The following is a 133,885-nucleotide window of genomic DNA, read 5'->3' as shown; positions in this document are numbered from 1 at the left end:
TCTTCTCTGTCTCTAGTGCTGGGATTAAAGGCATGTGCCACCATGCCAGAGCAAGCTGAAATGTACTAGTTTTATAAGAAGAGAAAATGACGTTGTTTACAGGGAAATGGACAGAAGTGGAGGTCATCAGGAGAAAAGACATAAACCAGACTCAGACAAATGCCACCTGCTTTCTTTCAAGTGTGGATTTTGGAGACAGGGAGACATGATAGTAGAGGGAGCTGTTAGAAATATGAAAGGAAATATGACTGGGGGTGGGAGGGAAGAGTGAGGAGAGAGTGTGTATGACCAAAAAGTGTTATATGCATGGAAGAAGTTTCCAAATGAAACTCACTATTTTTAAAATTAATATATAATAATAAAATAAGATGGAAGAGGAAGAAAAAACTAAAGTAGGGCCCATATGTCCTCTTAAACAGCAAACAGTATTAAGCACTGTAATCTCGATGAACTAAGCAGGTTAGCAAGGCAGGTCCCTGTGTTTCCAGTGCCAGGCAAGGGTCCATGGGGCAGTGTGGCTGTTGTAGCAGCTGGGGCTGGTAGAAAATGGGCAGGCACCTTCTAGACTCTATCACCTCTCACGCCTTGTCTTCAAGGACCTTCCCCATCTGTGGTTTATTAATGATGAATCTGGGGAAGTGAGAAGCCTTATCTGGGGCACTGAGTCTGAGTCCCTTAATATTGGACTGGCTGTCAAATTTATTGTCCAGACGGGAACATTTGAGAGTAAAATGGAACAAAAACCTCATTGTCAGTATTCATTTTGGAGCATGTGTGAGCAAGAAACAAACTGAAGGCTATCTATTGGAACAGTTTGCATTATTAAACATCACCAACTTACCTCTGGCTGCCTTTTCCTGACCTGAAATAGTTCCAGGAATAATGTTATTTCAATAATTTAAGGTAAAAATTGTAAATAAAAAACTGGACATAGAAATATGTCAGTTTTAATTCCCCTATCCAGCTGGCCACTATGGAAATCAAATCTCTCTCTCTTTCTCTCTCTCTCTCTCTCTCTCTCTCTCTCTCTCTCTCTCTCTCTCTCTCTATCTCTCTCTCCATATATATATGTGTGTGTGTGTGTGTGTGTGTGTGTATATACATATATATATGTGTGTGTGTGTGTGTGTGTGTGTGTGTTAGTTTTATGAAGAAAGGTCTCACTATGTAGACTTTGTAACTTTGTTAGCCTGGAACTCAAGTAGACTAACCTGGCCTCCAACTCACAAAGGCCCCTCTTCCTCTGTCTCAAGAGTGTTAGGATTAAGGGTGTATTCCACTCAGCCAGGAAGATGGTTTTCTCATCTAGATTTTTTCCTTTATATATGTTTACTTTGCAATCTCAAATGTAACATTCGGTTTGAGGCCTATATGTTCAATTAGTCAACATTTTCCTTTATTTTGTTAAGATTCTGTTAGTGTATATCATTTTAGAATGTCATTTGTGTTTAATGATCTGGCCTTTGAGATATATAAATGACATAATTTGTAAAATTATGGAAATAAATATGTATGAAGAAAAAAATCCTACCAGGAAAATATGCATATAACAGACATTTAGCTATAGAAGATACTGACTTATAATTTGCTTTTGTCTTACACACACCTGCCAACCATTTTATGGGTCAAATGTCTAACAAAACTAATAAGTAATCTTGTTTCATTTTCTTGGTGTGGACAAAGACTGCTAGGTCAATCAAAAACCCCTGGGTTCCCATCTGTTAGTGTGCTAGAGATCATTCCAGGGCCTTGTTCATGCTGCGAAGGTGTGTTGTAACTGGCACACATCTCTGGCCGTTGGTTTGGTTTTGATTTTTAATTTGCTTGTTTGTTTGAGCTGTGTCAACCCCTGGCCTCAGGTGATCCTCTTATGGCAACCTCCCAAGTACAAAAAAATAAAAATGCCATCTTTCTCACTGTCCTCGCTAAGTCTGAATGTCATTGTTTGTCCAAATCAGACTGACAAAAATTTACTAATGTTTTTACTTCTACGAACGAGTGAATGAGCTGATTTTTTTTATTTTAGAAAATATAATTTAAAAATTTTAAGTATTTTGTAGATGTCATGTAGCCCAGGCTGGACTTGAACTTTGTATGTAGCTGAGGACAACCTTGAACTTCACAGCCCTCTTCCTTTCGCCTCCCAAATACTGGAATGGACTAGTGAGCCTTTAATGTTTTATAAATATTTTCTAGTACTTTAAAAATAACTTGCCTGTTAATATTCTTAACCCTAGTTCTCTGTAGTGGAAGGTAAAAAAAAAATGTGCAAAGGCTGTACAATGCCTAAGATGAATGCGCCTATTTCTCCATTAGAACATTAATACATATTCTAATTTGGAATTAGATAATACTCTCCCAGATATCTGCTCACCCAGATATCTGCTCACCCCCCCACTTCATCACATGTGATACATTAGATTTTTGTTACTATAATAAACCATGAGAGCCCTAACTTTATCAAATGGGTTGATCCACACTGATGAATTCATACTGAATGGGCAACATGGGACAGAGCTGCACATGGAACGATAGGAAGAAGGGGCCAGATAGGAAAGGGTTAACAACAAGGTGTACCAACCCTTCGGAGTCACAATCCACTGACTTCCTCCTTTCAGTCAGGCCTCATTCCCTAATGGCCCATTCAGTATGAACTCATCCACGGATCAACCCATTAAGTTAGCACTCTTGTAGTTCACTGGCACCACCAGCAGGTGGCCGAACCTTCAAAAGGAGAGTTTTGGAAGGCAATTTCATATTTAAACCATAACACGCACAATTACTATGTGGGGAGCAAGAAAGCTCCGGGGAGGAGTGAGAGGGGTGGGGGCAGCTGGGGAGGAGAGGGATAGAGAGAGAGAGTGTATCAGCTTACTTAGAAGCTGTTGTGAGAAACCAGCTTCATCAAGAGTGGCCCTGTTTGTGCTCTGGGATATAAGGAGTAGGACTGACCTGTCAGACTCTGTCCTACAAGAAGCCCTCTTACCTTTGGTGGCAGAACCCTCGTTCACTATGCCATGGCCTCTGGCTTACACTCTGGGACTCTCTCCGTGGCTGGCTCTCTGAGCTCTCCATGATTCTGCTGAGTGACCCTGGCGTGGCTCCCCGTACTGCCCACCTGCTTATCTCTGTAATGCATCCTACCCCTCAGTGTGCTGTTGCTGCCTGGGCTGTGAACCAGGTTGGTTGGCATGAGAACTTTTGGAACAGTTTACTGTGAAGCATAACTCTGTCTGTTTTCCCCTATTATTCGATGTGCTGCATTTTGTTTGATCATAGCCATGTTCTTGGTTTGTTACTAATTTTCTCTTTGTAAAAAGTTTATCAATCGGCAGCCACTTCAGCGGGGGACGCAGGTGGGGAACGGCAGCTCTTTATCTCTCCTCAGTTCCTCCAAAACCAACCCCTCCCCGCTCATTTCCGGTGCAGACCACATCCTGTGGCCTCCTTTCCCCCTCTGTGCCCATCACCAGTGGACCACACAGATCTTCCTCTTCTAACTTCTCCTCACTCACTGCTTTATCCCAGCCCCTACCCCAACTGGCACCCTCTGGGAAGCTGCAGGTCACTCCAGCCAGCTGGAAGGTTAACTGCAGATCTTCCTTTCCCTCTCCTTCCACTCCTCCAAGGCCCAACTGTGGCTCTGTGGTGGATCTGCTGTGGCCTCTTCTCAATCTCCGCCCCAATTCCTGGGGACTAAGGAGATCCTGGTGGAACACCCTGCTTTCCACCCTTATGTGGACCTCAGCATCTTCCTCCTAGGCTATTCTCATTTCTACAAGTTAGCTCCCAACCCTAGAAATGCATTTGGCCTGGAAACCCAGTGCCCACACCTATCAGGATTCTAACAGGAAACACACAGTCATCACGGCCTCCTAACAAGCAGAGAGAGCAGCAGAAACCAAGGAACAAGACACTCACCCGAAACAGACAAAATCCAACATCAGCACCTAGGATTTCAATCTTCCTAAACCCAGATGCCTAACTGCCACCATAAAAAATTGTGAACAATAATAGCTAGGACAATATGTCGCCATTACAGCCCAACGACCCTACCATGGCAGACTCTGGTTACTACAACAAAGTTAAAGCACAGTGAAGGAACTTAAAATGGCCTTTATAAATACAATAGAGGTCCTGACAAAGGAAGTGAATAAAGCCATTAAAGAAGCCATTAAAGAAATCTTCAAAAAAACCAAACATGAAGAGGAAATGAGTAACGCAGTTCAAGTGGTAGGAATCAGGAAATGAAAAATTTAGGAACTCAAACAGAAACCTTGGAGATAAACCTCACCTGTAGAATATAAGAGATGGAAGAGAGAATTTCAGGCATTGAAGGCATGATAGAAGAATGGACACATTAGTCAAAGAAAATTCTAAACCTAAAAAAAACTCCTGGACCAAAACATCCAAAAAATCTAGAATACCATGAAAAGATCAAATCTAAGAATAATAGGAATAAAGGAAGGAGAAGAGACCCATGTCAAAGGCACAGAAATGTTTTCAACAAAATCATAGAAGAAAATGTCCCTAACTAAAGAAGGAGATGCCTACCAAAGTACAGGAAGTATACAGAGCACTAAATAGACTGGACTAGAAACAAAAAGATCCCCTTGGAACATAATAATCAAAATACTAACTGTACAAAGCAAGAAAGAATATTAAAAGCTGCAAGGGAAAAAGACTAACTAACATATAAAGGCAGACCTATTATATTTACACCTGACTTCTCAGTGGAGACTCAAGAAGCCAGAAAGGCCTGGACAGATGTTTTACACACTCTAACAGACCACAGATGACAGCTGAAGCAACTATATAACCAGCAAAACGTTAAAACACAATAAATGGAGAAAAGAAGATATTCTGTGTTAAAGTCAAATTTAAGCAATATCTACTTATACAAACCTAGCCTTACAGAAAGCACTAGAAGGAAAATTCCAACCTAAAGAGGTTAATTACATACAAGAAAACACAGGAAATAAGTAATCTCAGACAGGGAATCAAAAGAGGAAAAGCATACACACAAAACACCACCACAACAACAAAAACAAAATAATAGGAATAAGCAAACACTGATCATTGATATCACTTAACATCAATGGTCTCAACTCCTCAATAAAAAGATACAGACTAACAAAATGGATGTGAAAACAGGATCCATACTTCTACTGCTTCTAAGAAGCACACCTTAACATCAAGAACAGACATCACCTCAGGGAAAAAGAATAAAAAATATATTCCAAACAAATGGGCCTAAGAAGCAAGCTGGTGTAGACATTTTAATATCTGACAAAGTAGACTTCAATCCAAAAATAATGAGAAAAGATTGGGAAGGATACTACATATTCATCAAAGTAAAAATTTACCAAGAGGATGTTTCAAATCTTAATATTTATATCCAAGCACAATGGTACCCAAGTTTGTAGAATAAACACTGCTACAGCTTAAACCACATATTGACACTCACACGTTGATAGTGGGAGACCTCAATATGCCACTCTCACCAAGAGATGGGTCACTCAGACAAAAACTAAACAGAGAATTGCTGGAGCAAGCAGAAGTTATAAACCAGAGGAACCTAACAGGCATCTACAGAACATTTCATTCAAACACAAATGAATATAAGTTTTTTCTGCATCTCATGGAACTTTCTAGGAATTTGACTAAATGCTTGGACACAATATAAGTCTCAATAGCTATAAGAAAACTGAAGTAGCACCCTGCATCATACCCAGTCACCATGAATGAAAGCTGGATATCAGCACCAACAGAAGGCTTACAAACTCAGGGAAACTGTAAACCTCACTACTGAATGAAAAATGGGTCAAGAGAGAAGTAAAGCAATTCAGACTTCATAGAATTGAAGACAATGAATACACAGCATAAACAAACTCATGGGACACAATGACGGCAGTTGTAAGAAACAAATTCATAGCACTAAGTACCTACATTTAAAAGAAAATGGAGAGATATAATAAGTGGAGAGATTTCACTAACTTTATAGTATGCCTGAAATCTCTAGAACAAAAAGAAGAAATCATACCCAAAGGAGTAAATGACAAGAAATAACCAAACTGGGGACTAAAATTAATAGAATAGAAACAACAAAAAAAAATCAATGAAAAAAATTTTGGTTCGTTAATAAAATCAATAAGATCAACAAACCCTTATCCAACTGAATTAAAATGTAGAGAAAGAATATCTAAATTAATAAAATTAAAAAGGAAAAGGAAACATATCGACACTGAGGAAATGCAGACAATCATTAGGTCATAGTTCACAAACCTGTACTCCACAACATTGGGAATTTAAAGAAATGAAAATTTTTCTAGATACATATCACTTACTAAAGCTAAATCAAGATCAGACAATCAGTTTAAGCAGGCTTTTAACCCCTCGTGTTATTAAGGATATGGATATAGGGAAACACTTGTCCATTGCTTGTGGGAGTGCAAACTTTTACAGCCACAACAGACATCAGTGTGGTGGTTCCTCATGAAGGTGGGAATTGATCTTCCCTCAAGATCCAGCTACATCATTCTTTAGTATATACTCAAAGAATGCTCCACCCCACCACAGTGATACTGACTCAGCCATGTTTGTTGCTTCTTTATTCATGATGTCCAGAAACTGGAAAAAAAAAACCTTGATATCCTTCAACAGAAGAAAGAATAAAGAAAATTGGTACATTTGCATAAGGGAGTATTACTGAGATGTTAAAAAGAATGAAATTCTCAGGTAAATGGGTGGAACTAGAAAAAAAATTATCCCAAGTAAGGTAACCCAGACACAGAAAGATAAACATGGTATGTGTTAACTTGCATGTGTATATTAGCTCTTAAGTCTGCATGCTACCAAACATAAACACCAACTCAACCACAAACCCTTTATCTACAATGCCATTTGTCCTGTCTCTATGATGGCACGAAGCTTGTCGGAATAACTAACAAATACTCTGATTTGACTTAATGCCCTGAGTTGGAAACCACTCCTGACACTACTTGGATGGCCTAGAACCTGAGACTAGGTAGCTCAGGGGCCTAGGGTAAAACCAAATACTACTGTTCTAAACAAACAAAAACACAAAAGTAAAATGTAGCAATAAAATGACTCCTAATGACATTCTGTTATGCTCATAAATCAATGCCTTGCTCAGTCATTGTCACGTCCACCTGCAGGAGATTCCTGAGTGTTCTAATGAGTGGGTCTCTGATTCTTGTACCTTCCCTTGGACTCTTTTCTTTCCATTTGTATTGTTCAATTCTGATGCATTATTTTTTATTTATATTATAATCCCTTAGATGCCTGTTAATGTTATAATAAGAGACAGAAAGGGAATGGATCTATATAGGATTGAAAGGAGGAGAAGGAGTAGAAAGAAGTGAAACTATAATCAAGTTATATTATGGGAAGGAAAAAGCCTATTATCAATAGAAGGAAGAGAGAAATAGAAACAGAAAGAAAGAGAGAGGGGGAGAAAGAGAAAGGGAGAGAGAGAGGGAGGGAGAGAGGGAGAGAGAGAGAGACAGAGAGACAGAGAGAGAGAAACTAAAGTTCATCTCCTGTATAAGATAACACACTAAGCTAATATAGCAGGAAAGTTCCAAGAGTCATTAGAAAACTTCCAATATTACATTTATTTATGTTTTAATGAGAAATAAGATTTAAATATTAATTTGGACTGAAGACAAGAAACAGAAGTCAATATTTGCAGAAGAAAAGTGTGACAATGTCAAACACATGCATACAGATTGCAAATAGAGCAGTACTGGCCTTAAAACCTTAGAATGGTGTACTGTCTTCACTGTTAAGCATAGGATAACTGCTGTATGAAGAAGAAGAGAAGAAGAAGAAGAAGAAGAAGAAGAAGAAGAAGAAGAAGAAGAGGAAGAGGAAGAGGAAGAGGAAGAGGAAGAAGAAGAAGAAGAAGAAGAAGAAGAAGAAGAAGAAGAAGAAGAAGAAGAAGAAGAAGAAGAAGAAGAAGAAGAAGAGAAGAGGAGGAGGACGAGGATGAGGACTAGGAGGAGGAGGAAAGGAGGAGGAAGAGCAGGAGGAGTAACAGCAGCAGCAGCTTCATTCATAGACACCATGTTTGTGGTCTTTGTTCCATAAGATTCTAGGCAGAGACTAGACTAGGCTGGAAACTACTTCATCTCCACACAGGAGCAGGAAGCCCCCAGCCGCTTCCTCACAAAACCCTTTTACCATTGTCCACATCTCAAGAGTCAAAATTTCATTTCCAGGACTTGGTGGAAGAAAGGAGGAAGAGTAGTTTTCATATTCTTTCAGTTATTATTCTTAATAATAAATACATTTATATTTTAATTATAAAAGTTTATTGTATCATTGCTAATTACTTTAATTTTTCCTACCATATTTTCCCTTTTTTCATATTTTCATATTCTTTCCCCTCTCTCAATTCTTCTCAGGTCTTCCCCATCTCCCTGCCCACTAAACTTTCTCTCTCTCTCTCTCTCTCTCTCTCTCTCTCCAAACAAATACAAAGCATTAAAAAAAAAACAAAAAACCAGACCCGAGGTCCCCCCAGAGGTGGGAGGTCTTGGAACAGGAAACTTATCCAGTAGCATGACCCCTGGCCTTCAGAATTCCCAGAATCAAATCTCCTTTCATCCCATTGCTTTGTCGATTCACTAGCAAATGTTGGGGCTTGATGAAGGTGACCAAGAGATGTTAGGGATTTTCTAGGCCTCTGGAGATTCATTTCTGGAGAGATAAGCGTGAAAAGGAATGACTGAGTGTACGACACCTCAGTGGTGCTTTAGATTCTTGTTTGTGATGTAAGAGAGTCAACCTTGGACAGCTGGGTAGTAAAATAGGTGTATGGTTGGATGTCATGGCACAAACCTTTAATCCCAGCCCTGGGGAAGCAGAGGCAGGTAGACCTTGGTGAGGTTAAGGTCAGGCTTGTCTACAAAACAAACTCCAGGCCAGCCTGGAGTTCCTATGTCAAAAATTAAAAACAAACAAACAACCCCCTAACCACCATGTATGCATGAGTGATAAATATGTGGGAATTATCTAGCCTGAAGTTCCAGTTAGGGGAGGGGCTGGGGAAGAAGGGGGAAGAAAAGCCCAGAACTGACATGAGACTGCTACCTGGACCATTGAAGTACACACGAGTGCCTCAAATAGTACAGGACTTCAGTTGTATTCACTGTGCAGATCAATTTATTATGAATTTTCAGCCTTTGCTCCCCACTCCATGTGGGTCTTGCCTGTATCTGGACAAGCTAGTCAGGCACAGCTGGTTTCAACCACCTCTTAGAGGGGCTTCATGCTTCTTTTGATCCATGGCAGGAAGGACACAACCTTAGTGAAGATTCCTGAAGAGATGGTCTGGTTCTTTCCATAGGATAAAACTCCATAAGCTCTGTTGTTACACACGAGGGGTCCCCCAGAGTCACCCTGTGGACAGGCAAAGGAAGAACTGAACCTTGTTCCCCTGGCTCTGCCCTCCCTACCTCCTCCTGGGAAGGATAGCTGTTAGGTCAGGGCCAGGACAGGTTTTTAAACTCCTTCAGTACCACAGCTCCAGGGAAGCCCCACTCTTCCTTCAAGCGCAATCTAAGGTTTCCCCCAAAGTCCTCAGGGACACTCAAGAACAATATATGCTGCTTTGGGATGGCAGATGTTTCCCCATCTTCCTCTCTTGCTAACCCAGAGAGGGACTCAAACCTGCTTTAAAATGTCCCTTCTATGAGCTGCCACTTGAGGGTTTGGCTATTATCATAAATACCCCTCTCCCAGGTTCCTCTCTCACTGCATTTTGTCTGTCTAATGCTTGAACAAACCTTGAAAGCAGCCTGTGTTTTCTTCAGGTCTCCAGCACAAATCTGCGTAGTTTTGGAATAGCGGTGGAAGAGTTGTTTGCATTTCTGGTCATTCTGGATGATCAATACAGCCTCTTGTAGGATGGTAGTTCCTTTTGTGTCATGAAAGGACTTTCTCCCCCAGCCAGTCAGGTAGCACACATTCCCTGGCTTCACCTGGGCATTGGCCCTGGGCAGGGGGAGGGGCCTCACAGCTTTAGTCCTCTTGGCCTTCCTTTCCAGCTGTGGGAGAAGAAGCAGGAGAGAACAGCTCAGCCAGGAACCTGCTGGCCTGGGACACTTTGAAAGAAAAGATGGCAGGGAGGGAAGGAACAAGATGAGAGCAAAATGGGAGGGGCAAGCCCTGCAGCAAGCAGGACACAGGCACCAGGAGTGGTGGTTGAGTAGGGTGTGGGTAGAGGTGTGTGGATGGTGTGGCAAGTCTAACCTTTAAGAGCATGATGTCGTTGGACTTATCCTGAGGATTATAGGCTGGGTGTGGGATGGCATCTGCCACAGGGATGATCTGCTGGGTCTCCTCCCGGATGCTGATGTTGTGGGCTCCTAGAGTGATGTTCATTGCACTGTAGAGAGCAGAGTGGAGATGAGAGATGTGGAGTGAGAGAGGACACAGTGCAGGAGCTGCAAGAGGCTGGGTGGGCAGGGTGGGGCTCTAACTGTGGGGACTTGAGGAGACAGAAAGGACTCAGGGTGTGAACCACTGCTCTTTGTTTTGCGTGGATAGTGGTTCCAGAAGGCTTCCTCTGGTTTCTAGAAAACATTACACATTTTGCATTGACTCTTAATGTGTACTTACAACCTTGGCCACTGCTATAGTCGGACCAGTGTAGCTGCTTTCAACTCAGCAGTGCTGCTGCCTCTGGGCTCCCAAAGTTTGACCTCAAAGTTTCCCTGTTGTTCATCCTTCCATTGTCACAGCCCTGCCCTCTAGTGAGCTCAAACAGGAGCATCCACAAGTAGAAGATGGAAACTCCTGTTGGGGTCTCAAATCATGGGCCAGCTGCTTCTCCTCACCTTCCCCTGCAGTGAGCAGCTGTCAGCACGAAGTTGTCTTGCACTAAGAAGCCTCCGCAGCAATGCCTTTTCCCATCATCATGAAAAGATGCAATGAATGCCATGTAGGGGCGGGAGTGGGGCTTGACCTCATGGCCCCCGATGATCTCCTCTGAAAGAAAGACTAGAATATGAGGTGTCTGGGAGCAGCAGATGAGGGAGGAAGAGGTGAACGGTGAGATCTACAGTTCCCCAAGACTGTTGTGGACAGAATTCCTTGCACATAGAATGATCTTTGCTGAGTCTGAAACCTCAGTGCCCTGTTCTGAGAAGGGGTGGGTAGGACTTGTCCTCCAGCCCATGCTTTACAAATACATGGAGGGACAAACTTCTTTCTTCATGATGCTAGAGACCAAAGGGATCCTGAGTGGCTCCTGTTAGTCTTTCTTTGTTAGTGAGTCTCCGGAAACCTCTCATTTCTTGATTTCTGCCAATTTGTCACCTTTATTCCATGCTCTTTGGAGAGGGATTTTCTAAAGTTATCCTGTTCTGATGCCTATCATATCCTAGGTTCTCAGTAAATGAATCAGCTGCATGGAAGAATGGTTTTTACTTAGCTGGAGAGATAGTAGCTCAGCACTCATTGGAATCATAACCTAGGGGATACTGTAGGATTCCACTGGCAAAAGAAAATAGTTGGTGACCTGAAGAAAGATATGGAGGGGCCACATAAGACAAGACCGCAAGGAAGTGCAGTATATAGGCGTCTTGTCAACCTGGACCTCTAGATTTAGTAGCCTGAGGGTGGAGATTAATAAATAATGCTAATATTCATCAGCTGGTTTCCTTACATCATTGCTGGCTGATCATTAAAACTGCCCTTGGTCTGGGTTCAGGTAAGGTCAATGATACATTGTTTAGTAAGCTTACATACTCTACTACTACTCCTTTTTGGGATGATCCACTCTCAGGAGACAAAAAGAGCAGGGAGAAGCTAGTGCCCACCAAATCCTGTGAGGACACTGCCCTTCTTCAGACCTTGTGGAAGATCTAGCCAGTGACAGGCTTCCAGGTCTGGGTTGGTCTGGGACCTGAGGTTCAGGAAGCTCCTGGACAGTGCAGGAAGTTCCTAACTAGAGCTGAGCAGAGACTCCACAGGGGTATTATGGGATGGCACCTCGGAAACAGGGTTGTTCACTCACCTGCACCAGCTCCAAGCGGCAGAAGAAAGGTCAGGACAATCAGGACTTTTGCCATCTTCCCAGGAAGGCTCTCCGGTTGGAGAAGGGCAGAGTAGACACAGGCCTTGAAGGATGAAGGAGGTGAGCACTCAGTGACCTCACAGGCCTTTTAAACCTGTGCCCCTCTGCTCTGATTGGCTCTAATAGGTAAGGCAGTTTCCTGGTTTGGGTAAAAATGACACAGTCACCACATTGACATCCTATGAGCTATTCCTGGATAAAGACCAGGAAAAGAGGGTGGTAATGTTGTGGTTGAAGAGGGCCCGAGACCCCAGGAAGTCCACTGTGCAAGCAATGAGACAAAAGTGTGGCTTTTCTTATCTCTTACATTTTTTTCCATTCTGGTAAGATTATTTTTAATTTCTTTGGGTTTTTTTTCTCCCTTTTCTTTAAAAAAAATAATTCTGACACCCAATTTACCACAAAACAGATATAGCACTACTTATACACACACAGAGTCATACAGTACTTATTAAAAGCTGATACTGCATTTTATTTGGCGAGGCAGAGTTTCAGTACATCTTCTCATTAACATCTGAGACTTCTGATCATACTGAGGAACTATCTGTTGGAATAGTCTCATGAGTTAATCTTCATGCTCTCTCACTCTCCTAAACTGCTAGGGTGTCACAGAGAAATCCCTAAAGCAAGTGAAACCTAGTGACCAATGATCATGTCTACTGTCTTGTATAATTAAGTATACGAACAAATCACAAAAGCATGTATTCGTTACCTGTTTACTTTGTATTGGCATTCATCTCTCAAGAAGTCAGTAAGGTTAGATCAGCAATGGCTTCCCTGATGAAGACTTCAGTGGATTTCCTACAGTGTTGCTTTGGATCTTTCATAGATAAACAAGAACCTTGATTAGTCTTGAGTGGTTGTTTAGTGGACTAGATCCAGGAGTGAGACAGACAGGGACCCAGCTCTGGAAGAGGCTGCTAAGGACTAGAGTGAGCTGAGGATCTGAGCTTAGGGCATGGGATGGGGAGAGCTGTGTGAGATCAGCTCTGGGAGTTGAGACCGGCTGGCCTTGCCCTAAGAACAGAGGTGTGTGTGTTTGTGTGTGTGTGTGTGTGTGTGTGTGTGTGTGTGCTTAAGCATGGACATTCAGAACAACCCCAGAGCACCCTGGGTCCTGTTTATCTCCACAACTTTATGTATTTCAGAGATTTTTTAATTTCCTTTTTTCATACTTGGTATCTATAGAGGCTTTTATGTCCCAGCTGTTAACTGCAGTCCAGATATTAATTGGATCTAAATTAATAATCCAGTCCGTGGGTTGAAACTCTGTGTCACTTTTGGGCTACAATGAAGGGACAACTGTTTTGGGATACACATTACTATACTATATTATAGATATACATTATATATATCCATATATATATATATATATATATATATATGCTATAACAAAAAATTGGTAATTCCTTCCTGAAAAGAAACCATGTATAAACAATACATTATGTGCACATACAGGTATGCAATAAAATCCTTACAGAATATAATAATCTTAATTATATGGTATCCATGTTGAGGGAATTTTCTAAAATCATGGAACGGGCTCCAATTTTGTGATATCTAATAACTAAAGGGAACACTGTTAAGTAGTAGTATTTAATTTAGTGTAATTTCTTTCTAAAAATAAGGAAAATAGTGTTGGCAAACCCTTTAATGCCAGCACTCAGCAGGAGAGGCAGACATATTTCTGTGAGTTCAAGGCCAACCTGTTCCACATAGTGAGTTCCAGGATGTACAGGGCTACACATAGAAACCCTGTTTAAGAATAGAAAAAAATAACAAAATAAAGAGCAAAGAAACAAAAATAGTGAATGAGACAACAGAAACTTTGTGGGCCATTTGACATTGCTTTTGAAAAACAGATGGATTTGGTAAACACAACTGGCTTGATGGACAGAGCTCCAAACTCAGTGAATTCCTGAGATGGGGTGAGATATGTTGGTGCTAATTTTACTGTTAGTGTGCTTACCATTTGTAATTATTGAAAAATTAAAATATAAGCATGCCATCAGCCATTATCCCTCTAACTCCTTTCAGGTTGCTCCATCCTCTTCAAATTCAAGGTCTCTTATTCTGTTTTTTTATTAAAAATTTCCACCAACTTCCTGCCTCCCATTTACCTCCCCCTTCCTCCCTCCACTCCCCCTCCCTCTCCTGTCCAAAGAGCAATAAGGGTCCCCTGCCCTGTGGGAAGTTCAAGGTCCTCCCCCTCCATCCAAGGCTAGGAAGGTGAGCATCCAAACAGGCTAGCCCACCTCCAACAAAGCCAGTATATGTAGTAGAATCAAAATCCAGTGCCATTATCATTGGCTTCTCAGCAGCCCTCATTGTCTGTCATGTTCTTGGAGTCCGGTTTTAGCCCGTGCTTTTTTAGTCCCAGTCCAGCTGGCCTTGGTGAGTTCTGATTAGATCAGCCCCACCATCTCGGTGGGTGGGTGCATTCCTCGTGATCCTGACTTCCTTGCTCATGTTCTCCCTCCTTCTGCTCCTCCTTTGGACCTTGGGAGCTCAGTCTGGTGCTCCAATGTGGAGCTCTGTCTCTATATCCATCACCAGTTGAAGGTTCTATGGTGATATGCAAGATATTCATCAATATGGCTATAGGATCTGGCCATTTCAAGGCACCCTCTCCTCAGCTGCCCAAGGAACTAGCTGGTGGCATCTTCCTGGACACCTGGGAACCCCTCTAGAGTCAAATCTTTTGCCAACCCTAAAATGGCTTCCTTAATTAATATATATGCTTCCCTCCTCCCATATCCACCCTTCCTATATCCCAACAATCCCATTCCCCCAAGCTCTCCCCATCCTCCCCTTCACACATTTCTCTCCACATCTCCCCTTAGCCCCATCCCAGCCCGCCTCCAAGTTCCCAATTTTTGTATGGCAATCTTGTCTACTTCCAATATCCAGGAGGGTAACTATATGTTTTTCTTTGGGTTCACCTTCAGAAAGCCTACAAACTCATGGAAACTGAACAGTCAACTACTGAACCACACCTGGGTCAAGGAAGAAATAAAGAAAGAAATTAAAGTCTTTCTTGAATTTAATGAAAATAAAGACACAACATACTCAAACCTATGGGACACTATGAAAGCAGTGCTAAGAGGAAAAGTCATAGCACTAAGTGCCCACTTAAAGAAAATGGAGAAAGCACACATTGGAGACTTAACAGCACACCTGAAAGCTCTAGAAAAAAACAGACTCACCTAGAAGGAGTAGAAGACTGGAAATAATCAAACTGAGGGCAGAAATCAACAAAATAGAAACACAGAAAGCAATCCAAAGAATCAATAAAACAAAAAGCTCGTTCTTGGAGAAAATGAACAAGATTGACAAACCCCTAGCCAAACTAATCAAACGGCAGAGAGAGAACAAGCAAATTAATAATATCAGAAAGGAAAAGGGGGACATAACCACAAACACGGAAGAAATTCAGAGAATCATTAGATCTTATTACAGAAGCCTGTATGCCACAAAATTGGAAAATGTAAAAGAAATGGACAGTTTTTTAGATAAGTACCATATACCAAAGTTAAACTAGGACCAGGTGAACAATCTAAATAGTCCCGTTAGTCGCAAAGAATTAGAAGCTGTTATCAAAAACCTCCCCATCAAAAAAGAAGCCCAGGACCAGATGGTTTCAATGCAGAATTCTACCAGAACTTCCAAGAAGACCTAATACCTATACTCCTTAAGGTATTTCATAATATAGAAACAGAAGCGGCATTGCCAAATTCCTTTAATGAAGCTACAGTTACCCTGATACCAAAACCACACAAAGACTCAACCAAAAAAGAGAATTACAGGCCAATCTCACTCATGAACATTGACGCAAAAGCTAGACAATTACAAACTGAGTTAATAAGCCAAATAGTTTGTAATTAATATTAAGACTCAGAGTGGTTATTTGTGAATTGGCAAGCAGGAGAGAAACCTCCAATTACCTACCTCCATTTCAAAATTACTCTGGTCTCTTTCTTAGCAACCATCTCCACGTTCTGGAAAGTGAAATTCAAGCACACATATTTGACATCATTCTGTGGCCTGCTCCTCAGGTCGAGCTTTCTTGATAGGAGAACATCTGCCTCTCTGGTGGCTCAGGTCTACAGATGAAGAGTTGTACCTCAGGTGACGTTCTCAGCCAACTCTCTCATCACCACCAGAACCTACATTGACAGCAAGCAAGGTCTTGGACTTGTAATATGTTCTAAAGTTAGTTTGCAGTCTTGAAGGATTGGTGTGTGTTTTTGTGGACAGAGATGACATGAATATTTGGGGACCTGAATGTGCATAGAGATAGTGTCTATGATGGCTCCCAAATTATTCATCCTTCTGCTATCAATGAAATAATTTTAAACCCATTCTTTACACAACTATCTTCTAAACAGAATATTTCAGAATCGAGAGAATGTAACTTCTCTGGGGAAAGTTATTTATGATTCTGTGTCCTGCCATTGGACCCATTCTATTTATCTTGTCGTTCATGTCTCTAATGGTTTTCTTACAAAGGTTTCTGATAAGAGAAAATGAGAACAGACTCAAGGAAACTGTCAGTGGGAAAAGGACAATTCCACTTAAAAAATGAATTTCCACCAATAAATATGAAAGTTTGGAAAAAATACTGCAAACTGAATCCAAGAACACATTAGAAAAATTACCCACTACGATCAAGTAAGCTTCATCCCAGAGATGCAGGGATGGTTCAACATAAGAAAATTGATCAGTGTAATCCATCACATAAATAAGCTGAAAGAAAAAAACATAAGATCATCTCATTAGATGCTGAAAAAGTATTTGACAAACTTCAACACCCCTTTATGATAAAGGTCTCGGAGAGATTGGGGATACAAAGGTCACAGCTAAATATAATAAAAGCTATTTACAGCAAGCCGACATCTAACATCAAATTAAATGGAGAGAAACTCAAAACCATCCCACTAAATTCAGGAACATGACAAGGCTGTCCACTCTCTCCATATCTTTTCAATATAGTGCTTGAAGTTCTAGCAATAGCAATAAGACAACATGTGACGGCTGCCAGCGGTCAGAGGGGTTAGGAAATAACCAAGATAGTCCTTTTATAACCAATCAGGTTTAATAAAAAGGGGGAATAAGGGAACTTACAGATCCAAGGGTCCAGTGGAGCAGAAGGTACGCAGGGGAGAACAAAACGGGGCTCCTTCCGGCGCCCCGTTCCTATTTAAGGGGAATGCTACTCCACTGGGGCAGCCACGCCCCTGAACGCAGGGATTGGGCCAGCTGCCCCAACATCTCCCCCTTTTGTCTAAATAAGACAGATTCAGAAACCAACTACAACTATATACAATGGGAACAGATCATATAAAATTACAAGAAGTAAACAATATCAGGCGAGGAGTATATAACGAAAAATTTTTCTAATCACTCTACTTTGGGAAGTCTAAATAATCTAGAAGGTAGCTACCATTATCTAATCTTCAACCCCATCAAAGATCTGAGAAGGAGAGTAAAATTACCAAAGCAACCAGGAAGCACAAACGAGAAACTTCCAAAATGTGCAACAGAAGACAGAGACAATTGACTACCTGGGCAACCACACGAAGTCTTGATAGCAATGTTGAGGCAACCAACTCTGGCTGAGGCCTGAAAAAACCTGACATACCATTATACAACTGCAAGGAACCTTTAGTAGAACAATCCTATCCTGTCTTGGCAAGATAAGACAATTCTGTTTTATCCACTTATGGATATTTCATAGTTTAGTCAGTAATGGAGGTATGGGCTTTTCTTTGCCCCAAGGCCAGTTCTGCCAAGTAGAAGACAAACTCCCAGTGGAGTGTCTTTGGTGCTCAACGTTCTCTCGGGAGTAGAGCATTGTTGCCAGGAGTGATTGTGTCTCATAAATACAAAACTCTAGGTTAGATTAAAGGCCATGTTCTACAGCTCTTCAAAGAGGTTGAAGATTATGCTATCTATACTAAATACAACCTCTATGTGTCTAAAAAACCTGATTGTCCTAAATATAAATATGACCAACATATAATTCTCAACACTTATGTAACTGTATGACTAATAGAATAGACAACTGTGCAATAAATGAAGACAATGATTTCCAAATGTAAACAGGGTCCTTACATAAATAATATCAGAGGTAGAAATGTACAGTGCAATATGGTAAACAATGTCATTACATAAATAATATCAGAGGTAGAGATGTACATTGCAATATAGTAAACAATGTCATTACATAAATAGTATCAGAGGTAGAGATGTACATTGCAATATAGTAAGCAATGTCAATATAACAATTGTTTCAAACAGAGGTAGTATCATACTCTCATACAATGTTCAATATATCAATATACAAGAATCAACACTCATATAGTTTTTGTTAAAAAACAATAACTCACAAAAATCAATTATTCCTTCAGATCACCAGTTAATCCTTCCCTCCCTCCCCCTTTTTTAATAGATAGATAGATAGATAGATAGATAGATAGATAGATAGATAGATAGATAGATATACACATAATTTATACCCCTGAGTCCATATAAAGCCTTCCACAACCCGACCACCCTATACCAGCCACCAATTAGTGTCCCTAAATCTGAGGGTAAACTTTGTTGGGAGGGGGGGCGTCGTCATCCAAGATTGCTTCCAGCTGACATAGGGGCGACTTTTCTTCCCAGGGGTTCCTGTGAAAGCAAATGATGGTAGAATACCCAGGGTAACATTCCATCTGGAAAATTGTGTCCAGCCTCTGAATGTTGTCAAAAATGTGCACCATTCAAAAGTGTTCTGTGCAATTGGTACCAAAAAACAGGCCAAATATTAGCGCTACAAAAACATGACGTCATAATAACCAGTTGGAGTTGATGTTGCGGGGGCCCCGTCTTCATCTTGGAAACTGCAAAGATTACTGATAAAAAATTTTGTCGTTTGTTGCGAAAGAGATAAGCATTATCTACAAGGACACATATAGACGTATACGTGCATATCTTCAATGAAAGGTGCATTAAAAACAACCATAGATATGAATGAATGCAAAGAAGGCAAATATATTGGTACCATTATCAACATTATTGTTATTAATATTCTGTCTCATAATTTGACTCCTAACCTGAGACAGAAACTCTGAGAAATCTCTTATAAACAAGCTTGGAATTGGAGAGGGACTGGGCCAGAGTCCAACTCCAAGAAACCAGCTCTAAATATCTATGAAGAAATGCATATTGACACACATACAAAAATTGTTTTTTATACTCACAGAGCTTACCCAATGTTAATGCTGATCTTTGTTGGGTTGCAATTGGTTCCAATTCATCAATATTCAAGGTATCCAGGGTCCCTCAGGTCCTTTGAAGGTGAGCGTCTTCCTGTGGGGATAAGAAAAGAACCCTGCCCCCGAACTATAGATCTCTTACCATCAGTATGTTCACCATCCTTGTGCATGAATTGTTATTTTTCTTTTCCAAGGGGCTTCTCCTCTTCAAACTGAACCTTTATTAACTTTGATGGTATCCACGATTTTTCTTCTCCTGTGGAGACAAGAGCAAAACCCCTTCCCCAACGTAGCACATCCCCTGGCTTCCATTGTGAGGTTAGCACATCCTTGAAATAAACTGGTTGATTTAATTCAACAGACTTTTCCATTATCCAATGTCTTTCTGCAGCCGTTGTCCCCTTCTCATTAGCGTTGAGAAAATTCAAAGTTAGTAAAGCATTATGTAATCTATTTCTGGGGTTATTCTCCACCCCCTTTTGCTTGTTCAACATATCCTTTATCGTCCTATTTGATCTTTCAATGACTGCTTGACCTGTAGGATTTTAGGGTATGCATGTAACATGCTTAATATTGTAATAGGCAAAAAACTGTTTCATTTTTCTAGAGACATAAGCTGGACCATTATCTGTCTTTATTTGCGCAGGTATACCCATGATGGCCATGACTTCTAATAAGTGAGTGATTACTGAATCGGCCTTTTCTGAGCTTAAAGCAGTTGCCCATTGGAATCCTGAATAAGTGTCAATGGTATGGTGTACATATTTTAATTTTCCAAATTCTGCAAAATGGAACACATCCATCTGCCAGATTTCATTCCTTTTGGTGCCCTTTGGATTAGTCCCTGCAGGCAGTGGTGCTTGGTTATAGAACGAACAAGTAGGGCATTTCTTTACAATCTCCTTAGCTTGTTGCCATGTAATAGAAAACTCTTTCTTCAAGCCTTTGCTATTGACATGATGCTTTTCATGAAATTCGGAAGCCTGCAGCACACTACCAATCAATAGCTGATCAATATCTGCATTGCCACGTGCTAAAGGACCTGGCAGACCCATATGGGATCGGATGTGTGTTATATACGTAGGGCAAAGTCTGTTCCTGATCATTTCTTGTACCTGGATAAACAATGAGGTTAGTTCAGTATCATCAGGTATGAATTCGGCAGTTTCAATATGTAAGATAACTCTTTCTGCATATTGTGAGTCAATAATAATGTTAAGAGGTTCCTTAAAATCCCTTAGCACCATAAGAATGGCAAATAACTCTGCCTTTTGGACAGAATCGTAAGGACTTTGTTCCACCTTACTCAAGTCTTCTGATTTGTAGCCTGCCTTCCCTGATTTATTAGCATCAGTATAAAACATGTGGGCTCCAGTTATTGGAGCATCACGGACAATTCGAGGAAGAATCCAAGAAGTTCTCTTTATAAAGTTAAGCCTTTTGCTTTTTGGATAGTTGTTATTAATTTCTCCTAAAAAGTTAGCACAAGCTCTTTGCCATGGTTCATTATCTTCCCACAATTTTTGTATCTCATCAGCGGTGAAAGGCACTATGATTTCTGCTGGGTCTATGCCTGCTAGTTGACGAAGTCTCAATTTGCCTTTTATGATTAGTTCAGAAACCTTTTCCACATAGGTTTTTAATTTCTTACTTGGCTTATGAGGTAGAAAGATCCACTCTAAAATAATATCATCTCTTTTCATTAAAATTCCTGTAGGAGAAATTTTCGAAGGCAATATAACGAGAATACAACTGAGTTCTGGATTCACCCTATCCACATGTGCTTCTTGCAATCTTTCTTCAACCATTGTCAGTTCTTTTTCTGCTTCAGCTGTTAATTCTCTGGGACTGTTTAGGTCTCTTTCCCCATCTAAGGTTTTGTTTAAGTGAATTATCATATCAGGTGTTATCCCAACAGCCGGTCAAAGGCTGGAAATGTCTCCCAACAACTTTTGAAAGTCATTAAGAGTTTGCAGTTGATCTCTTCTAATTTGTGCCTTTTGTGTCTTAATTTTTTTGCAAACCTATTCTATAACCTAGATAATCAACAGAATCTCCTCTCTGAATTTTTTCGGGAGCAATCTGTAATCCCCATTTAGGTAGAACTGTTTTTACCTCTTCAAACAGTCTCTCTAAGGTATCCATGTTTGAATCAGACAATAAGATGTCATCCACATAATGATAAACAACGGATTTGGGAAACATCTTGCGTATTATTTGTAATGGTTGGTTCACAAAGTATTGGCACAGGGTAGGAGAGTTCAACATGCCCTGTGGGAGGACGGTCCACTGGTATCTCTTGGTAGGTTGAGAGTTATTATAAGTAGGCACTGTGAAGGCAAACTTTTCTCTATCCTTTTCTTGTAAAGGTATTGTGAAGAAACAGTCCTTCAAATCAATAACTATGAGAGGCCATCCTTTTGGTAATAAAGAAGGCAAGGGAAGTCCAGATTGCAGAGAGCCCATAGGTTGAATAATCCTCTTTATAGCTCTGAGATCCGTCACCATTCTCCATTTACCAGATTTTTTCTTAACCACAAATACAGGAGAATTCCAAGAGCTGGTAGATTCTTCTATATGTTGAGCATCCAATTGCTCTTGTACTAGCTGTTCTAAAGCTTGCAACTTTTCCTCAGATAAAGGCCATTGTTTTGTCCATATTGGTTTCTCAGTCAACCATTTTAGAGGTAGGGCCATTGGTGATTCTGGAGGGGCATCCATTGGTTTGTGTTCCTGTACAGCCTGAAGGGCTGGTTTTCGCCATCTGTAATACCTTTTGATGTTTTCCTCAGAAATATATGCTCTAGAGGCAGCAGGAATGTTAATTTGAGTATTCCATTGCTGCAATAGGTCACGACCCCATAAATTTATTGCAATATTAGCTACATATGGCCTTAATTTTCCTATCTTTCCCTCAGGACCGATGCATTCAACCCATCTCGTGCTTTGCCTTACTCGAGATAGGGTCCCAATTCCCAAAAGTCGAACATTTACATCCTGTAGTGGCCAATACGGATGCCAAGATTCTGGAGTAATGATACTAACATCCGCTCCTGTGTCCAGCAGGCCAGTAATGAAAATACCATTTACACACACTCTTAACTTTGGTCTTTGATCACTTATAGAAGTTTGCCAAAATACACGTAATTCATCTTTTGGGCTATTTTTGCTTCCAACAGCAGACATGGGGATTTCTAATTGTCCTGACAAGGCATGTTCTCCGTTGTAACGGGAAATGACTGGACCACATTCGCCATGGGGGCCTGCGAGAGGCCCCCCATGGCGTTTCCCGCCTGCAGCGGATTTCCTTGCCTATCTCTTGATGATTTGCATTTGCTGTCCCAATGTCTACCTTTCCCACATCTCCTACATAACCCTGAAGGCTGAGGCCTTCTATTCCTGTTGTTCCTGGAAAAGGCATTATTATTATTATTATTTCTGTAAGTCCTTTGTCTGCAATTCCGTTTCATATGTCCCATTCTGCCACAATTAAAACATTTGGTATTTTGATATCTTCTTCTACCATTGGCAATGGCTTCTTCTACCCACGTATTGGCGTGATGGGCGTGAAGCTCATTTGATTCAATATTCATTGTATGTAGGACCCATTCCTCCAGGGGTGCTGATCTGATCTTTAGAGGCGTCAAAACCATTTTGCACTCTACATTGGCATTCTCATAAGCCAAGGACTCAATTATTACCTGCCTTGCTTCTGGGTCAGATATCCCTATTTGTACAGCTTTAGTTAGTCTATGTAAAAAGTCCACAAATGGTTCTCTCGGATCTTGTTTAATTCTGATATATGATTCCATTCTCTGTCTTGGGTCTTGAACCCTGTCCCAAGCCTTTAAGGCTGCAGTGGTACATATGGATAGAGTGTGTTCATCATAATTAGCTTGTTCTAGAGGATCAGAATAAAGTCCTTCACCCATAATTTGATCTAGGGTGATGCCAACTCCCTTTGATCTTTCCTGCTGTTCTAAAAGCCTAGCCTCTTGTCTAAACATGCACCTCCAGCTCAACTGATGTCCGTTCTCTAAAACAGCTGAGACTAGGTCCAACCAGTCCCTAGGGGTGGGGTTAATTGTAAGGGACCAAGACTTTAGCATCTCCTTAACAAAGGAGCTATGCATCCCAAAATTCATAACAGCTTGTTTAATTTCTTTCAGATCATTCATACGGATGGGTTCCCATGTATATTCCTTGGTGATCTTAGGGTTTTTAGAACCAGTCACCTTTTCTGTAGTTATCACTGGGAAAATAGGTAGAGTTCTATTGAAGCTATCCTGGAGAGTTCTATTTATCGATGGGGTTGGGACTTTCTTTTGTACTATTTGCTCCTGTTCATGAGAGTCCATAATTTCCTCGATCTTTTCAAATCTATTTACCATTGCCTTCTGCAATGCCTCAATCTCTTGCCCAGTATTATGTTCCAAGGCTTTCATAGAGGATTCAAGGGTATGAAGATTGTCCAACACCGATAAGGTCTCATCCTTGGACAGAATTTTCATGGCATGAATGGTGCCATCTTGTATTGAAATTCTGTCCAGCAATCTTTCATAGCTCTTTGATAAAGTCTTGTTAGTACATTTAACAGTTCGAATCTTCTCAGATAATGTTTCAGTCTCTACCGACAGGGATTGTAACTTATGATTCAGATCCACTGTTCCTGACTCCATACCTTGCATTTTCCTCTCAAGTGATAAAGCCATCTCAGAGAGAGATCTGTTATTCCTTTCCTCATGAAATTCAAACTTCTCCTCGAAAGTTCCAAATTTCTCAAGTAACAAAGCCATCTCAGAGGAAAGTCTATTATTCCTTTCCTCGAGAGCTGCAACCGTCTTTTCAAGTTGTTTATTAGTGGCCATCTCAGAGGAAAGTCTATTATTCCTTTCCTCGAGAGCTGCAACCGTCTTTTTAAGCTGTTTATTAGTGTTTTCCAAACCAGTTATGTCCTTGTTTAGTTTTTTACCTCCTGCCTGTAAGGACTCTATCTCCTTTTTATTTTCCAACCACGTTGTAATGAAACAAACAAAAATAAAGAAGATACCAAGCCCTGTAAATATCCAGCCAAAGGAAACCACATCTGTATCACTCAAAAATTCAGTCAGCGTGTAATTAAACAAATTATAGAATCCTTTAATAGTGATATTATCAGACATTTTCAATCTGAATGCTTGATTCCGATCAGATGAAAAATTACCTGTAATTACCGTTGTCTGCCACTAGATGGCGCCGTGCACCGAGTTTCACGTGTTTTGGGAAAACCAAAGATGGCGTCCTGCGCAGAGCACAGTAGCTGGAGAAGCGGTGGCGATGTTCTGGTAGCTTAAAATCAACGGTGAACCTCTGCAAAAGCTGCACAAACAGCTGGCGGGCGAGCGGGTAGCAATCCGCTAGCTTAATATCAACGTTGAGTATCTACAAGAGCTTAACAAACAATTTGGCGGGCGACCCGGCGCCCTGAGGTGGGGGGAGGGGGAGTGCGGCGGGGCGCGTGAGCGGCGCGGGGCGCGGCTCTCAATGGCCGGTGTCTGTACCTGGCTACTGGGACTCAAGCGGAGCGCAGGAGTGAGCCGCGGTTTCTGGTCCCGCTGCGCGGAGCAGCCCGTGAGGCCTGGCAAACAGCTCCTGGGCGGAGCAAAGCAGCAGGCCTGGAACAGTAAAGGATACTGCATTGCTCCGAATGGAGGCGTGGAAATAATAATAATAAAAAAAAATGCGTTCTCCGGCTCAATCAGCTGAATTAAAGTTGAGCCGGCTCCGCCCGCCTGTGAATTTTGAGCAGGAATCTGCCGACCGCAGCAGACTGTGGGATACGAGTGGTTTCAGGTGGCTTGGCTGCGTGGGAGCGCCAGATGTGCCGGCTGCCAGCGGTCGGAGGGGTTAGGAAATAACCAAGATAGTCCTTTTATAACCAATCAGTTTTAATAAAAAGGGGGAATAAGGGAACTTACAGATCCAAGGGTCCAGTGGAGCAGAAGGTACGCAGGGGAGAACAAATCGGGGCTCCTTCCGGCGCCCCGTTCCTATTTAAGGGGAATGCTACTCCACTGGGGCAGCCACGCCCCTGAATGCAGGGATTGGGCCAGCTGCCCCAACAACAACATAAGGGGATCAAGGGGATTCGAATTGGAAAGGAAGAAGTTAAACTTTCGTTATTTGCAGATGATATGATAGTGTACTTAAGCGACACCAAAAACTCTACCAAAGAACTCCTACAGCTGATAAACACCTTTAGTAACGTGGCAGGATACAAGATCAACTCCAGAAAATCAGTTGCCCTCCTATATACAAAGGATAAGGAAGCAGAGAGGGAAATCAGAGAAGCATCACCTTTCACGATAGCCACAAATAGCATAAATTATCTTGGGGTAACTCTAACCAAGGAAGTGAAAGATCTATTTGACAAGAGCTTTAAGTCTTTGAAGAAAGAAATTGAAGAGGATACCAGAAAATGGAAGAATCTCCCTTGCTCTTGGATTGGGAGGATCACCTAGTAAAAATGGCAATTCTACCAAAGGCAATCTATAGATTCAATGCAATCCCCATCAAGGTCCCATCAAAATTCCGCACAGCTCTTGAAAGAATAATAATCAACTTTCTATGGAAAAACAAAAACCCAGGATAGCCAAAACAATCTTATATAATAAAGGTACTTCTGGGGACATTACCATCCCTGACTTCAAACTCTATTACAGAGCTACAGTATTGAAAACAGCTTGGTATTGACATAAAAACAGAGAAGTCGACCAATGGAATCGAATAGAAGACCCAGATCTTAAACCACAAACCTATGAACACCTGAGTTTTGATAAAGGAGCCAAAAGTACAAAATGGAAAAAAGAAAGCATCTTCAACAAATGGTGCTGGCATAATTGGATGTCAACCTGTAGAAGAATGAAAATAGATCCATATCTATCATCTTGCACAAAACTCAAGTCCAAATGAATTAAAGCCCTCAATATCAATCTGAACACACTGAACCTGATAGAGGAGAAAGTGGGAAGTACTCTACAACATATGGGCACAGGAGACTGCTTCCTATGTATAACCCCAGCAGCACAGACATTAAGGGCAACATTGAATAAATGGGACCTCCTAAAACTAAGAAGCTTCTGGAAAGCAAAGGACACTGCCAGTAAGACAAAAAGGCAGCCCACTGACTGGGAGAAGATCTTCACCAACCCCGCAACAGACAAAGGTCTGATCTCCAAAATATATAAGGAACACAAGAAACTAGACTTTAAAATGCTAATTAACCCAATTAAAAAATGGGGTGCTGAACTGAACAGAGAATTCTCAACAGAAGAAGATCAAATGGCCAAAAGACACCTAAGGTCATGCTCAACCTCCTTAGCGATCAGGGAAATGCAAATCAAAACAACTTTGAGATACCATCTTACACTTGTCAGAATGGCTAAAATCAAAAACACCAATGATAGCCTTTGCTGGAGAGGTTGTGGAGTAAGGGGTACACTCATCCATTGCTGGTGGGAATGCAAACGTGTGCAACCACTTTGGAAAGCAGTGTGTCAGTTTCTCAGGAAATTCGGGATCAACCTACACCAGGACCCAGCAATACCACTCTTGGGAATATACCCAAGAGATGCCCTACCATATTGCAAAAGCATTTGTTCAACTATGTTCATAGCAGCATTATTTGTAATAGCCAGAACCTGGAAACAACTTAGATGCCCTTCAATTGAAGAATGGATGAAGAAAGTTTGGAGCATATACATATTCAAGTACTACTCTGCGATAAAAAACAATGACATCTTGAATTCTGCATGCAAATGGATGGAAATAGAAAACACTATTCTGAGTGAGGCAACCCAGATCCCAAAAGATGAACATGGGATGTACTCACTCATAATTGGTTTCTAGCCATAACTAAAGGACATTGAGCCTCTTATTCGTGATCCTAGAGAAGCTAAATAAGAAGGTGAACCCAAAGAAAAACATATAGTTATCCTCCTGGATATTGGAAGTAGACAAGATTGCCGGGCAAATATTGGGAACTTGGGGGTGGGTTGGGATGGGGACAAGGGGAGATGGGGAGGAAGGGTGGACATGGGAGCAAGGAAGTATATATCTTAATTAAGGGAGCCATTTTAGGTTTGGCAAGAGTCTTGACACTAGAGGAGTTCCCAGGTGTCCAGGGAGATGCCCCCAGCTAAGTCCTTGGGCAGCTGAGGAGAATGACCCTGAAATGGCCAGATCCTATAGCCATATTGATGAATATCTTGCATATCACCATAGAACCTTCATCTGGCAATGGATGGAGATAGAGACCGAGCCCCACATTGGAGCAGCAGACTGAGCTCCCAAGGTCCAAAGGAGGAGCAGAAGGAGGGAGAACATGAGCAAGGAAGTCAGGACCACAAGGAGTGCACCCAACCACCAAGATGGTGGGGCTGATCTAGTAAGAGCTCACCAAGGCCAGCTGGACTGGGAATGAAAAAGCATGGGATAAAACCGGACTCCCAGAATATGGCAGACAATGAGGGCTGCTGAGAAGCCAATGACAATGGCAATGGGTTTTGATGCTACTGCATGTACTGGCTTTGGAGGGTCTAGCTTGTTTAGATGCTCATCTTCCTAGACCTGGATGCAGGGAGAAGGACTGTGAACTTCCCACAGGGCAGGGAACCCTTACTGCTCTTCAGGCTGGAGACAGAGGGGGAGGGGGAGGGCTAATGGGGGAGAGAGGGACGTAAATGGTAGACAGGGAGGAGGCAGAAATTTATAATAAAAAAATAAACAAATATATAAAAAATTAAAAATAAACCTGTGCCCCTCTGCTCTGATTGGCTTTATTAGGTAAGGCAGTTTACTGGTTTGGGTAAAAATGTCACTGTCACCACATGAAAACCTCTGAGCTAATCCTGGATAAAGATCAGGAAAAGAGGGTGGTAAGGTTGTGTGGTTGAGGAGGGCCGGAGACCCCAGGAAGTCCACTGTGCAAGCAATGAGACAAAGTGTGGCTTTTCTTATCTCTTACATTTTTTTTCCATTCTGGTAAGATTTTTTTTAATTTCTTTGGTTTTCTTTTCTTTCTTCCTTTTTTTAAAAAAAATAATGCATACACACAATTTACCACAAAAAGCTATAGCACTACATATACACAGACAAAGATATACAGTACTTATTAAAAGCTGATACTGCACCATATTTGGCGAGGCAGAGTTTCAGTACGTATTCACATTAACATCTGAGACTTCTGATCATACTGAGGAACCATCTGTTGGAATAGTCTGATGAGTTAATCTTCATGCTCTCTCACTCTCCTATACTGCTAGGGTGTCACAAAGAAATCCCTAAAGCAAGTGAAACCTAGTGACCAATGACCATGTCTACTGTCTTGTATAATTAAGTATACAAAGAAATCACAATAGCATGTATTGGTTACCTGTTTATTTTGTATTGGCATTCATCTCTCAAGCAGTCAGTAAGGTTAGATCAGCACAGGCTTCCCTGCTGAGGACTTCAGTGGATTTCCTACAGTGTTGCTTTGGATCTTTCATAGATAAACAAGAACCTTGATTAGTCTTGAGTGGTTGTTTAGTGGACTAGATCCAGGAGTGAGACAGACAGGGACCCAGCTCTGGAAGAGGCTGCTAAGGACTAGAGTGAGCTGAGGATCTGAGCTTAGGGCATGGGATGGGGAGAGCTGTGTGAGATCAGCTCTGGGAGTTGAGACCGGCTGGCCTTGCCCTAAGAACAGAGGTGTGTGTTTGTGTGTGTGTGTGTGTGTGTGTGTGTGTGTGTGTGTGTGTGTGTGTGTGTGTGTGCTTAAACATAGACATCCAGAACAACTCCAGAGCACCCTGGGTCCTGTTTATCTCCACAACTTTATGTATTTCAGAGATTTTTTAATTTCCTTTTTTCATACTTGGTATCTATAGAGGCTTTTATGCCCCAGCTGTTAACTGCAGTCCAGATATTAATTGGATCTAAATTAATAATCCAGTCCATGGGTTGAAACTCTGTGTCATTTCTGGGCCACAATGAAGGGACAACTTTTTTGGGATACATGTTATTATACTATATTATAGATATCTATGATATATATATATAGATATATAGATATATGCTATAACAAAAATTGGTAAATCCTCCCTGAAAAGATACCATGTATAAACGATACATTATCTGTGCATACAGGTATGCAATAAAATCCTAACAGAATATAATAATCTTAATGATATGGTATCCATGTTGAGAGAATATTTTAAAACCATGGAACGGGTTCCAATTTACTGATATCTAATAATTAAAGCGAACACTGCTAAGTGTAGTATTTATTTTACTGTGATTTCATCATATAATTAAGGAGAACAGAGGTGGAAAACCCTTTAATACCACCACTCATCAGGCAGAGGCAGACATATCTCTGTTAGTTCAAGGCCAACCTGGTCCACATAGTTAGTTCCAGGATGTACAGGGTCACTCATAGAAACCCTGTTTCTGGACAGAAAAAAATAACAAAATAAAGCACAAACAAACAAAAATAGTGAATGAGGACAACACAAACTTTGTGGGTCATTTGACATTGCTTTGGAAAACAAATGGATTTGTTAAATACCTTGATGAACATAGCTCCAATCTCAGTGAATTCTTGTATAAGGTAAGATATTTTGGTTCTAATTTTAATGTTACCATTTGGAATAATTGAAAAATTAAAATAAAAGCGTGTCATCAGCCATTATCCCTCTAACTCCATTCAGGTTGCTCCATCCCCTTCATATTCAAGGTCTCTCATACTTTAATTACCATTCTCTCTTTTTTTCTCTCTCTCAACATACACGGTGAGGAAAATATAAATCGAGCTTACAAAGTCAGTTTATTATTGCTAAAATTCATACCTCATTTAGGTCGGACCACTGAGCATTGGATGACCATTAGGTTGCTCATCTTTGGGGAAGACTATTTCTCCCTCTCACAGCACTTTATAGTTTGTTGCTCTTCATCTTGGGATGGTGCCCCTGCTGTTTCCCCAACCACTTTGGAAGGTCTACTGGTGTTGTCATTGTGCAGATCTTATTTAAGCAGTCATGTTGCTGAAATTTCACAGGTGTAGTTCCCTCATCATGTCTAGAGTATATCTACATCAAGGATTTTAAGTATTGATTATGTGTATGTATCTGTAATGGAGTTGGGTCATGTGCATGTAAGTACACACGCCTTTGGAGGCTGGAGGTGCTGAGGTTACAAGTGTTATGAGACATTCAATATGGGTGCTCAGAACTGAACTTGGGTCCTCTGCAAGAGCAGGCTCTACCATTAAGATGTCTGAGCCATCTCTCCAGGCCTGCATGCTCAGTTCCTGAGACCTGTGACTCACAAGTGTAGGTGCTATGAAAAGCTGGTGGTGTGGATCCAGTGTGTCTGTGAAGGGTGAGCTCTTGTCTCTGAGAAGGTCTTGTAAGAGGTCCATTAATGCAGGGAATGAACATGATTGAAAATATTTTTAAGTTGAAAGAAGAATTGCAGATCTAGGCATTTCCAAATGAAACTCAGAGGGGAACTTTGGCTAATGAAAATGAACTTGTGATTATACCAAATAGTGATATTATTTCTGGATATCTTGATATCTGTTTCAGATTTTCTGTCAAATGTAATAGAAAGTCATGTCAATGTTTACAAACCGGTATTGAGCTGCATTGAAAAACAATTATTTGCCCTAAATGGAGCTTACCATGACTCCACCTTCTCCTGGAGCACTTAGGTATGAAATGTGGTGTTGAGAGTTGGTTTTCCCATTAAAGATGAAATAAACAGTCAAATCCACTAAAAGGTCAAACTGGAATTGAGTTTTCATTCCCAAACTCTGGCAAAAATACAGTTTACAACATTGTAAGTAACCTAATAATGTTTTGATAATGTCCAGAGAATGGCCACCTTACTTCTAAAATGTAAATGATTTCACCATAGTTACCATGAACACTTTTCAGGAATTCCTGGAATGAAGATGATTTAATACCTTGTCCCTTATGAAACTCAGTACTGGAGAGATTATCCATTTTTAATGATTTTGCATTAAATTTCCTTTTGAGAATTTAGCTTGTCTTCTTTCACAATTTTATATATGTATCCAATGTTTTTAAGTCATTTTTGCTCAAATTCATACCCCACAATTCCAATTCAGACCTTCTTCTTTGTTCATAAATTTTTTTGATGACCTCTGCAAGGACACATCATTAATCATGAGTATTGTGTGGTAATTGTACTGTCTTCACTTAATTTTATTAATAAGTTCCTCTAATTTCCTTTTGATTTACTTTTTTAATTTATTTGATTTATTCATTCGTTTATTTATTTTTGAGACAGGGTTTCTCTGTGTCTCACTGGCTGCTGTGGAACTTTTTCTGTAGAACAGACTGTGCTTTACCTAAGAGATCCAGCTTTCTCTGCTCCCCAGTACTGGGATTAAAGGCTTTCTCCACAGCTGTACTAGTTAGGTTGATTGTGGACAAAGAAAACCACTTTGATATATTTCCAATGCCCCATACAAAAAAACTACTTATGAGTGTCTTTCAATGGCGTTATTTCTTCAATGACGTTAGCTCCACCATCACTACCTGGAACCAAATTGTCAGGTTGGGCTGTTCTTTGCATTGGCACTGCCATCCATCCCCAAAGAATAATATCTAACATGAGTACTTCTGGACTCCAAAATTCTTTGGATAGAATGTTTTTCTCAGTTTGTTCTGTTCTCTTGGTTGTAGTCTGGTGAAACCCAATGAGTTTATTAATAAATATCCCTCACTTCTTAGAACATATCAGATCTGGAACTCTATTTGTACACCTCTCAATGCACTAACTAACACAAAACGGTTTTCATGATTTGTTTTGTTTTGTTATTTTAAATATAACCACATAACCACATGTCTAGCTTTTTACCACACACAGAGCCTATCAGACCAGCGGTGCTGGGTACTTTCTGTCAACTCAACATAAATTAGAAACACCAGAAGAGGAGCCCTCAAATGAGGATTGTGTCCATTAGATTGACTGTGGGCATGTTTGTGGTGGTACTTTTTGGTTGCTAATGGATAGAACTGGGACTAGCCCACTATGGGTAGTGCCATCATGGGCAAAAGGTCCTGGGCTGTGTAAGAAAGCAAGCTGAACCAGACGGTAGCTTTCCTCTGAGGTTCCTGCCTCTGCTCCTGCTTGAGTGCCTGCCTGCCCTGACTTCCATCAGTGATGGAGTGGAGGTGGGACATGTGAGCCAAATCAACCCTTTCCTGGTCAAGCACTTTGGGGCAGTGTTTTTATCAGAGTAACAGAACATAACTAGAACAGGTGTGACTATCTCTTTAAATGTGGTGCTTGTGTGTAAACATGTATGTCAGAGTATGTGTCCCATACCTATATGAGTACAGAGAAAGATGTCAGGGTCCTCTACTGTTTTCCATCTTAGTCCTTTGAGATGGGGTCTCTCTCTGATCCAGGAGAAGACTGTTTTTCTGGGGCTGGTCTCAGCAAGCATCAGCAGTCTTCCTGTGTCTGCACTAAGGATACAGGCGATCAGCCCCAAGCAGCATCTGTTATGTGGGTGCTGGGATCTGAACTCAGATTCTCCTTCTTGTTCATCCAGTGCTCTAACCCACTGAGCCATATCCTCACCATCCTAAAATGAAACTTTAAGTGTTTGATGTTATTGAGAAGACGTCCCTTCTCATTTCCACTGCTTTGCCCTTGAGTCACCATCCTTGACAGCTGCTATGTTAGGTAGAACAGTTTGCATGTAATGCCTTCTCTGTTACCACCTTTATAAACATTTGCAAATTCTGAAAGATTTAACAGAGTCTTATATTTACCTGACAAAAAATAGCTGTCTGCCCCCTTTCAGTTGAGTGATCTTCTCTCTTTTTTTGAGTTGTGTTATATTCTATCATGGTATAGAAGCCATGCTGGAATTATAAATAGTAAGAGAAAAGGAATTATAATTGTTTCTACTATGACTATTGAAAAGAAAATAGAAATAAAGATTTGAGTATTTCAGCATCTCAGCTGTAGGTGCAGTGCAGAGTGAGAGCCAATTGTAAGAATGGTAGCTGGGTTGTGGTGTGTGAGGCAAGGTTCTGACGTGTGTGTTCTTAATAATCAAAATGAAATTCTTACTTGTTTTACAAATACCATTAAAAACCCATTTGGCAATGTAGATTAAAATATCACTGATACCTCTGTTTGGTTTGCTACGTCTCTAGGAGCTCATGAAAATATGATGGTGCCAGTTTGACTGTCTTCACTTGGAAGACAAAACACTGGCAACATCACACTGAAGTCATGCATGGTTACCAACAGGAAGAGCACACAAATATTCATATTGCACAGCATTAGAACAACATTCTCAAGAAACATACAATATAGTTACACACACATAAACATGCGCTTGTGCATGCAACACACACACACACACACACACACACACACAAACACAGAACCATAGTAGAGAAAGAGAGAGAATTGGTCATGGTGTGAGTCAAAGCCTGAAACAGCAATGGAATTGCTACACCAAGGCCAAATTTTCTAATATTCCCAAGCAGCAGCATCAACTGGGAACCAGGTGCTCAAATACATGAGCCTAACAGGGACATAGTCACTAAAAACCAGCAAGGGAAGGTGGCGTGGGACACAAATATGGAAAAGAGGCTCTATATTCGCTAAGTCCACAGAAAATGGTGCTTGCATAACTATGACATTAGACGGAATAATGCAGGTATAATGGTATGTATTCACCAGGACTACTGAGAAGACCGGTGTTCTTGTGTCTGTTCTGTGTCCTTCAGGGGAGTCTTATGCTCTCTGGCTTGCTGGATGCAATGGCCTCGGGGAGGAGAGAAGTTGGGTCTTGATGAGTTGAAGCATTTCCTTTCCCAGGTGTAGAACATCAGTACAGATGTTAGGGGAGCTGAATAAACTCTCTGCAAATGGTGAGGACTGGGAGACACACGCACGGACTAGAGGAATCCAAAGCAGTTTGTATTTAAGACATTTACAGCCTCAAATCCACTCTAATATGTGCTCAAGGGAGCAAAGCAGGTGGCTTTGACACCTTCACCGTGCAGTAGTGGGAGGAGCCCAGGAGTTTCTCACCAGAGGGAGTCTAAGCATGGGCTCATCTTTTGTGTGGAATAGCAGAAAGTTACTGACCACAGATTAGATATCATTGAGGTCATTTACTCAAGGAATCCTAGGCTCAATACAGCCTCCATCCCAACAGGTTTGATGCTGTTTGCTGGGTTAGTTACTACCTTTTGGTAGAAAACTATTTTATCTCCTCTCTAAAGCATAAACAATAATGGTTTTCAAAGTTATTTTGAGCCATAGAACGTTCTCCTCAATGTAAATATGACATCTAAGCTGAATACAACATGTGACCCTATGATTTTTAACATGCATCTTTCTTTGATTCTGCACTCTTCTTTGTATTTGTTATCTCCAAAAAAGCTGGGTCCTTGGTCTGTTTCCCTGGAACAATTTATTTTCCCATTCTCTGTCAGAAGCTGTGTGCCACCTATATTTCTTCATAAATAAAATCTTGTCTTTGAAAGTTACCTGATACAAATAGAGATTTTATTCCATCTCCCAGAAGAATGAGACACTCTGTCTGTTTGGGAGAAGGAGGCATTAATCAGTATCTACCACTCATGTTATCTGTTAAATGTCTGACAGGACAGGCCTTGAGCCAAGACTGCTTGGAATTTTATGATTATTTCAGTTAATTTAAGAATTCTTATTTGTTTGTTTTAGACAGAGTCTTTCTCTTATAGCCTTGGAATCAGACATCTGCCTGCCTCTGCCTCCCAAGTGCTGGATTAAGGCAAGAACATTCTTGCCTAGAAGCTTGTTTTTTTTAAGCAATGTGAGTCCAACATAAGGAGACTTCCATTTAAGAAAAAGCCACACATTCTTGCTACAGTCTCATGCCAAGAACTTCATAACAATGAGAAGCCCAGGTAGACTTAGGAATTATGGAGGCAGCAGTAACCAAGAATGTAGAAACATCATTGGAATTTCTTCAACTATTTTCATTTCTCTTTAATTCAAGGCCTCCTGATTCGTATTTAATTCTGCTTCTGATTTTTGTTTCTCTGATGTGGGAGGGTCTTCTGTTTTAATAAAGAAACTGCCTTGGCCAGCCCTCAGCTGGGCTGAGTAGACAGAACAGGAAAAAGGAAGTGAGGTAGATGGCTCAGTCAGATGCCACGCATCTCCTAAGTGAGACTGCCGTGCCTCTCCTCAAGGAGAGAGAGATGTGATGGAGCCAGCCATTCAGACATGCTGAATCTTTCCCGGTAAGACACCATTTTGTGGTGCTACACAGATTATTTATTAGATATGGGTTAGTCAAGATGTGAGTAAGAGGATGAAAATAATGGGCCAGGCAGTATTTAAAATAATACAATTTGTGTGTTGATATTTCACGTGTTAAGCTGGCCGTGCTGGAGCCAGGCAGGATGAAAAGCAGACCTGCCAGCAGCACCTCACTACATTTCTGTATGTGTGCATTTCATAGGATTTAAATCCACATACTGATTCTGTTATCTGCTAACTTTCAAATAAATAGAAAGAGGCAGTCTTATTTGGGCTATTCTCTAGTTACTACCAACTCCTGGTGGGGTAGATGGCAATTTTCTGAGTAGTTTCCCATAGAAGCTAACTGCCTAAGGCCATTTGCAAACCTCATACACTTCAGTGTTGACTGATGGAAAAGTAGAGATTTTTGTCTTTTGCCTTGGGGATGTCAAAGACTGACAGCGACCAAATGACAGCAGGGCACCATAGCCTAAAAGCTTGCAATCATTGAGATGAACAAGCTCAGAGGAGCTCATGCTGCTGAGAGACCCTGCTGCTATGGATGCTGAGCACATAGGGAGGTCGGGGGTGTGAGTGAGCTGACTGTGAAGAGCTTCCCTAGATCTGAGCATGTGGGAGGTGGGGTAAAAGGTTTTGGACACACATTGAGAGCCCTGGCCTGCATGGAGCCTCTATAATGACATTTCTGTCCTGGATATTTGAGAGCCCCCTCCCTGCCTGGTAATGATTAGGCTGACACCACAGGTCTGAGACTCTAATGAATGGGATCACATGTGGATCTGTGTGTCCTAGGTAGGGGGATAAGTGGTAGGGACATGTTCAGATTAGTGTGGACTTTAAAGCATAGACGCTGATAACTCATAAGAGCAGGCAAAAAAAAAGATGGGGGTGGAGCTTAGAGACTGGAGGAAACTTAGCCTGTTTCCAGAAGATGATACCAAAATGAATTCTAGATGTAAAACAGAACTATCTGAAATTGCTATCACTTTAAGGATGAAGCTGTGGGACAGAGATACCCTGCCTGGGAAGGACCATCTACAGTGACCTCAGCTCTGTCTCATATCTCCAGGACCAATGGTGCTTTTCCTCTCCTTTCTCTCATTGACACAGAGGAGGACAAAAGTTCATGCTGAGTCCCACGAAAAGTGACACCCATGCTCAACTATGGCCTTGTCAGAAAGATGGGCACTGTAAAGTGAGACAAGTACAAACAAGGTGTCCAATGCCTGAGACTTGGGGCGAGGATGTGTATGGTGTTGGAGTGAGCAGAGAAGAAAAGTAGGACATTGGTCTGCTAAGTACAGAGTTGGTCCCTGTGAATGAGCAGGAAGCCAGTCTTTCAATTCTGCAAAGTGACGTTTATTGACTTGCTGGTGTCCTAGGACAGTCCTGGACTCAGTGTAGGGAAGATGGTGAGTCAGGGAGGGGTCTGGTTTGCTCTGTACTTAGCTGTGTTTTATCATTAACTTTATCCAGGATAGGAAACTTGACACTCTGGTGAAGGTTCCTGGTGCTGAACCATCAGTATATGTCAAGGACACAATGCCTGCAGCTCTGTTTTTACACACGAGAGGTCCTCCAGAATCCCCCTGTGAATGGAGAAGGGTCACAGAGGACTGAGCTGTTGTTCACCCTAGTCCCAGCCTCCCTCCCATGTGAAGGTTGCTCTCCAAGGTATATGAAATATGTGCTGAGAGAAATGGAGGGGAGGCCTGAGGTCCCTGGGGTTCCCATTCTGATTGTGGATAGGCTTAAGGCTTCACCTCCCTCCTGAGCCTGGCCTCCACCCTTTCTCATTGTGATCCACTCCATATGAAGGTGTGTGGGACCCTCAACTCCAGGCCATTTTTAAGAGACATAGGGACAGGTAAGTGAGCCTGATGTGAGCATGGAGGACCAGAACATTGACAAATGTGGGCGCCTGCTTATGATAATGACACACAGAGGGATCTCTGCTTTCTAAAGCCTGGGCCTGGGTGTCAGATAGTCTGGGCAAATTTGCTTAAAGCCAGCTGCCTTCACCAAGGTTCCTTGTCAGATCTGAGGCTCGAGTTAGTTACTGTGACTGCTGTTGCCAGGGAGTAAGATAATGAACAATGGGGATAAGAGTCTCTCGATGTTTGGTCTCTAGGTTCCAGATTGCATTTCTCCTCCCATGGAGCCCAGAGAGAAGGACAATCCAATTTACCATAAAGGAAGCTCGCTTGGTCTTTGGGTCCCCCACACAGATCGCAGTGGCTTTGTTGTAACGACGAGGAAAACGGGACTCACACTCCTGATCCCTCTGGACTCTCAGCTCCACTGCATGCAATGTATCTGGGAGTTTGCCCTTCGGACCCAACATTCCCCAACCAGCCACATAGCACACATCCCCTGGCTTCACATGGAAATTACTCATGGGCAGCCTGAGGGGCCTCACAGCTCTAGTCCTCTTTGCCTTCCTCTCCAGCTGTGGGGGAAGAAGAAGGAGAGAGCACCTCAGCCAAGAGACTGATACCTGGGACCGTTTGAAAGCCAGGATGTCAGAAAAAAAGAACAGAATGAGAGGAGGAGGAGAGGGACAATTTGTGCAGCAAGCAGAGCTCAGAGAGCTGTGCTCCCAGTACTCACCTTTAAGAGCATGATGTCACTGGAGTCATCCTTAAGATTGTAGTCTGGGTGTGGGATGGCTTTAGCCACAGGGATGATCTGCTGGGTCTCCTCCCGGATGCTGATGTTGTGGGCTCCTAGAATGACTCTCATTGAGCTGCAGAGAGCAGAGTGCAGGTGAGAGATGTGGAGTGAGAGAGGACACAGTGTAGGAGCTGCAAGAGGCTGGGTGGGCAGGGTGGGGCTCTAACTGAGGGGACTGAGGAGACAGAATGGGGATAAGGGTGTGAACCACTGCTTCTTCCTTTACAAGAACACTAGACTCCTGGGAACTTGCTCTTGTTTCCAGGCAATACTCCAAAGTTTTCATTGACTCTTATGTGCACTTTCAACCTCAACCACTGCTGTAGTCTGACCAGTGTAGTTGCTTTCAACTCAACTGTGCTGCTGCCTCTGAACTCTCACCCTTTGACCTCAAAGTTTCCCTGAAGACAGACTTCCATTGTCACAGCCCTGCCCTCAGTGGGCTCTCACAACTGCATCGATGAGTACAAGATGGAAGTTAGAATTGGAAAAGCATAGCTCCTTCTCCTCACCTTCCCCTGCAGTGAGCAGCTGTCAGCACGAAGTTGTCTTTCACCAGGAAGCCTCCGCAGCGATGCCTTTACCCATCATCATTCACAAATGGAATAAATGCCATGAAGGGGCGGGAGTGGGGCTTGACCTCATGGCCCCCATTGATCTCCTCTGAACCAAAAGGCAAGAATATGGAGTGTCTGGGAGTAGGAGATGATGTAGGAGGAAAGACCTAGGGAAGGGTAATGTGGTGAGATCTACAGTTCCCCAAGACTGTTGTGGACAGAATTCCTTGCACATAGATTGATCTTTGTTGAATCTGAAGACATAGTGCCCTGTTCAGAGCAGAGCTGGGTAGGACTTGTCCTCCAGCCCCTGCTCTACAAATACAGGGAGGGACAAACTTCTTTCTTTGTGATGCTAGAGGCCAATGGGATCCTGAGTGGCTCTTGTTAGTCTTTCTCTGGTAATAGGTCTCCAGACACCTCTCCTGTCTTGGTTTGCTAATTTCGTCACCTTTTATCCCAAGGTCTTTAGAGAGGGATTTTCTAAAGTTCTCCTCTTCTGGTGCCCATCATATCCTAGGTTCTCATAAATGAATTAGCTGCATGGAAGAATGATTTCTACTTAGCTGGAGGGCTGGTGGCTCAGAGCTCAAGGAAATCAGAGCCTAGGGGATATTGTATGATTCCGCTGGTATAATGGCAGTAGCTGGGGACCTGCAGAAAGAAGTGGAGGGCCAAGCAAAACCAGACTGCAAAGGTAATGGAGTGTACAGCACAGGCATCTTGTCACCCTGGGCCTCTAGATTTAGTAGCCCGAGGGTGGAGATTAATAAATAATGTTGATATTCTTCAACTAGTGTCCTTACATCACTACTGACTGGTCAAAAAACTGCCCTGGGCTTGGACTCAGGTAAAGTTAATGGTATAAATTTAGTAACTTTGCATTCTATGCTACATCTCTTTCTTGGGATGGTCCACTCTACAGGAGACACAAAGAGCAGGGAGAAGCTAAAGCCCACCATGTCCTCTGAGGACACCGCCCTTCTTCAGACCTTGTTGAGGATCTAGCCAGTGACAGGCTTCCAGGTCTGGGTTGGTCTGGGACCTGAGGTTCAGGAAGCTCTTGGTTCAGTGCAGGAAGTTCCTGACTAGAGCTGGGCAGAGACTCCACAGGGGTATTATGGGATGGCACCTCGGATACAGGGTGTTCACTCACCTGCACCAGCTCCAAGAGGCAGAAGAAAGGTCAGGGGAATCAGGACTTGAGCCATCTTCTTGGGAGGCTGCTCGGGCTGGAGGAGGACAGAGTGGACACAGCCCTTGAAGGATAAAGGAGGTGAGCGCTCAGTGATCTCACAGGCCTTTTAAACCTGTGCCCCTCTGCTATGATTGGCTTTAGTAGCTAAGCAAGTGTCCTGATTTGGGTAAAAATGTCACTGTCACAACATTGACATCCTCTGAGCTAATCCTGGATAAAGATCAGAAAAAGAGGGTGTTAAGGTTGTGGTTGAAGAGGGCCCGAGAAGCCATAAAGTCCACTGTGCAAGCAATGAGACAAAAGTGTGGCTTTTCTTATCTCTTACATTTTTTTCCATCCTGGTAATATCTTTTTTAATTTCTTTGGTTTTTTTCTTTCTTCCTTTTTTTTAAAAAAAAATAATGCATACACACAATTTACCACAAAAAGCTATAGCACTACATATACACAGACAAAGATATACAGTACTTATTAAAAGCTGATACTGCACCATATTTGGCGAGGCAGAGTTTCAGTACGTATTCACATTAACATCTGAGACTTCTGATCATACTGAGGAACCATCTGTTGGAATAGTCTGATGAGTTAATCTTCATGCTCTCTCACTCTCCGAAATGACTAGGGTGTCACAGAGAAATCCCTAAAGCAAGTGAAACCTAGTGACCAATGATCATGTCTACTGTCTTGTATAATTAAGTACACTAACAAATCACAAAAGCATGTATTCATTACCTGTTTACTTTGTATTGGCATTCATCTCTCAAGCAGTCAGTAAGGTTAGATCAGCAATGGCTTCCCTGCTGAGGACTTCAGTGGATTTCCTACAGTGTTGCTTTGGATCTTTCATAGATAAACAAGAACCTTGATTAGTCTTGAGTGGTTGTTTAGTGGACTAGATCCAGGAGTGAGACAGACAGGGACCCAGCTCTGGAAGAGGCTGCTAAGGACTGGAGTGAGCTGAGGATCTGAGCTTAGGGCATGGGATGAGGAGAGCTGTGTGAGATCAACTCTGGGAACTGAGACAGGCTGGCTTGCCCTAAGAACAGAGGTGTGTGTTTGTTTGTGTGTCTGTCTGTGTGTGTGTGTGTGTGTGTGTGTGTGTGTGTGTTTCAGCATGGACATTCAGAACAACCTCAGAGCACCCTGGGTCCTCTTTTATCTCCACAGATTTCTCAGAGAGTTTTTAATTTCCTTTTTTTTCATATTTGGTATCCATAGACTCTTTCTCTTCCAAGCTGTTAACTGCAGTCCAGATATTAATTGGATAAATTAATCATCCAGTCCATGGGTTGAAACTCTGTGTTGTTTTTGGGCTACAATGAAGGGACAAATTTTTTGGGATACACGTTATTATACTATATTATAGATATCTATGATATATACGTATATATAAATATATATGCTATTATAAAAATTGGTAAATCCTCCCTGAAAAGATACCATGTATAAACGATACATTATCTGTGCATACAGGTATGCAATAAAATCCTAACAGAATATAATAATCTTAATGATATGGTATCCATGTTGAGAGAATCTTTTAAAACCATGGAACGGGTTCCAATTTAGTGATATCTAATAACTAAAGCAAACACAGCTAAGTGTAGTATTTATTTTACTGTGATTTCATCATAAAATTAAGGAGAACAGAGGTGGCAAACCCTTTAATACTAGCACTCACAGGCAGAGGCAGACATATGTCTGTTAGTTCAAGGTCAATCTGGTCCACATAGTGAGTTCCAGGATGTACAGGATGACTCATAGAAACCCTGTTTCTGAATAGAAAAAAATAGCAAAATAAAGCAAAGAAACAAACAAAAATAGTGAATGAGGACAACACAAACTTGTGGGTCATTTGACATTTCTTTAGAAAAGCAAATGGACTTGTTAAATACACCTGGCTTGATGAACATAGCTCCAGTCTCAGTGAATTCCTATATAAGGTAAGATATTTTGGTTCTAATTTTACTCTTACCATTTGGAAATATTGAAAAATTAAATATAAGCATGTCATCAGCCATTATCCCTCTAACTCCATTCAGGTTGCTCCATCCCCTTCAGATTCAAGGCCTCTCATACTTTAATTACCATTCTCTATTTTTTTCTCTCTCTCAACATACACATACATCTTTGGGGAAGACTAATTCTCTCTCTCTCAGCACTTTATAGTTTATTGCTCTTCATCTTGGGATGGGGCCCCTGCTGTTTCCCCAACCACTTTGGAAGGTCTACTAGTGTTGTCATTGTGCAGATCTTATTTAAGCAGTCATATTGCTGAAATTTCACAGGTGTAGTTCCCTCATCATGTCAAGGATTTTAAGTATTGATTATGCGTATGTGTCTCTGTTCTGCTTGGGGCATGTACATGTGAGTACACACGCCCTTGGAGGCCAGAGGAGCTGAGGTTATAAGTGTTATGAGACAATCAATATGGGTGCTCAGAACTGAACTAGGGTCCTCTGTAAGAGCAGGCTCTATCATTAAGATGTCTGAGCCATCTTTCCAGGCCTGCATGCTCAGTTACTGAGACCTGTGACTCACAAGTGTAGGTGCTATGAAAAGCTGGTGATGTGGATCCAGTGTGACTGTGAAGGGGGAGCTCTTGTCTCTGAGAAGGTCCTATAAGAGGCCCATGAATGTAGAGAACAAACATGATTGAAAATAATTTTAGGTTGAAGAGAGAATTGCAGATCTAGGCATTTCCAAGTAAATCTCAGAAGGGAATTTTGGTATATAAGTCCTGATGAAAATGAACTTGTGATTATAACATATAGTGATATTATTTCTGGAAATCTTGATATCTGTGTTCAGATTTTCTGTCGAATGCAATAGCAAGATCATGTCACTATTTACAAATCTTATTGAGCTGCATTGAAATGCAATTATTTGCCCTAAATGGAGCTTAAGTGACTCCACCTTCTCCTGGGGCACTTAGGTGTAAAACATGGTATTGAGAGGTTGGTTTTCCCATTAAAGATGAAATAAACAGTCAAATCCACTAAAAGGTCAATCTGTAATTGAGTTTTCATACCCAAATTCTGGCAGAAATACTGTTTACAACATTGTGAGTAACCTAATAATGTTTTGGTAATGTCCACAGAGTGGCTACCCTACCTCTAAAATGTAAATGATTTAACCATAGTTACCATGAACACTTTTCAGGAACTCCTGGCATTGAAGATGATTTAATCCCTTGTCCCTTCTGAAACTCAGTACTGGAGAGATTACCCATTTCTAATGATTTTTCATTAAACTTCTTTTTAGAATTTAGCTTGTCTTCTTTGACAATTTTATATGTGTAACCAATGTTTTTTAGTCATTTTTGCTCAAATTCATCCCCCACAATTCCAATTGAGACCTTCTTCATTTTTCATAAATTTTCTTGATGATCTCTGCAAGGACACATTATTAATCATAAGTATTGTGTGATAATTGTACTGTCTTGGCTTAATTTTACAAGTTCCACTTATTTTCTTTTGATTAACATTTTTAATTTATTTTATTTGCTCACTCATTTATTTATTTTTGAGACAGGGTGTCTGTGTGTATCCATGGCTGTTGTGGAACTTTCTCTGTAGACCAGGCTGTGCTTGATCTCAGAGACCAAGCTGCCTCTGTGCCCCAGTACTGGGATTAAGGTTTCTCCACCACTGCCAGGCTGGGTCTGTCTCTTTAAACTACCATCGCTGGGTATCAGCAGCAGCTGTACTAGTTAGGTTGATTGTGAACAAAGAAAACCACTTTGATATATTTCCAATGCCCCATACAAAAAGACTACTTATGAGTATCTTTCAATGGCGTTATTCCTTCAATGACGTTAGCTCCACCATCACTACCTGGAACCAAATTGTCAGGTTGGGCTGTTCTTTGCATTGGCACTGCCATCCATCCCCAAAGAATAATATCTAACATGAGTACTTCTGGACTCCAAAATTCTTTGGATAGAATGTTTTTCTCAGTTTGTTCTGTTCTCTTGGTTGTAGTCTGGTGAAACCCAATGAGTTTATTAATAAATATCCCTCACTTCTTAGAACATATCAGATCTGGAACTCTATTTGTACACCTCTCAATGCACTAACTAACACAAAACGGTTTTCATGATTTGTTTTGTTTTGTTATTTTAAATATAACCACATAACCACATGTCTAGCTTTTTACCACACACAGAGCCTATCTGATCGGCGGAGCTGGGTACTTTCTGTCAACTCAACATAAATTAGAAACACCGGAAGAGGAGCCCTCAATTGAGGATTGTGTCCTTTAGATTGACTATGGGCATGTTTGTGGGGGTACTTTTTGGTTGCTAATGGATGGAACTGGGACTAGTCCACTACGGGTAGTGCCAAAGCAAGCTGAACCAGCAGGCAGCTTTCCTCCGAGGTTCCTGCCTCTGCTCCTGCTTGAGACCTGCCTGCCCTGACTCCATCAGTGAAGGAGTGCAGGTGGGACATGTGAGCCAAATCAACCCTTTCCTGGTCAAGCACTTTGGGGCAGTGTTTTTATCAGAGTAACAGAACATAACTAGAACAGGTGTGACTATCTCTTTAAATGTGGTGCTTGTGTGTAAACATGTATGTCAGAGTATGTGTCCCATACCTATATGAGTACAGAGAAAGATGTCAGGGTCCTCTACTGTTTTCCATCTTAGTCCTTTGAGATGGGGTCTCTCTCTGATCCAGGAGAAGACTGTTTTTCTGGGGCTGGTCTCAGCAAGCATCAGCAGTCTTCCTGTGTCTGCACTAAGGATACAGGCGATCAGCCCCAAGCAGCATCTGTTATGTGGGTGCTGGGATCTGAACTCAGATTCTCCTTCTTGTTCATCCAGTGCTCTAACCCACTGAGCCATATCCTCACCATCCTAAAATGAAACTTTAAGTGTTTGATGTTATTGAGAAGACGTCCCTTCTCATTTCCACTGCTTTGTCCTTAAGTCAACATCCTCGACAGCTGCTATGTTAGGTAGAACAGTTTGCATGTAATGCCTTCTCCGTTACCACCTTTATAAACATTCGCAAATTCTGAAAGGTATAACAAGAGTCTTATATTTACCTGACAAAAAGTACCTGTCTGCCCCCTTTCAGTTGAGTGATCTTCTCTCTTTTTTTGAGTTGTGTTATATTCTATCATGGTATAGAAGTCATGCTGCAATTAAAAATAATAAGAGTTAAGGAACTATATATATTTTTATTGTGAAAATTGAAAAAAATACCAAGATTTGAATATTTCTACATATCAGCTGCAGATGCAGTGCAGAGTGAGAGCTGATTGTAAAACGGTGGATGGGTGGTGGTATGTGAGGCAAGACTGTGGTGTATGTGTCTTAATGATCAAAAAGGAATGCTTACTTGTTTTCCAAATACCATTAAAAACCCATTCTGCCATGTAGATTAAAATTTCATTGATAACTTCTGTTGGTTTGCTAAGTCACCAGGAGCACAGGACAATAGGGTGGTGCCAGTTTGACTGTCTTCCCTTGGATGATAAAACACTGGCAGCATCACACTGAAGTCAGGCATGTTTCACAACTCCAAGAGCACACATATGTTCATATTGCACAGATTGAACATGTTCTCATCAACAAATTTCAAGCTCAAGAGCTATAAAATATAGTTATACACACACACACACACACACACAGAGAGAGAGAGAGAGAGAGAGAGAGAGAGAGAGAGAGAGAGAGAGAGAGAAAGAGAATAATAGCAGAGAGAGAGAGAGAAGATTGGTAATGGCCTGAGTCAATTCCTGCCCCAGTGATGGACTTGCTCCATCAAAACCATATTTCCTAAGGTCCCCAAACAACATCATCAATCAGGAAGCAAGTGCTCAAATACATGAGCCTAGAGGGGACATAGTCACCAAAAATCACCCCAGAAAGGTGGCTTAGGACACAAATGAAGAACAGAAGCTCTATATTCTCTAAGTCCCCAGAAAATGGTGCTGGCAGATGTCTGACATAGTACAAGACAATGGAGGAACACCAGTGGGATTCCCCAGCACGAACAAGAAGACCTTATGTTTTTGTGTCTGATCTGTGTCCTTCAAGGCTTGGTGGACAGCAATGGCCTGGGGAAGCAGAGAAGTTGAGTCTTGTTGAATTGAAGTACTTCCTTCCTCAGATACAGAACATCAGTACAAATGTTAGGGGAGCCCAGTAAGCTCTATACAAACAGTGAGGGCTGGGAGATACTTCCATGGATTAAAGGAATCTCAAGCAGTCTGTGTTTAAGGCATTTACTGCCTCTGATTCTACTCCAATATGTGCTCAAGGGAGCAAAGCAAGGGGGCTTTGAACACCTTCACCATGCAGCTGTGGGAGGAGCCCAGGGGTTTCTCTCCAGGGGGAGTCTGAGCATGGGCTCATCTTTTGTATGAGATGCCACCAAGTTACTGATTGGAGATGAGATGTAATTGAGGTCACTTGCTCAAGGAATCCTAGGCTCAGATCAGGCTCCCTTCTTCAGTACCCATGGTGCTTTCTCTCTCCTTTCTTCCATATGATGCAGAGGAGGAAAAGAGTTTTCCCTGAGACCCAAGACAAGAGACACCCACACTCAGCTTTGAGCCAGTCAAAAGGGCAGGCACTGCACAGTGGGACAAGTTAAAAGGAGCTGCTCAGTGGCATCGCCTGAGCTTTGGGCAAGGTGTGTGTATGGAGTTAGGGTGAGCAAAGAGCAAAAGTGTGACATTGGCTGGCTAAGCACAGAGTTGGTCCCTGTGAAATGAAACCAGTCTTTTGATTCTGCAAAGAGACCTTTATTGAGATGCTGGCATCTGTCCTAAGACAATCCTGGACTCTGCCTTAGGGAAGATGATGACTCCGGGAGAGATCTGGTTTGCTCTGTAGTTAGCTACGATTCATAGTTTTCTTTATCCAGGATAGGAAACTTGACACTCTGGTGAAGACACATGGAGCTGAATCATTTTTGTCCCCAAGGGAGACAATGCCTGCAGCTGCTTTTTTACACACGAGAGGTCCTCCAGAATCCCCCTGTGAAAGGAGAAGAGTCACAGGGTGTAAGTGGAGACGATTCATTTCCTGGCTGTCCAGACCCACATAAGAACACAGAACCTATATTAATTACAACACTCTTTGGTCAATAGCTTAGGTGTATTTCTAGCTAACTCTTATATCTTAAAGTAACCCATTTCTAGTGATCTTTGTATGACCATGAGGTTGTGGCCTACTGGTGGCTACCATCTTTCGCCTGTGGCAGCTACACGGTATCTCCCTGACTCTGCCTACTTTCTCTCTATATCTCTGCCTGGATTTGGCTTTACTCTACTAAACCAACAGACAAAACTGCTTCTTGTTGCATGATTATTGAAAACACAGACTCAGAAATTTGGACTTAATCTTAAGATCCAAAGACTAAAGCAGTCAGCCACAGGCTCTTACCTCAACCTCTGTCTGAAATGGAGCTCCTACCACCTGGAATCTCATAAGGAGACTGCATCTGAGAGTTGTCTGGCCCCGTTTTATATTCTTCTCTAGGACTGGGATTAAAGATGTACATCATTGGGATAAAAGGTGCATGTTCTTGTGACTACTGGGATTAAAGGTGTGTGTTATCTGGCCTGTAAGGCTGACCAGTGAAAATGTTTCACTCTCAGAACTTCAGGCAGTCTTTGTTTATTAAAATATAATTAAAATGCCACTACAACAGGGGACTGAGCAGTTCACCATATTCCCAGCCTCCCTCTCACGTCAAGGCTTCTCTTCAAAGTACATGAATTGTATGTTCTGCTTGTGGGAGATCAGAGAGCAGGCCTGGGGTCCCTGGGTTTCTCACTCTGATTATGGACAGGGTTACTGCTTCATCTCCCTCCTGAGCCCCATCTCTACCCTGTCTTCAGGTCTGTGATCCACTCACTATAAGGGTGTATCATACCCTCAGATCCAGGCTATAGTTTAAGAGACATGGAGACAGGTGAGTGAGCCTGATGTGAGCATGGAGGACCAGACCATTGACAAATGTGGGTGCCTGCTCTGAGGAGACCCCTGCTTGAGGTAATAACACAGGCAGAGCAAAGCATTCTAAAGCCTGGGCCTGGGAGTCAGGAGGGCTGTGCAAATCCTGCTTTCAGCCAGCTTCCTTCACCAAGGCTCCTTGTCAGCTCTGAGAGCCTAGTTAGTTACTGTGACTGCTGTTCCCAGGGAGTACGATCATAACCAGTTGGCAGAGGAGTATTTTGATGTCTGGTCTATAGGTCCCAGATTGCTTTTCCCCTCCCATGGAACCCAGAGAGGAAGACAATTCAACTTACACTAGAAGCAGTACGATTGATCTTTGGGTCCCCCACACAGATCTGAATGGCTTTGTTGTAACGACGTGGAAAGCGGGACTCACACTTCTTATCCTTCTGGACTGTCAGCTCTACCTCTTGAAGTGTGTTTGAATAGTCACCTTTTGGGTCCATCATTCCCCAACCAGCCACATAGCACATGTCCCCTGGCTTCACTTGGACATTACGCCTGGGCAGGTTGAGGGGCTTCACAGCTCTAGTCCTCTTTGCCTTCCTCTCCAGCTGTGAGGGAAGAAGAAGGAGAGAGCAGCTCAGCCAGGAGCCTGGACCCTGGGACTCTTTGAAAGTCAGGATGGCAGGAAGGGAAAGAACAGAAGGAGAGGAGGAGGGAAGGGGCAATTCCTGCAGCAAGCAGAGCTCAGAGAGCTGTGGGGGCAGTTCTCACCTTTAAGAGCATGATGTCACTGGAGCCAGCCTTAGGATTGTAGTCTGGGTGTGGGATGGCTTTAGCCACAGGGATGATCTGCTGGGTCTCCTCCTGGATGCTGATGTTGTGGGCTCCTAGAGTGATGTTCATTGCACTGTAGAGAGCAGAGTGGAGATGAGAGATGTGGAGTGAGAGAGGACACAGTGCAGGAGCTGCAAGAGGCTGGGTGGGCAGGGTGGGGCTCTAACTGTGGGGACTGAGGAAAGAGAAGGGCGTCAGGGTGTGAAACACTGGTCCTTCCGTTACAAGAACACTAGACTCCTGGGAACTTGCTCTTGTTTCCAGGCAATACCCCAATGTTTGCATTAACTCTTAATGTGCACTTTCAACCTCAGCCACTGCTTTTCTCTGACCAGTGTAGTTGCTTTCACCTCAAGTGTGCTGCTGCCTCTGGGCTCTCACCCTTTGACCACAAAGTTTCCATGATGACAGGCTTCCATTCTCACAGCTCTGCCCTCCAGTGAACTCTCAGAGGAGAATCCATGAGTAGAAGCTTGAAAATCCTCCTGGAGTCTCAGAAAGCACGGCCTAGCTCCTTCTCACCTTCCCATGCAGTGAGCAGCTGTCAGCACAAAGTTGTCTTTCACCAGGAAGCCTCCACAGCCATCACGTTTGCCATCATCATTCACAAATACAATAAATGCCATGTAGGGGCGGTAGTGGGGCTTGACCTCATGGCCCCCGATGATCTCCTCTGAAAGAAAGGCTAGAATATGAGGTGTCTGGGAACAGCAGATGAGGTAGGATGGAAAATCTACGGGGGTGATGGGGTGAGATCTACAGTTCCCAAAGAATGTTGTGGACAGAATTCCTTGATCTTTGATGAGTCTGAAGCATCAGTGCCCTGTTCTGAGCAGAGCTGGGTAGGACTTGTCCTCCAGCCCCCGCTTTACAAATACACGGAGGGACAAACTTCTCTTTATGATGCTAGAAACAAAGGGAATGCTGGATTGTTCATGATAGTCTTTCTCAGGTAATGGGTCTCCGGACGCCTCTCCTGTCTGTATTTCTGCTAATTTTGTCACCTTTTACCCCAAGGTCTTTAGAGTGGGATTTTCTAAAGTTCTCCTGTTCTGGTGCCTATCATATCCTAGGTTCTCATAAATGAATTAGCTGCATGGAAGAATGATTTTTACTTAGCTAGAGGGCTGGTGGCTCAGAGCTCAAGGGAATCAGAGCCTAGGGGATATTGTAGGATTCCTCTGGCATAATGTCTGTAGCTGGGGACCTGCAGAAAGAAGTGGAAGGCCAAGCAAAACCAGACTACAAAGGAAATGGAGTATACAGCCCAGGCATCTTGTCACCCTGGGCCTCTAGATTTATTAGCCTGGAGGTGGAGATTAATAAATAATGCTAATATTCTACAACTGGTGTTTTTATCTCCGTGCTGACTGGTCATAAAATCTGCCCTGGATCTGGGTTCCGGTAGAGTACATAATAGTAAACATTTTAGTATTTTTCATTCTCTGCTACATCTCTTTCTTGAGATGGTCCACTATCCAGGTGACACAAAGAGCAGGGAGAAGCTTAGGTCTTCCATGTCCTCTGAGGACACCGCACTTCTTCAGACCTTGTGGAGGATCTAGCCAGTGACAGGCTTCCAGGTCTGGGTTGGTCTGGTTCCTGAGGTTCAGGAAGCCCTCAGTGCAGGAAGTTCCTGACTAGAGCTGGGCAGAGACTCCACAGAGGAATTATGGGAATTAATCTCTGGGACAGGGTTGTTCACTCACCTGCACCAGCTCCAAGTGGCAGAAGAAAGGTCAGGAGAATCAGGACTGCTGCCATCTCCTTAGGAGGCTGCTCAGGCTGGAGGAGGGCAGAGTGGACACAGCCCTTGAAGGATGAAGGAGGTGAGCGCTCAGTGACCTCACAGGCCTTTTAAACCTGTGCATCTCTGCTCTGGTTGGCTTTAGAATCTAAGGAAGTTTCCTTGTTTGGGTAAAAATGACATGGTCACCACATTGACATCCTCTGAGCTAATCCTGGATAAAGACCAGGAAAAGAGGGTGGTAAGGTTGTGGTTGAAGAGGGCCTGAAACCCCAGGAAGTCCACTGTGTCTGCACTGATACAAAAGTGTGGCTTTTCTTATCTCTTACATTTTTTTTCATTCTGGTAAGATCTTTTTTATATTTCTTTGCTGTTTTTCTTTTTCCCTTTTTTTCTTAAAAAATAATGCTGAAACCAAATTTACCACAAAACAGCTATAGCACTACTTAAACACAGACACAGTCATACAGTACTTATTAAAAGCTGATTCTGCACCATATTTGGCAAGGCAGAGTTTCAGTACCTCTTCTCATTAACATCTGAGACTTCTGATCATACTGAGGAACCATCTGTTGGAATAGTCTGATGAACTAATCTTTATGAACTCTGACTTTCCTAAACTGCTAGGGTGTCACAGAGAAATCCCTAAAGCTAGTGAAACCAAGTGACCAATGACTATGTCTACTGTCTTGTATAATTAAGTATACAAGAAATCACAAAAGCATGTATTGGTTACCTGTTTACTTTGTATTGGCATTCATCTCTCAAGCACTCGGTAAGGTTAGATCAGCACTGGCTTCCCTGCTGAGGACTTCAGCTGATTTCTTTCGGTGTTGTTTTGGATCTTTAATAGATAAACAAGAACCTTGATTAGTTTTGAGTGGTTGTTTAGAGGACTAGATCCAGGAGTGAGACAGGCAGGTGTTGCAGGAGCTCCTTCTGTTCCTTCAGCCAATAGCCACTGAGATACCAGCCCATTGGGGCGTGGTCTCTCTTTTTAAAAATGCGGCCATTTCCCTCTGCTCGCTCTCTGGCTTCCTGCTCCGCTTCTGACGACTAGGTTCCCTTCCTGATTGCGCAGAGAGCTGTTGTCTGGGATAGTGATCTGTAAGTTTTTTCCCCTTTAAATAAATAACCATTTTATTGATCATAATTCCAAACTGGTGTGGGATTGTTTGTGATTTACGCCATCATCTGGTGCCCAACATTTGGTTTTAGGACCCCTCCTTTCCCCGCTCGGCTGCCTGCTGCCAGCTCGGCTTGGCGCAAGCCCTCCCTCCCTCAGCAGCGGCCTGTGCCTTGTGCATGGAGACAGCGTTTAATATAAATTACACACAGTGGTTTTTCTTGCTGAAATTCTTTATATTTTCTCTTTACTCACCTCAGATTGACTCCAAGTCCCCACGCACCCTATCGTTTGCCTCCCCACGTGGATTTAAACTCCACAGGCCCGCACAGTCTCTGTCTGCCCTCCTGGCCTACTCTTTTCTGAGATGCTTTTAAATCTCCCTTGCAAGCGCAGTGCTTGGGTGGCGCAAACCAGCTTGCAGGCAGTTGCTGAAAAACTGCAACCCCTCAGGGCGACTCTGTCACGTGGAGGCCATACACAGCTGCGGCTTCCAGGTTGCTCTTCTTTTCCCTTGGATTCTGGGTTTCTAGTTCTGTGTATGGAATTGATTTAATTACATTTTCTTTATTGAGCAACTCGCATTTCCCAGTTTTTAACAAATACTAAGGCGGACACTGAAACAGGACCCCGTTTTAGTCAACTTTGCAGCGGTTCTAGTCGCGACTCTGCAACAGCACTACCAGCTTGATAATAGGTAATATGGCAGTTTTCGTTTCCAACGCAAATTTTACTGTTTTGTTTATTAATACATTGGACTATATCATGCAAGGTTTATATGATTATGGGGATACCTTAATTTGCTTGTTACTAGGTTTCAGTTTTATTTTCCATATTCTATCATTAAGGAAGAATAAGGCACTCGTAAGAACGATACAATCTCTACAGACTAATAATGAACAACTAGTAGAAAGGATTAAAATTATTGAAAATCAGAGGTTATCTGAACAAGTGGATACTATGACTCCATATACAAAATTGACTCCATATACAAGGGTCAAGCAAAAGATGTGGAGGTTTCCCAAAATCAAATTCTTGGTATAGGAGCATATGCTGATCCACAGGTCCAAGCACTTTACGACGAAGAAGTATTATGTCTATGTCACCAAGCAGCCTTAAATGCTTGGAATAGGATACAAGATCCAGCGAAAAGGGTCGAATCATATACCAGGATTAGGCAGGGACAGAGAGAACACGTTATCGAAATTTTGCAAAGATTAATTAAAGCTCTGGACATAGGGGTAACAGACCCAGAAGCTAGACGAATACTTCTTGAATCTCTAGCTTTTGAAAATGCAAATGTAGATTACAAAAAGATAATTGGGCCTTTAAAGTCTAGATCAGCACCTATGGATGAATGGATTCAGCATACGATGAATGTTGAGACATTTAGCTATAATGATGAATCTTGGGTAGGAGAAGCAATTTCCAAAGCAATGAGGAGACATCAAACTGCCAGGTGTTTTAATTGTGGTAAATTAGGGCATCTGCAAAGGGATTGCAGACAAAGAACTTCTAGGAATAATATCTGCTCTGGGAATGACAAAAATAGGAGACCTCGGACTTCAGGTATATGTAAGAGATGCAGTAAAGGCCAACATTGGTCCAACGAATGCAGGTCAACAACAGACAGACAAGGCAACCCGATACCATCGGGAAACCCCTTGAGGGGCCTCTCACAGGCCCCCAAGCCAACAGTGGCTCACTCATTCCCAGTCACAGTGGAGAACGTGCCTCACCAAGAAAACTAAAAGCTCCAATTTCCGCTGTAAAAAGTAATACTGGTCTAAATGACGAATTACATATGGAGAACGAGTCAAAAAATCCAGTAGGACAGAGTAAATGTATATTTTGGCAGACTTCTATTAATGATCAAAGACCAAAGCTAAGAGTCTGTATAAATGGCATTTTTATTGAAGGCTTATTAGACACAGGTGCGGATGTAAGTATCATTACTCGAGAAGCTTGGCATCCGAATTGGCCTCTTCAAGAGGTAGATGTTCAGTTCCTGGGAACTGGAACCCTATCTCGTGTAAAACAAAGCACAAGATGGGTCGAATGCATAGGGCCTGAAGGGCAAATAGGAAGACTAAGGCCATATATAGCCAATATTGCAATAAATTTATGGGGCCGTGACCTGCTACAACAATGGAATACCCAGATTAACATTCCTGCAGTCTCAGAAACTCATAATTCTGGGAAGGAGGTAGTAAAGTACCATGCACAAAGGTCACCAGCCATTCAGGCTGTACAAGAACATAAAGCAACTAACAAACCTTTAGAGGTACCAACAGCCCTACCTTTAAAATGGCTAACTGAGAAGCCAATATGGGTTAAACAGTGGCCTTTAGCTGAAGATAAATTACAGGCATTGGAACAGCTGGTACAAGAGCAACTAGATGCTCACCATATTGAGGAATCAACCAGCCCTTGGAATTCTCCTGTGTTTGTTGTAAAAAAGAAATCTGGTAAATGGAGAATGGTGACAGATCTAAGAGCTGTCAACAAGGTAATTCAACCTATGGGCCCACTACAATCTGGAATTCCTTTGCCTTCTCTATTACCAAAAGGATGGCCTCTTATAGTTATTGATTTGAAAGATTGTTTTTTCACTATACCATTACAAGAAAAGGATAGAGAAAAATTTGCCTTCACAGTGCCTACTTATAATAATTCTCAGCCTACTAAGAGATATCAATGGACTATCCTCCCACAGGGTATGCTCAATAGTCCCACATTGTGCCAATATTTTGTAAGTAAGCCATTGGAAATAATTCGTAAACAATTTCCCAAGTCAATAATTTATCATTACATGGATGACATTTTGTTATCCGATTCAAATAAAGATACTTTAGAAAGGATGCTTGAAGAAGAAAAGAAAGTCTTGCCTAAATGGGGATTACAAATTGCCCATGAAAAGATTCAAAGAGGAAATTATATTAATTACCTAGGTTACAGAATAGGGTTAGAGAAAATTAAAACACAAAAGGCACAAATTAGGAGAGACAGGTTACAGACTCTTAATGACTTCCAAAGATTGTTAGGAGACATTTCCAGTCTATGACCAGCTGTTGGGATAACACCTGGTCTAATAGTTCATTTAAACAAAACCTTAGATGGTGATAAAGATTTGAATAGTCCCAGAAAACTGACAACTGAAGCAGAAAAGGAACTGACAATGATTGAGGAAAAATTACAGGAGGCCCATGTGGATAGGGTGAACCCAAATCTTAGCTGCATTCTAGTCATATGGCCTTCCAGAATTTCTCCTACAGGGATTTTAATGCAGAGGGAAGATATTATTTTAGAGTGGATATTTATACCTAATAAACCAAGTAAAAAATTAAAAACATATGTGGAAAAGGTCTCTGAATTAATTATAAAAGGTAAGCTGAGACTTTGTCAACTAGCAGGTATAGACCCAGTAGAAATTATAGTGCCTTTTACTACTGAGGAAATAAAAAAGTTATGGGAAGACAATGAACCATGGCAAAGAGCTTGTGCTAATTTTTTGGGAGAAATTAACAGCAATTATCCCAAAAGTGATAGAATTAACCTCATAAAGAGGTTTTTGGATTTTTCCTAGAATTGTATGAGATGCTCCAATAACTGGAAACCATACATTTTATACTGATGCAAATAAATCAGGGAAAGCAGGTTACAATTCTGATGAATTGAGTAAGGTGGAACAAAGCCCTTATAATTCTGTCCAGAAGGCAGAATCATATGCCATTCTTATGGTGCTAAGGGACTTTAAAGAACCTCTAATATAGTTACTGACTCACAATATGCAGAAAGAGTTATCTTGCATATTGAAACCGCTGAATTTATACAAGATGACACAGAGTTGACTTTATTGTTTATCCAGGTACAAGACATAATCAGGAATAGGCTTTGTCCAATGTACATAACACACATCTGGTCCCATACGGATCTGCCTGGTCCTCTAGCACAAGGTAATGCTGAGATTGATCAATTATTGATTGGAAGTGTGTTGCAGGCTTCAGAATTTCATAAAAAGCATCACATCAATAGTAAAGGCCTAAAGAAAGAATTTTCCATTACATGGCAACAAGCTAAGGACATTATAAAGAGTTGTCCTACTTTTTCTTTCTATAATCAAACACCATTGCTTGCAAGGAGTAACCCAAAAGGTACCCAAAGGAATAAAATCTGGCAGATGGATGTGTTTCACCTTATGGAATTTGGTAAATTAAAATATATATACCACACCATAGACACGTATTCAGGTTTTCAATGGGCAACTGCCCTGAGCTCAGAAAAGGCTGATTCAGTAATCACACATTTAGTGGAAGTTATGGCCATCACGGGTATACCTGCCCAAATAAAGACAGACAATGGTCCAACATATGTATCGAAGAAAATGAAACACTTTTTTGATTATTATAATATAAAGCATATTACAGGTATACCAAATAATCCTACAGGTCAGGCAGTTATAGAAAAATCAAATCGTACTATAAAGGATATGCTGAACAAACAGAAAGGGATGGAAAATACCCCCAGAAATCGATTGCATAATGCTTTATTAACATTGAATTTTCTTAACGCTAATGAGAAAGGAACAACAGCGGCAGAAAGACATTGGATAATGGAAAAGTCTGCTGAACTAAATCAACTGATTTATTTCAAAGATGTGCTGACCTCTCAATGGAAGCCAGGAGATGTGCTACTTTAGGGAAGGGGTTTTGCTCTTGTTTCCACAGGAGAAGAAAAATTGTGGATACCATCAAAATTAATAAAGGTTTGATTTGAAGAGAAAAAACTTCTTGGAAAGGTGAAATGACAGCTCATCCACAATGATGATATTCATACAGGTGGTAAGAAAAACATATAGAATGAGAACAGGGTTCTGTTCTTATCTCCACAGGTAAACATTCATCTTTGAAAATTTCAAGGAACCCTGGATGTTTGAATACTGACAGATGGAAAAATAACTGCACAATAGGGACTATCAAAAAACTGAATAGGTTCCATAAGTAAAATATACTAAATCATATTTCTAAATTTATAGAGCTGGTTTGGGAGTTGGACTCTGGCTCAGTCCCTCTCTAATTCCAAACCTGTTGTTAAGAGAAAAACCCAGAGTTTCTGGAATTTCTGTCTCATGTCAAGAGTCATGATATGGGACAGAAAGAAATATGAGTTTAGAAAACATCTTTGCTTTTCTTCATATCTATCATGCCTTTCATTGAACATATGTATGTCTATTATGTCTATATGATTAATGTTTAAGATTTTTACAATGAACAATGAGTTTTTCTGCAGTGACATTTGAAGTTTCCAGGAAGAAGATGGGGCCCCATAACAACAACACCTGGTTGATATGATGTTATGATACTGATAGCACTACTACAAGACCATTTTGGGTACCAGCTGCACAACTTGGTTAGCTGAAATGATGCACATCTTGTACAACATTCTGGCCAGACCTGCACAAAATACTCAGACTATTTGCAATTTTAAAAGACATTGATCTTGAAATTTAACCATCATTTTACTTTCACAAAATCCCCCAGAAAGATCGTCACCCCCATGACAGCTGGAAGTAATTCTAGAGGACGACGTCCCCTCTCCCAGTAAAGTTTGCCTTGGGTTTAGGGACATCATTTAAGGGTTGGTTATAATTAGTATACTTTTGAGGGTTGGGGGGTTAGGGAAGGAATTTTATAAGTCAGGGATCTTTTGGGAAAAAGAGGGGGGATAATTGGATGATGGGATAATAGATTTGTAATTGTGAGTTCCTGTTTTTAGACTAATATATTGGTATTGATTCTTGTATATTGATACAAAGTTAAATTATATTGCCTACTGTATACATGCATGTTCCTACCTCTGTTTAAAATATTTTTATGTATTGATATATATTGTATTGATATATATATATATAGTATATATTTACCATATTACAGTGTACATTTCTGCCTCTGATTAAGATACTTATATATTGTTTATGTATTGATATATATTTACCATATTGCATTGTATATTTGTAAACTGTTTATATTTGGAGGTCATATTGTCTTCATTTATTGCACAGTTGTTTATTGTCTTAGTCTTTAAGTTAGGTAGGTATTGAGAATTATATAGATCAATAGTCATCTATGTTTGTCATTTATAATTAGACTAATCAGGTTCATTAGATACATCAAGATTATACTCAGTATAGATACATAATCTTCAACCTCTTCAAAGAGCTGTAGAAAAATGGCCTTTAATTTAACTCACAGTTCCATGATAGTGAGACACAATTACTCCTGGCAACACCAATCTATTCCCGAGAGAATGTTGGGCACCAAAGACACTCCACGTGGAGCCTTTCTTCTTGGCAGAACTGGCTTTTGGACAAAGAAATATCCATACCTCAACCACTGACAGATACAGAGTATCCATAAATGGATAAAACAGGACTGTCATATCTTGCCAAGACAGGGTAAGATAGTTTTGAAAAGTTTCTTGCCTTTGAAAATGGTATGTCAGTTATGTGACAAACTTAACTTAGCCAAAGTTGGTTTCTTCAATGCTGGGGTTGAAGACTATATAAATGTAGTTACTTTCTTCTCATGACTTGGCCAAGTTATTTATAATATAAGACATAAGCTAGTTAGAATAGGGTATTTGTACTTATTGTATATAATTTCGTAGTATGTTTAGAACTCTCTTACTTAAACAAAAGGGGGAGGTGTTGCAGGAGCTCCTTCCGTGCCTTCAGCCAATAGCTGATGAGATACCATTGAGGTGTGGTCCCTCCTTTGAAAAAGCAGCAACTGCCCTCCGCTTGCTCTATGGCTTCTGGCTCTGCTTCCGGCGACTAGGCTCCCTCCTGATTGCACAGAGGGCTGTTGGCTGGGACAGCAATCTGTAAGTTTTTCCCCTTTAAATAAATAACCATTCTATTAATCATAATTCCAAAGTGGTGTGGGATTGTTTGTGACTTACGCCTTCACCCAAACAACATCATCAATCAGGAACAAGGTGCTCAAATACATAAGCCTAGAGGGGACATAGTCACCAAAAATCACCACAGAAAGGTGGCATAGGACACAAATGCAGAACAGAAGCTCTATATTCGATAAGTCCCCAGAAAATGGTGCTGGCAGATGTTTGACATAGTACAGAACAATGGGATTCCCCAGCATGAACCAGAAGACCTTGTGTTCTTGTGTCTGGTCTGTGTTTTCCGGGGCTTGGTGGACAGCAATGTGCTGGGGAAGCAGAGAAGTTCAGTCTTGTTGAATTGAAGTACTTCCTTCCTCAGATACAGAACATCAGTACAGATGTTAGGGGAGCCCAGTAAGCTCTATGCAAACAGTGAGGGCTGAGAGATAATACCATGGATTAGAGGAATCTCAAGCAGTCTGTGTTTAAGGCATTTAATGCCTCTGATTCTACTCCAATATGTGCTCAAGGGAGCAAAGCAAGGGGGCTTTGAACACCTTCACCATGCAGCTGTGGGAGGAGCCCAGGGGTTTCTCTCCAGGGGGAGTCTGAGCATGGGCTCATCTTTTGTATGAAATGCCACCAAGTTACTGGTTGGAGATGAGATGTCATTGAGGTCACTTGCTCAAGGAATCCTAGGCTCAGATCAGGCTCCCTTCTTCAGTACCCATGGTGCTTTCTCTCTCCTTTCTTCCATATGATGCAGAGAAGGAAGAGTTTTCCCTGAGACCCAAGACAAGAGACACCCACACTCAGCTTTGAGCCAGTCACAAGGGCAGGTAGTGTACAGTGGGACAAGTTAAAAGGAGCTGCTTAGTGGCCTCACCTGAGCTTTGGGCAAGGTGTGTGTATAGAGTTAGGGTGAACAGGGTGCAAAAGTGTGACATTGGCTGGCTAAGCACAGAGAAAATCCCTGTGATATGAAACCAGTCTTTTAATTCTGCAAAGAGATCTTTATTGAGATGCCGACATCTGTCCTAAGACAATCCTGGACTCTGCCTTAGGGAAGATGATGAGTCAGGTAGGGATCTGGTTTGCTCTGTACTTAGCTGCGTTTCATCATTTCCTCTATCCAGGATAAGAAACTTGACACTCTGGTGAAGACACATGGAGCTGAACCATTTTTAGGCCCAAAGGAGACAATGCCTGCAGCTCTGTTTTTACACACGAGAGGTCCTCCAGAATCCCCCTGTGAAAGAGAAGGGTCACAGAGGACTGAGTTGTTGTTCACCCTAGTCCAAGCCTCCCACTCATGTCAAGGATCCTCTCCAAGGTATATGAAATGTGTGTTGAGAGAAATGGAAGGCAGGCTTGGGATCCTGGGGTTCCCATTCTGATTGTGGACTGTTTTAGGGCTTCACCTCTCTCCTGAAAACAGGCTCCACCCTTTTCCCACTGTGATCCACTATCTATGAAGGTGTGTGGGACCTTCAGCTCCAGACCATTGTTTAAGAACATGCATACAGGTGAGGGAGCTTGATGTGAGCATGGAGGACCTGTCCATTGACAAATGTGGGTGCCTGCTCTGAGGAGACCCCTGCTTATGATGATGACACACAGAGGGAGCTCTGCTTTCTAAAGCCTGGGCATGGGAGTCAGGAGGGTTGTGCAAATCCTGCTTTATTCCATGCCTTCACCATGGCTTCTTGTCAGCTCTAAGGCTCAACTTAGTTACTGTGACTGCTGTTCCCAGAGAATAAGATAATGACCAATGTGGAAAAGAGACCCTTGATGTTTGGTCCCTAGGTTTCAGATTTCTTTTCTCCTCCCATGGAGCCCAGAGAGAAAGACAATCCAACTTACCGTAAAGGAAGCTCGCTTGATCTTTGGGTCCCCCACACAGATCGCAGTGGCTTTGTTGTAACGATGAGGAAAACGGGACTCACACACCTGATCCCTCTGGACTCTCAGCTCCACTGCATGCAATGTATCTGGGAATTTACCCATTGGATCCAACATTCCCCAACCAGCCACATAGCACACGTCCCCTGGCTTCACATGGAAATTACTTTTGTGCAGCCTGAGGGGCCTCACAGCTCTAGTCCTCTTTGCCTTCCTCTCCAGCTGTGGGGGAAGAAGAAGGAGAGAGCAGCTCAGCCAGGAGCCTGGTGCCTGGGACCGTTTGAAAGCCAGGATGTCAGAAAAATAAAGAACAGAATGAGAGGAGGAGGGGGGGGCAATTTCTGCAGGAAGCAGAGCACACAGAGCTGTGCTCCCAGGTCTTACCTTGAAGAGCATGATGTCACTAGAATCATCATTAGGATTGTAGTCTGGGTGTGGGATAGCTTTAGCCACAGGGATAATCTGCTGGGTCTTTTCCCGGATGCTGATGTTGTGGGCTCCTAGAATGACACTCATTGAGCTGCAGAGAGCAGAGTGCAGGTGAGAGATGTGGAGTGAGAGAGGACACAGTGCAGGAGCTGCGAGAGGCTGGGTGGGCAGGGTGGGGCTCTAATTGTGGGGACTGAGGAGACAGAAGGTCCTCAGCGTGTGAACCACTGATCCTTCCTTTACAAGAACACTAGACTCCTGGGAACTTGCTCTTGTTTCCAGGCAATACTCCAAAGTTTGCATTGACTCTTATGTGCACTTTCAACCTCAACCACTGCTGTAGTCTGACCAGTGTAGTTGCTTTCAACTCAACTGTGCTGCTGCCTCTGAACTCTCACCCTTTGACCTCAAAGTTTCCCTGATGACAGACTTCCATTGTCACAGCCCTGCCCTCCAGTGAGCTCTCACATGAGCATCCATGAGCACAAGATGGAAACTAGTCTTGGGGACTCAGAAAGCACAGCATAGCTCCTTCTCCTCACCTTCCCCTGCAGTGAGCAGCTGTCAGCACGAAGTTCTCTTTCACCAGGAAGCCTCCGCAGAGACCACTTGTCCCTTCATCTTTCACAAATGAAATAAATGCCATGTAGGGGCGGGAGTGGGGCTTGACCTCATGGCCCCCAATGATCTCCTCTGAAAGAAAAGGTGAGAATATGGAGTGTCTGGGAGCAGGAGATGATGTAGAAGAGAAGAACAAGGGAGGTGTAATGAGGTGAGATCTACAGTTCCCCAAGACTGTTGTGGACAGAATTCCTTGCACTTAGAATGATCTTTTTTGAATCTGAAGCATCAGTGCCCTGTTCTGAGAAGGGATGGGTAGGACTTGTCCTCCAGCCCCTGCTTTACAAATACATGGAGGAACAAACTTCTTTCTTTATGTTGCTAGAGGCCAAGGGGATCCTGAGTGGCTTATGTTAGTCTTTCTTGGGTAATAGGTCTCCGGATGCCTCTCCTGTCTTGATTTCTTCTCAGTTCGTCACCTTTTACCCCAAGGTCTTTAGAGAGGGATTTTCTAAAGTTCTCCTCTTCTGGTGCCCATCATATCCTATGTTCTCCGTAAATAATTAGCTGCATGGAAGAATGATTTTTACTTAGCTGGAGGGCTGGTGGCTCAGAGCTCAAGGGAATAAGAGCCTAGGGGATATTGTAGGATTCCGCTGGTATAATGGCAGTAGCTGGGGACCTGAAGAAAGAAGTGGAGGGCCAAGCAAAACCATACTGCAAAGGAAATGGAGTGTACAACACAGGCATCTTGTCACCCTGCGCCTCTAGATTTAGTAGACTGAGGGTGGAGATTGATAACTAATGCTAATATTCTACAACTGATGGGCTTACATCATTGCTGACTGGTCATAAAAGTTGCCCTGAGTCTGGGCTCAAGTAGAGTTAATGATATACACTTAGTAATTTTGCATTCTCTTCTTCATCTCTTTCTTGGGATGATCTGCTCTCTAGAGGACAGGAAGAGCAGGGAGAAGCTAGTGTCCTCTGAGAACACCGCCCTTCTTCAGACCTTGATGAGGATCTAGCCAGTGACTGGCTTCCAGGTCTGCGTTGGTCTGGGACCTGAGGTTCAGGAAGCTCCTGCTTCAATGCAGGAAGTTCGTGACCAGAGCTGGGCAGAGACTCCACAGGGGTATTATGGGATGGAATCTCTGGGACAGGGGTGTTCACTCACCTGCACCAGCTCCAAGCGGCAAAAGAAATGTCAGGAGTATCAAGGCTGCTGCCATCTCCTTACCAGGCTGCTCAGGTTGGGGGAGGGCAGAGTGGACACAGCCCTTGAAGGACAAAGGAGGTGAATGCTCAGTGACCTCACAGGCATTTTAAACCTGTGCCCCTCTGCTCTGATTGGCTCTATTAGCTAAGGCAGTTTCCATGTTTGGGTAAAAATCACACAGTCACCACATTGACATCCTCTGAGCTAATCCTGTATAAAGACCAGGAAAGGGGGGTGTTAAGGTTGTGGTTGAGGAGGGCCTGAGACCCCAGGAAGTCCACTGTGCCTTCACTGAGACAAAAGTGTGGCTTTTCTTATCTCTTACATGTTTTTTCATTCTGGTAAGATCTTTTCCTAATTTCTTTGTTTTTTTTTCTTTCTACCTTTCATTTAAAAAAATAATGCTTACACACAATTTACCACAAAATAGCTATAGCACTACATATACACAGAGGGTTAGAGATTACTTATTAAAAGCTGATATTCCACTATATATGGCTAGGCAGAGTTTCAGTACCTCTTCTTATTAACGTCTGAGACTTCTGATCATACTGAGGAACCATCTGTTGGAATAGTCTGATGAGTTAATCTTCATGCTCTCTCACTCTCCTAAACGGCTAGGGTGTCACAGAGAAATCCCTAAAGCAAGTGAAACCAAGTGACCAATGACCATGTCTACTGTCTTGTATAATTAAGTATATGAACAAATCACAATAGCATGTATTGGTTACCTGTTTATTTTGTATTGGCATTCATCTCTCAAGCAGTCAGTAAGGTTAGATCAGCAATGGCTTCCCTGCTGAGGACTTCATGGATTTCCTACATTGTTGCTTTCCATTGTTCATAGATAAACATGAACCTTGATTAGTCTTGAGTGGTTGTTTAGTGGACTAGATCCAGGATTGAGACAGACAGGGTCCCAGCTCTTGGAGAGGCTGCTAAGGACTGGAGTGAGCTGAGGACCTGAGCTTAGGGCATGTGATGGGGAGAGCTGTGTGAGATCAGCTCTGGGAGTTGAGACAGGCTGGCCTTGCCCTAAGAACAGAACAGTGGGGTGTACGTGTGTGTGTGTGTGTGTGTGTGTGTGTGTGTGTGTGTGTGTGTGTGTATGTGTGTGCGTGTGTGTGTGTGTGTGTGTGTGTTTAAGCACACACATCCATAACAACCACAGAGCAACCCGGGTCCTGCTTTATCACCACAGCTTTAAGATTTTCAGAGATTTTTGAATTTCCTCCTTTCATACTTGGTGTACATAGAGGCATTCTTGTCCTAGCTGTGAATTGCAGTCTGGATATTAACTAGATCTAAGTACATCCAGTACATGGTTTGGAACTTTGTGGCATTTCTGGGCCACAGTGAAGGGATAACTGTTTCGGGATACACATTAATATACAAGATATAATGAAAAATAATTACTCCCTGAAAAGGAATTATATATAAATAATATATTATCTGAACATATAGGTATGCAATAAAATCATTACAGAATATAATAATTTAATTATGTGTTACCCAGTTGGGGGAAATCTTTTAAAACCATGGAGTACGCTCAAATTTTGTAATATCTAATAAAGAAATTGAACAATCTAAGTAGTAGTATTTATTTTTGTGTGATTTCATCCCTACAGTAAGAAGAGCATGGTGGCAAACCCCTTTAATGCTAGCACTTGGCATGCAGAGGCAGAAAGATCTCAGTGAGTTCACGGCCTACCTGGTCTATATAGTGAGTTTCAGGATGCACAAGGCCATATCTATGGGCCCTCTACACTCTGGAATTCCTCTGCCTTCCCTACTACCAAAAGGATGACCTCTTATAGTTATTGATTTGAAAGATTGTTTCTTCACTATACCTTTAAAGAAAAGGATAGAGAAAATTTTGCCTTCACAGTGACTACTTATAATAATTCTCAGCCTACTAGGAGATATCAATGGACTATCCTCCCACAGGGAATGCTCAATAGCCCTACATTTTGCCAATACTTTGTAAGTCAGCCATTGGAAATAATATGTAAGCAATTTCCTAAGTCTATAATTTATTATAACATGGATGTTATTTTGCTATCTGATCAAACATGGATACTTTAGGAAAGATGTTTGAAGAAGTGAAGAAAGTTTTGCCAAAATGGGGATTACAAAGTGCTCCTGAGAAAAATATAGAGAGGGGATTCTGTCAATTATCTGGGTTATAAAATAGGCTTGCAGAAAATTACATTATAAAAGGCACAAATTAGGAGAGACTGGTTGTGGACTCCTAATGACTTTCAAAGATTGTTAGGAGATATTTCCAGTCTATGACTGGCTGTTAAGAAAACACCTGATCTAATAATTGATTTAAACAAAACCTCAGATGGTGATAAAGATTTAAAAAAATCACAGAGAATTAACAGCTGAAGCAGAAAAAGAATTGAAAATTGTTGAGGAAAAATTACAGGAGGCACATGTGGATAGGGTGAATCCAAATCTTAGTTGTGTTCTAGTCATATTGCCTTCCAGAATTTCTTCTACAGAAATTTTAATGTAGAGAGATGATATTATTTTGGAATGAATCTTTTTACCATATAACCAAGTAAAAAATTAAAAACATATGTGGAAAAAGTCTCTGAATTAATTATAAAAGGTAAATTGAGATTTCATGAATTAGCAGATATAGACCTAGCAGAGATTATAGTGCCTTTCACTACTGAAGAAATAAAAATGTTATGGGCAGACAGTGAACCCTGGCAAAGGGCTTGTGCTAATGTTTTGGGAGAAATTAATAGCAACTATCCCAAAAGTGATATACTTAACCTTATAAAGAGAACTTCTTGATTTCTTCCCCGAATTGTACATGATGCTCTAAAAACTAGAGCCCATACATTTTATACTGATGCAAATAAATCAGGGAAGTCTGGTAACAAATCAGAAGAATTGAGTAAGGTGGAAGAAAGCCCTTACAATTCTGTCCAGAAAGGAGAATTATATGCTATTCTCATGGCTAAGAAATTTTAAAGAACCTCTTAATATAGATATTGATTCACAATAAGCAGAAAGAGTTATCTTCCATATTGAAACCACTGAATTTATACAAGACAATATATAATTGACTCCATTATTTATCCAGGTGCAAGACATAATCAGGAATAGGCTTTGTTCTATATACATAACACACAACCCATCCCACATGGGTCTGCCAGGTCCTCTAGCACAAGGTAATGCAGATATTGATCAATTATTGCTTGGAAGCGTGTTGCGTGCCTCAGAATTTCATAAAAAACATCACGTGAAGCCGGGCGGTGGTGGCGCACGCCTTTAATCCCAGCACTCGGGAGGCAGAGGCAGGCGGATCTCTGTGAGTTCGAGACCAGCCTGGTCTACAAGAGCTAGCTCCAGGACAGGCTCTAAAGCTGAAGAGAAACCCTGTCTAGAAAAACAAGAAAAAAAATCACGTCAATAGCAAAGGTTTAAAGAAAGAGTTTTCTACAACTAAGGTGATTATGAAGAGATACCCCACTTGCTATTTCTAAAAGCAAACAACGTTGCTTGCAGGAAGTAACCCAAAGGGTACTCAAAGAAATGAAATATCAGTGTATGCGGCACATCTATTTCACAATGGAAGCCATGAAATCCAGAAGGTCTTGGATAGATTGCTGCAGACACTAAGAGAACACGGATGCAAGCTCAGACTACTATACCCAGCAAAGCTTGAATTCACAATTGATGGAGAAAACAAGATATTCCAGGACAAAAACAGATTTAAACAATACATAGCCACAAATCAAGAATTACAGAAAATACTAGAAGGAAAACGACAAACCAAGGAAGCCAACAACACCTATAATAACACAAGCATCTGTCAACCCTCCACCAGCACAACTCAAAGAAAGGGAAACACACAAACACTACCACCAGAAAAAAATAACCCAAGTTAACAACCGCTGCTCATTAATATCACTTAATAACAATGGACTCAATTCAACTATAAAAAGGAACAGGTTAAGAGAATGGATATGAAAACAGGATCCAACATTCTGCTGTTTATAAGACACACAACGCTAACTCAAAGACAGACACTACCTCAAAGTAAAGGGTTGGGAAAAGGTATTCTAATCAAATGGACCAAAGAAACAAGTGGGTATGGCTATACTAAATCTAACAAAATTGATTTTAAACTAAAATCAATCAGAAGAGATGGAGGACACTTTATACTCATAACAGGAATAATTTATCAGGATGAAGGCTCAAATCCTGAATATCTATGCCCCTAATACAAAAGCACCCACATATGTAAAAGAAACATTACTAGAATTCAAAGCATACATCATACCCCACACTCTAATAATAGGAGATTTCAACACTCCTCTCTCACCAATGGACAGGTCAACCAGACAGAAACTTAACAGAGAAATAAGAGAACTAACAGATGTAATGAACCAGATGGACTTAACAGACATCTGTAGAACATTCCACCCAAACAGAAAAGAATATACCTTCTTCTCAGCATTGCAAGGAACCTTCTCAAAAATTGATCACATAATTGGTAACCAAGCAAACATCCATGGATACAAAGTAATTGTAGTAACCACCTGTGTACTATCGGATCACCATGGAATAAAGTTAGAATTTAACAACAATTCTAACCCCAGAAAGCCTATAAACTCATGGAAACTATTGAACCACCCTGGGTCAAGGAAGAAATAAAGAAATTAAAGTCTTCCTTGAATTCACTGAAAATAAATATATGACATACCTAAACCCAAACCTATGGGACACTATGAAAGCAGTGATAAGAGGAAAGTTCATTGCACTAAGTGCCCACATGAAGAAAATGGAGAAAGCTCACATTACAAACTGAACAGCACAGCTGAAAGCTCAAGAAAAAAAAGAAGAAGACTTGCCCATGAGGAGGAGAAGACTGGAAATAATCAAACTGAGGGCTGAAATCAACAAAATAGAAACACAGAAAACAATCCAGAAAATCAATGAAACAACAAGCTGGTTCTTTGAGAAAATCAACAAGACTGACAAACCCCTATCCAAACTAATCAAGTGACAGAGAGAGAACATGCAAATTAATAAGATCAGAAATGAAAAGGGGTACATAACCACAGACACAAAGAAAATTCAGAGAATAATTAGATCTTACTACAAAAGCCTGTATGCCACAAAACTGGAAAATGTAAAAGAAATGGACATTTTTTAGATAATTACCATATTCCATAATTAAATCAAGACCAGGTGAACAATTTAAATGGACCTGTAAGTCGCAAGGGATTAGAAACTGTCGTCAGAAACCTCTCTACCAAAAAAAGCCCTGGACCAGATGGTTTCAATGCAGAATTCTACCAAAACTTCCAAGAAGAGCTAATGCCTATACTCCTTAATGTGTTTCACAAAATAGAAACAGTCATTGCCAAACTCCTTTTATGAAGCTACAGTTACCCTGAGACCAAAACCACACAAAGACTCAACTAAGAAAGAGAATTACACACCAATCTCACTCATGAACATCGATGCAAAAATTCTCAATAAATACTGGCAAACCGAATCCAAGAACACATTAGAAAAATTATACATTATGATCAAGTAGGCTTCATCCCAGACATGCAGGGCTAGTTCAACATTCAAAAATCTACAAATGGAATCCATCATATAAATAAACTGAAGGAAATAAACCATATGATCATCTCATTAGATGCTGAAAAAGCCTTTGACAAAATTCAACACCCCTTCATGATAAAGGTCTTGGAGAGATTAGATGTTCATTCCTAAATATAATAAAAGAAATATACAACAAGCCAACAGCTAACATCAAATTAAATAGAGAGAAACTCAAAGTCATTCCACTAAAATCAGGAACAAGACAAGGCTGTCCACTCTCTCCATACCTCTTCAATATAGTGCATGAAGTTCTAGCATAACAATAAGACGAAATAAGGAGATCAAGGAGATTCGAATTGGAAAGGAAGAAGTTAAACTTTCGTTATTTGCAGATGATCTGATAGTGTACATAAGTGACACCAAAAACTCTACCAAAGAACTCCTACAGCTGATAAATACCTTTACTAATATGGCAGGATACAAGATCAACTCCAAAAAAATGAATTGCCCTCCTATAGACTAAGAACAAAGAAGCAGAGAGGGAGTACAGAGAGACATCACCTTTCAAAATAGCCACAAATAACATAAAGTATCTTGGGGTAACTCTAACCAAGGAAGTGAAAGATCAGTTTGACAAGAACTTTAAGTCTTTGAAGAGGGTACCAGAAAATGGAAGAATCTCCCATGCTCTTGGATTGGGAGGATCAACATAGTAAAAATGGCAATTCTACCAAAAGCAATCTATAGATTCAATGCAATCCCCATCAAAATCCAAACAAAATTTTTCACAGACCTTGAGATAACAATAATCAACTTTATATGGAAAAACAAAAAACCCAGGATAGCCAAAACATTCCTATACAATAAAAGTACTTCCAGAGGCATTACCATCCCTGACTTCAAAATCTTTTACAGAGCTACAGTAATGAAAACAGCTTGGTATTGGCACAAAAACAGAGATATTCACCAATGGAATCAAATCGAAGACCCAGATATTGATCCACAAACCAATGAACACCTGATTTTTGACAAAGAAGCTAAAATTATACAATGGAAGAAAGAGGGCATCTTCAACAAATGGTGCTGGCAGAACTGGATGTCAACCTGTATAAGAATGAAAGTAGATCCGTTTCTATCACCATGCACAAAACTCAAGTCCAAATGGATTAAAGGCCTCAATATAAATCTGACCACACTGAACCTGATAGAAGACAAAGTGGAAGTAGTCTGCAACACATGTGCACAGGAGACCACTTCCTACATATAACCCCAGTAGCACAGACAATATGAGCAACAATGACTAAATGGAACCTCCTGAAACTGAGAAGCTTCTGTAATGCAAAGGACACTGTCATTAAGACAAAAAGGCAACCTACTGAATGCGAGAAGATCTTCACCAACCCCGCAACAGACAAAGGTCTGATCTTTGAAATATATAAAGAACTCATGAAACTAGACATTAAAATTCTAATTAACCCAGTTAAAAATGGGGTACTGAGCTGAACAGAGAATTCTCAACAGAAGAAGTTCAAATGAACAGAAGACACTTGAGGTCATGCTCAACCTCCTTAGCGATCAGGGAAATGCAAATCAAGACAACTTTGAGACACCATCTTATACCTGTCACAATGGCTAAAATCAAAAACACCAATGATAGCCTATGCTGGAGAGGGTGTGGAATAAGGGGAACACTCATCTATTGCTGGGGGCAATGCAAACTTGTGCAACCACTTTGGAAATTAGTATGGCGGTTTCTCAGGAAACTGGAATGAACCTACCTCAGGATCCACCAACTCCACTCTTAGGAATATACCCAAGAGATGCACAATCATACTCCAAAAGCATTTGTTCAACTATGTTCATAGCAGCACTATTTGTAATAGCCAGAACCCGGAAACAACCTAGGTGCCCCTCAATAGAAGAATGTATAAAGAATGTGTGGCACATATTCACTTTAGAGTTCTACTCAGTGGTAAAAAAAAAACAATGACATCTTTAATTTGCATGCAAATGGATGGAAATATAAAACACTTTACTGAGTGAGATAACCCAGACCCAAAAAGAGGAATATAGTATGTACTCACTCATTAGTGGATTCTAGCCATAAACAAAGGACATTGAGCCTATAGTTCATGATCCTAGAGAAGCTAAGTAAGAAGGTGAACCCAAAGAAAAACATATATTTATCCTTCTGAATATTGGAAGTAGACAAGATCACCATGCAAAAGTGGGGAGCCTGGGAGTGGGGCAGTGGGGAGCAGGGGAGATGGGGAGAGAGAAGGGAGATGGGGAAGATTGGGGAGAGCTTGGTGGAATGGGATGGGTGAGATGGAGGAAAGGTGGATATGGGAGCAGGGAAGAAGATATCTTAACTAAGGGAGCCATTTTAGGGTTGACAAGAGACTTGACTCTAGAGGGGCTCCCAGGGCCAAGGAGATGTTCCCCAGCTTGTTCCTTGGGCAGCAGAGGAGAGGGTGCCTGACTGACTTTCTCCCATAGCCACACTGATGAATATCTTGCATATCACCATAGAACGTTCATCTGGCGATGGATGGAGATAGAGACAGAGACCCACATTGGAGCACTGGACTGAGCTCCCAAGGCACAGATGAAGAACAGAAAAAGGGAGAATATGAGCAAGGAATCAGGACTGCGAAGGGTGTGTCCACCCATGGAGAAGGTGTGATTGATCTAATGGGAGCTCATTAAGGCCAGCTGGACTGGGACTGAATGAGCATGTGATCAAACCAGACTCTCTGAATATGGCTGACAATGAGGGCGGACTGAGAAGCTAATGATAATGAAACCGGGTTTTGATTCTACTGCATGTACTGGCTTTTGGGGAACCTAGTCTGTTTGGATGCACAGCTTCCTAGACCTGGATGGAGAAGGGAGGGCCTTGGATTTCACACAGGGCAAGGCACCCTGACTTCTCTTAGGACTGGAGAGGGAAGGGGAGGGGGAGGAGGAGACAGAAATTTTTAATAAATAAAAAAAAAAAATTAAAAATTAAAAAAATTTTAAAAAGAAATGAAATCTGGCAGATAGATATGTTCCACTTTGCAAAATTTGGTAAATTAAAATATGTACACCACACCATTGACACTTATTCACGCTTTCAGTGGGAACTGCTTTAAGGTCAGAAAAGGCTGATTCAGTAATCACATATTTATTAGAAGTTTTATATATATATATGTATATATATACATATATGGATATATATCTATATATAAAATGGATATACCTGCACAAATAAAGACAGATAATGATCCACTTTATGTCTCTAGGAAAATGAAACAGTTTTTTGCTTATTATAATAGTAAGCATATTACAGGTATACTACACAATCCTACAAGTCAACCAGTTACAGAAAGATCAACTCAAACTATAAAAGATATGTTAAACAAACAGAAAGAGGTGGAAAATGCCCCCAGAAATAGATTACATAATGCTTTTTTAATCTTGAAATTTTTAACATTATGAGAAAGGGACAAGTGCAGCAGAGAGACAGTGGATAATAGAAAAGTCTTCTGAATTAAATCAATCAGTTTATTTCAAGGATGTGCTGACCTCACAATGGAAGCCAGGAGATGGGCTATGTTGGGGAAGGGGTTTTGCTCTTGTTTCCACAAGAGAAGAAAAACTATGGATACCATCAAAATTAATAAAGATTCGGTTTTAAAATGAAAAAACCTCTTGAAAATGAGAAATAACAGCTCATCCACAATGGTGATAACCATACATATGGTAAGGAAAGGATATAGTGAGGGAGCAGGGTTCTGTTCTTGTCTTTGCAGGTAAGCTTTCATCTTCAAAAATTCAAGAGACTCTGGATGTTGAATTATGACAGATGGAAAAATAGCTACCTAATAAGGATCATCAAGAAAATCAAATATGATTCATACATTTTTACATATATATATGTATATTTATGAATATAGAGAGCTGGTTTTGGAGTTGGACAATGACTCTGTCCTTCTTTAAATCCAAGCATGTTGTTAAAAGAAAAATCCAGAGTTTCTGTCTCATGTCCAGAGCTGTCTGATATGGGACAGAAAGAAGAAAGAATTTAGAAGAGTTTTTACCTTTTATCGTATCTATTTATGTCATTATTGTACCTTTCATTGAATATATATGTCTGTATGTATCCATATAAATAATGTTTAAGTTTTCCACAAAGAATTTTCCTGCAGTAATCTTTGAAGTTTCCAGGAAGAAGATGGGGCCCCACAACAACAGCTCCACCTGGTTGATATGATGTCATGATGCTGATAGTGCTACTGCAAAACCTCTTTTGGGTACCAACAGCTCAAGATGGTTCCAACTTGGTAAGCTGAAATGGTGCATTCTTTTTTACAACATTATGGCCAGACCTCCACCAAATACTCAGAGACTATTTGCAATTATACCAAATGTGAATCTTGGAACTTAACCATTTTGCGTTCACAGGATCCCGTAGAAAGAACATCACCCCCATGACAGCTGGAAGTGATTCCAGAAGACGATGTCCCTTCTCCCAACAAAGTTTTTCCTCAGAGTTAGGGATATCATTTAGGGGTTGATTATAATTGGTATGGGGATGGGGGAAAAATTTATAGGCTCAGGGATATCTTTGGGAAAAAAATTGGGAAATTGGATGGGATAATAGATTGGTATGAGCTTATTCACACTAATAATAATAGTGAGTAATAGAGTGAATATTTGTGAGTTATTATTTATAGGCAATTACATTGGTATAGATTCTTGTATATTGATACAAAGTTAAATTATATTGAATATTGTATGCATGCATGCTTCTACCTCTGCATAAAACATTTTTATATATTGATATATATATATATTTATCTATTGCAATGTACATATCTACCTCTTATCAAGATACTTATACACATTGTTTACATTTGGAGGTCATTGTCCTCATTTATTGCACAATTGTTTATTTTCTTAGTCCTTAAGTTATATAGGTATTAAGAATTATAGATCAATAGTCATCTATGTTTGTCATACTTATAGTAAGATTAATCAGGTTCTTTAGATACATAAAGATTATATTCTGCATAAGCAGATAATCTTCACCCACTTCAAAGAGCTGTAGAATATGGCATTTAAATAACTTAGGGTTCTGTTACAGTGAGACACAGTTGCTTCTGGCAGCACTGATCTATTTCCAAAAGAATGTTGAGCACCGAAGTCACTCCACTTGGAACTTGTTTTCTTCTAGACAAAACTAGCCTTTGGGCAAAGAATTGCCCATGCCTTAACCACTAACAAGATACATAGTATCTGGAAATGGATAAGCAGGACTGTCAAATCTTGCCAAGACATGGTAAAACGGTTTTGAAAAATTTCCTGCCTTTGATAATTGTCTTGTCAGTTATTCTAGACCTTAGCCAAAGTTGGTTACCTCAACATTGCAAATGAGACTTTGGGTGATTGCCCAGGTAGCAAGTTATCACTGTCATTTGTTGCACATTTTGGAAGTTGCTTGACTGAACTTCCTGCTGACTCAAGTAATGAAGTAATCCCTTCTCTAATCTTCTATGGGGATGAAGACTAGATAATTGTAGTTACTTTCCTCTCATTACTTGGCCAAGTTATTTATTATACAAGACTTAAACTAGTTAGGATAGAATATCTGTTCTTATTGTATATAATTATGTCTTGGGCTTAGATACCTCTTATTTAAACAAAATGGGGAGGTGCTGTAGGAAATTTTACAGCTCGTGGTTACCTGCCTACTGGGACATGGCCTTTTATACTATAAATATGGATGCAGATCCTGCACACGCCCCTTTTTCTTTCTTCCCTGGCTGCTCTTTTGAATTACTGGATTGCTACATTTGATCTTTGTTCTCTGTTCAAGCAGAGAATTCTGATTGGTGAGTTTACAGGTGAATAAATAACCATCGAGCTAGTGTGGGATTTATTTTAAGTGTCCATTACACAAGTGAGCTCTCATCTCTGAGAAGGTCCTATAAAAGGCCCATAAATGTCGATAATGGACACGATCAAAAATATTCTTAGGTTGAATGAAGGATTGCAGTTCTAGGCATTTAAATTGAAAATCAGATTTAACATTGACAGATAACATATATGCTGATGAAAATTAACTTGTGATTATACCAAATAGTGATATTATTCTGGAAATCTTGATATCTGTGTTCAGATTTTCTGTCAAATGTAATAGCAAGGTTACGTCACTGTTTACAAACTTGTATTCAGCTGCATTGAAATGCAATTATTTGTCTTAAATTGAGATTACCATAATTCCACCTTCTCCTGGAGCACTTAGGTAAGAAACATGGTATTGAGAGGTTTGTTTTCCCATTAAAGATGAAATAAACAGTCAAATCCACTAAAAGATCAATCTGTAATTGAGTTTTCATTCCAAATTTTGGCATGAATATTGTTTATAACATTGTAAGTACTTGATGTTTTGGTAATGTCTACAAAATGGCCATCTTCCTTCTAAAATGTAAATGATTTCACCATAGTTACCATGAACACTTTTCAGGAATTCCTGGCAATGGAGATGATTTAATCCCTTGTCCCTTATGAAATTCAGTATTGACGATGATCTTTATGATGTTACCCATTTTATAAAGGATTTTGAGTTAAATTTCCTTTTAGAACTTAGTTTGACTTCTTTGACAATTTCATGTATATTTTCAGTGTTTTTCAGTCATTTTTGAACAAAATCATCCCCTCTCACCCCCCACAATTCCCACTGGGACCTTCCTCTTTTTCATAAATTTTCTTGATGACCTCTGCAAGGACACATCATTCATCGTGAATAACGTGTGGTAATTGCACCATTTTCTCTTAATTTTACAAGTTCCTCTTATTTTCTTTTGATTTACATTTTTTAATTTACTTGATTTGCTCATTCATTTACTTATTTTTGAGACAGGGTGTCTCTGTGTATCAATGGCTGTTATGGAACATTCTCTGTAGACCAGGCTGTGCTTTACCTCAGAGACCCAGTTGCCTCTGCTCCAAAGTGTTGGGATTAAAGGCTTTCTTCACCACTGCCAGTCTGGGTCTCTCTCTTTAAACTACCATCATTGGGCATCAGCAGCAGCTGTACTAGTTAGGTTGATTATGGACAAAGAAAACCAATTCGATATATTTTCCACTGCCCAATACCAAAACAAAGATTTATTTTGTGTCTTTCAATGGCATTATTCCTTTAATGACATTAGCTTCATCATCACTACCTGGAACCAAAATGTCAGGTTGGGCTGTTCTTAGCATCAGCACTGCCATCCATCCCCAAAGAATAAGATTTAACATGAGTACTTCTGGTCTCCAAAATTCTTTGGATAGAATGTTTTTCTCAGTTTGTTCTGTTCCCTTGGTTGTAGTCTGGTGAAACCCAATGAGTTTATTAATAAATATACCTCATTCCTTAGGGCATATCAGATCTGGAACACCTTTTGTACACGTCTCAGTGCACTCACTAACACAAAATAGTTTTCATGGTGTGTTTTGTTATATTATTTTAAATATAACCACATAACCACATGTCTAGGTTTTACCACAGAGTCTATCTGACCAGCGGTGCTGGGTCCTTTCTGTCAACTCGACATAAACTAGAAACACCAGAAGAAGAGCCCTCAAAAGAGGATTGACTGTGGGCATGTTTGTGGGGGTACTTTTTGGTTGCTAATGGACAGAACTGGGATAGCCCAATGTGGGTAGTGCCATCCGTGGGCATGAGGTCCTGTGCTGAATAATAAAGCAAATCTTGGGTTGTATAAGAAGGCGAGGTGAACCAGCAGACAGCTTTCCTCCGAGGTTTCTGGCTCTGATCGTGCTTGAGAACCTGCCTACGCTGTCTTCCATCAGTGATGGAGGGCAGATGGGACATGTGAGCCAAATCAACCCTTTCCTGGTCAAGCCCATTGGGACAGTGTTTTTATCAGAGTAACAGAACATAACTAGAACAGGTGTGACTATCTATTTAAATATGTGGTGCTTGTGTGTAAACATGGATGTTGGTGTATGTGTCCCATGCCTATATGAGAGCAGAGGAAGACGTCAGGTTCCTCTACTGTCCTCTGTCTTAGTCCTTTGAGATGGGGTCTCTCCCTGAACCTGGAATAGACTGTTTTGTTGAGGCTGCTGACAGCAAGCATCAGCAGTCTGCCTGTGTCTGCACTGAGGATACAGGCACATCAGCCTCACTCAACATCATTTATGTGGGTGCTGGAATCTGAACTCAGATTGTCCTACTTGTTCAGATAGCCATACCCTCACCATCCTAAAATGAAACTTTGTTTGTTGTTATTGAGAAGATGTCTCTTCTCATTTCCACCACTTTGACCTTGTGTCACCATCCTTGACAGCTGCTATGTTAGGTAGCACAGTTTGCATGTAATGCCTTCTCTGTTACCTCCTTTATGAACACTCGCAAATTCTGAAAGGTTTAACAGAGTCTTATATTTACCTGACAAAAAGTAGCTGTCTGCCCCCATTTCAGTTGAGTGATCTTCTCTCTTTTTTTGAGTTGTATTATATTTTATCATGGTATAGAATTCATGCTGCAATTAGAAATAAGAGATAGGAAACTATAATTATTTCTACTATGAAAATTGAAAAGAAAATAGCAAGGTTTGAGTATTTCAGCATCTCAGCTGTGGGTGCAGTGCAGAGTGAGAGCCAATTGTAAGAATGATAGCTGGGTTGTGGTGTGTGAGGCAAGGTTCTGGTGTGTGTGTTCTTAATAATCAAAATGAAATTCTTACTTGTTTTACAAATACCATTAAAAACCCATTTGGCAGTGTAGATTAAAATATCACTGATAACTCTGTTTGGTTTGCTACATCTCCAGGAGCTCATGAAAATATGATGGTGCCAGTTTGACTGTCCTCACTTGGAAGACAAAACACTGGCAGCATCACACTGAAGTCATGCATGGTTAACAACAGGAAGAATGTTTTAAGTCATTTTTGCTCAAATTCATACCCCACAATTCCAATTCAGACCTTCTTCTTTGTTCATAAATTTTCTTGATGACCTCTGCAAGGACACGTCATTAATCATGAGTATTGTGTGGTAATGGTACTGTCTTCACTTAATTTTATTAATAAGTTCCTCTAATTTTCTTTTGATTTACTTTTTTAATTTATTTGATTTATTCATTCGTTTATTTATTTTTGAGACAGGGTTTCTCTGTGTCTCACTGGCTGCTGTGGAACTTTTTCTGTAGAACAGACTGTGCTTTACCTAAGAGATCCAGCTTTCTCTGCTCCCCAGTACTGGGATTGAAGGCTTTCTCCACCACTGTCAGGCTGGGTCTGTCTCTTTAAACTACCTTCCCTGGGCATCAGCAGCAGCTGTACTAGTTAGGTTGATTGTGGACAAAGAAAACCACTTTGATATATTTCCAATGCCCCATACAAAAAGACTACTTATGAGTATCTTTCAATGGCGTTATTCCTTCAATGACGTTAGCTCCACCATCACTACCTGGAACCAAATTGTCAGGTTGGGCTGTTCTTTGCATTGGCACTGCCATCCATCCCCAAAGAATAATATCTAACATGAGTACTTCTGGACTCCAAAATTCTTTGGATAGAATGTTTTTCTCAGTTTGTTCTGTTCTCTTGGTTGTAGTCTGGTGAAACCCAATGAGTTTATTAATAAATATCACTCACTTCTTAGAACATATCAGATCTGGAACTCTATTTGTACACCTCTCAATGCACTAACTAACACAAAACGGTTTTCATGATTTGTTTTGTTTTGTTATTTTAAATATAACCACATAACCACATGTCTAGCTTTTTACCACACACAGAGCCTATCTGACCGGTGGAGCTGGGTACTTTCTGTCAACTCAACATAAATTAGAAACACCGGAAGAGGAGCCCTCAATTGAGGATTGTGTCCTTTAGATTGACTGTGGGCATGTTTGTGGGGGTACTTTTTGGTTGCTAATGGATGGAACTGGGACTAGCCCACTATGGGTAGTGCCATCCATGGGCAAAAGGTCCTGGGCTGTGTAAGAAAGCAAGCTGAACCAGCAGGCAGCTTTCCTCCGAGGTTCCTGCCTCTGCTTCTGCTTGAGTGCCTGCCTGCCCTGACTTCCATCAGTGATGGAGTGCAGGTGGGACATGTGAGCCAAATCAACCCTTTCCTGGTCAAGCGCATTGGGACAGTGTTTTTATCAGAGTAACAGAACATAACTAGAACAGGTGTGACTATCTCTTTAAATGTGGTGCTTGTGTGTAAACATGTATGTCAGAGTATGTGTCCCATACCTATATGAGTACAGAGATAGATGTCAAGGTCCTATACTGTTTTCCATCTTAGTCCTTTGAGATGGGGTCTCTCTCTGATCCAGGAGCAGACTGTTTTTCTGGGGCTGGTCTCATCAAGCATCAGCATTCTTCCTCTGTCTGCACTAAGGATACAGGCGATCAGCCCCACGCAGCATCTGTTATGTGGGTGCTGGGATCTGAACTCAGATTCTCCTTCTTGTTCATCCAGTGCTCTAACCCACTGAGCCATATCCTCACCATCCTAAAATGAAACTTTAAGTGTTTGATGTTATTGAGAAGACGTCCCTTCTCATTTCCACTGCTTTGCCCTTGAGTCACCATCCTTGACAGCTGCTATGTTAGGTAGAACAGTTTGCATGTAATGCCTTCTCTGTTACCACTTTTATAAACATTTGCAAATTCTGAAAGGTTTAACAGAGTCTTATATTTACCTGACAAAAAGTAGCTGTCTGCCCCCTTTCAGTTGAGTGTTCTCTCTTTTTTTTTGAGTTGTGTTATGTTCTATCATGGTATAGAAGCCATGCTGGAATTATAAATAGTAAGAGAAAAGGAATTATGATTGTTTCTACTATGAATATTGAAAAGAAAATAGAAATAAAGATTTGAGTATTTCAGCATCTCAGCTGTGGGTACAGTGCAGAGTGAGAGCCAATTGTAAGAATGATAGCTGGGTTGTGGTGTGTGAGGCAAGGTTCTGGTGTGTGTGTTCTTAATAATCAAAATGAAATTCTTACTTGTTTTACAAATACCATTAAAAACCCATTTGGCAATGTAGATTAAAATATCACTGATACCTCTGTTTGGTTTGCTACATCTCCAGGAGCTCATGAAAATATGATGGTGCCAGTTTGACTGTCTTCACTTGGAAGACAAAACACTGGCAACATCACACTGAAGTCATGCATGGTTACCAACAGGAGGAGCACACAAATATTCATATTGCACAGCATTAGAACAACATTCTCAAGAAACATACAATATAGTTACACACACATAAACATGCGCTTGTGCATGCAACACACACACACACAAACACAGAACCATAGTAGAGAAAGAGAGAGAATTGGTCATGGTGTGAGTCAAAGCCTGCCACAGCAATGGAATTGCTACACCAAGGCCATATTTTCTAATATTCCCAAGCAGCATCATCAACTGGGAACCAGGTGCTCAAATACATGAGCCTAACAGGGACATAGTCACTAAAAACCAGCAAGGGAAGATGGCGTGGGACACAAATATGGAAAAGAGGCTCTATATTCGCTAAGTCCACAGAAAATGGTGCTTGCATAACTATGACATTAGACAGAATAATGCAGGTATAATGGTATGTATTCACCAGGACTACTGAGAAGACCGGTGTACTTGTGTCTGTTCTGTGTCCTCAGGGGAGTCTTATGCTCTCTGGCTTGCTGGATGCAATGACCTCAGGGAGAAGAGAAGTTGGGTCTTGATGAGTTGAAGCATTTCCTTTCCCAGGTGTAGAACATCAGTACAGATGTTAGGGGAGCTGAATAAACTCTCTGCAAATGGTGAGGACCGGGAGACACATGCACGGACTAGAGGAATCCAAAGCAGTTTGTATTTAAGACATTTACAGCCTCAAATCCACTCTAATATGTGCTCAAGGGAGCAAAGCAGGTGGCTCTGACACCTTCACCATGCAGTAGTGGGAGGAGCCCAGGAGTTTCTCACCAGAGGGAGTCTAAGCATGGGCTCATCTTTTGTGTGGAATAGCAGAAAGTTACTGACCACAGATTAGATATCATTGAGGTCAATTGCTCAAGGAATCCTAGGCTCAATACAGCCTCCATCCCAACAGGTTTGATGCTGTTTGCTGAGTTAGTTACTACCTTTTGGTATAAAACTATTTTATCTCCTCTCTAAAGCATAAACAATAATGGTTTTCAAAGTTATTTTGAGCCATAGAACGTTCTCCTCAATGTAAATATGACATCTAAGCTGAATACAACATGTGACCCTATGATTTTTAACATGCATCTTTCTTTGATTCTGCACTCTTCTTTGTATTTGTTATCTCCAAAAAAGCTGGGTCCTTGGTCTGTTTCCCTGGCACGATTTATTTTCCCATTCTCTGTCAGAAGCTGTGTGCCACCTATATTTCTTCATAAATAAAATCTTGTCTTTGAAAGTTACCTGATACAAATAGAGATTTTATTCCATCTCCCAGAAGAATGAGACACTCTGTCTGGGAGAAGGAGGCATTAATCAGTATCTACCACTCATGTTATCTGTTAAATGTCTGACAGGACAGGCCTTGAGCCAAGACTGCTTGGAATTTTATGATTATTTCAGTTAATTTAAGAATTCTTATTTGTTTGTTTTAGACAGAGTCTTTCTCTTATAGCCTTGGAATCAGACATCTGCCTGCCTCTGCCTCCCAAGTGCTGGATTAAGGCAAGAACATTCTTGCCTAGAAGCTTGTTTTTTAAGCAATGTGAGTCCAACATAGGGAGACTTCCATTTAAGAAAAAGCCACACATTCTTGCTACAGTCTCATGCCAAGAACTTCATAACAATGAGAAGCCCAGGTAGACTTAGGAATTATGCAGGCAGCAGTAACCAAGAATGTAGAAACATCATTGGAATTTCTTCAACTATTTTCATTTCTCTTTAATTCAAGGCCTCCTGATTCATATTTAATTCTGCTTCTGATTTTTGTTTCTGTATATGTGCATTTCATAGGATTTAAATCTGCATACTGATTCTGTTACCTGCTAACTTTCAAATAAATAGAAAGAGGCTATCTTATTTGGGCTATTCTCTAGTTACTGCCAACTCCTGGTGGGGTGGATGCCAATTTTCTGAGTAGTTTCCCATAGAAGCTAACTGCCTAAGGCTATTTGCAAACCTCATACACTTCAGTGTTGACTGATGGAAAAGTAGAGATTTTTAGTCTTTTGCCTTGGGGATGTCAAAGACTGACAGCGACCAAATGACAGCAGGGCACCATAGCCTAAAAGCTTGCAATCATTGAGATGAACAAGCTCAGAGGAGCTCATGCTGCTGAGAGACCCCGCTGCTATGGATGCTGAGCACATAGGGAGGTCGGGGGTGTGAGTGAGCTGACTGTGAAGAGCTTCCCTAGATCTGAGCATGTGGGAGGTGGGGTAAAAGGTTTTGGACACACATTGAGAGCCCTGGCCTGCATGGAGCCTCTATAATGACATTTCTGTCCTGGATATTTGAGAGCCCCCTCCCTGCCTGGTAATGATTAGGCTGACACCACAGGTCTGAGACTCTAATGAATGGGATCACATGTGGATCTGTGTGTCCTAGGTAGGGGGATAAGTGGTAGGGACATGTTCAGATTAGCGTGGACTTTAAAGCATAGACGCTGATAACTCATAAGAGCAGGCAAAAAAAAAAGATGGGGGTGGAGCTAAGAGGCTGGAGGAAACTTAGCCTGTTTCCAGAAGATGATACCAAAATGAGTTCTAGATGTAAAACAGAACTATCTGAAATTGCTATCACTTTAAGGATGAAGCTGTGGGACAGAGATACCCTGCCTGGGAAGGACCATCTACAGTGACCTCAGCTCTGTTTCATATCTCCAGGACCAATGGTGCTTTTCCTCTCCTTTCTCTCATTGACACAGAGGAGGACAAAAGTTCATGCTGAGTCCCACGAAAAGTGACACCCATGCTCAACTATGGCCTTGTCAGAAAGACGGGCACTGCAAAGTGAGACAAGTACAAACAAGGTGTCCAATGCCTGAGACTTGGGGCGATGATGTGTATCGTGTTGGAGTGAGCAGAGAAGAAAAGTAGGACATTGGTCTGCTAAGTACAGAGTTGGTCCCTGTGAATGAGCAGGAAGCCAGTCTTTCAATTCTGCAAAGTGACGTTTATTGACTTGCTGGTGTCCTAGGACAGTCCTGGACTCAGTGTAGGGAAGATGGTGAGTCAGGGAGGGGTCTGGTTTGCTCTGTACTTAGCTGTGTTTTATCATTAACTTTATCCAGGATAGGAAACTTGACACTCTGGTGAAGGTTCCTGGTGCTGAACCATCAGTATAGGTCAAGGACACAATGCCTGCAGCTCTGTTTTTACACACGAGAGGTCCTCCAGAATCCCCCTGTGAATGGAGAAGGGTCACAGAGGACTGAGCTGTTGTTCAACCTAGTCCCAGCCTCCCTCCCATGTGAAGGTTGCTCTCCAAGGTATATGAAATATGTGCTGAGAGAAATGGAGGGGAGGCCTGAGGTCCCTGGGGTTCCCATTCTGATTGTGGATAGGCTTAAGGCTTCACCTCCCTCCTGAGCCTGGCCTCCACCCTTTCTCATTGTGATCCACTCCATATGAAGGTGTGTGGGACCCTCAACTCCAGGCCATTTTTAAGAGACATAGGGACAGGTACGTGAGCCTGATGTGAGCATGGAGGACCAGAACATTGACAAATGTGGGCGTCTGCTTATGATGATGACACACAGAGGGATCTCTGCTTTCTAAAGCCTGGGCCTGGGTGTCAGATAGGCTGGGCAAATTTGCTTTATGCCAGCTGCCTTCACCAAGGTTCCTTGTCACATCTGAGGCTCGAGTTAGTTACTGTGACTGCTGTTGCCAGGGAGTAAGATAATGAACAATGGGGATAAGAGTCTCTCGATGTTTGGTCTCTAGGTTCCAGATTGCTTTTCTCCTCCCATGGAGTCCAGAGAGAAGGACAATCCAACTTACCGTAAAGGAAGCTCGCTTGATCTTTGGGTCCCCCACACAGATCGCAGTGGCTTTGTTGTAACGACCAGTAAAGCGGGACAAACACTCCTGATCCCTCTGGACTGTCAGCTCCACAGCTTGCAATGTATCTGGGAGTTTGCCCTTCAGACCCAACATTCCCCAACCAGCCACGTAGCACACATCCCCTGGCTTCACATGGAAATTACTCATGGGCAGCCTGAGGGGTCTCACAGCTTTAGTCCTCTTTGCCTTCCTCTCCAGCTGTGGGGGAAGAAGAAGGAGAGAGCAGCTCAGCCAAGAGACTGGTTCCTGGGACCCTTTGAAAGCCAGGATGTCAGAAAAAAAAGAACAGAATGAGAGGAGGAGGAGAGGAACAATTTGTGCAGCAAGCAGAGCTCAGAGAGCTGTGCTCCTAGGACTCACCTTTAAGAGCATGATGTCACTGGAGTCATCCTTAAGATTGTAGTCTGGGTGTGGGATGGCTTTAGCCACAGGGATGATCTGCTGGGTCTCCTCCCGGATGCTGATGTTGTGGGCTCCTAGAATGACTCTCATTGAGCTGCAGAGAGCAGAGTGTGGGTGAGAGATGTGGAGTGAGAGAGGACACAGTGCAGGAGCTGCAAGAGGCTGGGTGGGCAGGGTGGGGCTCTAACTGTGGGGACTGAGGAGACAGAATGGGGCTAAGGGTGTGAACCACTGCTTCTTCCTTTACAAGAACACTAGACTCCTGGGAACTTGCTCTTGTTTCCAGGCAATACTCCAAAGTTTGCATTGACTCTTATGTGCACTTTCAACCTCAGCCACTGCTGTAGTCTGACCAGTGTAGTTGCTTTCAACTCAACTGTGCTGCTGCCTCTGAACTCTCACCCTTTGACCTCAAAGTTTCCCTGAAGACAGACTTCCATTGTCACAGCCCTGCCCTCAGTGGGCTCTCACAACTGCATCGATGAGTACAAGATGGAAGTTAGAATTGGAAAAGCATAGCTCCTTCTCCTCACCTTCCCCTGCAGTGAGCAGCTGTCAGCACGAAGTTGTCTTTCACCAGGAAGCCTCCACAGCGATGCCTTTTCCCATCATCATTCACAAATGGAATAAATGCCATGAAGGGGCGGGAGTGGGGCTTGACCTCATGGCCCCCATTGATCTCCTCTGAAAGAAAAGGCAAGAATATGGAGTGTCTGGGAGTAGGAGATGATGTAGGAGGAAAGACCTAGGGAGGGGTAATGTGGCAAGATCTACAGTTCCCCAAGACTGTTGTAGACAGAATTCCTTGCACATAGATTGATCTTTGTTGAATCTGAAGTCTCAGTGCCCTGTACTGAGAAGAGCTGGGTAGGACTTGTCCTCCAGCCCCTGCTCTACAAATACAGGGAGGGACAAACTTCTTTCTTTGTGATGCTAGAGGCCAATGGGATCCTGAGTGGCTCTTGTTAGTCTTTCTCTGGTAATAGGTCTCCAGACACCTCTCCTGTCTTGATTTGCTAATTTCGTCACCTTTTATCCCAAGGTCTTTAGAGAGGGATTTTCTAAAGTTCTCTTCTTCTGGTGCCCATCATATCCTAGGTTCTCATAAATGAATTAGCTGCATGGAAGAATGATTTCTACTTAGCTGGAGGGCTGGTGGCGCAGAGCTCAAGGAAATCAGAGCCTAGGGGATATTGTATGATTCCGCTGGTATAATGGCAGTAGCTGGGGACCTGCAGAAAGAAGTGGAGGGCCAAGCAAAACCAGACTGCAAAGGTAATGGAGTGTACAGCACGGGCATCTTGTCACCCTGGGCCTCTAGATTTAGTAGCCCAAGGGTGGAGATTAATAAATAATGTTAATATTCTTCAACTAGTGTCCTTACATCACTACTGACTGGTCAAAAAACTGCCCTGGGCTTGGACTCAGGTAAAGTTAATGGTATAAATTTAGTAACTTTGCATTCTATGCTACATCTCTTTCTTGGGATGGTCCACTCTACAGGAGACACAAAGAGCAGGGAGAAGCTAAAGCCCACCATGTCCTCTGAGAACACCGCCCTTCTTCAGACCTTGTTGAGGATCTAGCCAGTGACAGGCTTCCAGGTCTTGGTTGGTCTGGGACCTGAGGTTCAGGAAGCTCCTGGTTCAGTGCAGGAAGTTTCTGACTAGAGCTGGGCAGAGACTCCACAGGGGTATTATGGGATGACACCTAGGATACAGGGTGTTCACTCACCTGCACCAGCTCCACGCAGCAGAAGAAAGGTCATTAGAATCAGGACTGGAGCCATCTTCTTGGGAGGCTGCTCGAGTTGGAGGAGGGCAGAGTGGACACAGCCCTTGAAGGATGAAGGAGGGGAGCTCTCAGTGATCTCACAGGCCTTTTAAACCTGTGCCCCTCTGCTATGATTGGCTTTAGTAGCTAAGGAAGTTTCCTGGTTTGGGTAAAAATGTCACTGTCACAACATGACAGCCTCTGAGCTATTCCTGGATAAAGACCAGAAAAAGAGGGTGGTAAGGTTGTGGTTGAGGAGGGCCCGAGACCCCAGGAAGTCCACTGTGCAAGCAATGAGACAAAAGTGTGGCTTTTCTTATCTCTTACATTTTTTCCATCCTGGTAATATCTTTTTTTTAATTTCTTTGGTTTTTTTCTTTCATCTTTTTTTAAAAAAAAATAATGCAAACACACAATTTACCACAAAACAGCTATAGCATTATATATACACAGACAAAGATATACAGTACTTATTAAAAGCTGATACTGCACCATATTTGGCAAGGCAGAGTTTCAGTACGTATTCACATTAACATCTGAGACTTCTGATCATACTGAGGAACTATCTCTTGGAATAGTCTGATGAGTTAATCTTCATGCTCTCTCACTCTCCTATACTGCTAGGGTGTCACAGAGAAATCCCTAAAGCAAGTGAAACATAGTGACCAATGACCATGTCTACTGTCTTGTATAATTAAGTATACGAAGAAATCACAATAGCATGTATTGGTTACCTGTTTACTTTGTATTGGCATTCATCTCTCAGTCAGTAAGGTTAGATCAGCAATGGCTTCCCTGATGAAAACTTCAGTGGATTTCCTACAGTGTTGCTTTGGATCTTTCATAGATAAACAGGAACCTTGATTAGCCTTGAGTGGTTGTTTAGTGGACTAGATCCAGGAGTGAGACAGACAGGGACCCAGCTCTGGAAGAGGCTTCTAAGGACTGGAGTGAGCTGAGGACCTGAGCTTAGGGCATGTGATGGGGAGACTGTGTGAGATCAGCTCTGGGAGTTGAGACAGGCTGACCTTGCCCTAAGAACAGAGGTGTGTGTTTGTGTGTGTGTGTGTGTGTGTGTGTGTGTGTGTGTGTGTGTGTGTTTAAGCATGGACATTCAGAACAACCCCAGAGCACCCTGGGTCCTGTTTTATCTCCACAGATTTCTCAGAGATTTTTTAATTTCCTTTTTTCATATTTGGTATCCATAGAGGCTTTCTTTTCACAGCTGTTAACTGCATTCCAGATATTAATTGGATCTAAATTAATAATCCAGCCCATGGGTTGAAACTCTGTGTCATTTTTGGGACACAATGAAGGGACAACTTTTGGGGGGATATATATAATACTATTTTATAGATATCTATGATATATACGTAAATATAAATATATATGCTATAACAAAAATCGGTAAATCCTCCCTGAAAAGATGCCATGTATAAACGATACATTATCTGTGCATACAGGTATTCAATAAAATCCTTACAGAATATAATAATCTTAATGATATGGTATCCAAGTTGAGAGAATCTATTAAAACCATGGAACGGGTTCCAATTTAGTGATATCTAATAACTAAAGCGAATACAGCTAAGTGTAGTATTTATTTCATCATAAAATTAAGGAGAACAAGCCGGGCGGTGGTGGCGCACGCCTTTAATCCCAGCACTCGGGAGGCAGAGGCAGGCGGATCTCTGAGTTCGAGGCCAGCCTGGGCTACAAGAGCTAGTTCCAGGACAGGCTCTAGAAACTACAGGGAAACCCTGTCTCGAAAAGCCAAAAATAAAAAAAAAATTAAGGAGAACAGTGGTGGCAAACCCTTTAATACCAGCCCTTGACTTGTTAGTTCAAGGTCAATCTGGTCCACATAGTGAGTTCCAGGATGTACAGGGCCACTCATAGAAACCCTGTTTCTGGATAGAAAAAAATAGCAAAATAAAGCACAAACAAACAAAAATAGTGAATGAGGACAAAACAAACTTTGTGGGTCATTTGACATTGCTTTGGAAAAACAAATGGACTTGTTAAATACACCTGGCTTGATGAACATAGCTCCAATCTCAGTGAATTCCTGTATAAGGTAAGATATTTGGGTTCTAATTTTACTGTTACCATTTGGAAATATTGAAAAATTAAATATAAGCATGTCATCAGCCATTATCCCTCTAACTCCATTCAGGTTGCTCCATCCCCTTCAGATTCAAGGCCTCTCATATTTTAATTACCATTCTCTCTTTTTCTCTCTCTCAACACACACAGTGAGGAAAATATAAATCGAGCTTACAGAGTCAGTTTATTATTGCTTGAATTCATATTTCGTTGAGGTCTGACCACTTAGCATTGGATAACCATTAGGGGGCTCATCTTTGGGGAAGACTAATTCTCCCTCTCTCAGCACTTTATAGTTTATTGCTCTTCATCTTGGGATGGGACCCCTGCTGTTTCCCCAACCACTTTGGAAGGTCTACTGGTGTTGTCATTGTGCAGATCTTATTTAAGCAGTCATATTGCTGAAATTTCACAGGTGTAGTTCCCTCATCATGTCTAGAGTATATCTACATCAAGGATTTTAAGTATTGATTATGCATATATGTCTCTGTTCCAGTTGGGGCATGTACATGTGAGTACACACGCCCTTGGAGGCCAGAGGAGCTGAGGTTACAAGTGTTATGAGACATTCAGCATGGGTGCTCAGAACTGAACTAGGGTCCTCTGCAAGAGCAGGCTCTATCATTAAGATGTCTGAGCCATCTCTCCAGGCCTGCATGCTCAGTTCCTGAGACCTGTGACTCACAAGTGTAGGTGCTATGAAAAGCTGGTGGTGTGGATCCAGTGTGACTGTGAAGGGTGAGCTCTTGTCTCTGAGAAGGTCCTATAAGAGGCCCATGAATGTAGAGAACAAATATGAGTGAAAATAATTTTAGGTTGAAGGGAGAATTGCAGATCTAGGCATTTCCAAGTAAATCTCAGCAGGGAATTTTGGTATATAAGTCCTGATGAAAATGAACTTGTGATTATACCAAATGGTGATATTATTTCTGGAAATCTTGATATCTGTGTTCAGATTTTCTGTCGAATGCAATAGCAAGATCATGTCACTGTTTACAAACCTTATTGAGCTGCATTGAAATGCAATTATTTGCCCTAAATGGAGCTTACACTGACTCCACCTTCTCCTGGAGCACTTAGATGTAAAACGTGGTATTGAGAGGTTGGTTTTCCCATTAAAGATGAAATAAACAGTCAAATCCACTAAAAGGCCAATCTGTAATTGAGTTTTCATTCCCAAATTCTGGCAGAAATACTGTTTACAACATTGTGAGTAACCTAATAATGTTTTGTTAATGTCCACAGAGTGGCCACCCTACTTCTAAAATGTAAATGATTTCACAATAGTTACCATGAACACTTTTCAGGAACTCCTGGCATTGAAGATGATTTAATCCATTGTCCCTTATGAAACTCAGTACTGGAGAGATTACCCATTTTTAATGATTTTTCATTAAATATCTTTTTAGAATTTAGCTTGTCTTCTTTGACAATTTTATATGTGTATCCAATGTTTTTTAGTCATTTTTGCTCAAATTCATCCCCCACAATTCCAATTGAGACCTTTTTCATTTTTCATAAATTTTCTTGATGATCTCTGCAAGGACACATCATTAATCATAAGTATTGCGTGATAATTGTACTGTCTTGGCTTAATTTTACAAGTTCCACTTATTTTCTTTTGATTTACATTTTTAATTTATTTTATTTGCTCACTCATTTATTTATTTTTGAGACAGGGTGTCTGTGTGTATCCATGGCTGTTGTGGAACTTTCTCTGTAGACCAGGCTGTGCTTGATCTCAGAGACCCAGCAGCCTCTGCGCCCCAGTACTGGGATTAAAGGCTTTCTCCACCACTGTCAGGCTGGGTCTCTCTCTTTAAACTACCATCCCTGGGCATCAGCAGCAGCTGTACTAGTTAGGTTGATTGTGAACAAAGAAAACCACTTTGATATATTTCCAATGCCCCAAACAAAAAAATACTTATTAGTGTCTTTCAATACCATTATTTCTTCATTTATGTTAGCTCCACCATCACTACCTGGAACCACACTGTCAGGTTGGGCTGTTCTTACCATCAGCACTGCCATCCATCCCCAAAGAATAAGATCTAACATGAGTACTTCTGGTCTCCAAAATTCTTTGGATAGAATGTTTTTCTCAGTTTGTTCTGTTCTCTTGGTTGTAGTCTGGCGAAACCCAATGAGTTTATTAATAAATATTCCTCACTTCTTAGAACATATCAGATCTGGAACTCTATTTGTACACCTCTCAATGCACTAACTAACACAAAACGGTTTTCATGATTTGTTTTGTTTTGTTATTTTAAATATAACCACATAACCACATGTCTAGCTTTTTACCACACACAGAGCCTATCTGACCGGTGGAGCTGGGTACTTTCTGTCAACTCAACATAAATTAGAAACACCGGAAGAGGAGCCCTCAATTGAGGATTGTGTCCTTTAGATTGACTGTGGGCATGTTTGTGGGGGTACTTTTTGGTTGCTAATGGATGGAACTGGGACTAGCCCACTATGGGTAGTGCCATCCATGGGCAAAAGGTCCTGGGCTGTGTAAGAAAGCAAGCTGAACCAGCAGGCAGCTTTCCTCCGAGGTTCCTGCCTCTGCTTCTGCTTGAGTGCCTGCCTGCCCTGACTTCCATCAGTGATGGAGTGCAGGTGGGACATGTGAGCCAAATCAACCCTTTCCTGGTCAAGCGCATTGGGACAGTGTTTTTATCAGAGTAACAGAACATAACTAGAACAGGTGTGACTATCTCTTTAAATGTGGTGCTTGTGTGTAAACATGTATGTCAGAGTATGTGTCCCATACCTATATGAGTACAGAGATAGATGTCAAGGTCCTATATTGTTTTCCATCTTAGTCCTTTGAGATGGGGTCTCTCTCTGATCCAGGAGCAGACTGTTTTTCTGGGGCTGGTCTCATCAAGCATCAGCATTCTTCCTCTGTCTGCACTAAGGATACAGGCGATCAGCCCCATGCAGCATCTGTTATGTGGGTGCTGGGATCTGAACTCAGATTCTCCTTCTTGTTCATCCAGTGCTCTAACCCACTGAGCCATATCCTCACCATCCTAAAATGAAACTTTAAGTGTTTGATGTTATTGAGAAGACGTCCCTTCTCATTTCCACTGCTTTGCCCTTGAGTCACCATCCTTGACAGCTGCTATGTTAGGTAGAACAGTTTGCATGTAATGCCTTCTCTGTTACCACTTTTATAAACATTTGCAAATTCTGAAAGGTTTAACAGAGTCTTATATTTACCTGACAAAAAGTAGCTGTCTGCCCCCTTTCAGTTGAGTGTTCTCTCTTTTTTTGAGTTGTGTTATATTCTATCATGGTATAGAAGCCATGCTGGAATTATAAATAGTAAGAGAAAAGGAATTATGATTGTTTCTACTATGAATATTGAAAAGAAAATAGAAATAAAGATTTGAGTATTTCAGCATCTCAGCTGTGGGTACAGTGCAGAGTGAGAGCGAATTGTAAGAATGATAGCTGGGTTGTGGTGTGTGAGGCAAGGTTCTGGTGTGTGTGTTCTTAATAATCAAAATGAAATTCTTACTTGTTTTACAAATACCATTAAAAACCCATTTGGCAATGTAGATTAAAATATCACTGATAACTCTGTTTGGTTTGCTACATCTCCAGGAGCTCATGAAAATATGATGGTGCCAGTTTGACTGTCTTCACTTGGAAGACAAAACACTGGCAACATCACACTGAAGTCATGCATGGTTACCAACAGGAGGAGCACACAAATATTCATATTGCACAGCATTAGAACAACATTCTCAAGAAACATACAATATAGTTACACACACATAAACATGCGCTTGTGCATGCAACACACACACACAAACACAGAACCATAGTAGAGAAAGAGAGAGAATTGGTCATGGTGTGAGTCAAAGCCTGCCACAGCAATGGAATTGCTACACCAAGGCCATATTTTCTAATATTCCCAAGCAGCATCATCAACTGGGAACCAGGTGCTCAAATACATGAGCCTAACAGGGACATAGTCACTAAAAACCAGCAAGGGAAGATGGCATGGGACACAAATATGGAAAAGAGGCTCTATATTCGCTAAGTCCACAGAAAATGGTGCTTGCATAACTATGACATTAGACAGAATAATGCAGGTATAATGGTATGTATTCACCAGGACTACTGAGAAGACCGGTGTACTTGTATCTGTTCTGTGTCCTCAGGGGAGTCTTATGCTCTCTGGCTTGCTGGATGCAATGACCTCAGGGAGAAGAGAAGTTGGATCTTGATGAGTTGAAGCATTTCCTTTCCCAGGTGTAGAACATCAGTACAGATGTTAGGGGAGCTGAATAAACTCTCTGCAAATGGTGAGGACCGGGAGACACATGCACGGACTAGAGGAATCCAAAGCAGTTTGTATTTAAGACATTTACAGCCTCAAATCCACTCTAATATGTGCTCAAGGGAGCAAAGCAGGTGGCTCTGACACCTTCACCATGCAGTAGTGGGAGGAGCCCAGGAGTTTCTCACCAGAGGGAGTCTAAGCATGGGCTCATCTTTTGTGTGGAATAGCAGAAAGTTACTGACCACAGATTAGATATCATTGAGGTCAATTGCTCAAGGAATCCTAGGCTCAATACAGCCTCCATCCCAACAGGTTTGATGCTGTTTGCTGAGTTAGTTACTACCTTTTGGTATAAAACTATTTTATCTCCTCTCTAAAGCATAAACAATAATGGTTTTCAAAGTTATTTTGAGCCATAGAACGTTCTCCTCAATGTAAATATGACATCTAAGCTGAATACAACATGTGACCCTATGATTTTTAACATGCATCTTTCTTTGATTCTGCACTCTTCTTTGTATTTGTTATCTCCAAAAAAGCTGGGTCCTTGGTCTGTCTCCCTGGCACGATTTATTTTCCCATTCTCTGTCAGAAGCTGTGTGCCACCTATATTTCTTCATAAATAAAATCTTGTCTTTGAAAGTTACCTGATACAAATAGAGATTTTATTCCATCTCCCAGAAGAATGAGACACTCTGTCTGTTTGGGAGAAGGAGGCATTAATCAGTATCTACCACTCATGTTATCTGTTAAATGTCTGACAGGACAGGCCTTGAGCCAAGACTGCTTGGAATTTTATGATTATTTCAGTTAATTTAAGAATTCTTATTTGTTTGTTTTAGACAGAGTCTTTCTCTTATAGCCTTGGAATCAGACATCTGCCTGCCTCTGCCTCCCAAGTGCTGGATTAAGGCAAGAACATTCTTGCCTAGAAGCTTGTTTTTTAAGCAATGTGAGTCCAACATAGGGAGACTTCCATTTAAGAAAAAGCCACACATTCTTGCTACAGTCTCATGCCAAGAACTTCATAACAATGAGAAGCCCAGGTAGACTTAGGAATTATGGAGGCAGCAGTAACCAAGAATGTAGAAACATCATTGGAATTTCTTAAACTATTTTCATTTCTCTTTAATTCAAGGCCTCCTGATTCATATTTAATTCTGCTTCTGATTTTTGTTTCTGTATATGTGCATTTCATAGGATTTAAATCTGCATACTGATTCTGTTACCTGCTAACTTTCAAATAAATAGAAAGAGGCTATCTTATTTGGGCTATTCTCTAGTTACTGCCAACTCCTGGTGGGGTGGATGCCAATTTTCTGAGTAGTTTCCCATAGAAGCTAACTGCCTAAGGCTATTTGCAAACCTCATACACTTCAGTGTTGACTGATGGAAAAGTAGAGATTTTTAGTCTTTTGCCTTGGGGATGTCAAAGACTGACAGCGACCAAATGACAGCAGGGCACCATAGCCTAAAAGCTTGCAATCATTGAGATGAACAAGCTCAGAGGAGCTCATGCTGCTGAGAGACCCCGCTGCTATGGATGCTGAGCACATAGGGAGGTCGGGGGTGTGAGTGAGCTGACTGTGAAGAGCTTCCCTAGATCTGAGCATGTGGGAGGTGGGGTAAAAGGTTTTGGACACACATTGAGAGCCCTGGCCTGCATGGAGCCTCTATAATGACATTTCTGTCCTGGATATTTGAGAGTCCCCTCCCTGCCTGGTAATGATTAGGCTGACACCACAGGTCTGAGACTCTAATGAATGGGATCACATGTGGATCTGTGTGTCCTAGGTAGGGGGATAAGTGGTAGGGACATGTTCAGATTAGCGTGGACTTTAAAGCATAGACGCTGATAACTCATAAGAGCAGGCAAAAAAAAAAGATGGGGGTGGAGCTAAGAGGCTGGAGGAAACTTAGCCTGTTTCCAGAAGATGATACCAAAATGAGTTCTAGATGTAAAACAGAACTATCTGAAATTGCTATCACTTTAAGGATGAAGCTGTGGGACAGAGATACCCTGCCTGGGAAGGACCATCTACAGTGACCTCAGCTCTGTTTCATATCTCCAGGACCAATGGTGCTTTTCCTCTCCTTTCTCTCATTGACACAGAGGAGGACAAAAGTTCATGCTGAGTCCCACGAAAAGTGACACCCATGCTCAACTATGGCCTTGTCAGAAAGACGGGCACTGCAAAGTGAGACAAGTACAAACAAGGTGTCCAATGCCTGAGACTTGGGGCGATGATGTGTATCGTGTTGGAGTGAGCAGAGAAGAAAAGTAGGACATTGGTCTGCTAAGTACAGAGTTGGTCCCTGTGAATGAGCAGGAAGCCAGTCTTTCAATTCTGCAAAGTGACGTTTATTGACTTGCTGGTGTCCTAGGACAGTCCTGGACTCAGTGTAGGGAAGATGGTGAGTCAGGGAGGGGTCTGGTTTGCTCTGTACTTAGCTGTGTTTTATCATTAACTTTATCCAGGATAGGAAACTTGACACTCTGGTGAAGGTTCCTGGTGCTGAACCATCAGTATAGGTCAAGGACACAATGCCTGCAGCTCTGTTTTTACACACGAGAGGTCCTCCAGAATCCCCCTGTGAATGGAGAAGGGTCACAGAGGACTGAGCTGTTGTTCAACCTAGTCCCAGCCTCCCTCCCATGTGAAGGTTGCTCTCCAAGGTATATGAAATATGTGCTGAGAGAAATGGAGGGGAGGCCTGAGGTCCCTGGGGTTCCCATTCTGATTGTGGATAGGCTTAAGGCTTCACCTCCCTCCTGAGCCTGGCCTCCACCCTTTCTCATTGTGATCCACTCCATATGAAGGTGTGTGGGACCCTCAACTCCAGGCCATTTTTAAGAGACATAGGGACAGGTACGTGAGCCTGATGTGAGCATGGAGGACCAGAACATTGACAAATGTGGGCGTCTGCTTATGATGATGACACACAGAGGGATCTCTGCTTTCTAAAGCCTGGGCCTGGGTGTCAGATAGGCTGGGCAAATTTGCTTTATGCCAGCTGCCTTCACCAAGGTTCCTTGTCACATCTGAGGCTCGAGTTAGTTACTGTGACTGCTGTTGCCAGGGAGTAAGATAATGAACAATGGGGATAAGAGTCTCTCGATGTTTGGTCTCTAGATTCCAGATTGCTTTTCTCCTCCCATGGAGTCCAGAGAGAAGGACAATCCAACTTACCGTAAAGGAAGCTCGCTTGATCTTTGGGTCCCCCACACAGATCGCAGTGGCTTTGTTGTAACGACCAGTAAAGCGGGACAAACACTCCTGATCCCTCTGGACTGTCAGCTCCACAGCTTGCAATGTATCTGGGAGTTTGCCCTTCGGACCCAACATTCCCCAACCAGCCACGTAGCACACATCCCCTGGCTTCACATGGAAATTACTCATGGGCAGCCTGAGGGGTCTCACAGCTCTAGTCCTCTTTGCCTTCCTCTCCAGCTGTGGGGGAAGAAGAAGGAGAGAGCAGCTCAGCCAAGAGACTGGTTCCTGGGACCCTTTGAAAGCCAGGATGTCAGAAAAAAAAGAACAGAATGAGAGGAGGAGGAGAGGAACAATTTGTGCAGCAAGCAGAGCTCAGAGAGCTGTGCTCCTAGGACTCACCTTTAAGAGCATGATGTCACTGGAGTCATCCTTAAGATTGTAGTCTGGGTGTGGGATGGCTTTAGCCACAGGGATGATCTGCTGGGTCTCCTCCCGGATGCTGATGTTGTGGGCTCCTAGAATGACTCTCATTGAGCTGCAGAGAGCAGAGTGTGGGTGAGAGATGTGGAGTGAGAGAGGACACAGTGCAGGAGCTGCAAGAGGCTGGGTGGGCAGGGTGGGGCTCTAACTGTGGGGACTGAGGAGACAGAATGGGGCTAAGGGTGTGAACCACTGCTTCTTCCTTTACAAGAACACTAGACTCCTGGGAACTTGCTCTTGTTTCCAGGCAATACTCCAAAGTTTGCATTGACTCTTATGTGCACTTTCAACCTCAGCCACTGCTGTAGTCTGACCAGTGTAGTTGCTTTCAACTCAACTGTGCTGCTGCCTCTGAACTCTCACCCTTTGACCTCAAAGTTTCCCTGATGACAGACTTCCATTGTCACAGCCCTGCCCTCAGTGGGCTCTCACAACTGCATCGATGAGTACAAGATGGAAGTTAGAATTGGAAAAGCATAGCTCCTTCTCCTCACCTTCCCCTGCAGTGAGCAGCTGTCAGCACGAAGTTGTCTTTCACCAGGAAGCCTCCACAGCGATGCCTTTTCCCATCATCATTCACAAATGGAATAAATGCCATGAAGGGGCGGGAGTGGGGCTTGACCTCATGGCCCCCATTGATCTCCTCTGAAAGAAAAGGCAAGAATATGGAGTGTCTGGGAGTAGGAGATGATGTAGGAGGAAAGACCTAGGGAGGGGTAATGAGGCGAGATCTACAGTTCCCCAAGACTGTTGTGGACAGAATTCCTTGCACATAGATTGATCTTTGTTGAATCTGTAGTCTCAGTGCCCTGTACTGAGAAGAGCTGGGTAGGACTTGTCCTCCAGCCCCTGCTCTACAAATACAGGGAGGGACAAACTTCTTTCTTTGTGATGCTAGAGGCCAATGGGATCCTGAGTGGCTCTTGTTAGTCTTTCTCTGGTAATAGGTCTCCAGACACCTCTCCTGTCTTGATTTGCTAATTTCGTCACCTTTTATCCCAAGGTCTTTAGAGAGGGATTTTCTAAAGTTCTCTTCTTCTGGTGCCCATCATATCCTAGGTTCTCATAAATGAATTAGCTGCATGGAAGAATGATTTTTACTTAGCTGGAGGGCTGGTGGCGCAGAGCTCAAGGAAATCAGAGCCTAGGGGATATTGTATGATTCCGCTGGTATAATGGCAGTAGCTGGGGACCTGCAGAAAGAAGTGGAGGGCCAAGCAAAACCAGACTGCAAAGGTAATGGAGTGTACAGCACGGGCATCTTGTCACCCTGGGCCTCTAGATTTAGTAGCCCAAGGGTGGAGATTAATAAATAATGTTAATATTCTTCAACTAGTGTCCTTACATCACTACTGACTGGTCAAAAAACTGCCCTGGGCTTGGACTCAGGTAAAGTTAATGGTATAAATTTAGTAACTTTGCATCCTATGCTACATCTCTTTCTTGGGATGGTCCACTCTACAGGAGACACAAAGAGCAGGGAGAAGCTAAAGCCCACCATGTCCTCTGAGAACACCGCCCTTCTTCAGACCTTGTTGAGGATCTAGCCAGTGACAGGCTTCCAGGTCTTGGTTGGTCTGGGACCTGAGGTTCAGGAAGCTCCTGGTTCAGTGCAGGAAGTTTCTGACTAGAGCTGGGCAGAGACTCCACAGGGGTATTATGGGATGACACCTAGGATACAGGGTGTTCACTCACCTGCACCAGCTCCACGCGGCAGAAGAAAGGTCATTAGAATCAGGACTGGAGCCATCTTCTTGGGAGGCTGCTCGAGTTGGAGGAGGGCAGAGTGGACACAGCCCTTGAAGGATGAAGGAGGGGAGCTCTCAGTGATCTCACAGGCCTTTTAAACCTGTGCCCCTCTGCTATGATTGGCTTTAGTAGCTAAGGAAGTTTCCTGGTTTGGGTAAAAATGTCACTGTCACAACATGACAGCCTCTGAGCTATTCCTGGATAAAGACCAGAAAAAGAGGGTGGTAAGGTTGTGGTTGAGGAGGGCCCGAGACCCCAGGAAGTCCACTGTGCAAGCAATGAGACAAAAGTGTGGCTTTTCTTATCTCTTACATTTTTTCCATCCTGGTAATATCTTTTTTTTAATTTCTTTGGTTTTTTTCTTTCATCTTTTTTTAAAAAAAAATAATGCAAACACACAATTTACCACAAAACAGCTATAGCATTATATATACACAGACAAAGATATACAGTACTTATTAAAAGCTGATACTGCACCATATTTGGCAAGGCAGAGTTTCAGTACGTATTCACATTAACATCTGAGACTTCTGATCACACTGAGGAACTATCTGTTGGAATAGTCTGATGAGTTAATCTTCATGCTCTCTCACTCTCCTATACTGCTAGGGTGTCACAGAGAAATCCCTAAAGCAAGTGAAACCTAGTGACCAATGACCATGTCTACTGTCTTGTATAATTAAGTATACGAAGAAATCACAATAGCATGTATTGGTTACCTGTTTACTTTGTATTGGCATTCATCTCTCAGTCAGTAAGGTTAGATCAGCAATGGCTTCCCTGATGAAGACTTCAGTGGATTTCCTACAGTGTTGCTTTGGATCTTTCATAGATAAACAAGAACCTTGATTAGCCTTGAGTGGTTGTTTAGTGGACTAGATCCAGGAGTGAGACAGACAGGGACCCAGCTCTGGAAGAGGCTTCTAAGGACTGGAGTGAGCTGAGGACCTGAGCTTAGGGCATGTGATGGGGAGACTGTGTGAGATCAGCTCTGGGAGTTGAGACAGGCTGACCTTGCCCTAAGAACAGAGGTGTGTGTTTGTGTGTGTGTGTGTGTGTGTGTGTGTGTGTGTGTGTGTGTGTGTGTGTGTATTTAAGCATGGACATTCAGAACAACCCCAGAGCACCCTGGGTCCTGTTTTATCAACACAGATTTCTCAGAGATTTTTTAATTTCCTTTTTTCATATTTGGTATCCATAGAGGCTTTCTTTTCACAGCTGTTAACTGCAGTCCAGATATTAATTGGATCTAAATTAATAATCCAGCCCATGGGTTGAAACTCTGTGTCATTTTTGGGATACAATGAAGGGACAACTTTTTGGGGGATATATATATAATACTATTTTATAGATATCTATGATATATATGTAAATATAAATATATATGCTATAACAAAAATCGGTAAATCCTCCCTGAAAAGATACCATGTATAAACGATACATTATCTGTGCATACAGGTATTCAATAAAATCCTTACAGAATATAATAATCTTAATGATATGGTATCCATGTTGAGAGAATCTATTAAAACCATGGAATGGGTTCCAATTTAGTGATATCTAATAACTAAAGTGAACACAGCTAAGTGTAGTATTTATTTCATCATAAAATTAAGGAGAACAGTGGTGGCAAACCCTTTAATACCAGCCCTTGACTTGTTAGTTCAAGGTCAATCTGGTCCACATAGTGAGTTCCAGGATGTACAGGGCCACTCCTAGAAACCGTGTTTCTGGATAGAAAAAAATAGCAAAATAAACCACAAACAAACAAAAATAGTGAATGAGGACAACACAAACTTTGAGGGTCATTTGACATTGCTTTGGAAAAACAAATGGACTTGTTAAATACACCTGGCTTGATGAACATAGCTCCAATCTCAGTGAATTCCTGTATAAGGTAAGATATTTGGGTTCTAATTTTACTGTTACCATTTGGAAATATTGAAAAATTAAATATAAGCGTGTCATCAGCCATTATCACTCTAACTCCATTCAGGTTGCTCCATCCCCTTCAGATTCAAGGCCTCTCATATTTTAATTACCATTCTCTCTTTTTCTCTCTCTCAACACACACAGTGAGGAAAATATAAATCGAGCTTACAGAGTCAGTTTATTATTCCTTGAATTCATATTTCGTTGAGGTCTGACCACTTAGCATTGGATAACCATTAGGGGGCTCATCTTTGAGGAAGACTAATTCTCCCTCTCTCAGCACTTTATAGTTTGTTGCTCTTCATCTTGGGATGGGGCCCCTACTATTTCCACAACCACTTTGGAAGGTCTACTGGTGTTGTCATTGTGCAGATCTTATTTAAGCAGTCATATTGCTGAAATTTCACAGGTGTAGTTCCCTCATCATGTCTAGAGTATATCTACATCAAGGATTTTAAGTATTGATTATGCATATATGTCTCTGTTCCAGTTGGGGCATGTACATGTGAGTACACACGCCCTTGGAGGCCAGAGGAGCTGAGGTTACAGGTGTTATGAGACATTCAGCATGGGTGCTCAGAACTGAACTAGGGTCCTCTACAAGAGCAGGCTCTACCATTAAGATGTCTGAGCCATCTCTCCAGCCCTGCATGCTCAGTTCCTGAGACCTGTGACTCACAAGTGTAGGTGCTATGAAAAGCTGGTGGTGTGGACCCAGTGTGACTGTGAAGGGGGAGCTCTTGTCTCTGAGAAGGTCCTATAAGAGGCCCATGAATGTAGAGAACAAACATGAGTGAAAATAATTTTAGGTTGAAGGGAGAATTGCAGATCTAGGCATTTCCAAGTAAATCTCAGCAGGGAATTTTGGTATATAAGTCCTGATGAAAATGAACTTGTGATTATACCAAATGGTGATATTATTTCTGGAAATCTTGATATCTGTGTTCAGATTTTCTGTCGAATGCAATAGCAAGATCATGTCACTGTTTACAAACCTTATTGAGCTGCATTGAAATGCAATTATTTGCCCTAAATGGAGCTTACAGTGACTCCACCTTCTCCTGGAGCACTTAGGTGTAAAACATGGTATTGAGAGGTTGGTTTTCCCATTAAAGATGAAATAAACAGTCAAATCCACTAAAAGGTCAATCTGTAATTGAGTTTTCATTCCCAAATTCTGGCAGAAATACTGTTTACAACATTGTGAGTAACCTAATAATGTTTTGTTAATGTCCACAGAGTGGCCACCCTACTTCTAAAATGTAAATGATTTCACAATAGTTACCATGAACACTTTTCAGGAACTCCTGGCATTGAAGATGATTTAATCCCTTGTCCCTTATGAAACTCAGTACTGGAGAGATTACCCATTTTTAATGATTTTTCATTAAATATCTTTTTAGAATTTAGCTTGTCTTCTTTGACAATTTTATATGTGTATCCAATGTACCCATTTTTAATGATTTTTCATTAAATATCTTTTTAGAATTTAGCTTGTCTTCTTTGACAATTTTATATGTGTATCCAATGTTTTTTAGTCATTTTTGCTCAAATTCATCTCCCACAATTCCAATTGAGACCTTCTTCATTTTTCATAAATTTTCTTGATGATCTCTGCAAGGACACATCATTAATCATAAGTATTGCGTGATAATTGTACTGTCTTGGCTTAATTTTACAAGTTCCACTTATTTTCTTTTGATTTACATTTTTAATTTATTTTATTTGCACACTCATTTATTTATTTTTGAGACAGGGTGTCTGTGTGTATCCATGGCTGTTGTGGAACTTTCTCTGTAGACCAGGCTGTGCTTGATCTCAGAGACCCAGCTGCCTCTGCGCCCCAGTACTGGGATTAAAGCCTTTCTCCACCACTGCCAGGCTGGGTCTCTCTCTTTAAACTACCATCCCTGGGCATCAGCAGCAGCTGTACTAGTTAGGTTGATTGTGGACAAAGAAAACAACTTTGATATATTTCCAAAGCCCCATACAAAAAATGCTTATTAGTGTCTTTCAATATCATTATTTCTTCAATGACATTAGCTCCACCATCACTACCTGGAACCAAACTGTCAGGTTGGGCTGTTCTTAGCATCAGCAATGCCATCCATCCCCAAAGAATAAGATCTAACATGAGTACTTCTGGTCTCCAAAATTCTTTGGATAGAATGTTTTTCTCAGTTTGTTCTGTTCTCTTGGTTGTAGTCTGGCGAAACCCAATGAGTTTATTAATAAATATTCCTCACTTCTTAGAACATATCAGATCTGGAACTCTATTTGTATACCTCTCAATGCACTAACACAAAACGGTTTTCATGATTTGTTTTGTTTTGTTATTTTAAATAAAACCACATAACCACATGTCTAGCTTTTTACCACACACAGAGCCTATCTGACCAGCGGTGCTGGGTACTTTCTGTCAACTCAACATAAATTAGAAACACCGGAAGAGGAGCCCTCAATCGAGGATTGTGTCCATTAGATTGACTGTGGGCATGTTTGTGGGGGTACTTTTTGGTTGCTAATGGATGGAACTGGGACTAGCCCACTATGGGTAGTGCCATCCATGGGCATAAGGTCCTGGGCTGTGTAAGAAAGCAAGCTGAACCAGCAGGCAGCTTTCCTCCGAGGTTCCTGCCTCTGCTCCTGCTTGAGTGCCTGCCTGCCCTGACTTCCATCAGTGATGGAGTGCAGGTGGGACATGTGAGCCAAATCAACCCTTTCCTGGTCAAGCACTTTGGGGCAGTGTTTTTATCAGAGTAACAGAAGATAACTAGAACAGATGTGACTATCTTTTTACTGTGTGGTGCTTCTGTATAAACATGTATGTCAGAGTATGTGTCCCATGCCTGTATGAGAGCAGAATAAGATGTCAAGGTCCTTTACAGTTTTCCATCTTAGTCGTTTAATATGGGGTCTCTCTCTGATCCAGGAGCAGACTGTTTTTCTGGGGCTGGTCTCAGCAAACATCAGCAGTCTTCCTGTGTCTGCACTAAGGATACAGGCGATCAGCCCCACGCAGCATCTGTTATGTGGGTGCTTGGGATCTGAACTCAGATTCTCCTTCTTGTTCATCCAGTGCTCTAACCCACTGAGCCATATCCTCACCATCCTAAAATGAAACTTTAAGTGTTTGTTGTTATTGAGAAGACGTCCCTTCTCATTTCCACTGCTTTGTCCTTGAGTCACCATCCTTGACAGCTGCTATGTTAGGTAGAACAGTTTGCATGTAATGCCTTCTCTGTTACCACCTTTATAAACATTCGCAAATTCTGAAAGGTTTAACAAGAGTCTTATATTTACCTGACAAAAAGTAGCTGTCTGCCCCCTTTCAGTTGAGTGATCTTCTCTTTTTTTTTTTTTTTTTGAGTTGTGTTATATTCTATCATGGTATAGAAGTCATGCTGCAATTAAAAATAATAAGAGTTAAGGAACTATATATATTTTTATTGTGAAAATTGAAAAGAAAATAGCAAGATTTGAATATTTCTACATATCAGCTGCGGATGCAGTGCAGAGTGAGAGCTGATTGTAAAACGGTGGATGGGTGGTGGTATCGGAGGCAAGACTGTGGTGTATGTGTCTTAATGATCAAAAAGGAATGCTTACTTGTTTTCCAAATACCATTAAAAACCCATTCTGCCATGTACATTAAAATTTCATTGATAACTGTTGGTTTGCTAAGTCACCAGGAGCACAGGAAAATAGGGTGGTTCCAGTTTGACTGTCTTCCCTTGGAAGATAAAACACTGGCAGCATCACACTGAAGTCAGGCATGTTTGACAATTCCAAGAGCACACATATGTTCATATTGCACAGATTGGAACATGTTCTCATCAACAAATTTCAAGCTCAAGAGCTATAAAATATAGTTATATATACACACACACAGAGAGAGAGAGAGAGAAAGAGAGAGAGAGAGAGAGAGAGAGAGAGAGAGAGAGAGAGAATAATAGCAGAGAGAGAGAGAAGATTGGTAATAGCGTGAGTCAATTATGCGCCAGTGATGGACTTGCTCCATCAAAGCCATATTTCCTAAGGTCCCCAAACAACATCATCAATCAGGAAGCAAGTGCTCAAATACATGAGCCTAGAGGGGACATAGTCACCAAAAATCACCACAGAAAGGTGGCTTAGGTCACAAATGAAGAACAGAAGCTCTATATTCTCTAAGTCCCCAGAAAATGGTGCTGGCAGATGTCTGACATAGTACAAGACAATGGAGGAACACCAGTGGGATTCCCCAGCACGAACAAGAAGACCTTATGTTTTTGTGTCTGATCTGTGTCCTTCAAGGCTTGGTGGACAGCAATGGCCTGGGGAAGCAGAGAAGTTGAGACTTGTTGAATTGAAGTACTTCCTTCCCCAGATACAGAACATCAGTACAGATGTCAGGGGAGCCCAGGAAGCTCTATGCAAACAGTGAGGGCTGGGAGATACTTCCATGGATTAAAGGAATCTCAAGCAGTCTGTGTTTAAGGCATTTACTGCCTCTGATTCTACTCCAATATGTGCTCAAGGGAGCAAAGCAAGGGGGCTTTGAACACCTTCACCATGCAGCTGTGGGAGGAGCCCAGGGGTTTCTCTCCAGGGGGAATCTGAGCATGGGCTCATCTTTTGTATGAGATGCCACCAAGTTACTGATTGGAGATGAGATGTAATTGAGGTTACTTGCTCAAGGAATCCTAGGCTCAGATCAGGCTCCCTTCTTCAGTACCCATGGTGCTTTCTCTCTCCTTTCTTCCATATGATGCGGAGGAGGAAAAGAGTTTTCCCTGAGACCCAAGACAAGAGACACCCACACTCAGCTTTGAGCCAGTCACAAGGGCAGGCACTGCACAGTGGGACAAGTTAAAAGGAGCTGCTCAGTGGCATCGCCTGAGCTTTGGGCAAGGTGTGTGTATGGAGTTAGGGTGAGCAAAGAGCAAAAGTGTGACACTGGCTGGCTAAGCACAGAGTTGGTCCCTGTGAAATGAAACCAGTCTTTTGATTCTGCAAAGAGACCTTTATTGAGATGCCGGCGTCTGTCCTAAGACAATCCTGGACTCTGCCTTAGGGAAGATGATGACTCCGGGAGAGATCTGGTTTGCTCTGTAGTTAGCTACGATTCATAGTTTTCTTTATCCAGGATAGGAAACTTGACACTCTGGTGAAGACAGATGGAGCTGAATCATTTTTGTCCCCAAGGGAGGCAATGCCTGCAGCTGCTTTTTTACACACGAGAGGTCCTCCAGAATCCCCCTGTGAAAGGAGAAGAGTCACAGGGTGTAAGTGGAGACGATTCATTTCCTGGCTGTCAAGACCCACATAATAACACAGAACCTATATTAATTACAACACTCTTTGGTCAATAGCTTCGGTGTATTTCTAGCTAACTCTTATATCTTAAAGTAACCCATTTCTAGTGATCTTTGTATGACCATGAGGTTGTGGCCTACTGGTGGCTACCATCTTTCGCCTGTGGCAGCTACACGGTATCTCCCTGACTCTGCCTACTTTCACTCTATATCTCTGCCTGGATTTGGCTTTACTCTACTAAACCAACAGACAAAACTGCTTCTTGTTGCATGATTATTGAAAACACAGACTCAGAAATTTGGACTTAATCTTAAGATCCAAAGACTAAAGCAGTCAGCCACAGGCTCTTACCTCAACCTCTGTCTGAAATGGAGCTCCTACCACCTGGAATCTCATAAGGAGACTGCATCTGAGAGTTGTCTGGCCCCGTTTTATATTCTTCTCTAGGACTGGGATTAAAGATGTACATCATTGGGATTAAAGGTGCATGTTCTTGTGGCTACTGGGATTAAAGGTGTGTGTTATCTGGTCTGTAAGGCTGACCAGTGAAAATGTTTCACTCTCAGAACTTCAGGCAGTCTTTGTTTATTAAAATATAATTAAAATGCCAATACAACAGGGGACTGAGCAGTTCACGATATTCCCAGCCTCCCTCTCATGTCAAGGCTTCTCTTCAAAGTGCATGAATTGTGTGTTCTGCTTGTGGGAGATCAGAGAGCAGGCCTGGGGTCCCTGGGTTTCTCACTCTGATTATGGACAGGGTTACTGCTTCATCTCCCTCCTGAGCCCCATCTCTACCCTTTCTTCAGGTCTGTGATCCACTCACTATAAGGGTGTATCATACCCTCAGATCCAGGCTATAGTTTAAAAGACATGCAGACAGGTGAGTGATCCTGATGTGAGCATGGAGGACCAGACCATTGACAAATGTGGGTGCCTGCTCTGAGGAGACCCCTGCTTGAGGTAATAACACAGGCAGAGCAAAACATTCTAAAGCTGGGCCTGGGAGTCAGGAGGGCTGTGCAAATCCTGCTTTCAGCCAGCTTCCTTCACCAAGGCTCCTTGTCAGCTCTGAGAGCCTAGTTAGTTACTGTGACTGCTGTTCCCAGGGATCATAACCAGTTGGCAGAGGAGTATTTTGATGTCTGGTCTATAGGTCCCAGATTGCTTTTCCCCTCCCATGGAACCCAGAGAGGAAGACAATTCAACTTACACTAGAAGCAGTACGATTGATCTTTGGGTCCCCCACACAGATCTGAATGGCTTTGTTGTAACGACGTGGAAAGCGGGACTCACACTTCTTATCCTTCTGGACTGTCAGCTCTACCTCTTGAAGTGTGTTTGAATAGTCACCTTTTGGGTCCATCGTTCCCCAACCAGCCACATAGCACACGTCCCCTGGCTTCACTTGGACATTACGCCTGGGCAGGTTGAGGGGCTTCACAGTTCTAGTCCTCTTGGCCTTCCTCTCCAGCTGTGGGGGAAGAAGAAGGAGAGAGCAGCTCAGCCAGGAGCCTGGACCCTGGGACTCTTTGAAAGTCAGGATGGCAGGAAGGGAAAGAACAGAAGGAGAGGAGGAGGGAAGGGGCAATTCCTGCAGCAAGCAGAGCTCAGAGAGCTGTGGGGGCAGTTCTCACCTTTAAGAGCATGATGTCACTGGAGCCAGCCTTAGGATTGTAGTCTGGGTGTGGGATGGCATCTGCCACAGGGATGATCTGCTGGGTCTCCTCCTGGATGCTGATGTCGTGGGCTCCTAGAGTGATGTTCATTGCACTGTAGAGAGCAGAGTGGAGATGAGAGATGTGGAGTGAGAGAGGACACAGTGCAGGAGCTGCAAGAGGCTGGGTGGGCAGGGTGGGGCTCTAACTGTGGGGACTGAGGAAAGAGAAGGGCGTCAGGGTGTGAAACACTGGTCCTTCCGTTACAAGAACACTAGACTCCTGGGAACTTGCTCTTGTTTCCAGGCAATACCCCAATGTTTGCATTAACTCTTAATGTGCACTTTCAACCTCAGCCACTGCTTTTCTCTGACCAGTGTAGTTGCTTTCACCTCAAGTGTGCTGCTGCCTCTGGGCTCTCACCCTTTGACCACAAAGTTTCCATGATGACAGGCTTCCATTCTCACAGCTCTGCCCTCCAGTGAACTCTCAGAGGAGAATCCATGAGTAGAAGCTTGAAAATCCTCCTGGAGTCTCAGAAAGCACGGCCTAGCTCCTTCTCACCTTCCCATGCAGTGAGCAGCTGTCAGCACAAAGTTGTCTTTCACCAGGAAGCCTCCACAGCCATCACGTTTGCCATCATCATTCACAAATACAATAAATGCCATGTAGGGGCGGGAGTGGGGCTTGACCTCATGGCCCCCGATGATCTCCTCTGAAAGAAAGGCTAAAATATGAGGTGTCTGGGAACAGCAGATGAGGTAGGAGGGAAAACCTAGGGGGGTGATGGGGTGAGATCTGCAGTTCCCAAAGACTGTTGTGGACAGAATTCCTTGATCTTTGATGAGTCTGAAGCATCAGTGCCCTGTTCTGAGCAGAGCTGGGTAGGACTTGTCCTCCAGTCCCTGCTTTACAAATACATGGAGGGACAAACTTCTTTCTTTATGATGCTAGAAACCAAGGGAATCCTGGATTGTTCATGATAGTCTTTCTCAGGTAATGGGTCTCCGGAGGCCTCTCCTGTCTGGATTTCTGCTAATTTTGTCACCTTTTATCCCAAGGTCTTTAGAGAGGGATTTTCTAAAGTTCTCCTGTTCTGGTGCCCATCATATCCTAGGTTCTCATAAATGAATTAGCTGCATGGAAGAATGATTTTTACTTAGCTAGAAGGCTGGTGGCTCACAGCTCAAGGGAATCAGAGCCTAGGGGATATTGTAGGATTCCTCTGGCATAATGTCTGTAGCTGGGGACCTGCAGAAAGAAGTGGAAGGCCAAGCAAAACCGGACTGCAAAGGTAATGGAGTATACAGCCCAGGCATCTTGTCACCCTGGGCCTCTAGATTTAGTAGCCTGGAGGTGGAGATTAATAAATAATGCTAATATTCTACAACTGGTGTTTTTATCTCCGTGCTGACTGGTCATAAAAGCTGCCCTGGATCTGGGTTCCGGTAGAGTACATAATGGTAAACATTTTAGTAGTTTTCATTCTCTGCTACATCTCTTTCTTGAGATGGTCCACTATCCAGGTGAAACAAAGAGCAGGGAGAAGCTTAGGTCTTCCATGTCCTCTGAGGACACCGCACTTCTTCAGACCTTGTGGAGGATCTAGCCAGTGACAGGCTTCCAGTTCTGGGTTGGTCTGGGACCTGAGGTTCAGGAAGCTCCTGGACAGTGCAGGAAGTTCCTGACTAGAGCTGGGCAGAGACTCCACAGAGGAATTATGGGAATGAATCTCTGGGACAGGGTTGTTCACTCACCTGCACCAGCTCCAAGAGGCAGAAGAAAGGTCAGGAGAATCAGGACTGCTGCCATCTTCTTAGGAGGCTGCTCGGGCTGGAGGAGGGCAGAGTGGACACAGCCCTTGAAGGATGAAGGAGGTGAGCGCTCAGTGACCTCACAGGCCTTTTAAACCTGTGCACCTCTGCTCTGATTGGCTTTAGAAGCTAAGGAAGTTTCCTTGTTTGGGTAAAAATGGCATGGTCACCACATTGACATCCTCTGAGCTAATCCTGGATAAAAACCAGGAAAAGAGGGTGGTAAGGTTGTGGTTGAAGAGGGCCTGAAACCCCAGGAAGTCCACTGTGTCCGCACTGATACAAAAGTGTGGCTTTTCTTATCTCTTACATTTTTTTTCATTCTGGTAAGATCTTGTTTAGATTTCTTTGGTTTTTTCTTTTTCCCTTTTTTTCTTAAAAAATAATGCTGAAACCAAATTTACCACAAAACAGCTATAGCACTACTTAAACACAGACACAGTTATATAGTACTTATTAAAAGCTGATTCTGCACCATATTTGGCTAGGCAGAGTTTCAGTACCTCTTCTCATTAACATCTGAGACTTCTGATCATACTGAGGAACCATCTGTTGGAATAGTCTGATGAATTAATCTTCACAAACTCTGACTCTCCTAAACTGCTAGGGTGTCACAGAGAAATCCCTAAAGCAACTGAAACCTAGCGACCAATGACCACGTCTACTGTCTTGTATAATTAAGTATACGAACAAATCACAACAACATGTATTGGTTACCTGATGGAGGAGAGTTATCTGTCTGTGTTACTTTCATTGGTTAAATAATAAAGAAACTGCCTTGGCCCTTTAAGAGAACAGAAAATTAGGTAGGCGGAGTAGACAGAACAGAATGCTGGATAGCAGGAGTGGGGAGACGCTTCAGGCAGTCGCCATATGCAGTCGCCATGCTTCTCCTCTCTGAGATGGACGCAGGTTAAGACCTCTCCTGGTAAGCCAGCCCTTGTGGTGCTATATAAATTACTAAATATGGGTTAAAGCAAGATATGAGAATCAACCAATAAGAAGCTACAGATAACGGGCCAGGGGCCAGGCAGTATTTAAATGAATACAGTTTCTGTGTAATTATTTTGGGTAAAGCTAGCCGGGTGGCGGGACGCAGCCCCACCGCTACTTCAACAGTTACCTGTTTACTTTGTATTGGCATTCATCTCTCAAGCAGTCAGTAAGGTTAGATCAGCACTGGCTTCCCTGCTGAGGACTTCAGCTGATTTCTTACAGTGTTGTTTTGGATCTTTAATAGTTAATAAAGAACCTTGATTAATCTTGAGTTGTTGTTTAGTGGACTAGATCCAGGAGTGAGACAGACAGGGACCCAGATATGGAAGAGGCTGATAAGGACTGGAGTGATCTGAGAATATGAGCTTAGGGCATGTGATGGGGAGAACTGTATGAGATCAGCTCTGGGAGTTGAGACAGGCTGGCCTTGCACTAAGAACGGAGGTGTGTGTTTGTGTGTTGTCCTGATTTTTGCATGTGCATGCGTGCATGTTTGTATGTGTGCGTGTGTGTCTGTATGTATGTGTGTGTGTGTGTGTGTTTAAGCATGCACATCCAGAACAATCCCACAGCACCCTGGGTCCTGTTTTATCTCCACAGATTTTTCAGAGAATTTTTAATTTCCTCCTTTCATACTTGGTGTCCATAGAGGCTTTCTTGTCCTAGTTGGGAACTGCAATCTGGATATTAATTGGATCTAAATTAATCATCCATTCCATGAGATGAAACTTTGTGTCAGTTTTGGGCCACAGTGAAGGGAAAACTGTTTTGGGATACATATTACTCTGTAAGGTATAATAAAAATTGAAAATTCCTCCGTCAAGAGAAACCACGTATAAATGATACATTATCTGCACATGCAGGTAAGCAATTGATGTAGGTATGTCTTCTATCTATCTGTTGCTTTTATTGGTTAATTAATAAAGAAAACTGCTTGGCCTGATAGGTCAGAACATAGTTAGGTGGGGAAGACAGAAAAGAATTGTGGGAGAGAGAAAGCAGAGACAGGCAGACACCATAGCTCTCCTCTCCGAGATGGACACAGGTTAGAATCTTCCCGGTAAGCCACCACTTCGTGGTGCTACACAGATTATTAGAATGGGTTAATCATGAAGTGATGATTAGCCAATAAGAGGATAGAAATAATGGGCCAGGCAGTGTAAATGAATACAGTCAATTTAATTATTTCAGGTGTAAACTAGCCAGGTGGCAGGACGCAGCCTGATCCTCATCACTACAAGCAATAAAATCCATACAGAATATAATAATCTTAATTATATGGTACCCACATGGAGGGAATCTTTAAAATTTATGGCACAGGCTCAAATTTAGTGATATCTAATAACTAAAGTGAATACAGCTAAGAAGTAGTATTTATTTTAGTGTGATTTCATCCTAAAAGCAAGGAGAGCAGTGTTGTAAACCCTTTAATTCAGCACTCAGCAGGAGAGGCAGACATATTTCTGTGAGTTCAAGGCCAACCTGCTCCACATAGTGAGTTCCAGGATGCACAAGGCCACACATTGAAACCTGGTTTTAGGATAGAAAAAAAATAACAACAAAAGAGCAAGAAAACAAAAATAGTGAATGAGGACAGCACAAACTTTGTGAGCCATTTTACATCACTTTTGAGAAACAAATGGACTTGTTATACAAAACTGGCTTGAAAGACAAAGCTCCAATCTCAGTTAATTCCTGAGATAGGGTGAGATATTTTGGTTCTAATTTTACTGTTAGTGTGCTGACCATTTGGAATTAGTAAAAACTTAAAATATAAGCATGCCATCAGCCATGATCCCTCTAACTCCTTTCAGGTTTCTCCATCCCCTTCAGATTCAAGGCATCTTATTCTTTAGTTATCATTCTCTCTCTTTCTCTCTCTCAACATACACGGTGAGGAAAATATAAATCCAGCTTACAGAGTCAGTTTATTATTGCTTGAATTCATATTTCATTTAGGTCTGACCACTTAGCATTGGATAACCATTAAGGGGGCTCATCTTTGAGGAAGACTAATTCTCCCTCTCTCAGCACTTTATAGTTTGTTGCTCTTCATCTTGGGATGGGGCCCCTACTATTTCCCCAACCACTTTGGAAGGTCTACTGGTGTTGTCATTGTGCAGATCTTATTTAAGCAGTCATATTGCTGAAATTTCACAGGTGTAGTTCCCTCATCATGTCTAGAGTATATCTACATCAAGGATTTTAAGTATTGATTATGCGTATGTGTCTCTGTTCCGGTTGGGGCATGTACATGTGAGTACACACGCCCTTGGAGGCCAGAGGAGCTGAGGTTACAAGTGTTATGAGACATGCAGCATGGGTGCTCAGAACTGAACTAGGGTCCTATACAAGAGCAGGCTCTACCATTAAGATGTCTGAGCCATCTCTCCAGGCCTGCATGCTCAGTTCCTGAGACCTGTAACTCACAAGAGTAGGTGCTATGAAAAGCTGGTGGTGTGGATCCAGTGTGACTGTGAAGGGTGAGCTCTTGTCTCTGAGAAGGTCCTATAAGAGGCCCATGAATGTAGAGAACAAACATGAGTGAATATAATTTTAGGTTGAAGGGAGAATTGCAGATGTAGGCATTTCCAAGTAAATCTCAGCAGGGAATTTTGGTATATAAGTCCTGATGAAAATGAACTTGTGATTATACCAAATGGTGATATTATTTCTGGAAATCTTGATATCTGTGTTCAAATTTTCTGTCGAATGCAATAGCAAGATCATGTCACTATTTACAAACCTTATTGAGCTGCATTGAAATGCAATTATTTGCCCTAAATGGAGCTTTCACTGACTCCACCTTCTCCTGGAGCACTTAGGTGTAAAACATGGTATTGAGAGGTTGGTTTTCCCATTAAAGATGAAATAAACAGTCAAATCCACTAAAAGGTCAATCTGTAATTGAGTTTTCATTCCCAAATTTTGGCAGAAATACTGTTTACAACATTGTGAGTAACATAATAATGTTTTGTTAATGTCCACAGAGTGGCCACCCTACTTCTAAAATGTAAATGATTTCACAATAGTTACCATGAACACTTTTCAGGAACTCCTGGCATTGAACATGATTTAATTCCTTGTCCCTTATGAAACTCAATACTGGTGAGATTACTCATTTTTTAATGATGTTGCATTAAATTTCCTTTTAGAACTTAGCTTGACTTCTTTGACATGTGTGTGTGTGTGTGTGTGTGTGTGTGTGTGTGTGTGTGTGTATCCAATGTTTTTGGTCATTTTTGCCCAAGATCATCCCCTCCCATCCCTCACAATTCCCACTGAGACCTTATTTTTACATAAATTTTCTTGATGACCTCTGCAAGGACACATCATTAATCATGAGTAACGAGTGGTAATTGCACTGTCTTCTCTTAATTACACAATTGAGGAATGTGTCCATTAGATTGACTGTAGGCATGTTTGTGGGGGTACTTTTGGTTGTAATGGATGGAACTGGGACTAGGCCAGTTCCTCATTTTTTTCTTTTGATTTATATTTTTAATTTATTTGATTTGCTCATTCCTTTACTTATTTTTGAGACAGGGTTTCTCTGTGTTTCCCTGGCTGTTATGGAATATGTTCTATAGACCAGGTTGTGCTTTATCTCGGAGACGCAGCTTCCTCTGCTCCCCAGTACTGGGATTAAAGGCTTTTTCCACCACTGTCAGGCTGGGTCTGTCTCTTTAAACTACCATTGCTGGGCATCAGTAGCAGCTGTACTAGTTAGGTTGATTACGGACAAAGAAAACCACTTCGATATATTTTTTCATTGCCCCATAAAATATATTTATTTAGTGTCTTTTCATGGCATTATTTCTTCAATAACGTTAGCTCCATCATCACTACCTGAAACCAAAATATCATGTTGAGCTGTTCTTAGCATCAGCACTGCCATCCATCCCCAAAGAATAAGATTTAACATCAGTACTTTTGGTCTCAAAATTCTTTGGATAGATTATTTTTCTTAGGTTCTTCTGTTCTCTTGGTTTTAAAACCAATGAGTTTATTAATGCATATTCCTCACTCCTTAGGGCATATAAGAATTGGAACACTATTTGTACACCTCCCAGTGGACTCACTATTATGAAATGGTTTTTGCAGTTTGTTTTGTTTTATTATTTTAAATATAACCACATAACCACATGTCTAGCTTTTTACTACAGAGCTGAGCTAAACGGCTGTTATGGGTACTTATTGTCAACTCGACATACACTAGAAACAACTTGGAAGAAGAGCCCTCAATTGAGGATTGTGTCCATTAGATTGACTGTAGGCATGTTTGTGGGCGTACGTTTTGGTTGCTAATGGATGGAACTGGGACTAGGCCACTGTGGGTAGTTCATGGGGAATTCAGCCAATCATGTGCTGTATAAGGTGTGTTCCCCCAGGGCCCCAAATAGCCTATAAAACACTTGTGTGCTTTGTTTCCCTCTCTTTGTTTCCTGTGGTCCTGAATTGCTGGAACCCTGGTTTTGTAAGTTCCCCTTCTTCCCTTTTATTAAAGTTGAATATTCTTTATTAAAGCTAGTCTGGTTAATTTTAACTGCTGATCAATCACACCACATCAATTGGCGTCCAGACTTTGGGGCGTTTTGGATATCCCCCCTTCAGCTCCAAGCACATGGTGGGGGGGGGGGGTCTCCTTTTCTGCCACAATCCCAGAAGTAAGGCATGAGCAACCAAGCGGGAGAGAGCCAGCAAACAGACCGCAGGGCACATGACACGACCCAAGCACGCCCCCACAGCCACTCTATCCCCTCAGGCTGCGCCCTCCCTGCCCGCCTGTAGCTATAACCCACACTTTTTCAGAATTTTCCTTCTGGGTCTTACTTCCCGGCCACATGGATTCAGGTGCACCCGCCACCTACTGGCAGGCAACGGTCATTACAGGTAATATTTCAATAAATAAATAAATAAATAAATAAATAAATAAATAAATAAATACATACAGATTTGATTGAAAATGTCTAACAACATCACCCTGCAAGGCTTCTACAGCCTCTTTAATTGCACTATGGCTGAGGTGTTGCAAGATACATATGAGGTTTCCTTCGCTTGAATATTTATAGGGTTTACCATTGTTCTCATTTTTGATTTTTTTCTTCATAATATGGCTTCATAATAGGAAACTGACACAGTCTTTACAGACTGAATCCAGGATTCTTAGGAAAGAAGTTGAAAAATTAAGAAAGGGCACAACTGTTTTGAGTGACAATTTCCAGACAGTTGAAGTAATTTCAAAAACGATTCAGAATAACACTAACTTCCTCAAGGAAGAGACTGGATTTCTCAAGGAGAAGACTAGATCTTTGTCTAATGTGACTCAATCAACTGAGCAGAATTTAGAAAAGGTACAGTATAATATTAAGGAGAAATTCATTTTTGTGGAAGAGGGAACAGCTGATTTGGATCCTAAACTTCAGTCCCTGTCTGTAGGTGCTGAGACATTATTTGAGAGAATTAAAACTGCTGAATGTGTCAATCAGACTTTGTCAAAAGGATATGACAGATTGGCTGACAGACTGTCAATACAAGAAGGCACAATTCATGCCATGAAAATTCTATCCAAGGATGAGATATTATCTATAATGGTATAAACTTCATACCTTAGAATCGTCCATGAAGGCCTTGGAGCATAATACTGGACAGGAGATCCAGGCCTTACAGAAGGCAATGTTAAGGAGATTTGAAAAGATTGAGGAAATTATAGACTCTGATGAACAGGAGCAAATGGTAGAAAGGTAAAATTTAACTCCCTCAATGAGTAAACTCAAATGAGTAACTCCGGGATAATTTCCATAAAGTTCTACCTGCCTTTCCAGTAATAACATCAGAGAAGGTGACTGGTTCCAAAAGCCCTAGGGTCATCAAGAAACATACATGGGAGCCTGTCCGTATGAATGATCTGAAAGAAATTAAACAAACCATTGTGAATTATGGGTTACATTCGTCCTTTGTTAGAGAGATGCTTAAAACCTGGTCTATCAGTAACAAGGAAATGCCCCACGATTGGGTACAATTGATATCAGCTGTTCTAGAGAGCAGACCGCAATTGCATTGGAAATGCATGTTCAGACAAGAGGCTAGACTTTTAGAACAGCAGGAAAGAGCAAAGGAGATTGAGGTTTCCCTAGATCAAATTCTAGGTGAAGGACTTTTATCCGATCCTCAAGAACAAGCTCATTATGATGAACACACCATATATATATATATATATATATATATATATATATATGTGTGTGTGTGTGTGTGTGTGTGTGTGTGTGTGTGTGTGTGTGTATACATATATATATATGTACTACAGCCTTAAAGGCTTGGAACAGGGTTCAAGACCAAGGAAAGAGAGTGGAATCATATATCAGAGTTAACCGAAATGTTGTACTTTGAAAGATAAACACTTAAAAAAGTGTCAGAGAGAACCCTTTAGTGACTTTTTACAAAGACTAACTAAAGCTGTACAAATAGGGATATCTGACCCAGAAGCAAGACGTATAATAATTGAGTCTTTGGCTTATGAGCATGCCAATGTGGAGTGAAAAAGGATCCTGGGGCCTTTAAAGATCAGATCAGGGCCCTTGGATGATTGGATCTTGCATACAATGAATGTTGATACATTTGACTATGGAACTGAAGCACTGGTAGAAGAAGCAATTTCGAATGGTAAAAGAAGGCATCAAGATACCAAATGTTTTAATTGTGGCAAAATGGAACATATGAAAAGGAATTACAGACAATGGATTTCCAGAAATAATAATAATGATGCCTCTTCTAGAAATAACAGATGTAGGAGGACTCAGCCTTCAGGTTTATGTAGGAGATGTGGAAAAGGCAGACATTGGACAAATGAGTGTAGATCAACAAGAGATAGACAAGGTCATCGGGAAACGCAATGGGGGGCTTCTCGCAGGCCCCCATGGAGAATGTGGTCTAGTCATTTCCGGTTACTGCAGAGAAGGTGCCTCATCAGGAAAATTGGAAAGCCCCATGTCTGCTCTTAAAAGCAAAAACAACCTGAAGGATGAATTACATGTATTTTGGCAGACTTCTATAAATGAACAAAGACCAAAGCTAAGAGTGTGTGTAAATGGCATTTTTATTACTGGCTTACTGGACACAGGTGTGGATGTAAGTACATTACTCCAGAATCTTGTCATCCATATTGGCCTCTTCAGAACATAAATGTTCAGTTCCTGGGAATTGGAACCCTATCTCGAGTAAGACAAAACACCAGATGGGTTGAATGCATAGCGACAGAAGGACAAATAGGAAAACTAAAGCCATATGTAGCCAATATTGCAGTGAATTTATGGGGCTGTGACCTATTACAGCAATGGAATACCCAAGGAAAATATTAAAAGATATTACAGACAGTGGAAACTGTACAAGAACACAAAGCAATTGATGGCCCTTCAGAGATACCAACAACCCTGCCTCTAAAATGGTTGACTGAGAAACCAATATGGACAAAGCAATGGCCTTTAGCTGAGAAAAAGTTGCAGGCTTTAAGAACAGCTGGTACAAGAGCAATTAGATGCTTGACATATAGAAGAATCTACCAGCCCTTGGAATTCTCCTGTATTTGTTGTTAAGAAAAAATCTGGTAAATGGAGAATGGTGACAGATCTCAGGGCTATCAACAAGGTTATTCAACCTATAGGCCCTCTGGAATCTGGAATTCCTCTGCCCTCTTTATTACCAAAAGGATGGCCTCTTGTAGTTATTGATTTAAAGGATTGTTTCTTCACTATACCTTTACAAGAAAAAGATAGAGAAAAGTTTGCCTTCACAGTGCCTACTTATAATAACTCTCAACCTATGAGGAGATACCAGTGGACCATCCTCCCACAAGGCATGTTGAACAGTCCCACCTTGTGCCAATATTTTGTAAATCAACCATTGCAAATAATACGCTAGCAATTTCCCATGTCTATCATTTGTCATTACATGGATGACATTCTGTTGTCTGATTCAGACATGGATACCTTAGAAAGACTGTTTGAAGAAGTAAAAATAGTTTTACCTAAATGCGGATTGCAGATTGCTCCTGAAAAAAATACAGAGAGGAGATTCTTTCAATTGTCTAGGTTATAAAATAGGTTTGCAAAAAATTAAGACACAAAATGCACAAATTAGGAGAGATCAGTTATGGACTCTTAATGACTTTCAAAGACTGCTAGGAGACATTTCCAGCCTATGACCAGTTGTTGGGATAACACCTGATCTAATAATCCATTTAAATAAAACCTTGGATGGTGATAAAGACTTGAACAGTCCCAGAGAATTAACAGCTGAAGCAGAAGAGGAACTGGCTGCAGAAAGAGATTAGATAATGGAAAAGTCTGCTGAATTAAATCAACCAGTTTATTTCAAGGATGTGCTGACCTTGCAGTGGAAGCCAGGAAATATGCTGCATTGGGGAAGGGGTTTTGCTCTTGTCTCCACAGGAGAGGAAAAATTGTCAATACTGTCAAAATTAATAAAGGTTTGGTTTGAAGAGGAGAAGCCCCTTGGAAAAGAAAAATAACAACTCATTCACAAGGATGATAATCATATTGATGGTAAGAAAATATATAGGTTGGAGCAGGGTTCTTTTCTTATCTCCACAGGAAAACTCTTCTTCAAAGAATTTAAGGGACCCTGGATATTTAAATACTGATGGATAGAAACTAGTTATGACCCATTAAGGATCAGCAATAAAACTAAATAGGTTTCATAAGTATAAACTATTTTAATATGTCTTAATGTACATTTCTTTATAAATATGTAGAGCTGGTTTTGGAGTTGGACTATGGCTCAGTCCCTCTTCAATTCCAAGCCTGTTGAGAAGAGATATCTCAGAGTTTCTGTTCAGGTCAGGAGACATGATATGGGACAGGATAATAATAAGAATAAGAATAAGAATAAGAATAAGAATAAGAATAAGAATAAGAATGAGAATGAGAATGAGAATGAGAATGAGAATGAGAATGAGAATGAGAATAAGAATAAGAATAAGAATAATATATTTGATAAACTTTCTTTGCCTTCCCTCATATCTGTGTCTGTCTTTATTACACCTTTCATTGAATGAATATATATATATATATATTTTATTATATATATATATATATATATATATATATATATATAATGTCTGTATATGTCTTTGTAGATAATGTTTAACTTTTCCGTTACTAACAACAAATTTGCCTTCAGTAATCTTTGAAGTTTCCAGGATGAAAATGGGGTCCCACAACATCAACTCCACCTGGTTATTATTACATCATGATATTGATAGTGTTAATATTAGACCTGTTTTTTGGTACCAACTGCACAAGACAGTTTCAAATGGTGCACATTTTTGACAACATTCTGGCCAGACCTCCTCAAAACACTCAGAGACTATTTGCAATTTTCTCAGACCAAATGTTAATCTGGGAATTTTCCCATCATTTGCTTTCACAGGACCCCCTAAGAAGAACGTTTCACCATGACAGCTGGAAGCAATCTTAGAGGATGATGTCCCCTCTCCCACCAGAGTTTGCCCTCAGGTTTAGGGACATCATTTAGTGGTTGGTATAGGGTTGAGGGGATGGGGGAAGTATTATATAGACTCAGAGGTGTTTATTGATTTAAAAAGGGGGGATTAGATGGTTTGATGGAATAAATGGTATTTGTGAGTTATTGTTTTTAAAAAATTGAATTGGTGTTGATTCTTGTATATTGATATATTATATATTGTATGTGAATATGCTTCTACCTCTGTTTAAAACATTTGTATATAGAGTGAATTTAATTCATTGGGGTGAATTGAACTTCTAAAAGAAGACCCAAAGGGGATTATTCAGAGGAACAAATGGGCAGGCGCCAATGCAAGAATTCCTCCAACAATTTGAAAAACAACATGAAAGCACCAGAACCCAGCGAACTTATAACAGGAGGACTTGAACACACTAATCAAGAAGAAGTAGAAAAAAATGACTTTATGAAAGTAATAGAGTCCCTTAAACAGGAGGTGAAAAACTCCCTTAAGGAAATGGACGAGAAGAATAACAAAAAGTTTGAAGAATTGAGTAAATCCGTAAACGATATCCTAGGAAACCAAGAAAAAACAATCAAACAGATAATGGAAACAGTGCAAGACTTGAAAACTGAAATGGAGGCAAGGAAGAAAACACAACCCGAGGGCCAGCTGGATTTGGAAAATCTATGTAAACGAACAGAGACTACAGAAACAAGCATAACCAACAGAATACAAGAGATAGAAGAAAGAATCTCAGATTCTGAAGATACCATAGAGAAAATAAATGCACTGATCAAAGAAAACAGCAAATCCAACAAATCCTCATCACAAAACATTCAGGAAATCTGGGACACAATAAAAAGACCAAACCTAAGAATAATAGGCGTAGAAGAAGGAGAAGAAATACAGCTCAATGGTTCAGAAAATATATTTAATAAAATTATAGAAGAAAACTTCCCAAACCTAAAAAAAAGATATTCCTATTAAGGTTCAAGAAGCTTACAGAACACCAAATAGACTGGATCAAAAAAAAACATCCCCTCGCCATATTATAATCAAAACACAAAACATACAGAATAAAGAACAGATATTAAGAGCTGCAAAGGAAAAAGGTCAAGTAACATATACAGGTAAACCTATCAGACTAACACCTGACTTCTCTATGGAAACCATGAAAGCCAGAAGGTCCCGGATAGATGTTTTGCAGAAACTATGAGACCATGGATGCAAGCCCAGATTACTATACCCAGCCAAGCTTTCATTCACTATAAATGGAGAAAACAAAATATTCCAGGATAAAAACAAATTTAAACAATACATAGCTACAAATCCAGCCTTACAGAAAGTAATAGAAGGAAATTCACAAAAAAGGAGTCCAGCATTGCCCAAAATAACTCAGACATCTAGCGACCCTTCACCAGCACATCTCAAAGAAAGGAAACACAATCTCTACTACCAAATAAAAAATGACAACCGGAGTTAACATCCACTGGTCATTAATATCACTTAATATCAATGGACTCAATTCACCTATAAAAAGGCACAGGCTAAGAGATTGGATACGAAAACAGGATCCAACATTCTGCTGTTTACAAGAAACACACCTAAACCACAAAGACAGACATTTACTCAGAGTAAAGGGTTGGGAAAAGGTTTATCAAGCAAATGGACCTAAGAAACAAGCCGGTGTGGCCATACTAATTTCTAACAAAGTTGACTTCAAACTAAAATCAATCAGAAGAGATGGAAAGGGACACTTTATACTCATTACAGGAAAAATCTATCAGAATGAAGTCTCAATCCTGAATATCTATGCCCCTAATACAAAAGCACCCACTTATATAAAAGAAACATTACTAGAACTCAAGACAGCCATCAAACCAAACACACTGATAGTGGGAGACTTCAACACTCCTCTTTCACCAATGGACAGGTCAATTCGACAGAAACCTAACAGAGAATTAAGAGACTTAATAGAGGTAATGAACCAAATGGACTTAACAGACATCTATAGAACATTCCACCCAAACAGGAAAGAATATACCTTCTTCTCTGCAGCTCATGGAACCTTTTCGAAAATTGACCACATACTCGGTAACAAAGCAAACTTCCACAGTTACAAAAACATATTAGTAACCACCTGCATCTTATCGGATCACCATGGATTAAAATTAGAATTCAACAACAATGCTACCCCCAGAAAGCCCACAAACTCATGGAAACTGAACAGTCAACTACTGAACCACATCTGGGTCAAGGAAGAAATAAAGAAAGAAATTAAAGTCTTTCTTGAATTTAATGAAAATAAAGACACAACATACTCAAACTTATGGGACACTATGAAAGCAGTGCTAAGAGGAAAATTCATAGCACTAAGTGCCCACTTAAAAAAAAAACGGAGAAAGCACACATTGGAGACTTAATAGCACACCTGAAAGCTTTAAAAAAGAAAGAAGCAGACTCACCTAGGAGGAGTAGAAGACTGGAAATAATAAAACTGAGGGCAGAAATCAACAAAATAGAAACACAGAAAATAATCCAAAGAATCAATGAAACAAAAAGCTGGTTCTTGGAGAAAATGAACAAGATTGACAAACCCCTAGCCAAACTAATCAAACGGCAGAGAGAGAACACACAAATTAATAAGATCAGAAATGAAAAAGGGGACATAACCACAGACACAGAGAAAATTCAAAGAATCATTAGATCTTACTACAAAAGCCTGTATGACACAAAATTGGAAAATGTAAAAGAAATGGACACTTTTTAGATAAGTACTATGTACCAAAGTTAAACCAGGACCATGTAAATGCTCTAAAAAGTCCTGTTAGTCACAGAGAATTGGAAATTGTTATCAGAAACCTCCCTACCAAAAAGAGCCCAGGACCTGATGGGTTCAATGCAGAATTCTAACAGAACTTCCAAGAAGACCTAATACCTATACTCCTTAAGGTATTTCATAATATAGAAACAGAACAGTCATTGCCAAATTCCTTTGATGAAGCTACAATTACCCTGATACCTAAACCACACAAAGACTTAACCAAGAAAGAGAATTACAGGCCAGTCTCACTCATGAACATCGATGCAAAAATTCTCAATAAAATACTGGCAAACAGAATCCAAGAACATATTAGAAAACTTATCCACTATGATCAAGTAGGCTTCATCCCAGAGATGCAGGGCTGGTTCAACATACGAAAATGTACCAATGTAATCCATCATATAAATAAACTGAAGGATAAAAACCATATGATCATCCCATTAGATGCAGAAAAAGCATTTGACAAAATTCAGCACCCTTTTATGATAAAGGTCTTGGAGAGATTAGGGATACAGGGGTCATTCCTAAATATAATAAAGGCTATTTACAGCAAGCCGACAGCTAACATCAAATTAAATGGAGAGAAACTCAAGGCCATCCCACTAAATTCAGGAATGTGACAAGGCTGTCCACTCTCTCCTTATCTCTTCAATATAGTACTTGAAGTTCTAGCAATAGCAATAAGACAAAACAAGGGGATCAAGGGGATTCGAATTGGAAAGGAAGAAGTTAAACTTTCATTATTTGCAGATGATATGATAGTGTACATAAGCGACCTGAAAAACTCCACCAAAGAACTCCTACAGCTGATAAACTCCTTTAGTATCATGCCAGGTTACAAGATCAACTCCAAAAAATCAGTCGCCCTCCTATATACAAAGGATAAGGAAGCAGAGAAAGAAATCAGAGAAGCTTCACCTTTCACGATAGCCACAAATAGCATAAAATATCTTGGGGTAACTCTAACTAAGGAAGTGAAAGACCTATTTGACAAGAACTTTAAGTCTTTGAAGAAAGAAATTGAAGAGGATACCAGAAAATGGAAGGAGCTCCCATGCTCTTGGATTGGGAGGATCAACATAGTAAAAATGGCAATACTAGCAAAGGCAATCTATAGATTTAATGCAATCTCCTTAAAGGTCCCATCAAAATTCTTCACAGATCTTGAGAGGACAATAATCAACTTTATATGGAAGAACAAGAAACCCAGGATAGCCAAAACAATCTTATACAATAAAGGAACTTCTGGAGGCATTACCATCCCTGACTTCAAACTCTATTACAGAGCTACAGTATTGAAAACAGCTTGGTATTGGCATAAAAATAGAGAAGTAGACCAATGGAATCGAATAGAAGACCCAGATCTTAACCCACAAACCTATGAACACCTGATTTTTGATAAAGGAGCTAAAAGCACACAATGGAAGAAAGAAAGCATCTTCAACAAATGGTGCTGGCATAACTGGATGTCAACCTGTAGAAGAATGAAAGTAGATCCATGTCTATCACCATGCACAAAATAAGTCCAAATAGATTAAAGACCTCAATATCAATCTGGACACACTGAACCTGTTAGAGGAGAAAGTGGGAAGTACTCTACAACATTTGGGCACAGGAGACCGCTTCCTACGTATAGCCCCAGCAGCACAGACATTAAGGGCAACATTGAATAAATGGGACCTCCTGAAGCTGAGCAGCTTCTGTAAAGCAAAGGACACTGTCACTAAGACAAAAAGGCAGCCTACTGACTGGGGAAAGATCTTCACCAACCCCACAACAGACAAAGGTCTTATCTCCAAAATATATAAGGAACTCAAGAGACTAGACTTTAAAATGCTAATGAACCCAATTAAAAAATGGGGCACTGAACTGAACAGAGAATTCTCAACAGAAGAAGTTCGAATGGCCAAAAGACACTTAAGGGCATTCTCAACCTCCTTAGCAATCAGGGAAATGCAAATCAAAACAATGTTAAGATACCATCTTACACCTGTCAGAATGGCTAAAATCAAAAACACCAATGATAGCCTTTGCTGGAAAGGATGTGGAGTAAGGGGTACACTCATCCATTGCTGGTGGGAATGCAAACTTGTGCAACCGCTTTGGAAAGCAGTGTGGAGGTTTCTCAGGAAATTTGGGATCAACCTACCCCAGGACCCAGCAATCCCACTCTTGGGAATTTACCCAAGAGATGCCCAATCATATTACAAAAGCATTTGTTCAACTATGTTTATAGCAGCATTATTTGTAATAGCCAGAACCTGGAAACAACCTAGATGCCCTTCAGTGGAAGAATGGATTAAGAAACTGGGGAATATATACATATTAGAGTACTACTCGGCAGTAAAAAAACAATGACATCTTGAATTTTGCATGCAAATGGAGGGAAATAGAAAACACCATCCTGAGTGAGGTAACCCAGGCCCAAAAAGATGAACATGGGATGTACTCACTCATAATTGGGTTCTAGCCATAAATAAAGGACATCAAGCCTATAATTCATAAAAATCCTAGAGAAGCTATATAAGAAGGTGAACCCAAAGAAAAACATATAGTAATCCTCCTGGATACTGGAAGTAGACAAGATTGCCGGACAAAAAATGGGAACATAGGGGTGGGATGGGATGGGGGAGGGGGGATGGGGCGAGAAAAGTGTGAAGTGGAGGATGGGAAGAGCTTGGGGGAATAGGATGGTTGGGATATAGGAAGGGTGGATATGGGAACAAGGAATTATATATCTTACTTAAGGGAGCCATTCTAGGGTTGGCAGAGACTTGACTCTAGAGGGGTTCCCAGGTGTCCAGGAAGACGCTCCCAGCTAGGTCCTTGGGAAGCTGAGGAGAGGGTGCCAGAAATGTCCAGATCCTATTGCCATACTCATGAATATCTTGCATATCACCATAGAAACTTCACCTGGCTTTGGATGGAGAAAATGACAGAGCCCCACATAGGAGCACCGGACTGAGCTCCCAAGGTCCCGATGAGGAGCAAAAGGAGGGAGATCATGAGCAAGGAAGTCAGGACCGTGAGGAGTGTGTTTACCCATTGAGACGGTGGGACAGATCTAACGGGAGACCACCAAGTCCAGTTGGAATGGAACTGATGGAACAGGGGACCAAACCGGGCTCTCTGAATGTGGCTGACAGTGGAGGAGGACTGAGAAACCAAGGACAACGGCAATGAATGTGAACTCTACAGCATGGACGGGCTCACTGTGAACCTTAACCTTCACCTGGCGATGGATGGAGATAGAGACAGAGCCCCACATTGGAGCACCGGACTGAGCTCCCAAAGTTCTGATGAGGAGTAGAAGGAGAGAGATCATGAGAAAGAAAGTCAGAACCATGAGGGATGCGTTCACCCACTGAGACAGCAGGACAGAACTAATGGGAGACCACCAAGTCCACTTGGAATGGGACTGATGGAACATGCGACCAAATCGGACTCTCTGAAAGTGGCTGATGGTGGAGGCTGACCAAGGAGCCAAGGACAATGGCGATGGGTTTGGTCTCTATGACATGTACGGGCTCTGTGTGAGCCTTGTCAGTTTGGTTGCTCACCTTCCTGGACCTGAAGGGAGGTGGGAGGACCTTGGACTCAACATAGTGTAGAGAACCCTGATGGCTCTTTGGCCTGGAGAGGGAGGGAGTGAGGGTATGGGTGGAGGGGAGGGGAGGGAAGGGGGAGGAGGAGGGGAGGAGATGGCAATTTTTAATAAAAAATAAATAAACTGGGGAAAAAACATTTGTATATGTATAATATTGATATATTTACCATATTGCAGTATACATTTCTACCTCTGATATTATTTATATAATGACATGTTTACTTTTGGAGGTCATTGTCCTTATTTATTGCACAGTTGTTTATTCTCTTAGTCTTCAAGTTAGATAGGTATTGAGAATTATAAATCAATAGTCATATTTATATTTAGGATAATCAGGTTCTTTAGATACATAGAGATTATATTAGTATAGATAGTATAATCTTCGACCTTGTCTAAGAGCTGTAGAAAATGGCCTTTAATCTAACCTAGAGTTTTGTGCTAACAAGACACATTCACTCCTGGCAACACCTTCTCTACTCCTGAGAGAACGTTGAGCACCAAAGATACTCCATTGGGAGCTTGTCTTCTTCTTGGCAGAACTGGACTTTGAGCAAAGAAAAGCCCATACCTCGAGTACTGACAGAGTTTCAGAGTATCCATAAATGGATAAAAACAGGATTGTCTTATCTTGCCAAGACAGGGTAGGATAGTTCTAAAAAAAGGTCTTTGCCTTTGAAAATGGTATGTCAGTTATGTTAGGCCTTGGCCAAAGTTGGTTGCCTCAACATTGCAAACGAGACTTTGGGTGATTGCCCAGGCAGTTAGTTGTCTCTGTCATTTGATGCACATTTTGGAAGTTTCTCATTTGTACTTCCTGGTTGCTTAAGTAATATTTCTTCCCTTCTCAGATCTTTGATGGAGTTGAGGATTAGATCATTGTAGTTACCCTCTACATTATTTAGACTCCTTGAAATAGAATGCTTAGTAAAACTTTTGTTATATGTCTCTTGCTTAATATTGTCTGCTGTTTGTAATTTTATATTTGGTACCTGTTCCTACTGTATGTAGTTATATTGGGTTTAGTTATATCTTCTTTAGAGAAAAGGGGGAGATGATGGGGGACTTCAGCCAATCGTGTGCTGTATAAGATGTGTCTCCCCCGCCCCCAGGGCCCCAAATAGCCTATAAAACACCTGTGTGCTTTGTTTCCCTCTCTTTGTTTCCTGCGCTCCTGAGTTGCTGGAACCTTGGTTTTGTAAGTTCCCCTTCTTCCCTTTTATTAAAGTTGAATATTCTTTATTAAAGCTAGTCTGGTTAATTTTAACTGCTGATTGATCATGCCCTATCAGGCAGCTTTCCTCTGAGGTTCCTGCCTCTGCTCCTGCTTGAGTGCCTGCCTGCCCTGACTTCCATCAGTGATGGAGTGCAGGTGGGACATGTAAGCCAAATCAACCCTTTCCTGGTCAACCACTTTGGGACAGTGCTTTTATCAGAGTAACAGAAGATAACTAGAATAGATGTGACTATCTTTTTACTGTGTGGTGCTTCTGTATAAACATGTATGTCAGAGTATGTGTCCCATGCCTGTATGAGAGCAGAGTAAGATGTCAGGGTCCTCTACTGTTTTCAGTCTCACTCATTTGAGAAGGGGTCTCTCCCTGAACCTGAAACAGACTGGTTTGTTGAGGTTGGTAACAGCAAGGATCAGCAGTCTTCCTGTGACTGCACTGAGGATGCAGAGATCAGCCCCACGCAGCACAGTTATGTGGGTGCTGAGGATCTGAACTCAGATACTCCTTTTTGTTCAGCTAGTGCTCTTATCCATTGACCCACATCCTCACCATCCTAAATTGAAACTTTAAGTGTTTTGTTATTTAGAAGATGTCCCTACTCAGTTTCACTGCTTTGTTCTTGTGTCACCATCCTTGACAGCTGCTATGTTAGGTAGCATGGTTTACATGTAATACCTTTTCTGTTTCCACCTTTGTGAACACTTGCAAATTCCCAAATGTTGAATAGAATCTTGTAGTTACCTGACAAAAAAGGAACTGTCTGCCCCCTTTCAGTTGAGTGATTTTCTCTCTTTTTTGAGTTGTATTATATTCTATCATGGTATAGAAGCCATGCTGCAATTAAAAATAATAATAGACAAGGAACTATATTTATTTTTATTGTGTAAATTGAAAAAAAAGCAAGATTTGAATATTTCTACATATCAGCTGCGGATGCAGTGCAGAGTGAGAGCTGATTATAAAACGGTGGCTGGGTGGTGGTATGGGAGGCAAGACTGTGGTGTATGTGTCTTAATGATCAAAAAGGAATACTTAATTGTTTTCCAAATACCATTAAAAACCCATTCTGCCATGTAGATTAAAATTTCATTGATAACCTCTGTTTGGTTTGCTAAGTCACCAGGAGCACAGGAAAATAGGGTGGTGCCAGTTTGACTGACTTCCCTTGGAAGATAAAACACTGGCAGCATCACAGTGAAGTCAGGCGTGTTTCACAATTCCAAGAGCACACATATGTTCATATTGCACAGCATTGGAACATGTTCTCATCAACAAATTTCAAGCTCAAGAGCTATAAAATATAGTTATACACACACACACATACACACACACATACACACACACACTCACACATACACAGAATAATAGCAGAGAGAGAGAAGATTGGTAACGGTGTGAGTCAATTCTTGCCCCAGTGATGGACTTGCTCCATCAAAGCCATATTTTCTAACGTCCCCAAATGTTGCAGGAGCTCCTTCCATTCCCTCAGCCAATCGCTGCTGAGATACCAGCCGATTGAGGCATGGCCTCTCCTTTAAAAAAGCAGCAACTGCCCTCTGCTTGCTCGCTGGCTTCCTGCTCTGCTTCTGGCAACTAGGCTCCCTTCCTGATTGCGCAGAGGGCTGTTGGCTGGGACGCTGATCTGTAAGTTTTTCCCCTTTAAATAAATAACCATTCTATTAATCATAGTTCCAAACTGGTGTGGGATTGTTTGTGACTTACATCTCCATCTGTCGCACGAACCTTTGGTTTTAGAACTCCTCCTTCCCCTGCTTGTCTGCCTGCCACCAGCTTGGCTTGGCACGAGCCCTCCCTTCCTCAGCCACGGCCTGTGCCTTGTGCGTGGAGCCAGCAGTTTAATATAAATTATCACGCAGTGGCTTTTCTTGCTGAAATTCTTTATATTTTCCCTTTACATGCCTCAGATTGACTTCAAGTCCCCACGAACCCTATCGTTTACCTCCCCATGCAGATTTAAACTCCACAGACCCGCACAGGCTCTTCCCGCCTGGCCTACTCCTTTCTGAGACATTTTTAAATCTCCCTTGCAAGTGCAGCACTTAAGTGGCCTGAACCAGAGCACAAGCCATTGCTGAAAGCTGCAACCCCTGGGGCGACTCTTGTCACGTGGGGGCATCCTCGGCTTCCAGGTTGCTCTTCTATACCCCTAGCTTCTGGGTTTCTGGTTCCATGTATGGAATTGATTTAATTACATTTTCTTTGTTGAGCAACTCACATTTCCCAGTTTTTTAACAAATACTAAGGCGGACACTGAAACAGGACCCCGTTTTTCATCACCTTTGCAGCGGTTCTAGTCGCGACTCTGCAACATTGCCACCTGCTGGATAATAGGTAATATGGCAGTTTTCGTTTCCAATGCAAATTTTACTGTTTTGTTTACTAACATGCAAGGTTTATATGACTATGGGGATACCTTAACTTACTGGGTACTACGTTTCAGTATTCTTTTCAATATTCTATCATTAAAGAACAATATGGCACTCCTAAGAACCATACGATCTTTACTTGAAACTCATGCAGGTCAGGAGATTAAGGATTTAAGAAAGACAATGATAAAAAGATTTGAAAAGATTGAAGAAATTATTGGAACTGGTGAACAGAGTAAGGAGGCACAAGGACAGGCTACAGTGCCACCATCAGCTATTAGAACTGGCTTACACAGGGTTTGAGCGACATACCCTGTAATTTATTCTGACAAAGTGTCCACTTCTAAAGGCTCAAAGGGAGTCAAAGAAGCTAGATGGAAGCCAATAGAACTGAAGGATCTAAAAGAAATTAAGCAAGCTGTCATTAATTATGGCTTGCACTCTGCATTTGTTAAGGAAATGATAAGGACTTGGGCTTCTAATGTCAGAGCCACACCCCATGATTTCTCTCAGTTAGTGTCTACAGTTTTAGATGATGGACCTTCCTTGATGTTTGGAATTTATTTCAGAGAAGAATCCAAACATATGGAACAGCAAGGAAGAGCAAAAGGTGTGGAGGTTTCCCAAGATCAAATTCTTGGTGTAGGAGTGTATGCTGATCCACGGGTCCAAGCGCTTTATGACGAAGAAGTATTGTCATTGTGTCACAAGGCAGCCTTAAATGCTTAGACTAGAATACAAGATCCAGGGAAAAGGATCAAATCATATACCAGGATTAGGCAGGGACAGAGAGATCACTTTGTTGACTTTTTGTAAAGATTAATTAAAGCTCTGGACATAGGGGTAACAGACCCAGAAGCTAGATGAATACTTCTTGAATCTCTAGCTTTTGAAAATGCAAATATAGATTGCAAAAAGATAATTGGGCTTTTAAAGTCTAGATCAGCACCTATAGATGAATGGATTCAGCATACGATGAATGTTGAGACGTTTACCTATAATGATGAATCTTGGGTAGAAGAAGCAATTTCCAAAGCAGTGAGGAGACATCAAAATGCCAGGTGTTTTAATTGTGGTAAATTAGGGCATCTGCAAAGGGATTGCAGACAAAGAACTTCTAGGAATAATGTCTCCTCGGGGAATGAAAACGTAGGAGACCTCAGCCTTCAGGTATATGTAGGAGATGCAGTAAAGGCCGATATTGGTCCAATGAATGCAGGTCAACAACAGACAAACAAGGCAACCCGATACCATTGGGAAACCCCTTGAGGGGCCTCTCACAGGCCCCCAAGCCAACAGTGGCCCAGTCATTCCCAGTCACAGTGGAGAACATGCCTCACCAAGAAAATTAAAAGCTCCAATTTCTGCTGTAAAAAGCAATACTGGTCTAAATGATGAATTACATGTGGAGGACGAGTCAAAAAATCCAGTAGGACAGAGTAAACATATATTTTGGCAGACTTCTATTAACGATCAAAGACCAAAGCTAAGAGTCTGTATAAATGGCATTTTTATTGAAGGCTTATTAGACACAGGTACGGATGTAAGTATCATTACTCGAGAAGCTTGGCATCCGAATTGGCCTCTTCAAGAGGTAGATGTTCAGTTCCTGGGAATTGGAACCCTATCTCGTGTAAAACAAAGCACAAGATGGGTTTAATGCAGAGGATCTGCAGGGCAAATAGGAAGACTAAGGCCATATATAGCCAATGTTGCAATAAATTTATGGGGTTGTGACCTGCTACAGCAATGGAATACCCAGATTAACATTTCTTTAGTTCCAGGAACTCATAATTCTGGGAAGGATATGATGAGGTATTATGGAAAAAGGTCACCAGCCATTCAGGCTGTACAAGAACATACAGCAAATAGCAAACCTTTGGAGGTACCAACAGCCCTACCTTTAAAATGGCTGAGAAGCCAATATGGATCAGACAGTGGCTTCTAGCTGAAGATAAATTATACAGGCTTTGGAACAGCTGGTACAAGAGCAACTAGATGCTCACCATATTGAGGAATCAACCAGCCCTTGGAATTCTCCTGTGTTTGTTGTAAAAAAGAAATCTGCTAAATAGAGAATGGTGACAGATCTAAGAGATGTCAACAAGGTAATTCAACCTATGGGCCCACTACAATCTGGAATTCCTTTGCCTTCTCTATTACCAAAAGGATGGCCTCTTATAGTTATTGATTTGAAAGATTGTTTGTTCACTATACCATTACAAGAAAAGGATAGAGAAAAATTTGCCTTCACAGTGCCTACTTATAATAATTCTCAGCCTACTAAGAGATATCAATGGACTGTCCTCCCACAGGGTATGCTCAATAGTCCGACATTGTGCCAATATTTTGTAAGTAAGCCATTGGAAATAATTCGTAAACAATTTCCCAAGTCAATAATTTATCATTATATGGATGACATTTTGCTATCTGATTCAAATAAAGATACTTTAGAAAGGATGTTTGAAGAAGTAAAGAAAGTCTTGCCTAAATGGGGATTACAAATTGCCCATGAAAAGATTCAAAGAGGAAATTCTATTAATTACCTAGGTTACAGAATAGGGTTAGAGAAAATTAAAACACAAAAGGCACAAATTAGGAGAGACTGGTTACAGAATCTTAATGACTTCCAAAGATTGTTAGGAGACATTTCCAGTCTACGACCAGCTGTTGGGATAACACCTGGTCTAATAGTTCATTTAAACAAAACCTTAGATGGTGATAAAGATTTGAATAGTCCCAGAAAACTGACAACTGAAGCAGAAAAGGAACTGTTGATGATTGAGGAAAAATTACAGGAGGCCCATGTGGATAGGGTGAACCCAAATCTTAGCTGCATTCTAGTCATATGGACTTCCAGAATTTCTCCTACAGGGATTTTAATGCAGAGGGAAGATACTATTTTAGAGTGGATATTTATACCTAATAAACCAAGTAAAAAATTAAAAACATATGTGGAAAAGGTCTCTGAATTAATTATAAAAGGTAAGCTGAGACTTTGTCAACTAGCAGGTATACACCCAGCAGAAATTATAGTGCCTTTTACTACTGAGGAAATAAAAAAGTTATGGGAAGACAATGAACCATGGCAAAGAGCTTGTGATAATTTTTTGGGAGAAATTAATAGCAATTATCCCAAAAGTGATAGAATTAACCTCATAAAGAGAACTTCTTGGATTCTTCCTAGAATTGTAGGTGATGCTCCAAAAACTGGAGCCCGTACATTTTATACTGATGCAAATAAATCAGGGAAAGCTGGTTACAAGTCAGATAATTGAGTAAGGTGGAACAAAGCCCTTATAATTCTGTCCAGAAGGCAGAATCATATGCCATTCTTATGGTGCTAAGGGACTTTAAAGAACCTCTAATATAGTTACTGACTCACATTATGCAGAAAGAGTTATCTTGCATATTGAAACCGCTGAATTTATACAAGATGACACAGAGTTGACTTCATTGTTTATCCAGGTACAAGACATAATCAGGAATAGGCTTTGTCCAATGTACATAACACATATCTGGTCCCATACGGATCTGCCTGGTCCTCTAGCACAAGGTAATGCTGAGATTGATCAATTATTGATTGGAAGTGTGTTGCAGGCTTCAGAATTTCATAAAAAGCCTCACATCAATAGTAAAGGCCTAAAGAAAGAATCTTCCATTACATGGCAACAAGCTAAGGACATTATAAAGAGATGTCCTACTTTTTCTTTCTATAATCAAACACCATTGCTTGCAAGGAGTAACCCAAAAGGTACTCAAAGGAATAAAATCTGGCAGATGGATGTGTTTCACCTTATGGAATTTGGTAAATTAAAATATATATACCACACCATAGACATGTATTCAGGTTTTCAATGGACAACTGCCCTGAGCTCAGAAAAGGCTGATTCAGTAATCACACATTTATTGGAAGTTATGACCATCACGGGAATACCTGCACAAATAAAGACAGACAATGGTCCAACATATGTATCGAAGAAAATGAAACACTTTTTTGATTATTATAATATAAAGCATATTACAGGTATACCAAATAATCCTACAGGTCAGGCAGTTATAGAAAAATCAAATCGTACTATAAAGGATATGCTGAACAAACAGAAAGGGACGGAAAATACCCCCAGAAATAGATTGCATAATGCTTTATTAACATTGAATTTTCTTAACGCTAATGAGAAAGGAACAACAGTGGCAGAAAGACATTGGATAATGGAAAAGTCTGCTGAACTAAATCAACTGATTTATTTCAAAGATGTGCTGACCTCTCAATGGAAGCCAGGAGATGTGCTACGTTGGGGAAGGGGTTTTGCTCTTGTTTCCACAGGAGAAGAAAAATTGTGGATACCATCAAAATTAATAAAGGTTTGATTTGAAGAGAAAAAACTTCTTGGAAAGGTGAAATGACAGCTCATCCACAATGATGATATTCATACAGGTGGTATGAAAAACATATAGAATGAGAACAGGGTTCTGTTCTTATCTCCACAGGTAAACATTCATCTTTGAAAATTTCAAGGGACCCTGGATGTTTGAATACTGACAGATGGAAAAATAACTGCACAATAGGGACTATCAAAAAACTGAATAGGTTCCATAAGGAAAATATACTAAATCATATTTCTAAATTTATAGAGCTGGTTTTGGAGTTGGACTCTGGCTCAGTCCCTCTCTAATTCCAAACCTGTTGTTAAGAGAAAAACCCAGAGTTTCTGGAATTTCTGTCTCATGTCAAGAGTCATGATATGGGACAGAAAGAAATATGAGTTTAGAAAACATCTTTGCTTTTCTTCATATCTATCATGCCTTTCATTGAATATATCTATCATGCCTTTCATTGAACATATGTATGTCTATTATGTGTATATGATTAATGTTTAAGATTTTTACAATGAACAATGAGTTTTTTCTGCAGTGACATTTGAAGTTTCCAGGAAGAAGATGGGGCCCCATAACAACAACTCCACCTGGTTGATATGACGTTATGATACTGATAGCACTACTACAAGACCATTTTGGGTACCAGCTGCACAACTTGGTTAGCTGAAATGATGCACATCTTGTACAACATTCTGGCCAGACCTGCACAAAATACTCAGACTATTTGCAATTTTAAAAGACATTGATCTTGAAATTTAACCATCATTTTACTTTCACAAAATCCCCCAGAAAGATCATCACCCCCGTGACAGCTGGAAGTAATTCTAGAGGACGACGTCCCCT

General features: G+C 41.4%; 6 protein-coding genes and 1 pseudogene across 7 annotated transcripts; all 7 read right to left on the bottom strand.

The window, feature by feature from the left end:
• Positions 1 to 9,171: 9,171 nt before the first annotated feature.
• LOC119800153 (granzyme E-like) lies at positions 9,172 to 12,178 on the bottom strand. The gene is made up of 5 exons (XM_038310233.2): positions 12,047 to 12,178; positions 10,866 to 11,016; positions 10,279 to 10,414; positions 9,813 to 10,073; positions 9,172 to 9,426 (listed from the first exon to the last, which is right to left on the bottom strand). Exons 1-5 carry the CDS (start codon positions 12,099 to 12,101, stop codon positions 9,283 to 9,285), a joined length of 747 nt encoding a protein of 248 aa, XP_038166161.1. The 5' UTR covers positions 12,102 to 12,178; the 3' UTR covers positions 9,172 to 9,282.
• Positions 12,179 to 37,145: 24,967 nt separating this feature from the next.
• LOC119799952 lies at positions 37,146 to 40,141 on the bottom strand (annotated as a pseudogene).
• A 6,766-nt stretch (positions 40,142 to 46,907) lies between these two features.
• Positions 46,908 to 50,644, bottom strand: LOC119799953 (granzyme C-like). 2 transcript variants are annotated; one of them, XM_038309866.1, is made up of 5 exons: positions 50,590 to 50,644; positions 49,403 to 49,553; positions 48,818 to 48,953; positions 48,394 to 48,654; positions 46,908 to 47,116 (listed from the first exon to the last, which is right to left on the bottom strand). In XM_038309866.1, exons 1-5 carry the CDS (start codon positions 50,642 to 50,644, stop codon positions 46,973 to 46,975), a joined length of 747 nt encoding a protein of 248 aa, XP_038165794.1. In that variant the 3' UTR covers positions 46,908 to 46,972. The 2 variants fall into 2 exon arrangements, with proteins under 2 accessions (XP_038165794.1, XP_038165795.1); XM_038309867.1 differs by lacking the exon at positions 48,394 to 48,654.
• A 9,027-nt stretch (positions 50,645 to 59,671) lies between these two features.
• Positions 59,672 to 62,827, bottom strand: LOC119799954 (granzyme C-like). Its single transcript, XM_038309868.1, has 5 exons — positions 62,723 to 62,827; positions 61,527 to 61,677; positions 60,940 to 61,075; positions 60,517 to 60,777; positions 59,672 to 59,902 (listed from the first exon to the last, which is right to left on the bottom strand). Exons 1-5 carry the CDS (start codon positions 62,775 to 62,777, stop codon positions 59,759 to 59,761), a joined length of 747 nt encoding a protein of 248 aa, XP_038165796.1. The 5' UTR covers positions 62,778 to 62,827; the 3' UTR covers positions 59,672 to 59,758.
• Positions 62,828 to 82,514: 19,687 nt separating this feature from the next.
• On the bottom strand, positions 82,515 to 85,653 carry LOC119800163 (granzyme C-like). The gene is made up of 5 exons (XM_038310260.1): positions 85,521 to 85,653; positions 84,320 to 84,470; positions 83,745 to 83,880; positions 83,322 to 83,582; positions 82,515 to 82,722 (listed from the first exon to the last, which is right to left on the bottom strand). The coding sequence occupies exons 1-5, from the start codon at positions 85,573 to 85,575 to the stop codon at positions 82,579 to 82,581; spliced, it is 747 nt and encodes a 248-aa protein (XP_038166188.1). The 5' UTR covers positions 85,576 to 85,653; the 3' UTR covers positions 82,515 to 82,578.
• An 8,696-nt stretch (positions 85,654 to 94,349) lies between these two features.
• On the bottom strand, positions 94,350 to 97,568 carry LOC119800010 (granzyme C-like). Its single transcript, XM_038310001.1, has 5 exons — positions 97,356 to 97,568; positions 96,155 to 96,305; positions 95,580 to 95,715; positions 95,157 to 95,417; positions 94,350 to 94,557 (listed from the first exon to the last, which is right to left on the bottom strand). Exons 1-5 carry the CDS (start codon positions 97,408 to 97,410, stop codon positions 94,414 to 94,416), a joined length of 747 nt encoding a protein of 248 aa, XP_038165929.1. The 5' UTR covers positions 97,411 to 97,568; the 3' UTR covers positions 94,350 to 94,413.
• Positions 97,569 to 104,331: 6,763 nt separating this feature from the next.
• Positions 104,332 to 108,158, bottom strand: LOC119800009 (granzyme C-like). The gene is made up of 5 exons (XM_038310000.1): positions 108,055 to 108,158; positions 106,862 to 107,012; positions 106,277 to 106,412; positions 105,853 to 106,113; positions 104,332 to 104,582 (listed from the first exon to the last, which is right to left on the bottom strand). Exons 1-5 carry the CDS (start codon positions 108,107 to 108,109, stop codon positions 104,439 to 104,441), a joined length of 747 nt encoding a protein of 248 aa, XP_038165928.1. The 5' UTR covers positions 108,110 to 108,158; the 3' UTR covers positions 104,332 to 104,438.
• Positions 108,159 to 133,885: the final 25,727 nt, after the last annotated feature.

The sequence above is a fragment of the Arvicola amphibius genome, chromosome 13 (assembly GCF_903992535.2).
Source record: "Arvicola amphibius chromosome 13, mArvAmp1.2, whole genome shotgun sequence".
Taxonomy (NCBI): domain Eukaryota; kingdom Metazoa; phylum Chordata; class Mammalia; order Rodentia; family Cricetidae; genus Arvicola; species Arvicola amphibius.
Note: the sequence above shows the minus strand (reverse complement) of the source record. Positions and strands in the feature narration are given on the sequence as shown.

Excerpts from the sequence above, each read along its gene's own strand:
- LOC119800009 (XM_038310000.1), bottom strand. The coding sequence starts at position 108,109 with ATGGCAGCAGTCCTGATTCTCCTGACCTTTCTTCTGCCTCTTGGAGCT. Across the intron at positions 106,114-106,276 it reads GTGACATCATGCTCTTAAAG|CTGGAGAGGAAGGCCAAGAG; the intron begins GTGAGAACTGCC and ends CTTCCCCCACAG. Across the intron at positions 104,583-105,852 it reads TCAATCGTACTGCTTCTAGT|GGGGATTCTGGAGGACCTCT; the intron begins GTAAGTTGAATT and ends CTCCTTTCACAG.
- LOC119800153 (XM_038310233.2), bottom strand. The coding sequence starts at position 12,101 with ATGGCAAAAGTCCTGATTGTCCTGACCTTTCTTCTGCCGCTTGGAGCT. Across the intron at positions 11,017-12,046 it reads GCCGCTTGGAGCTGGTGCAG|AGGAGATCATCGGGGGCCAT; the intron begins GTGAGTGAACAA and ends TCTTTCTTTCAG. Across the intron at positions 10,074-10,278 it reads ACGACATCATGCTCTTAAAG|CTGGAAAGGAAGGCCAAGAG; the intron begins GTTAGACTTGCC and ends CTTCTCCCACAG.
- LOC119799953 (XM_038309866.1), bottom strand. The coding sequence starts at position 50,644 with ATGGCAGCAGTCCTGATTCTCCTGACCTTTCTTCTGCCACTTGGAGCT. Across the intron at positions 49,554-50,589 it reads GCCACTTGGAGCTGGTGCAG|AGGAGATCATCGGGGGCCAT; the intron begins GTGAGTGAACAA and ends CCTTTCTTTCAG. Across the intron at positions 48,954-49,402 it reads GCTGCTCACTGCATGGGAAG|TGCAATGAACATCACTCTAG; the intron begins GTGAGAAGGAGC and ends TGCTCTCTACAG.
- LOC119800163 (XM_038310260.1), bottom strand. The coding sequence starts at position 85,575 with ATGGCTCCAGTCCTGATTCTAATGACCTTTCTTCTGCTGCGTGGAGCT. Across the intron at positions 83,881-84,319 it reads GCTGCTCACTGCAGGGGAAG|CTCAATGAGAGTCATTCTAG; the intron begins GTGAGGAGAAGG and ends TGCTCTCTGCAG. Across the intron at positions 82,723-83,321 it reads TCAAGCGAGCTTCCTTTACG|GGGGATTCTGGAGGACCTCT; the intron begins GTAAGTTGGATT and ends CTCCATTCACAG.
- LOC119799954 (XM_038309868.1), bottom strand. The coding sequence starts at position 62,777 with ATGGCAGCAGCCTTGATACTCCTGACATTTCTTTTGCCGCTTGGAGCT. Across the intron at positions 61,076-61,526 it reads GCTGCTCACTGCAGGGGAAG|CTCAATGAGTGTCATTCTAG; the intron begins GTGAGGAGAAGG and ends TGCTCTCTGCAG. Across the intron at positions 59,903-60,516 it reads TCAAGCGAGCTTCCTTTACG|GGGGATTCTGGAGGACCTCT; the intron begins GTAAGTTGGATT and ends TCTCTTTCACAG.
- LOC119800010 (XM_038310001.1), bottom strand. The coding sequence starts at position 97,410 with ATGGCTCCAGTCCTGATTCTAATGACCTTTCTTCTGCCGCGTGGAGCT. Across the intron at positions 96,306-97,355 it reads GCCGCGTGGAGCTGGTGCAG|AGGAGATCAATGGGGGCCAT; the intron begins GTGAGTGAACAC and ends CTTTTCTTTCAG. Across the intron at positions 95,716-96,154 it reads GCTGCTCACTGCAGGGGAAG|CTCAATGAGAGTCATTCTAG; the intron begins GTGAGGAGAAGG and ends TGCTCTCTGCAG.